Source organism: Diorhabda carinulata, chromosome 2 (genome assembly GCF_026250575.1).
Source record: "Diorhabda carinulata isolate Delta chromosome 2, icDioCari1.1, whole genome shotgun sequence".
Lineage (NCBI taxonomy): Eukaryota > Metazoa > Arthropoda > Insecta > Coleoptera > Chrysomelidae > Diorhabda > Diorhabda carinulata.
The window spans coordinates 17,864,847-18,009,025 of record NC_079461.1 but is presented as its reverse complement, the minus strand read 5'-3'; the positions used below and the strand labels follow the sequence as shown (position 1 = coordinate 18,009,025).

The 144,179-nt window shown below is 32.4% G+C and overlaps 5 protein-coding genes across 7 annotated transcripts in view; 1 reads left to right on the top strand and 4 right to left on the bottom strand.

Moving 5' to 3' along the window:
- The window catches only part of LOC130903938 (aldo-keto reductase family 1 member B1-like), a 26,679-nt gene extending 5,354 nt beyond the window's left edge, over nucleotides 1-21,325 (bottom strand). The window contains exons 1-2 of the mRNA XM_057816338.1: nucleotides 20,583-21,325; nucleotides 2,766-3,050 (exon numbers count right to left, since the gene is read on the bottom strand). Of these exons, the coding sequence (XP_057672321.1) occupies nucleotides 2,766-3,050; nucleotides 20,583-20,654 (357 nt within the window). The 5' untranslated portion in view covers nucleotides 20,655-21,325. The remainder of the gene's footprint in view (nucleotides 1-2,765; nucleotides 3,051-20,582) is intronic.
- Nucleotides 21,326-31,457: 10,132 nt separating this feature from the next.
- Nucleotides 31,458-45,698, bottom strand: LOC130903936 (aldo-keto reductase family 1 member B1-like). The gene is made up of 6 exons (XM_057816337.1): nucleotides 45,030-45,698; nucleotides 44,053-44,957; nucleotides 37,742-38,026; nucleotides 37,338-37,532; nucleotides 35,140-35,471; nucleotides 31,458-31,631 (listed from the first exon to the last, which is right to left on the bottom strand). Exons 2-6 carry the CDS (start codon nucleotides 44,152-44,154, stop codon nucleotides 31,586-31,588), a joined length of 960 nt encoding a protein of 319 aa, XP_057672320.1. The 5' UTR covers nucleotides 44,155-44,957; nucleotides 45,030-45,698; the 3' UTR covers nucleotides 31,458-31,585.
- Nucleotides 45,699-52,732: 7,034 nt separating this feature from the next.
- LOC130903932 (uncharacterized) lies at nucleotides 52,733-77,846 on the top strand. The gene is made up of 6 exons (XM_057816330.1): nucleotides 52,733-53,046; nucleotides 57,599-57,946; nucleotides 65,862-65,936; nucleotides 67,221-67,406; nucleotides 74,306-75,317; nucleotides 77,450-77,846. The coding sequence occupies exons 1-6, from the start codon at nucleotides 52,824-52,826 to the stop codon at nucleotides 77,781-77,783; spliced, it is 2,178 nt and encodes a 725-aa protein (XP_057672313.1). The 5' UTR covers nucleotides 52,733-52,823; the 3' UTR covers nucleotides 77,784-77,846.
- Nucleotides 77,847-79,820: 1,974 nt separating this feature from the next.
- Nucleotides 79,821-90,585, bottom strand: LOC130903934 (E3 ubiquitin-protein ligase RMND5A). Its single transcript, XM_057816333.1, has 6 exons — nucleotides 90,122-90,585; nucleotides 88,657-88,903; nucleotides 88,261-88,568; nucleotides 85,270-85,538; nucleotides 81,108-81,262; nucleotides 79,821-80,039 (listed from the first exon to the last, which is right to left on the bottom strand). Exons 1-6 carry the CDS (start codon nucleotides 90,255-90,257, stop codon nucleotides 79,976-79,978), a joined length of 1,179 nt encoding a protein of 392 aa, XP_057672316.1. The 5' UTR covers nucleotides 90,258-90,585; the 3' UTR covers nucleotides 79,821-79,975.
- A 3,867-nt stretch (nucleotides 90,586-94,452) lies between these two features.
- On the bottom strand, nucleotides 94,453-142,001 carry LOC130903931 (kinesin-like protein KIF6). 3 transcript variants are annotated; one of them, XM_057816326.1, is made up of 10 exons: nucleotides 141,697-142,001; nucleotides 141,406-141,637; nucleotides 139,435-139,477; nucleotides 135,693-135,797; nucleotides 122,625-122,741; nucleotides 117,879-118,010; nucleotides 108,430-108,661; nucleotides 106,715-106,867; nucleotides 101,731-101,980; nucleotides 94,453-95,699 (listed from the first exon to the last, which is right to left on the bottom strand). In XM_057816326.1, the coding sequence occupies exons 3-10, from the start codon at nucleotides 139,458-139,460 to the stop codon at nucleotides 94,474-94,476; spliced, it is 2,241 nt and encodes a 746-aa protein (XP_057672309.1). In that variant the 5' UTR covers nucleotides 139,461-139,477; nucleotides 141,406-141,637; nucleotides 141,697-142,001; the 3' UTR covers nucleotides 94,453-94,473. The 3 variants fall into 3 exon arrangements, with proteins under 3 accessions (XP_057672309.1, XP_057672310.1, XP_057672311.1); XM_057816327.1 differs by lacking the exons at nucleotides 139,435-139,477; nucleotides 141,406-141,637; nucleotides 141,697-142,001 and adding an exon at nucleotides 129,605-129,717 and having other exon boundaries at nucleotides 122,625-122,637; nucleotides 135,693-135,795; XM_057816328.1 differs by lacking the exons at nucleotides 117,879-118,010; nucleotides 122,625-122,741; nucleotides 135,693-135,797; nucleotides 141,406-141,637; nucleotides 141,697-142,001 and having other exon boundaries at nucleotides 139,435-139,575.
- Between the last annotated feature and the right edge of the window lie 2,178 nt (nucleotides 142,002-144,179).

Below are 144,179 nucleotides of genomic sequence, written 5' to 3'. Positions count from 1 at the left end.
GAATAGATAAGATATAAACAATGCCTTTTGGTCACATATAACATGAATTATGTTTACGTTTGGACAAAAAAATGTACATAAGTCGAATGTTTCATTATGTGTTTCGACTTCGGTTGAAAGCCTTTACAGTAAACTTCTGAGCTCAATATATGAGAAACGCTCATTTCAGCGATGCTTCATACTTTTTAAGGCTGCTTGACATAATGCAATACAAAGGGCAATAAATTACATGCAAATCTCTGTAAAAAATCTAAATTTTACGAAAGTCAGCTGATCTGTTGAGCCAAAAGTAACTAGATTGCATGCAATAAAAACGACACAAAACCGATAATGTCAAGATCTTGCATAAAACAATCAGATATATTTCACGTGCAAGTGAAGCTTTAAGATTAAGTAAAAGGAAAAAATCGCTAGAGGTCAAATCTGATGAATACAGTGGCAAACAATTTCTGGTCGGTCAAACCATTTTTGTTTTTATCGAGAAGTTTCGCTTTCTACCATCCACTGATTCAATTCTTTTTTTCATTTCAAGAGTCTAGTAATGGATCCAGGTTTCATCTACAGTATAAATCGATCCAAAAAAACCAACTTTTATTGATTGCACCTGGTCTCTTACGCAATCACAATTTTCAATAATTCAGTATATTATAAATGCGTATTTTTGATATGCCGATGGCTTTTCTTTCTCTGATAACCTGACGGCCGTAATGTACTATTTGGTAAACTTTTCCAATGATGTCGCAGTCGCAGTCTTTGGCAGTCTTAAACGCTCGTTATCAGTCACGCTGACACGGCTCAAAAAATTACGGTTATAAATATTGGCAAAGAGTCTCAGTACATAGTGTCTTTTTTCATTCATAATTCGGTCAATTTAGACATTCGAAGTTACATAAATTCTCATCAAACTGAGAATCGGTAGTATTGAACATAGAATTTGAATGTTTCCCATCATTTCCGTGCATGGAAAAAATTTTATTCAAGGTCAAAGGTCAAAAAAATGAGTTTTTTGCAATTTTCAGCAAATCAGAGAGTTAACTACAAAAAACGTATCAATAATTTTTTCCTACAAGCCACTGTTTCTGAGATATGATGATTCAAAAAGTTGTCGTATATAATAGTTTTACCAATATATTTTCAGCAGTAAACTGTTCTTACAACATTGAAATGAAACGAGAGTTGTGAGTATTTATAAGAAATTTCTGTTGACTGTTTGAAACTGTCATAAATTCATCAAATAAATTATCGTTTGACGAAGATGTTGCTAAAGTTCTTCGATGTTATTCTGAAACATTATAACTTGTACAACTTTTTGAATGATATATCTCAAAAACGGTGGCTCGTAGGAAAAAAGTATTCATCCGTTTTTTGTAGATAATTTTATGATCTTCAATTTTTGTCTAAGGTATTTTTATGATAAAACTCACCGTTTTGCTGAAAATTGCGAAAAACTCAATTTTTTCACCTTTGACCTTTAATAACATTTTTTCCATACACGGAAATAATGGGGAACATTCAAATTATATGGTCAATTGTATTTTAAACAATTTTACCGATTATCAGTTTGATGGGAGTTTCACCACCACAAAAACCCACTCAAACTGACAGACGATTACCAAAAACGTCAAAATCTGACAATATGTCAAAACCTTGACAATCAAATCCATAGATATCAATCTTAAATATCCCATAGCAGTAGCCATAACTAAATTTATTAAAAACATACTGGGTGAACAATTATTAGCGCAAATAAAAAATTCATTCTATTATATCGATTAGAACTTGTTTAAATACCACGATTTCGACTAATTTTAGTAACAATATGACATCAACATGTTATACAGGGTGTTATTTCTTTATTGTAAGTACCGATCAAACTGGTAAATCGACAAATTTCCTAGCGGTACCGGGTTGCGGAATGAAATGTACCGTTTCGAATCTCGTTGACGTTCTCAATGTTGTCAGAACTACTTACAACACCGAATTAGTGAAATTCCCTAATTTAGTGCAAGCGGGTAGTTCAGGAATGTTTAATGTCAAAGACGTACAGGTTAGTCCCTTATTTCTTTCTAATTTACATTCCGAATACATTCGATAATAGTTATTGAATCACACTGCTGTTCCGTTTATTATATTGTCGAAGGTCAGAAGGTTCTAGTTGTTCCAGATCAAGTCAATCAAGATCAACCGAGAAGTTTTCCGATTTTCCTTCAGGATTTTATGAATGAAAAATCAATTTTCTTCTATATTCTAAGGTCCTAGATCTTTTTGGTCCTTCCAGACCGTATCTTGGCTCGAAATTCTAGTAAAATGTCATAAATATAAACAGGGACGGACTAGAAATAAATTATTGATGAATTCAGTTTTTATTGATATTTTTATGTTCTAGATGTTTCCGGTTTTAGTATTTTTTCAACAAAATTAGTGATTTTTTTATAAATATTTTAACATCATTTATCAAACGTGATTAGAAACTGAAAATATATTTGATTTTTTCATTAAAAACTTTTCATGAAATATTCCTCAAACTTTTACAATGATTAATTAGTTTTAGCATTGAATATATGAATACTACTATTATAGTATTTAGTCCCTTTTTTTCGTAATTCTTTTCATTTTATCAGCTAAATTTTATTGAACAGAACTCAAATCATATCGCCTATACAAATAAATTCACTTAATTGAGATCCTAATAAGTAACTTTGTATTTTATGCACAATCACATACAAATAGAAAACAATTAAAATGTTGAATCAATAAATATATACCTTCAGGGCAAACGGCCAATGAATTAAGTAAAGATCCAAATATTCCAAACCCAGATTTTTCAATGTGGTACGAATGGCAGATTCTACTAAATCTGGTCTATGCATTGTGTTCCATAATTTACTGGTAATGTATATATCTTTACGTTTCACCGTTCCATCGTTGAATTTAGCTTTCAAACCTTCACCAACTTCGGCTTCATTTCCATAAATATGAGCACAGTCGATATGAGGGTAACCAATATCGATGGCATCTTTAACTGCTTGAGTAACTGCTCCAGGAGCAGACTAAAAAATATATTTTTGTAAAACAAAAAGTGGAAAATAAACGATATTATTAATAGAGCTCCATTTTATTTTGATTAAAAATTATACACAATAAAAGACTGTGTTGGGTTTCTCAAAAACAAAAACAGTTTCGTTCAGATTTTTGGGAACGCCACTTAAGAACTGTTTTTTTATTAGTCTTGGTTCTAAATGAAAATGAGCAGGGACTGAACAAGATGTTCAAAATAATTGAATTCATCTTATGTACTGTTCTCCACATAGAAAACAAAAATAAAATCATGTATTTTAGTATAAATTTGAAATTTTTAAGTAGCAACATCTTAAATTACGCGGCAAAAACGATTTTTGTAAAAGTTTTTTGATAGCTGTATTGCATTATTTAGAAACACCCTTTCAGACAGTTTTGACCCTTTACTTCTGACGTAAAACGCATATTTTTCTGGAGAAATTCTTTCGTCAAGAAAATTCGTAAAATCAATTTTTTATTTTTTGAGAAGTAACAGCCACGTAATTATTTTGTTAAGGTCATCCCGGAGAATGATCTACTTTATTACAGAAGTTGTTAATATAACTTGATTAAGAATTTCATCAATTTTAAGAAGACACTCGGAAAATGAGGAAAAATTAAGTTAAAATTTCGTACTTTAATGCTTGTCACGAAGATTTACAATAAAGTTTTTTTCCCGTACAGTTTTCAATAGCGTTTTGTGAAAAAATGACTAATTATATGCAAAAACGATAGGATATAATTTTGGTATTAATTGACCTCTTATACCATGAAAACAGTTTCTTTTTAAGGCTTTTAGTATTCAAAGCATAATCAAAAAATAAATTTATCCTTTCACCTTTTCGGTAAACTATTTTTTCTCTCAAAATGTTCAATTATCAAGAAAGTCAGTAACAATTTTCAAACACTTTTCCACTCCACTATAAAATAATTAATTAAAATTAATCATAGACATATTTCGAGTCTTTTCTTTCTATTGTCTATTTAGTTAATATGAATTTAAGGGTAACTTTAGGAACGCGCCCTGTATACAAGAATACAGTTATAATTTAGAATATAATCCATCTGGTAATATCGCAAATATTAGAAATATCACGTCAGCTAAATATTATTGACCTAAATAAACAATAATATTAAAATTTTCCACAATCAAGATCAATTGTGATATAAAGGGAACTTTTTGAACAGGAAATCCTAATAACTTTATGATTGTGTCATTCATACTATAATATAGTTCTTCAATATCAAATTAAGAAATGAAAAATAATGTTCACTCCTCGTATAAAATTCGGTAAACATCTAACAAATCTTCAGTCCATGTGGACTCATCATCTCCACTGTTTACCAATGAAAACTGAAAACATCGATTCATAATCATAATCATTCCTTCGAGAAACTCTGCAATAAGCATTGGCGTGTCTAGGTGAGATTCATTTAATTTATAAATTTCTTTAAATAAATAGAAATATGGCTTCCTTTAGACCATGGGCGAATGAAGACAATTAAATTGCACAGTGTAGTGAGAACAAAGACAGGTATGAATTTAATAATAAAGGTTTAGATATACAAAAACAGCAAGTTATTTTAAATAAATTTGGGTACAAAAAGGGCTCAGTTCACGTCTTGTACCTTGTTTAAACCAAACTCCCTTACAGGCAGGTACAATTTACTCGTCCATTTACGTTTTATAATTTAATATTTAGTTGTAGCAAGTTAACGAGGTGTTTAATAATTAAAAAAGTATTTACGGCTATGGTAGTTAAAACAAAATTGTCGGCAAGAGTTTTTTTAATCTGCAATTGATCATGTAAGAACTATACAGAATTGAGCTAACAGGAAGTAAAGTTATAGAAAATTTGATGTTTGTTTAAAACTACGTTGAAAATTACTGAATTCCTGATAACTAATTTTATTTCAAAACCATATTAGCTTGTACTATGAGAAATATTTTTCACGAGTTAAATAACTTAATTCTCTTTCTCAATCTAATTCTCAACGGTCAGTCTACAATAAATCTTACAGTTGTGACCAGACTGTCAGATTATAGTAGTTTTTGAAATTTTAAAGGTAGTTTTAAATATAGCTTAAAAAGTCATTAATAATACTCCGCTGGATGCCATTCAACAAAAGATTTATTGCCAGAAATTTCGAGCAAAAAGTATGAATTAAGGGTATCAAAAATTAGGTCCACGTAAACATATTGACAGCAGACCAATTGCTACTAATAAATTAATGTTTATTATGAATTAATTGTTTTTAGAATTTATTCTGCTTTTTTCTTCGAATTATTTTTTTTAAGTGGGCTTTGTATCAGAGTAGCTATTTGAGTTTTAAGAGAGACAAATAAAAACCAATATTTATAATTGGATATAGCTTTATTGTAGCGTAATCTTAACTAAGATCAATAAACTTTTGTATGCGTTTGAAACCAATTGTCGAAGCATTTTTTCCATTCCGATTGAGGTACCTCCTGAACTTCTTCTGGTATAAAAAAAACGTTAACCTCGCAATTTATTTTTAATCTAGCAATCATATGACAGCTCATTTTGAGTACGTGCAACTTTAAAAATCTCAAACTTCATGTATGCAATGCCAGATTTGTCTCAAAACTAAGTAGCAACCCTCGTAGTATGTAAATAGTATTAGGAAAATTTATTAAAATATATTATTCCGAAATTTTGCCAAATAAATTCTTGTAGTTTTGAAAAATACCATTAATTTTAAAGTGCAGTGGAACGCCTTGTGATCAGGTTTGAATCTCGGGATGAACGGAATTTTTAAAGTGAACATGCTGCTCTTCGACCGATTAATATACTAGAAAAAATGTTCTTTTCAAATTACTGGATAGAGTTTCCCTCTTTTCCTTGACATCTCTGAATATTCTCTGGTAGCAAAAGTTTCACAGCTATACAATAATTATTCATACGGTACGTGCAAATGTCTGGGTACAAACTTTGGTTTTGGAAAAATTGGAGTTTCACAGAAGCGATTAGGTTACTAACTTTATATTAACATTTTTATATAATTAACAAGGTGTTTTTTAACATGGAATAATATTTCAGTAATCATGAAAACTTTTATTATTGATTGATAGTTTCTGACGTTTGTATTCACTTTTATATGGTTTGTTCGTTAAATTTATATTACGTATAATAGATCACTTTCAATAAGAGTTCACATCGTTTAAATAAAATACAGTACCTATAAATTGAAAGAAACTACTGACAATCCTCACATTTTCTAATTAACCATTTTCATAATTAGCTTTGTATTCTCATAATTGTTTTTTTGTTTAACCTTCTAAAATTTCCATTTACTGCATAAATTACTAGCTAGCTAACGCAAGTAATGTAACTGAATATTTATTTATATGGTTAGCAAAACAATGAAGTATCGTTATCGTTATTTGTTTTTACTAAATTTTCTGTTTTATTAATTGTACAAATTGAGGTTTCAATACGAGTTGAAAATTCATTTTATTTAACCTTCTGCTTCCGTGCTAGTTTGCCATGATCTATATCACTTTAGGGTTAATTATGTCCTCTCTTGCATTTACTAAAATTGTTGCTAATCAACGTGTAGAAAACGTTAAAAATATTACAACTATTGAATTTATTATTGATTGACCTCGAGTCCTCTATCCAATATATATTCCAAGCTTTCAATAACTATGTAACAGATTTCAAGATATCAAGTCCTGATGATTGACGTGTACGCTGAAGAGTTTCAGTAAAAAAAGTATGCAAATGCATCTATTGCAGACTATTCATCGAGAATATCATAGAGGTCGGCAATTGGATGGACACTGGCTGCTTGGCATAATTGCTAATGGATCGGAAAAAATCAGATTTTAAGCTTGCCATCTATCATCTGTCAAAATTTCAAATAAATCGGTGCTGTATTGAAGAATTCGGAGGGGAAATGCTTGAATACCTGGCCTATAACTCGGTATAACGTAACAGAACCTAATATCAAAAACTTTGAAATAAGAGTAATCCAAATTCGTTATAATATACAGGGGCTTGAAGATAGTTTCAAAATATAGACCTATAAAATACATTTTTCTCAATGACATCGTTTGATATCTCTTAAAATAATTCATACCGAAGTTTGAAGACTGGTACATCCTGTATATAACAAAATAATAGCCTATACCAGATGCCATTTTGAAAGTAATTTAGAGTTTTAACTCCACGCGATGCTTCTACCCTTGCACGCTTTTGGTCAACATCCAAACATTCAAGGATCCATTTTGCAACAATTTTTCTCATGTCTAAATTGACGTGAACTATATGATAAACGAGTTCATATGAAATATTCAGTGCTTCAGATATCCGTTTTAGCCCAATTCGACAATCTGATAAAATCATGTCATGAACTGCATCGATATTATCGGGGACTGACTGGCCTTCTCGATCGGTCATCATCTTCAAAGCAAAATTTACCTCTTTTGAAGCTTGTAGACCAATTTTTCACGGTCGCATACGAAGGACATTGTTCACCAATGGAATTAAGCATATCTCCGTAAATATGCTTACCTCTTGACCCTTTTAAATACAGGTACTTGATGATGGTTCGATAATCCAATTTTTCGATTTTCACAATTTCAGTGGATATCTTTTTTCTTTTATTTTATTACGTAACTCTGGTTCACTTTTTTGATGTCAAACTTGACACTGACACCTCTAATAAGTTATTTTTCGTTGCTATGGTATCGCAATATTTTGTTTATGCATGGAACTGGTCTAGGCTAACTAGATATCAATACATCTTCGTAGCATCTAACATAAATTAGAAACCGATTATCAAGGAATTCACTAAAATGAAAAGTAGAAAATTTCTTTTTCTTTAATTACTTTTTTTTCATTTTTGTTTAGTGTTCAAAAGAAGTATAAGTAAAAATTAAGTTCTTTTCTATTTAATTTCAAGAGATTTTTCATTTCATATTCGTTTTTCGTAAAAACGCCGGGAATATTTGAATGCAGCGGTTCAAAATACATAAGAACCACTATTTATCCTTGGCCCTTTGATTGCATACTGCAGCATTGAACGCTCTCGGACTATGATATAAAAATATATAAAAATTCCATAGTACAATTAAACTTTGATGGCACTTATACACAATAACGATTACAATGAATATATCAACCGTAAACAAACCATTTAAATTACTTTCGTTATTGTTTATTTTATCGCATCCGTTAGAGCAATAAAACGATTGCTCATCATAGTTGATTTTCAATAACCTTCAGTTTTAGTCATCTTGTTTACAGTTTGGACAATAAAATGATTATGTAATCTAGAAATTTTCATACTGAATATTATACACAAGAGTTACATGAAGAAAAATCTAGAATATTCTAAAAAGTAATACGCAAAAAGATCATATTTTGTAAACATGTGAGTTATGGGAACGCTTCTAGTAACAAGTCACCACTAGGTCTCACTTAGGGCTCATTTTTAGTTTGTAAAAATAAAAATTATTTTTTAAAAAGTGGTTTTAATAAACTACAAATTTAATTGGCGCAGTCAATTAATAGGATTGCAAATCGGTTCAACAAAAATCGTGACACCGGTCCGTATCTACGGTTTGTTTGCAATCTCGAACCTTGTGATATTTTGTGATTTTCAAGAAACTTCAAGAATCAAATCCAGGGAAGAGGGACCACATCGCCCAGATCCTTTTGGAGAAGTATGAACATTTTCTTCATAGTACTGTAAGTCGAAAAACATTCCATTTTTCCTTTTCTCAAATAAATTTTTGCTTTTTTATTTGAGTTTATATACTTTTATGAAAATAAAACATTTACAGTAACATAATTTAAATTAGTTGATGAATGACTCAATTGTAGAAGAGTTAGTAGATTTATTTAATTCTAGTATAACTTTAGAAGAAAAAAGTAATATACCAGAAATTGAAACAATGGCTAATCCAAACTACCAATTATTAAAATTATATATTAATACTATTCCACAATATGAGGGTTATCCTCATAGTTCAAATATTTTTCTAGATAACTGTTATACATTACTTTCTCAATTTTACGATGCAACAAATCCACAATTAAATAGTTTTTTATTACGCGCATTATTGAGTAAATTAGCAGGTAGGGCTTATGCTTATAGGTTCAAGAACTGAATTACGAAAATGGGCTGAAATAAAACAAGCTCTTCAATTATGTTTTGGAGATCAAAGAAATATAGATTGCTTAGTGCAAGATCTAATTGTTTTAAGACCATTGAAAAATGAAGCACCATACAATTTCGGTATGCGATATCAGGAAGCACGTAGCTTAGTAATTTCAAAATTAAATGCTTCAAACGATCCTCTTGCAGAAAAAGCAATTAAAATTAAAAGTTCCAACGATTTAGCACTTAAAACTGTTATAAGAGGTATAACTGCAATTGCAAAATAATATACGTTTGCGAAACCCAGACAGTTTAGAAGTAGCTATGTCTTTAGTTATAGAAGAGAATTTTATGTATAGTCAAATAGAAATAATACTCTAAATAATCAACCTTTCAAACCAACACCGAGAATTACTCCATCCAAACAAAACAATTATCACCCCAATTTCTTCAAAAATAGCAACGCTAATTACCCAAATTTCTATTCGCCACCTCTTCAACCCACTATTTCATTTAATAGGAATTCATATCCAGGTGTAGCTAATAATCAATTCTCACAACCCCCACAGAATTTTAGTAATTTCAATCGTCCTTTCATACAAAATTCACAACCACAGTCGAGGAATTACAACTCTCAAACTCAAAGACAACCGTTTTCCAATCAACCCAGGCAAAGCCAGATATCGAGAGCACCCTCAAATCAAAGCAGAAATCAATCAAATCCCAACAAACCATATAAACCTACTCCAATGGACACTCAGGTAATACAATGTTAGCACCTCAGAGAAAATTCACGTCCACAGAATTATTTGCACATGATGTAAATCATCAAAATTATGAATTCAATAACCAACATGGTGAATGCTCGTACCAAACCCATGATGTCCAAAATTATTTTGATATACATACTAATCAAACATATCCAGAATATGACAATTCTGATCAATACCAATTCAATGATCCGCATCAAATTTCTAAAGACCCAAATGAAAATTTTCAACAAGAAGGCCCTCAGAACAATCCCACTTAATAACTTTAAATATATCTAGAGAAAATTTACCACATATTTACATTCCCGAACTGAAAGCAAATTTTTTAATTGATACAGGTAGTACTCACAGTTTAATTAAACCCGATTTAGCTTATCAATTTTATCCAAATCAAATTTTTAAAGAAGATTTTCAAATACAAAGTGCCCATAACATAACATACCACGACGAAGTAATAAAAACAGCAATTTTCAAAATTTTTAGATTTTCAGAATATCATATCTCTATCTCTTCAAGAAGTCTATCTCTTCAAGAAGTCTATCTCTTCAATTTTAGTGATAGATATGACGGTTTAATAGGCATTGACATTAAAACAATTAATATCTTCAATAGATATGAACTCAAAAATTATTGCAATTCCATTTGTAAAAATTCCAATAATATATGAAAAGCAAATATCAAATATTCAAAATCATAAATATCAAACATATCACTTAATAATACCGCCTAGAACTCAACAAAAAGTTAGAATACCAGTAAAAATGAACAAGGCACTGGACTATTGAAATATAAAAAGTTTGCACCTCATATCGAGATGCCAGTCGCTGTAGTGAATGTCGAAAATTACTTTGCTCTTACCACAATCATAAATTCTAATTCTAACACTAAATCCGAAAATCCGAATTTTTCGAACCAATCGATATTGAAATTTTGAATATAAACGAAATTAATTTTCTTGAAAAAATGCAAACTGATCATGAAATTAGTGAAGAACATGACCGCATTTAAAAACAAATTTAAAAAATATTGATCTAAATCATTGTAATCCAGAAGAGAATGAGGTTATTAAAAAATTATCTTTGAATATCGTGATATTTTTTATTGTGAAGAGATACCGCTCTCTTTCACTAATCAAATAAAACAAAAACATATCGCTACCCCGAAATTTATAAAGAAGAAGTCAAAACACAAATAAACAAAATGCTGGATCAAGGTATTATCCAACCTTCCAATGCTCCCTACTCATCTCCTATTTGGATCGTTCCAAATAAAAAGAAATTTCGTTTAGTAATAGATTACCGAAAATTAAATGAAAAAACCATCCCTTATAAATACCGTTTACCAAACATTACAGAAATACTAGACAAATTAGACAACAGTCAATATTTCAGTACCCTAGACTTAGCTAGTGGATTCTCCAAATTCAAATACATGAAGAGGACATTCCGAAGACAGCATTTTCAACTCAAAATGTACATTGGGAATTTAAACGTATGCCAATAGGACTACGTTCATCTCCTTCTACATCCCAAAGAGTTATGGACAACATTTTACGAGGTTTAAACAACGAAATATGTTTAGTATACTTAGACGACATTGTAATCTACATGCTTGCAAGAACACGTAGAAGGACTGAAAACAGTATTTGACCGCTTACGACAATCAAATTTCAAAATCCAACTAGATAAATCTTTTTAGGAAAGAAGTCGCGTACTTAGGGCATATCATTACACCAGACGGAGTAAAGCCAAATCCCGAGAAAGTAAGTGCAATAAAAAATTACCCAATACCAAGAACTCAAAAAGAAATCAAAAGCTTTTTAGGATATTATAGACGCTACATTAAAAATTTTGCTAAAATAACTAAACCGTTAACTTTATGTCTGAAAAAGAATGCTAAAGTCAACTACGATCAAAATTTTATCTCAGCTTTCAACACTTGTAAAAATCTATTAATTAATCCACCTATACTTCAGTACCCAGACTTTTCCAAACCCTTTGTTTTGACGACTGACGCTTCAAATGTTACACTAGGTGCAGTATTATCTCAAGGTCCAATTGGTTCAGATAGACCAATTGCATACGCTTCGAGAACACTAAATAACTCTGAACAAAAATATAGCACTATCGAGAGAGAATTACTTGCCTTAATGTGGACTTGTAAATATTTTACACCATATCTCTACGGCAAGCGATTTAAAATATATTGTGATCATCGTCCTTTAATTTGGCTATTCAATCTTAGAGAACCGAATTCAAAATTATACGTTTAGAAGAATTTGACTATGAAATAATTTATAAAAAAGGTACTTTACATTCTAATTGCGATGCACTTTCTAGAGTAGTTATTAATGCACTAGAAAACGATTCAATGATCAATAACCCTGACTAAATGACAGATCCTCATGAATTAGACCAATTTTTGAATGACCTTATAGACGAACAACTAGATGACAACATAACAGAAGCCATTTTGCACACAGATGACACAATTGACACCGATTCAAATACACAACACGCCACTTTTAATGAACAACAAATGACGGTATACGAATATATAACGAAATAATTAATAATGAAGTCAATCAAATTATAGTAACACCCCATCCATATCATAAACTATTAGTTGAGTAAGGAACCTACGAAAATCATAAAATAATAAATGTTAAAATTCCGACTCAAAACAATGAAAATTTTATACTCGAATTTTTCAAGGACTACATAATTACGAAACCTTGTTACTGCATGTATTTTCACAATGATTCTCTTTATAATGATTTTAATAAAATTTATTTAGAACACTTCTCGGAAATAAGTCCAAAGTTAATTAGATGCTTATACAACATATAAATACAATCAAGGAAAAAGAAGAACAAATAATGTTAATAAAACATCATCACGTTGGTAAAACTAACCATCGTGGTATTGTAGAAACATACGAATATTTAAAACGAAATTATTATTGGAAAAACATGAAAACTACTGTTACCGAATATATAAACTCGTGTGATATTTGTCAACGAACAAAATACGGCAGACATCCTCCATACACACCTCTGATAATAACCGAAACAGCATCAAAACCTTTTCAAATTGTTCACTTAGATTCATTTCGTTGCAACAGTAAAATATACTTAATTATTATTGACGCATTTTCCAAATTTGCACAAGCATATGAAGTTGAAAGCAAAACGGCTATTCATATAAGTAAAGCATTAATAAAATATTTTTGTTCTTTTGGAGTACCAGAAAAAATAATTCTTGATCGCGGTACTGAATTTAATAATGATACTGTAAAAGAAATTTTAAATCTACATAAAATAAAAATACATTTTGGCACTGTAGGACATCACGAATCGAACAGTATAGCAGAACGTTTTAATTCCAGTCTAATAGAACATCTCAGAATTCTAAAAGAGATGCACCCAATGAAGATGATTTAATTGACTATGCAATCTTGTGCTATAAAAGCTCGATACATAGTAGTACTAAATTCACTCCTTTCGAATTAACCTTCGCACACACTAATTCCCGAAATCCTAACGAAATAGGAATAAAGTAGAAGTAGAAATAACCTCAATAAAAAATATCAAAATAAAAAGGAAATAATACATATAAAGGAACTAAAACAACCTCCAACTGTTAGAGGTTACCAACCCACATCCATGAGGGATCAAACCACCTAAGACTCCATAACTTAAATAATAACCCTGGTCTTCTACCTTACAAATTAGGCAATGCTCAAAATAAAATCGATTTTTGGTCTTTTATTGAAACTTTCGACATTTCATATATAGTAAATCATTTCGAAATCATACAAAACCACTTTAAAAGAATTCAGCAAACATTTCCAAGAGATAAAGATAAATCGGTCTTAATTAATGAATTTCAAAGTATATGCAACCTAATCTTAAATCTGGAGCAAAAAATACAAACTCAGTTAAATCAGATAAATCCAGTTTTCAATATAAGAATCAAAAGAGGATGAATAAATGGACTTGGCTCAATAATTAAATCTTTAACGGGCAATCTAGACCAAAACGATGCAGAAAAATACGATAAAGCAATTAACACACTTTCTGACAATCAATCAAAATTAAAAAATATAGTTAATTCGCAAATAACACTTCTTCAAAATTCTATTAACATTTTTAAAAACAATACAAACACATTGGAACAAAACCAACAAACGTTATTGAAATGAATAGAGGAAATTGAAACTTACTACAGACAATAAGATGGAGATTATCACTTTTTTGTCACCGATATACTGGTTTCTCAAATCGCTCCAACTTATCAATTAATTTACACCATTCTAGAGAAAATCGAAGTAGCTATCACATTTTCCAAATTAAATACAGTTCATAATTCAATAATTGAACCTAGAGAACTATTAGATGAAATTAAGATTGTGAATAACAATTGAAATTTAATAAGCTTCCATTTGAACCAAGAGTAGAAAATATTCTCTTATATGAAAAGGTCACAGAAATAAAATGTTATACCAAGGGATACAAAATAGTATTTATCTTTATATAATATATACAATTATTTCCACATATACTCATTGCCTGTACCCACTCAGAATTCCTTCAAAGTAATTTCACCTCAAGCAAAATTCCTCATCCTAAATGACCTTTCCTATATGTTTTTTGAGGAGAATTGTCAAGAAGTCTCATCCGAACAATACATTTGCAACCAGAATGGACCCGTCATCATTCAAGAAGAAACCCCTTGTGAAATTCAGATGCTCCATTACTTCAAGAACGTCTCATCATGTCAACAGTTAGCTATCCGAAAGCCAAAATTACGAATCTCAAAATTAAAGAAAAATCATTGGATTCTAATATCTCCTGAAATAAGTGTAGTTAATCAAAAGTGCGGATCTAACAAAGACAATTTTCCAATTCAGGGAACTTTTATTTTAGAACTTGACTCGGAGTGTGAAGTAGACATAAACGGTATTAAAATTAATCATTTTGAAAATCATCAAACCGAACTCAAATTAATAAACTTTCCAAATTTAACGTTTCCAAGTGAAATATCAAAATTTCAAATGGAACCAATATATTCTACCAATTTAGACGAATTTAAACATATTCAAAGAGCTTTAAACATTCAAAAACAGAAAATCTCAAATATTTCATCTCCAATAATATCGACAAATTTCAATATTTGGACTGTTTTAATTTATTTCATTATAATAATTATCACTTTGTATTAGACTGTAAAATTCATCCAAGCAAGAAGAACCAGAAGAAGAAGCCAAGGCCAAGAAATCCAGAATGGTCCCCAAAATTTGGAACTTTGAAATTCAACATATTCCTTGAATTTCTGTCTAACGGCGGAGGAGTTATGGGAACGCTTCTAGTAACCCGACACCGCTAGACTGCTGAATTGCAATCCCACAGATATCTTTCATCATAACATATTTCAATGTCATAATTAGATTTTATTTAGCTGTCGAGTTGTAAGGTCTCACTTCTAGTTTGTAGAAATAAAAATTATTTTTTAAAAAGTAGTTTCAATAAACTACAAATTTAATTTGTGTCAGCTTTTATCTAATATATAAAATTCTTGTGTCGTGGTGTTTGTAATTGAACTCCTCCGAAACGGCTTGACCGATTCTCATGAAATTTTGTGTGCATATCGGGTATGTCTGAGAATCGAACATCTATTTTTCATCGCCCTAAATGTTAAGGGTAGTACACCCCTAATTTTTTTTAATTTTTCAGATAAAATTTTTACTCTGAATCTTTCACCTCTCTACTAATACAATAATTATACTACGATAAATTCTTATTTATAATTTCAATTTCCTTTTTGTATCGATCGTAGCAGCGACTGTTATGCGTATCATTTTGATTTTTTTCTGCAACTTTCATGTTAATTTTACACTCATCGTGAATTTATCATTGAGCTCAAGTGCAATAATTATTTATTAATAACTGAAAACACAGTTTTCACTCTCATATAAATATACACGTATTGTGAGCTCCCGCTAACAACGGCCATTATTGTACCTGTACATATTGTACTTAACATTTTTTGCAAATCAAAACAGAAACGTGTACGTGTTTAATAAATATACGTGTTCTATTATTGTGAAAGATAAGTCAAATAATGAGCAAACGAATACAATATTGAGACACTGTTTCTCATAAATAAAGTTTACAGGTTATATGTACATTCAGCAATGCCAGCAAGACTTAAAGGGACACTTTTCAATGAATTTTGTTCATTCAATAATGAATTTAGTTCGTTTAATGAAGCTAGTTCATTCAACAAATCTTGTTAATTCAATCGCTTGAAATTAATAGAGTTCATTCATTTGTTTTTTCGAAAGTTAAATATATAATTCAAGTGATTTTTTTTATATATGGGCGAAGAACACATCACGTTCATGAGTTTTGGTATATACAGCGTAAAGAAAAAAAAAAAAAAAAAGAAAATGTGATCGTGACAAACTTGAACTTTCAATGATAAATCATAGGAATAATTCATAAGCGTAAAAGAAAATAAATGTAATAGAGACAAACTTGAACTTTCAATGATAAACCGAAGGAATAATTCAGATTTGAAGACTATAATTTACCTACAAATTGATATTTAACCTGTACAATGCTGTACACTGAGTTGTAATTATTTAGTTTAGGTTGCATACACCCGATTTCCTTGAAATTATATATATATATATATATATATATATATATATATATATATATATATATATATATATATATATATATATATGTACACTATCTTGAATAGTGGATATTTTGCAAATACTTAATGTTGGAGAAGATTAGGAGCGAGAGGGGGTAAAGTTTGTTAAAAATTTAGACCATCTTTCAACACTCCCCCCCCAATACTTTCCAACATTAAATATAATCAGTTACAAATAATGTAATGACACAAATCAATTTCTAATAATAATCATTTATTTACATGTAGAAATAATCATCAATTTGTATCTAACCAAAGTTAACCTAACCTGACCTAACCTAACCTACCCTAACCAAACTTAACCTAACCTACCCTAACCAAACTTAACCTAACCTGATCTATCTAAATTTTCAACCTCGGAAAAGTATGTGAAGGAATTATTTCCGCGCTGATAGATAAGTAGTTTTTTATTGGGAACGTGGCAAGGAAACACCAAAGTGGACTATCTTCAATATATTTTCCGAGCTTTCGAATACTTATGTATTCAACGTATGGGAAATAATTAATTAAGATTGCTGGTGATTTTTGATATTATTAAAGCTTGTGAATATTTTTATACTCATAGAATTCAAAATTCAATATTCAAATTGACGTTGATAGAAATATTGATTAATTAAAATTAATTAAAATATATATATATATATATATATATATATATATATATATATATATATATATATATATATAGAGAGAGAGAGAGAGAGAGAGTACTGCGACAATTCGCATATTGTTCAATATCGTTGTTACTGCTGATTTTTTTTCGAATAATTGCCAACCATTTGAATAAAATTGAGTGATTTTCGAAAATATTCCATTCCATATTCGTTTTTTCAAACTATATTTCCTTGCATGTTTTGGCTTCTTCAGCTAATTTTCTTCATTTTTCCTATTCCTCTTCTTCTTCTAGGTCGGTTTCCTAAATGCTTCCGTTCTGCTATTTTTCATTCATCTTATGTGTCCTAGCCATCTGCGATTTATACATAAGGATTCTGTGTTGTGCGTGAATTAACTTTTTTGGTCCATATATTCTTCGTATCATTGTTCTTTCGAAAGTGTTAAGTTTTTCATCCTCAACTTTAGCTAGATCCATCGCTTCTCTATAGGTTACTGTTGGCCTTATTTATGTTCTGTATATTTTCATTTTAGTACGTCTACGCATCAGTACCTTAATGCAATATTTTGATAGATAAGAAGGAGAGGATCGATACAATGGTCAGTGCCTGGATTTGACTATGCCATTTTGTGAATCGACCCAAAATAAGTCGAAAGTGAAGAATAAAATTTTCGATATCTCGCTTCGTTTTTGAGATATCGATACTTGAAAGTGGAAAAATTTATTTTTATTCAATATTTATAAATATTTAATAAATAATAAATCATGATAAATTGTAACAAATTGGTTAATTATTTTATTGTAAATGTGTTTTTTAGAATTATTTTTACTTATCTTTAAAGATGAGAACGGTGAAGTTGCGCCATCTCACGTTATTTAGTGTTACTTTTCAGCGCTTTTGCGAAGTCTTGTGGCGGAAAATAAAATTAAAATTCAATTGACGATCTCTATTGACAGAATTATTAATTATCTATCAATTGATATTAGTTTCAATTTTTCTTCCATATTGTCAACTTCGTCAAGTTTCTTTTAGCTGTCATTCATTCTTTTAACCTTCCAAAATGTCAGGTAAATGTCTGGATTTGCATAAAAAATTGATTAATTTTTTGATCTTTTATTCGTTTGGTGAATTGTTAGAAACGAATGAAGATGCAATTCAATTTTTTGAAGAACTTGGATTGATTCCTTCGCGTTCTTCACAACCACCAACATGCTGCAGTCTTGCAATGCGCGTTGAGAATTTTGGAGAAAAAAAACTCAAATGGGTATGGAGGTGCGCATCAAAAGGACCCACTACTGGTACATTTTTCGAAGGAAATATATGTCGTACTGAAGTTCGGGATACCCTTGCAACGGTCATTTGTTTCGTGATGCAGAAATAGCTGAAGTAGTCGCTTCGCAAACTGATTTGGTACTGGATGGCGAAGGTAAAACGGTTCAGATTGATGAAACGTTTTTAACGAAGAGAAAATAACATCGGGGCCGGGTTGCCGAGCAGATAACAACAACTGTCCTGGGTTTATATTGCAAGTGTTTTTCAAAATCAATTCAAAAAGCAAGAAACAATTATGGCCGTGCTTGAAAAAATACATTGTTTCTTCAACATCTCGCTGTGTACTGATAACGCAAAACAGTACGAAGGATTTGAACGAATGTTTGGACCTGGTACTGTTCATTTGCAAACAAATCATAGCATAAGTAAGTATGTTGATCAATCAAATCCATTGAACATTATCAAAAATTATCAAAAAAATCAATAAAATGCGTAGAAGTTCAAAGTTACTTCACCAATACATGGCTCTCTATTTTTATAGAAAAATATGTTCGGACAAGTACAAGGATGATCTGGGTTACCAAATCATGCAATTCCTTCTGGATATTAAATTAGTATATCCGGGAGTAGTGGAAGGAAACTTGAAAGAAGGTTTAACAATTAAAGAAATTGATATCTTCCTCCGAGAAAAAAGCCGCGATTAGAAGATGAGGATGTTGAAGATGATGATATAGGAAAGCCATTGAAGAAGACACAACCGATCCTGATTACAAAGGTGAGGATGTCTTTTAAAATTCATAAGAATCTTACCCAACAGAAGAGGTTTGGAGTCATTAAATACTTCGGAAGTGACGAACCGAGGGGTCTTGTTGGGACGAAGTGCTATTAGACAATACCTTCTCGTGGTGCACTTTCGAGTGTAAAAAGTTGGGTGAATGGGTGAGTTTGAAGATTGGGGGCAGATAAATTCGGTGGGGTAGATTTGGAACGATTTTTTAAAGTCATTTTTCTTATTCAATTGATTTTGGACAATTATGAAATACTATAGTAGTCTGGCTTTTCAATTACAAAAGAAACGAAAATAAATAACTTTTGAAAGCATTCAAAATGTTCTTTTTGCTCCAAAGATATTTTTACATTAAATTACTAATTAAATATTCAAACTATCATTAAATATTTTTTTTATTTTATAAATAATGAAAAACAAAAGACAATTCCTTATGGAAAACATCAAATTATTCATGTATTTATCGTATTCAAGTTATCAAAAATGGCTCATTTTGTTATAAAAATCTGTTTTTTTCAATATAATTTTGGAGTATCAGGGTAAATAATATAAAAAGTAAATGAAAAATCTTTTGTTTATTGAATTACAAGATTCATATTGAGTTTGAAGTTCAATAAAGCGAATTTTGAACTAACGTTTGATTATAAGTTTAAGTATCTTATTCTTAAGTAAAACGAAGCGAGATATCATAAAATTTTATTCTTCATTTTCGATTCATTTTGACCTAATCAAGTCCAATCGCGGCACCACGCAAATCATACTCTCCCCATGTATTTCTACGGTACTAAATTTTTTATAGAATTCTCATACATTCTTGATTTAATCAAATGTAAACTACAGATCAGATTTTTTGGAAGATGAATGAATATAAGCATTTATTTGATCATATAAAAGGATATTATATTGGTTTTTATCTATCAAAAAACGAACCGCACTCTATTAACCCACAAAAAGTTGTTAGTCCACCTGAGCAAAAAGTTCTGGAATGGACGGAGAGACGTTTTAAATGTTAAAATAATTCTTCATTATACTAAATATATCAATACCTAGACAAATATTACCACTAGATTCATACACAATAGAATTATTTCCACATAATATAATTATAGAAATTATACAAGTAATGTTACTATAGTTAATTCAATTGTAGTCATTTCAATTTTCACATATTTTTAACATCACTATTTCTAATACTACGAAATTCCTTAAAATTAAAAATTAAACTTACTTTCCATGTTCCAAGGCCATAAATGGGAAATTCTTGACCATTGTTAAACTTAACCGTTGGTACCTTGGTCATGATAACTGCAATAGGTTTACAGTCTCTAGAAATTTGACTTCCTAATGATCTCGATAGCAGTCCCAGACACTACAAAGCAGAACAGAACGGTAATACCTAAAACTTCACATTATAACCTTGTGCCGTAAGCGAGAACACAATTTAATTATAGTAAACCAGCTCACTATTCTAAAAACGATACATAAATAACTGCGGTAACTCTTTATGGCCAACTATTTTTAAACTCTTGAAACAAGTTTAGAATGTTACCAGACATCCACGTTGTGCGAATGCGTATTCACACATCTGACGAATAGAAAAACGATATAATTTATTTCAAGGTGATTATGTTTTGGGATTCGTTTGTTATGTCATATAAATCAAATTTAGTTCCTCTTTCTTTTGGTATTATATATTTATTTATAATTAAACAAAGGAATAAGATATTTGATACCAATAAAACTAGGAAATAATGAAGATGAAGTACAAAATATTCGAATTCAAGGAAAACAAATTGAACAAGTGAAATAATATGAATATCCAAGGGCAATAATAGATAGTAATAGCAGATGAGAGTGGGATATAAAAAAAACTAAAAACAGTTGATAAATCATCTAATAAAATAGAAAAAAAAGCCAAAAATCATAGAAATAGAAATTGCAAGAACAGTAGTGAGACCTACCATACTCTACAGCTTTGAAACATGGATATCAGCGGCGTAACTACAAATTTTGGGCCCTTGTGCAGAGATTCTCTTGGGGCCCCTCCCTAAGTGTCAAAGTGTAATCTAATTATTGTTTTAAAAATACAAAAATATTCTTCTAAGAACAATTATTAAAATAAAATGAAACAATAAATTTGTTACGTTTCAAATCTCTTTATAAACTTAAATTACAAACAAATAGGAACAAATAATATCACTTTAGAAAAAAAATTACAAAAATATATATACGAAAAAAAACTAAAAAAGTCTCCTCCTAGCCCTTGAGTTCACAAAATTATTTATGATGATGAACAATAAATAAAACCCAGTTGAAGATAAAATATATAAATCACAATTGATTTCGATATATTATATGCCCGAAAACAGAACAACTACCCACCTAAGAAAACATTCTAATCAGAAAAACCGTGGAAAATTATAAAGAAAGACCAAAAAACATGGAATAAAGATGTAAGAGAAGTTAAGGGAATAAAATAAACATAGGATCAAGAAAAAATAGAGAAAAAAATACACCTTACGGTAATAGTCACATTCACTTTATCTTTCATACACCCACTGACACTACATAAAAAGCTTCTCCTTCGGGAATATCCACTAACTTCTACTTGTAGCTCGGTCAGATCTTTGCAATGTCACAGGGGTTTCTTGGCTTTCATCATTCCCCGACATTTCATGAACTTCATATGAGCTAGTTGGCTCTCTAGATTCATCAAATTCTTCCCCCAGAAAATGATGTTCTGAATCACTGATACCGTCTGTATCTACTTTGTTGTTTACTATAAGTTTTATGTGATTATTTACTTCTTTCCATCACAGCAGTATCTCTGATAGTAATGGTATTTTTCCTAGAATCCTACTTAACTCTACCCACTTCTGATCTGGTGAAAAATTCCATCATCTTCAGCTCCAAAAAATTATTCAAATAGTTCCAGAACTGGCTACAAAAAACAGGGTTGATAAGGTGCCCGCCATTTCAGTTTGTTAACTGGCGGCCACAACTTAGTACGTGAAAAACCTACAACGTGCACATGTGAAACCTTTTGTAACATGCGGCTTAAACCTCAACTAAGAGCGGTGTAATAGTGCAAGAAGTTTTGCAGGCCGGAAAGACCTCATAAAAAGTGATCGAAAGTGCTCATCTGAAAAACCTCTTAACGTTAGCGTGCAGAACTTTTCTATTAGGTTTTTAGAGTCTCAGCTAAGAGCGGTGTGATAGCCAAAGAAGTTTTGTAGGAAAACCTTTGAAAAAAATTGAAGAAAATTAGCGTATATTTGAAATGAAAATCTTTCGTATTCGGATCAATGGAAAATTATTTTTGATGTCTCCATTCAAAACATTAATTTCAATCAAGAAAACCGTCCGCCGTAAAGAGACATTCTGAAGAAAATTATCATAAATTGTAATTATTTATTGAAACTACTTACAGGAGGTATTAAAATAATAATAAATAATAATAACAAACATTTCTTGGAGAACTAAGTAATAAATAAACATTTGTACAACGTACTATCGAAGATCATATTACAGGCATAAGGAAGAGATTAATAATTATTTTTCATCTAGTAGTCTACTGTCAAATAAGCTACTACGTGATATTAAATTGAAAATTTCAATTCAAAGTTTCAATATCGTAGAATTTACCTTTAGTGAATATGCCAACATGCATGATTTGGCTTCTGGTAAGTCATCAGAAGCCAGAAGGTTGTATACTGAATGCTTTCCGGGCTGAATTATATCCGACTGCAGAGCTTATTTTTTATAAAATGATACTTTAGTGTGCTGTCCCATCAAAAAAGGTGGCGAAGGTCAACAACGAACTATACGAACACCAGCTTTAGAACAACTCAACGACAACTATTCATAATATTCTCCAGGAGAAACTTCTTGAACATGCATGTCGTGGAAGTAGAGGATTATTCAGTAAGACTAGCCTACGCTCGTTGGTTTCTAAATTAACGATTTGATTATATATTTGTTGGAAAAGTACTATTTACTGATGAAGCTGGTTTCACACGAGACGGTTTTATCAATTCCCATAATTTACGTTTATGGGCAGATTAAAATCCTTACGATACAATTAAAATAAAGAATCAACATCGATTTTGTGTTAATGTATGGGTAAGAATAGTGGGTCATGATTTAGGGCCATATTTTTTTGATAATGACCTGAATGGTCAGCGATACTTACAATTTCTTCAAAATGATTTCTCACTCATGTTATTTTATATTCCTCTAAACATTCACAGAAGCATGTGGATCATGCACGATGGAGCCTCTTCCCACTTCTTAAATGATGTAGAAAATCATCTTAATAACATTTTTCCTCATAGGTTGATTAGTTAAGGAGGTCCATTTGTATGGCCACCACGTTCTCCTGAATTAAATTCAATGGATTCATTTTTTTGGCGGTATCTTAAAAGCTTCGTAAATGAAACATTAGTAAACACAAGAAACGAAATGATCGATTGTGGCTCTTTGTGGCAGAACATCGGAACGCTCTTCCAAGTTGAATGAAATATCCTCCGTAGACTCCGGAAGTGTGTAGGGGTGCGAGGTGCACACTTCATGTATTTATTGTAGTTTTATAAATTGTATACTAACCAACTGAATTTTTGTACATTTCAATTTTTTCCTTATGTAAATAACACGATGTTCGACAGAATGCAGTTCAGTTAGAAAAGTTTAATTCTGTTTTAATACTTCCTGTAAGTATTTTCAATAAATAATTACAATTTATACCATTTTTCTTCAGAATGTCTCTTTATAGTGGGTGGTTTCCTTTTTATTAAAAAATTCGTATAACGAGGTATCGTATGAGAATTTTTTTTGTCATGTCATCTAATCCCAAATTTTTGGCATCAAGTACCGGAACACGTATATTGAAAGCAACATTCAATGTTATGTATTTTAAGATATATTCCAAATCAGTATCACAATTGAAAAAAGTGTGAGTTGGAAACTATCTTAAGAAATATTAGAGTATTAACACGAGAGGAAATAATCAATTCATAAAAGAAGAATATCGTCATTCATTTCCTTGTAAACGGTTTGAATACTTGGTTACTTGGTATTTCAAGTGCTTGTCCCCGCGAAGAGCTCAATAAAATGACGGTCAATAACCTAGTAGGAGGTAAAATTTCCCTTTTGATTGTTGAAGTATATACATATATATATATATATATATATATATATATATATATATATATATATATATATATATATATATATATATATCCTCTTTCTCCAAATTATGCCGATAGTTTTTATATAAGTATAAAATTAAGAGATATTTTTTCAAGTTGTTCGCATAAATTGTATTGGAAAGATGACAAATCTTCTAGCAAAACAATTCACGAAGACGACGAATTCACTTTCTTGTTCAAATACCCCGTAGGTAGGCATCTAGTGGGCAAGATCAGGAGAATTTGATAGATAGCTGAGTTAAGAACCATCCTCAAAAAATGTTCGTAAGCAATGCGCTCGATTTTCGAGCAGTGTGACTAATTGAATGATCCTGCACCAACAAAACCTTCTGTTATCCCGGACAAATGACATTAACAACATGTTTCTATAACGTTCCAGTGGTCATCGTCCTCAATAAAAAACAGATCAATCACACCATGTGCTGATACTCGGTCACTATGCAGCAGGATAATAACCTTCGAATTAGTGAAATCAAGGAAGCTACTCTCCTATTAATATAACTCTTCAAGTGAATGTGATTTTCATCTGAAAACCACACAAAAATCTGGATCTTCGTACAGCATATTCAAAAGTTTTCTACAATACACAACTCTGGCATTTATATCTTCGTTTTTCAATCAGTGTCAAAACGGTATAGAAATCCATCTATGTCTTTGAACAATTTTCAAATCGACATAATGATGATTTTCAACCTTAATAACGTTCACCTAAGACTTCGGATCTAGTGAATGCTTTATTGAAAAGACGCCCTTGGGCCTTGCAACTCTCTTTACATTACTAAAAATATATAATGCTTCGTTCTCCAATTTTATTTCTGTTTCCATTTCTCTTGTGTCTGAGAATGCAGGAAAACTTGTACTTTACCCTGTTCTAAAGTACCATAAGAGATCTGCAGTAGCGGAAGGAAATTCCAATTAATCAAAGACGATAAAAACAAAAAAGGACAAATTAACCACAATTTCTTCACTATAGAAAACCACTCTACTTCTTATCAAACAAAGCAGAATATTACGGAACGGAATAGATGCAGAAAGAATAGAAGATACCCTTTAAAAACTTCCTCGACCAATAATATTACTGTGATGTTTTTATTTTCAATTTTTAACTTGTTAATTATGAATTTCATTCCTTTAATCTACAACTTACCATGAATCTTCTTAGAGAATATACTTGGAGAAACTTTTTAGCGTATTATATTTTTCAATAAGTCAAAAGTGACAAAATTAATGAAGTTTATGATATCCGATATATAGATAGAGATAAATAGAGATGGAGACAAATTAATGGAGTATGGTAGATCGACTAATAAGTTATTTGACACTTATGACATCTACTGCCACTAATCAAAATGTCGCATTTACCAATAGGGTGGGTTTGTTGATATATTCATCAAAAATGTTATGTAGTCCTAGAACTGGTCTTAGTTATTCTTTTTGGTGCCGTTATATGCATGATCATAGGAAAAAATCAAAAATTGACGGAAGATATTCCTAACCAGCACATTGATTGGAATAATCAATATTGAGATCGCCACATAGAATCAGTTTGCTTTTAGAGGTAAGGACTCCAGTAAAGTCAGTAGTTCTGTAAATACAAACAATATAGAGGTCATAAGCCTTGTGGTACACGATACAAAATTCGAATCCTTTGCTTTTTAAAGATAAGGAATCCAGTAATGTCAGTAGTTTGTGACAGAAAGTGTGCATGTCAGTGTCAGGTGTTCGTGAATATAGAGGTCATAAGTCTTATGGTAGATGATAGAAAATTCGAATACTTTCTCAGATATATCATTGAACTATGTTATTACATCAGATAAATTAGTTCTATTGAATCCGGCTACTGTGATATAGTTTGTGACAAGAGCAGGCTCATTATTATTCAACCAATATTCAATTATGGCAACAATTTCTGGAAAATTAAACTCCTCTAGTAAAAGATACAGTTCATCTGTTTTGTGCCCCAGGGATTGAATATTAAGAAGAAAATATACAGATCATGCTGTATTTCAGTCTTTTAGAGGGTGTCTGCTTCTCAGATCGCGTCATATTAACTAAAAATTTTTATTCCACCAGAAGACCTACTGGAATAATATTTGCTATGGCTTTTTCCTAATTTTTTGATACTATAGACGTTTCTCTGTTGAAAAGAAAGACCTGAAGGCGGAAAGATCTACTTTAACTTCGGCTGTACCAACCCTATACGCATTGTGGAAACGATAATATCACTCACGCAAGTAATCCACATCGCTAGGGAGTCCCTCTGATACTAGTGTTAGTTTGATGCTGGTATTCGTTTGCCTTTCGAAGCACATGGTGAATGGTTGGTGGTGAACATAGTCAACGCGTTGTGAGTTTCCTCAGTCTTGCTTATACATACATACCTATCTATCTCCTGGGACTTACAAGCAGCTATAGCCTCCCTGTCACAACCTATTTAAACAATTTTGACATCCTTAAATAAGTTTCCTCGAGTAAAGCTAGATTCTTTGCCACATCCGAATTTTGTTAGCTGCACTGTAGGTGCTCATTGGATATGTGAGAAATCATCTATTTCAGCCTTATTTTCTATAATTATATCAGACCTTTCTATCTCCTGGGACTTACAAGCAGCTATTGCCTCCCTGTCACAACCTATTTAAACAATTTTGACATCCTTAAATAAGTTTCCTCGAGTAAAGCTAGATCCTTTGCCACATCCGAATTTTGTTAGCTGCACTGTAGGTGCTCATTGGATATGTGAGAAATCATCTATTTTAACCTTATTTTCTATAATTATATCAGACCTTTTTATCTCCTGGGACTTACAAGCAGCTATAGCCTCCCTGTCACAACATATTTAAACAATTTTGACATCCTTAAATAAGTTTCCTCGAGTAAAGCTAGATTCTTTTCTCACATTGTCTATTTCAGTGTGTTCACTAGTAGATGCAGTACTTGGATCTCCCGGCGTTAGGTTTAAAGGTTTTAAAGGTGAGTTGGTAATGTCTATTTTGGTACCAAGCGGCCACATACTTATATCCTTGAGTTTCTTCAAGTAAATTCTCTTTCGCACACCAATTTTGAAATCGGAGTGCAAACTGTTCCTATTTTTCAACATTTCCAATCCTCCTTTCTAGGGTTTATATGAGGTATTTCCTGGAGATGAAAAAACAAATCTAGGAAGGATCATATCATATGACTACGACATGATTTATTGTGATTAGGCTCCGAACAACAATGAACGTGATCTGTTTCTGAACATTCATATCATCATCTTCTAAATCATGTTATATAATGAGGTAGATTACCCAAATAAGGCCCAGGGCCTTAATGAGACCAGTAGCTTTCATTTATAAAAGTACTCACACTAGGCAGATGAGGGCAGTACCTGTTAGTGGGTTATCGTTGATGATAATGTCCTTGTAGATTCAAGTTCCTACAAACAAAGCAGCTGGCCTTATTAGGGTCAGGGGCTGGCCTTATCAGGAAAGTGGTTTAATACATGTTTTAACCTTTTTGGCTGCACTTTAAGCTTCATGATTCCGTAGACTCTCCCAAAATTTATAAATATAAGCCTATTTGGATGGAATCAAATGCAGTTAAGTAAAATCTAGCTGAATGGAATGAAGAGCAAATGAAACAGGCTTTGAATGCTGTTGGAAACGGAATGTCTGTGAAGCAGGAAATTTCGGATACCAAGGACAACCTTACGAAACCATTTAACGACAGGTATATCAACTAGGTATAAATCCGATTGTATCATCTGATCAAGAAACTGAGCTCAAGAATCTTTCGGTTGGCTGATGTAAGAAGTGTGTTCTCTTACTGCTAGGAAAATAATATTCCTTATACTTTTAAACCAAAGAAACAAAAAGCTGGACGTAACTGGTTGAGACTTTTTCTCCCCCCTGATGTGGCTAGGCGTAAAACCCAAAATTTGAATCCGACAAGAGCAAGTAAACTTAATAAAGTAATTATCACAGATTTCTTTGACAAATTGAAGGTAGTTATGGAGGAATTGGATGTTGCAGCTAAACCTCAGAACATTTACAATATCGATGAAAAAGGCTGCCGTTCGATGCTGCACCACCAACAGGAAGTTTTTGCTAAGAAAGAGATCAAGAGAGAGAGAGAGAGAGAGAGATCAACATGACAATCACGTCTGATTGAATTATTTAAGGGTCAGAGGCTGAAACCAGAATAAGAAGAAAATCTCCCTCCTGGAACCAAGGTCGTTATGACACAATGTTTTTGTAGTGCATCAAACATTTTCAACAGTTTCAAGTAGGAGGTAAAAATGCTTCATTGATTTTTGATGGTGTCAAATCTTTTTTAAATGCGAAATTTGTTAAAGCTGCAGAAAACTACGACATTTCATTGTTTTGTTTGAGCTACAGCCTTTGGAAATCGGTTTTCAAATCTTTTCAATTTTGTTGGGATGTTATTGGATGAATAATCCTCGATAAGACGTACAGGCTTTGGGAAAATATTTTCGGAAGTATGGGCTAAGGCAATGACACCAGAAAATATTATGTCAGGGTTCAAAGCTATGGGAATATACACTTCATCAAATCAGAAAAAGTGAATAAAGTTCTTCTGCAGAACCGATTACTCAATCTTCAGCTAAAAGGATCAAAACTTTACCTCCTAAACGTTCTTCCAAAGACCAATATTGTAGCTCTGAAAGCGGTTCATGATATCAGACGACTGAGGTATGGAACCTTTACCAACTGTTACCTTTGAAGACACCAAAGCTGAACATTTTCCCTTCAGATGTGTTGTCCACTTCCAACATTAAAACAAAAAGGGTTCAAAGAAAAAAATCTATAAATTCACTAGCCCAAAAGCTAGTGGTTAACTTGTTTGACGCTCCTTCTGATAAAAACAAAGCTGCACCTAAAAACAAGTATTAAAAAGAAAAATGAGCAGCCCTTATCCCTCTAAAAGAAAATGAAGATCGAATCTTCATGCAGTCAAGCTTCTAATCCATCAATTCCATCTACAATTCGTGTGATTATTAAGGCGTCCCCCAAAAGGATAATTGCTACTGTTTCATTTGTGACGAGCACCAGTTCACGAAGGATGCGTGAGACTTACCAAATCGGACAAAGACGAATTTATCTGCCCAAAATGTACTTTTTGCACAATATGAGACTTTTACAATGGTTACACTTGAATTAATTCAAAGTTTTTAAATGTTTTTCTTTTTACACGATTCAAAATTATATTGTTTGAATGTCAAAATACAAGTAAAATTAATGGAACTTCCATTTGCAGTCAATTTTATTTTATTTTTTAACCTAAACAAACACGAAACTTGTTTTTTTTGTGTTGGCCTTATATGGAATCTCTGACCTTAATAAGGCCAATTTGCATTATCTAGTATAGGTTATGTATGTGAACTTGTTAAATGAAATGTCAGAAAATGAATAAGAATATTTATCAAGAAATAATTAGAATACAAAATGTACTTAGCTGCTTACAGTAATCAGTCATTTTAGTGAGTATTAAATTGGTCGTTAAGGGCAATAAATTTTTGCAAATTTATTAAAGCGTTAAGAGCCTCGGAAATTGTTGTTGGCTGAAACTGTTCTTCAGGGTCCTGCTAATCTTCGTTTTCTTCGTCAGTGTTACGATTGTTACTTTCAGCTTCTGCAAGAATTTCTTCCTCAGTAGCTAAGGCGCACACGGCGACACTGTCATCTATTCCAATAAATTCCTCTATCTCAATTCTTTGTTCTATAGCAGTAGATTTTTACGACTAAGCAACCAATGGTACGTTTTCATCTACATATTTAGATTGCATCATTCTCGCTAGCGGAATATCATCGTCGTCCTCCGCTGTATTATTTGTAGCACTTAAAAGTTTTATGTGTTGTGTTTTTAAAGCTTTTAGCACTCATTGGTCCATGGGCTGTGAAACATTGAGCGATAAAACCACAAGCATTTCAGACTGGAGACTACACGACAGGAGAAGAATTTTGTTTACTCCAGACTTCAATTCTGCATCCTAGCTACGCAGCCATTTTTAAAAATTTGCGTTGTCATCCAGGACCTAGTGCTTTTTTCATAAGGCAAATACTGCATGTTCTTAAAGCAACGCGGCTTGTTAGCTTTTCCTATCACTAAAAGTTTTCTTTTGGTGATCTTTTCCGCCCTTACATTCCTCGCATTTGATTTTAAGTTTTTGTTCAGGGGTTACATTGTAAAACAATCCTGTTTCATCAGCATTAAATATTTCTTCTGGTGTGTATCCTTCGCACAATGCAGGTCACTTATGAGACAACCACTCTTCAGATTTCCTTCAAGAACATCAGTCGCTTCACCGAAAACTTTTTCTGTCACAATATTATAACGAACACTCAAAATTTTCCTTACTCATAAGACGAGCAAAGTCATTGGCTTTTTGTTGCAGAATCGGACCACTTATTGTGTCGTTTGCAGCTCTGATGTTTAAATCATGTTAATAAAGCATCTTATGTTCACTTTCCCCCGCTCGTTTAAGTTGTTTTCGAGAAGAACTTTAATTTTATCTCTATTCTTCCAAATCGTTGATATCATAGAGTGCGAAACATTTCTTTGCAATTTCACTATTCGACTCGCCTTTTCTAACTATTCTAATCTCCATATAACAAGAGATTTTTCTTCAATAGAAAACACTTTAAAAAATCTGCAAACGTTAATGTGGCCTTATTTGGTTCACCTACCTTGTATAGTATCCAACGAATTGGATTCGCAAGAATTATTAGGATAATTACATCCTCCAAGATTAGTTGAATCATTAACTATTGTGTAATTTTCATATTTATTTCCTTATGTAGGGAATATACTATTACAGTTATAAATATTGACATTGAGAAGAGGCGGAATCATTATAAGATTAATTCAGTGAGGTTAGCGAATAAATGGATAGTAAATTCATTAACCTTATTTATTGTAAAGTTAAAATTCTGTTCCAACAGTTTACTTACATAAAACGTTTTATCTTTACAATACAATTCGATTAAACTTATGATAACACAACTATTCGCAGTTTCTTGCTGGATCAATATTCATCATTGATGAATGGGTGGTCCTTGTGTGTATAGGCACTAAAATAAATAACAATATTATCAATAATGGAATAAAAATCCATTTTTGTGTATTAGATCATCAATGTTTGATTTTTGAATTATCTGAAGGTTGTAAGTAAATTTGTTTGTTGAACCTTTCAACGTTATAATATTGCTAACATTTTATTTTATCTTATGTAAACCCAGCAATTCAAACAGTAAATATTGTAAAACACAAGGGCGGAAATTTCAAATATAATTAGTAAGTATATTCAACTATTTTGTAGACTATTAAAATATGTTTTGGATGGAAATTGTGGAAATCTTTTCGAATTATTAATTTTTTTTCTTCAGGAGAGCTTCTGGATATTTACTTGATCACTAATAAACAAAATATTTTCTTGAATAAGGATTCGATTCCATTCCAGCTTATTAGTTTAATATGGTCGCTGTGCCCCAACATGATAAACATTGTCAAAGGAAATATGAAAATAATCAGTATATGGTAATAATGTAGTAGCTTTGAAAACTGTTTAGAAGCGGTAAGAGTGATTTTGAAGTCAGTTAAGGGCAAGGAATGATCTTAAAAACAGATAAAATGTGCTAAAAGTGTACTGTGCGAAAGTTTTGATTCACAAGTTTTTGGTTGCTAAAAATTTTTCACACCCACCTTACATGCCTTATTTAGTATCATGTTATTTATGGTTTTTTCGATAAATGGGAAACGTGCTAAAAAGGGGAAAGCTTTGATACCATTTCTATTTTTGTTTGTTTTGAATGAAATATAATTGTACATACACACAAAAGTTTTTATTTTTCAACATAGTCTTCTTCCTCCTACCTATTTCCAGCGATGTTCTAACCTCTCTAATCTTTCCAAATAATAGTTACAGTCTCAATCCTCAAAATAGGCGTTTGCGATTGTGATGAAAATCATAATTCACAAAAAAAAATCAGACTCATTTTGATTAAGGTTTAGGTCTAAAGTACCCATCATCATGTATATCGCAAGCAAGTTCTTTTGATATGCCACTCCTATCTAACTCTTACGATAAAACGCTGGTTGTCACAGTTTTTTTATCCCGAACTTGTGTTGTTAGTAAAGGTTAACGTTTGAATTCGATGCCGAGAATTTTACGATCGTAAATGATAATGCAGTCTCTGTACACAGTATTAACTCGTTTTTCAGTTTCCAAAAACAAATATTTAATGGGAGCTGGATTCTTAATTTTTTCCATTTTCAAAAAAATTTACACAACAACTTATTTATACGATTGTCAAAGAAAAGCTAAGAATCTAAAATGGCTGAAATTTCAGTGAGAATGTCTCAAAGCGTTTTTCAGGAAATATTGACTCGAATGTTACTATTAAATAGAAACTAGGAGTCCAAAATTTAGTTCCCAACTTATATTGATGAGTGCTGATTTCGCGTCATCTTTTAAATTATTCAGGGTGTCCCACGACGAGTTAAAACTATTTGTATATGGCAAAATACTAAAATCATGAAAATTTCTACGTTTGAGTTTTCGGATACGATCTTTCAAACTAAAGTATTTTCAAAGATGACCGACTTCCGGTACTATCGGAAGTCGACTGTAACTTTGTTATTTTAAATAGAACGCCCTATATTTTAACACATTTTTGAAATTTATGTAAAATTTCACTATACTTTTGTCTAAGAAGTTTTTGGGTTATTAATTTTTTTGTAAAGAATTTGACCGTAGCAACCCTTGATATAAATTATTTTTTTACGAAGAGACCCTTGAAGATATAACAATGATTAATGTTCGGTTGCTTTTAGCAAGGCTAGACGTAGACGTGTTGATTCTACGTTAAAAAATTTTTCATTTTATATATGTATATATGTATGTATAAAAAGTGATCAAAGTTTAACTCAATAAATATCAAATTTATTTATTTTTTTAAACTGTCATTAGTCAATTGTTGCTACTTTCGAAAATCATTAAAATTGCTCGTTCTCAATTTAATAACGAAGATTATGACAGTTAAACACATTTATTAAAAGCGTACTAAAAGTATACTTAAAAATTAGAACTTAAAAAATACGGAAACGACTAAAAGTTGAAATAGGATTTGTAAATACAAATTGATTTGATTTTTTTGCAGACCTTGACAAGATAAAGAAAAATAGTTTTTTATTTCTTAATGCTTCTATCAACAGGTAAAAATAAAATTTGGACCACACCTGCATCTCTAACAATTTACAGAAAATATTTAATATCTGGATAACGGTGAGGTTTATACATAGGAAAGTGTACATGAATTTACCTTATTTTGTACCCCTGAATGCATTAAAATAGAAAAAACCGGGTTATTCTATTTAAAAAAAAATTCATATTTATTAAGTTAAACTTTCAACACTTTTTATACACACCCTGTATAAAATAGAGAATTTTTCAATATAGATTAAAATACGTCCGACCTTTCTAAAAGCAACCGAACAGAAATCATTTTCATAGCTTTAAAGGTATCCTCGTAAAAAAATAATTTATAAGGCTCAAAATTCTTCCAAAAAAATTAATAACTCAAAAAGTATTCATTTTTCGAAAAAAGTTTTTGGACAAAAGTATACCAAAATTTCACGTAGATTTCAAAAATGTATTGATATACAGGGTGTTCTATTGAAAATAACAAAGTTACAGTCGACTTCCAGTAGAACCGGAAGTCGGTGATATTTGAAAATATTTTAGTTAAAAAGGTCGTATACGAAAACCCAAACGTAGAAATTTTCATGATTTTGCCATTTATATTCAATTGTTCCTTTTTGCAGTTTTCTTATTACTGTCCGTAATTTTTGATATTCTACAGATGGCTAATAATCCTGCTGTTTCAATTAACTTTATAAAGATGTCAATGGGAGCTAATCCCGCAGACCTGGTGGACCATGAAACATATCTAACATTTAATATATTACGTCGACTTTTAGCAAGAAATTTTCTATAAGATCTTGTGAAAGAGTTTTGTCCAAAATATCACTCACTTTCTAATAATTATTATTAGTATAAGCCCTTGAAAGAATTTAGAAAATAAAAAATATTCCTTATATATTTAATAATTTTTTTTTCGTTGATGCCAGTTTTTTTTTCTCTCAAGTAGACACACTATATATACAAATAATTTGCAACTATTTGAATCAATTTCCCGAAGACCTCGTACACTTTATTTTTGAATTCCTCTATAAAAGCTAATTTTAGAAATGCATGATAACTGAGACTAGGACTATGAATAATTTTAATTTACAAAGTTAAATTAGCATAAAAGTGATACATTATTCAATAAGCTCATTTATTTTCATACGATAATAATAAAATGTTTTTCGCACATTATGTATTATACGTCTGGCTATATTTGAACAGAGAAAAGCAAAAATTCAATACATTTTTAAATACGTGGACAATTTCAATCAAACAGCGTGTTTGTGACTCTAGAGACTAGTATCAATTTTATAGTCGTGTTCAAGGTTGATGGTTAACAATTTTTAGAAGATCCGAACCTCAAATATTTACTTAAAGTAGACTAAACTTACTCTGCGTAAGGGCAGGTTCTTCCATTACAATCGAAAGTATTCATTAATGCAATATCTTCTTTAGTGAGATTGAAGTCCCAAATATTAAAGTTTTCCTGAATTCTAGACTTGGTGACCGATTTAGGTATAACTATTAATCCTCTTTGAACCGCATATTTTAAAGCTACTTGAGCAGTTGTTTTCTTGTATTTCTCTGCAATTTTTTTGATTTTAGGATCCTCCATCAATTTCGGGTCTCCCGAACCTAAAGGACTGTAAGCAGTTACTGTGATGTCTTTCGATTTTAGATAATCAATCAATTTCTGTTGATTCAAATGGGGGTGAACTTCAATCTAAAAACAATATAAACTATTGTTCGAAAAACTATACATGCGCTATGAATTCAAAACACATTTATAAATAATAATTATGAGAAATGAGAAAAGTATCAAGAAAAATAGACGATCAAGATAAAAAATAACAGTTGTACGTGGAAACAACAGAAACTGTAAAATTCCGCAACGAAAACGCAAATAAAGCAGATAGAAAATAGAAGAAAATAAAAGAAAATGAAAAGTAAATTACTAGAAGCAAGAGGATGAAGCATTACATATGAAATATGCGAGATGGAACTAAACTAAGAGGATTTAAAATAAGAAAGTGTCTTTGAACATTTACTTTTCAAAAATGAATTATTGACGACAAGCTTGGTATAAAAAATGATGAAGTAATTTACCAAGATGATCCACAAATTGATAGATATAGGTTGGAAAAAAGACTGTATAGAACTAGAAATATATTTAGGTATGACAAGGATAGCCCTACCAAAAGTAATTAATTAAAGGACAATGGCCAAAGCAACAAAACAAAATTATCATATGAGTGAACAACCACAATCAAAATCACATGTGAAATATTGTGTGGAAAATATAAAAATTTACGAAAAAACCAATATTACGAGATAAACCTATGAAATATGGAAGATTAATGAAAGTGAAAAGTGCACTCAGAATCAGAAGTAACAGAAGATTTAAAAAATTGACTAGTAGGAGTAGTTGAAGCAAACTGTTGAACATACAAAGCAAACAGCTACACCAGCAAAACTAAGATAGAAAACTTATTGGTATATCTAAAAATGCAATGAAGACTATGATTTGTTAAAAATCATTATGGAAAAAACTAAACAAAGCAAGAAAGATGGCCAATCTCTGATGGACAGATATGCTACAAGGAGTTGTGAGTGTAGTTGGCAGCTGATGTTGACTGCAAGTGTCGATTGTTTCACCATTAGAACACTAATTACGAAGATTTTTTAAAAATCCATTGTGAAACACGAATACGTACACACTCCAAATAAACACACAATATTCAAACGACACTAAACGTAAGGTTGTGGAGTTTATGCAGCCTGGAATGTCAATCAACAAAGATTCAAATTGTAAAACTTTATGAAGCTGTCAAAAATAAAAAGCAACGTTTACTTCTGGAATTATTCATCTGTAGCAGTTGGTAAGATTGTCGTGACAGGTTCAAGGAGCCCGTTACGCATTGTCCAACCCCATTCCTGGGGCTCCAAAACATGCTCTAACCAAGTTTGAATTTGGTAATGAACACGTTGGTGGTTGGAACACGAGCAGCTCCTTTATAAGAGATTATTTTGATTGGGACTGCCAGTTGATTTCAAACGGGATTCTAACCTCTATCTCAGAAAAGATTCACCGTATGAAAAAATTTTTTAAACAAAAGTTGTAGATAATTTAATGTTCTACAATAGGAAACGAGTTATTTGCAAAAAATGTACAAAAAATTTTGTGCAATTTTTTTGACTTTTGACCCCCGAATTTCGAAGTTGCTCTATCATATTTCATACATGTTAAGTGAGGAGTTGGCCAATCAAAACGTTGTGAAACACATATTTATGTATCGTGAACATAAGAAATTAATTTGAGATGTTAATGAATGGAAAACAGTTACAGATCACGATTAACAACTTTCTCAGGAAGTGAAACTGACAAAGAAGAACCAACAAATGAAGAATCACATCATCTGAAGCTGGGTAGCTGAAAAGCTGATAAAATACGTGTGAAGAGAACAGTAGATGTCAACGAAGGACATTATTAAATTAGTCATATATCTATCAATATACAACTCCGACTTTCCAAGGATTCTTCTGTTATGCTTGGAATCAATTTCGCAAACAAAAAAATTTGTTTACTCACTTGATTAGTTACGGGTTTAATTGTGCAATTTTGTAGAATACGCTCGGTTTGTCTTTTATTAAAATTCGAAATACCAATAGATTTTGTTAGTCCCTTTTTCACCAACTTCTCCATCTCTTTCCATGTGTCAACAAAGTCTACGTCACTATAAGCAGTGGTACCATCTGGATTTGTTGGGAATAATTCATCTTCTTCCTATAAAACGAGAAAAAAATTAACGATTGGATAACTACTGTACCCCATAACATATTTATCTGAATAGAAATCTGATAAAATTAGAAATCTCCTTCTTCACAAAGTAGTGTATTGTGAAAGCAAGTGTAGTGGTGAACAGTGTATTCAGTGATTGGTAGAAACCATATAAATTGCTAAAAAGTGGAAGTTTTGTTGATAGCAAGACTTACCTTCAGGGCAAATGGCCAATGGATTAAATATAAATCAAGATAGTCGATACAAAGGTTTTTCAATGTGGTTCTAATAGCAGGTTCCACTAAGTCTGGTCTGTGCATGGTATTCCATAGTTTACTCGTTATGAAAAGCTCTTCACGCTTCACAGTTCCATCGGATATTTTAGCTTTTATCGCTTCACCAATTTCAGGTTCGTTTCCGTAAATGTAAGCACAGTCAATATGGCGGTAGCCGATATCGATTGCATCTTTTACGGCTTGGGTTACTTGACCTGGTTGAGACTATAAAATATTTTTTTATTATAGTAAATCTAATACAGATACCTACGTGCTTAAACTCATAAGTTCACCATACAATTATTTTCTTTTATTGATAGAATTTTAATTAGATGCATTCCTAGAGAGCTAGAGCTTTGGGTTTTTTAAGCATAAATATGTACTGATATATAAAGACATTTTTAAAGAGCCGGCAACATGTACGGGTATAAACACACTGGGAAAATCAAGGGAACTAACAAAGCATCAACGAAGTTTGTAGTTTTTTTTATAATAAATCCTCTGGCTGCCTTTTATTTGTTATTTAAATACAGTCGCGAATATAAATAATGAAAAGTAAGCTTTTATTTAGATTTCTCTGTGGAGTCAATATATCATAGAAACTTTTTGCACGCTCAGATATTGCTACAAATATACTCTATTCTCTACTCAATGTGATTAACATAATTCTTGGTTACTGCCATAACGACAAATCAAAAATTGGTAATATACAGTTTTTTCAAGTTTCTACAAAAACTGTTGATTTGAGATATATGAATTTACTAACGATGTCCCCTTAATTTGAAGCGTATAATCCGAAGGTAAAGAGAAAAATGTGGGTTGCCATTTGAAAAAATTAAGTTTTTATATAGTGAAATTTAGCACCATTTTCTGAACACCCTTTATAAATTTTTGTCAAGGTTTTCTCAGATTTTGAAAGCTGTAAGTATTATTTGTCCAAATCCCAAATATATTAGACCTGACTCACTTAAGCTTGGAAATATATTTTTTTGAGCCAACAAAAGGGTACAATCCTGAAGATATATTTAACGCTGACGAAACTAGACTTCATTATCAGTGCTTACCGGACAACACCTTAGCATTGGGACTTGGGTCATGGTGGAAAAAATAGCAAGCAGAGAGTTACAGTACTTCTTTGGAAAAGCAAAATACCCTCGATGTTTTAAAGGAGCTAAAAGCCTACCAATGGACTACACATCAAACCAAAGATCTTGGATGAAATCTGACATTTTTGGCAAATGGTTAACGGACCTAAACAAGGAGATGCGAAGAAAAAAAATACTCATGTTTATAGACAATTGTACAGCACATGGGGATCTTCCCAAACTCAAAAACATAAAAATTGAGTTCCTACCTCTGAACATCATATCCAAACTACAGCCTCTTGATCAAGGTATAATAAAAAACTTTAAAGTTCTTTACAGGAAAGAAGTGGTGCGCCAATTTCTCCTTGACATCGACGAGAAAAATCCGACAAAAATTAACTTGCTTGATGCCATGGGGATGGCTTCGAAGGCGTGGACAAATGTGACAGAAAAAAACATTCTGTTTCAAGAAATGCGGGTTTAAACGGAAATATCAAAATCGTGAAGGAACAGTTGAAGAGGATGGTATTGCTGTTGATTCACCACTTTAATGTAGATGAAACTTCTGCACGATAAAGCGAAACTACAAAGAGCTTAAACATTGAAGAGCTCACACGATGATCTGGCTATATGCGGAGAGTTAAGTGATGCAGACATCATCGCATCCGTTTCCACAGACGCAGAAGAAGATGAAAGCGAGGACAATGTAATTCGACTGTATAACTAACCTAACCTAACTGCGTCAAACATATTCAATTCAAAATGAAACAAGAATTCCTCAAGCAAAAACAAATAGGTGGATATGCAGTGAAAATTTATTTTAATAATATAATTTTTTACATTGAATCTGTTAATAATTTAACAATTTAAACATTTATTCAAATAATGAGTATTTTACTATTTTGTTACCAAATGATTATTAATAAGCAGCATTATATTACGTGAGCTGACGTCTTCTAAATCTAAAATAATTCCATTCGGGTTGTGGCTATATCAGAACAGCCACAACGTAATCTAGCAAACGCAAGACCCACAAAAAGCGTTGTGGCTGTTTCAAACGACCACTGGCTATTTTCGGTCTTTGAGCGTAGCATATAAACATTTGTGGGTATAGAATAAGTAAATAGAAATAACCTTTCCAATGATGAAGTAATTGATAAGAATAAAAGTAAAAACATATCAAAATAGTAATATGAGTAAATAACAAAATTCATTCTATTATTGATATTGAAAAGACATTTGAAGGTGAAGTTCATCATAACATACTTATGTAAAAATCAGTATATTATTATGGGATTTTGATAACAGTATCTGTATTATAAGATTACTGATATATGATGAGGCAGAAGTTACATAGAATAAATTAATTATTTCGTTTATTATACGAGTAATAAAAAAATGCTAAACATGTTAAATTGAAATTATCAACATTATTCAATGTAAGAAACTACATCTTCACCATTAATTTCCTTAATTGATAGGTGAAGCCCTAAATTTTTTGTATGGAAACCGTACGATTTTGATATATCATCTGAAAGAACTATTCATTCTTTATTTAAAAATGAAATGGTTTTCTAATTTATTACTCGTACTTATATGTAATCTAAATATAGTCGTTTAGTTAGTTAAGGGTTTTTCATTATACAATATACAATAATACAATGTTTTATATAAAGTAATGAATAAAATAATGCTTCACAAAACGAAATTTATACAACATATTAAATACAATTTCATTTTTTGAAGGAAGGTTTTGTAATTTTTCTATTTGTGATTAGCTTTTTTAATCTAAAAAAGATATGCAATTGTCCATCGTTAAGAAAATTTACATATTCAAATAATCAAAACCTCATAAATCGTTTATATAATTTTCTATAGAATCTGTGAGACAACTTAAATAATTTTATTTTTTTTTTTCATCTTCTTCAGAGAGGATTCCGGTTCCTCTACTGACTTCTGTTGACCTCGTTTACAATAATTATAGTTTTTCCTTCCTCACCTTTCATTTGTCCATACCGATTTTTATGTGCTCTAATTTTGATGCAAAAATTATTGGAGAAACGAAAAATTCTACTAAAATAACCAGTCCTCAAATGACATAGAAAGTAGGAGGGGCAAAATCTAATTGCTTCTATATGGTGTAATTGATAACCAAATATGGAATAATATTGAGAAACAAACGAACCATTTTTACACTTTATACCCGTACCTGCGATAATAATTGTTGTGTTGATCTCATTCAGATTTTTTTCAGATGCAGCAATCACATTCATAAAACAAACAATTTATTGCAGTTACTTGTTAAGCAAAACTACTCCCTACCTCTAAACCTCACACACCTTTTAAGCATATATAACCGACAAATTTTATCTATTAGTGAATTTTATCAAGGATATTAAATTTATTATCTAAGTAGTGTCATTGAAAAATTCTGTGGCTGATGGACTTGCTCCCAAGCCATTTTCTTTATAGTTTATATTTGATCCTTCTGACCCCATAGGGTCATTTAAATCTCGATGCACTCTCAAATATATCCATTCAACCTTATTCTACTATAAAGGTTTTTTCAACATCGCGGTGATCGGAATTTATCTCGTATTTTGCAGCTATTGCGTTTTTTAGGAACCTTTTATTCAGGTAAATCTATTGCTTATGAAAATATTTGTTGTACTAGTTGTTTCAATTTACTACGTAATTTGATACACTTAATAATTATTTTGTGACTAACTCCACTGGGTTTTTTCAGTATGTGGAGAAGAATCTTTGAATATTCGCTAATAATATTGACTATGTATGTTCTCCCGATTTAATGTCTGTAGAGTTTTCTTTCGAGTGGGACCCATTCGACAAACAATAAAGAACTCAATGAATCATGTAAACCTTGAGTAGCTGCTATGAAAGTTGTGGAGAAAAAATTGTGACTTAAATGGAGATAATGACGCTGATAATGCAGAAAACTTAAAGGAACATATTGAAGCACCTGATATATACTCTAACGGTATTAAAGTCATCACCAACAAATATATTCTTCGACATAGTATTCTGAAGGAAAATCAAAATGTCGTAGACTCATCGTATAGATTTTTCTTCACTGGAAATATTAGCAAACTTTTTCCTGTTTGTTTTTATTGTACAATGTACGTATAATAGAGGAAATTTTAATTTATAATCGTAAGAATAAAAAGAGTGTCAATCATACAAAGGCAATTATCATTGTCTACTGCTGTCCATTGGTAATATGTTACAATAAAGTGTCGAAGTATTATTTGTCATCCCACCCATCATTGGCAAACAAAACTATAATTTCAACCATGTCTAAAGTTTCTAATTACTCTTTTCAATCTTTATTTCAGATAATCTCAGAAAACCAGCAAGTTGAAGTATTTTCAGAGCTTTTACCTTGATTCAAACATGTTTTTCAAAAGTATCGATCTTTCACCAAAAATTGATAGTATGTGCTACAAAAACTTGTAAAGAGACGTATGAAAATGTGATAGTAGACTAAGATATATACGAGGATGTATTGATACCTAATTAGCCTAGACTAGTTCCATGCATAAACAAAATATTACGTTACGCAAATATTGCAACGAAAAATAACTTATTAGAAGTGTCAGTGTACAATTTGACGTCAAAAAAGTAAACCAGAGTTACGCAATAAATTAAAAGAAAAAAGATGTCCACCGGAATTGTGAAAATCGAAAAATTGGAGTATAAAGCCAGAATCAAGTACTACTTGTATTTAAAAGGGTTAAGAGGTAAGCAGATTTACGAAGATATGCTTAATACATTGATCATTGTCCTTCGTATGTGACCTTGAAAAATTGGACTGCAAGCTTTAAAAAAGGGAAATTTTCCATTGAAGATGATGACCGATCGGAAAGGCAGCCAGTTTTTGTGTCAGTCCCCGAAAATATCGATGCAGCTCATGACATGATTTTATCAGACCATCGAATTGGGCATTTTAAACAAGTTTGTATACATATTTAAAGCGAGTAAACAGGAAAGAGCCTTAAGGCTGAAGAGAACAAATAATGAAATAAGAAATTTTGAGAAGCAGAAATAAGCGAAATAAAGCGCAATTTTAGAGCAACAAAAAAATTATGGACATAGAACAAGGAGAACCAAAAAAAGGGAAGACCAGTAGAAACAAACAAAAGGAAAGAGTGGAAGGTAATCAATTCTATGCTATGGGCCTAAAAGACCTGCATGAAGCACCTTTATATTTATTAAAAGCAAGTACGACATGGTTTACACAGATTTTATTTTCGTATTTTATATAATGAACTTATTATCATTAAGGAGTGATTACGTAATTAATGATATATATTAAAATTAAGTAACATGAATCGTTAATTTGAAGAAAGGTTGAATAAAACGACAACACCAAAGCAAAACACTCAGTTTTTCACCAGCGAAAGCTATGCAGAGATGGAAAATTAGAATCAGCGTATACGAAGAGGAAAACAAATAAACTGATAGTTCCAACCAAAGAAAATATAATTAGACACTACGTAGAAATGAATAAAATATTCCAAATTTTGCTCGATGTTCAACTGACAATAGAAAATGAGAAAGAACCCGGATGAAGCAAGTTTTATTTGCGTTATCATTCATACGCGTTACGAAATAGTCAGAAGGAAAATGGAATCGTTAGTTTCCAAATCTATTCTCAGCTGCGAAATAAATGGATAATGTCAGATAGACTTATTTAATATGGCAGTTAGTAGGCAATCACTGATCAGTCTAAATTTATACATCTCACAAAATATGTGCATCTTCATCTGCTCGACACTAAAAATGTTGCAAAATATTTATCAAAACGATAATGGTATAGAGGTTACCAATAAAATTGTTCAGGATTTCTCAAATCCAAAGGTCAATTTAGAGAGCGAACAATTTAAGTCAACAACAACCAACTACGACTTCAAATGATAAATTTAAAACAACTGCAGATACCGATTCAAAACTAAAAGAAAATATTTTCAAGTTTAATCATCGATCTCAAGAATATCTTCTAGTCAAAGAAATTCTATCTAAATTTGTGAGAATCGTTACATAGGTTTTGAACAGATTCATTGTAATGTTTTCTTTGTATATTTGCTACAAAAATTCGTCAGAATTAAATTTTTTTCAAAATGGTTTGACAAAATAATATTTACTCACTTTCCACGTTCCTAGACCATAAACTGGAAACGTTTGTCCATTATTGAACTTGATTGTGGGTACTTTTGCCATAGCTAACACTTTGCCGACTGATTTAATCATTCATACGCACTTACAAAGCCTGGAAAGCGATTCAAATTCAACATTTCAACATATTTATCTCTCCAAACTTATTATCTAATCAAGTGAACCAGATAATCTGTGTTCGCAATAGGAAAGTTTTTAATTTTTTACTATGATTACACAGTTCAAGTATCAACTTTTGAAATCAAGCAATAAAAGATTTGACCAAAAATATCAGCTATGATTTTTTTAAAATGGAGAACTTCCGATTATTAAATTGGTTAATTGCCAATATTTATTTTCAGTTTGTTCAAACTCCGTAATTCACATTAGATATTAGAAGTCTAGATAAGGAGGAGGACGATCGACATGTGTCGCAATCGACTGAGAATTTAGTCCAGTGAGTAGAGCCTAATTAGAGCCAAAACCCACGAAAATTAGTCGCTGATTTTCTGGATTTAGGTAATTCTGAGAGTGCTCTATCGATACAGTGAAAGTTAACATCAAAATTTTGACCACTAAGAGAGAGATTTTTGTTTAAATTTTCAAAATTTGGAATTTTGCAAATAACTCGAAATCTATGCCAAATTTCGGGAAAAGTAAAGATATCAAAAATATAGTTTCAGAAACTTTCTACAAAAAAAGTTTTCCCTAAGACCTGTTATTTCTTTGTAAAATGCGCTCAAACTTCGGGGTCGCATCTTACTAAACAGTTTTTGCTCCAGGTAGAGTATGAGGGGAATTACATCACCGGGTAAAGAAGAAACTGCTTTGTCTCCTCAACATTTCGGGATGAAAGAAAGTGCATTTCAAACGTTAGAGTTTCTACTTTTCAACTGCATCTGCAAAAAAAAATCAGACTTGTAAAATTTTCTTGGAAAACAACATGAACGGAATTGTTTTATGATGGTTACCTGGGTGAACTTAAAACACATATGTCTGTGACTCTGCTACACCCAGCAGCAAACTCTTGCTTGAGGTCATCAATTAGACGATTACCTTTAAAATGAGATCAATTGTACCTTTGAACTCTCTCCGTGATAGGAAAAAAAACTACTTCTACTAATGTTAGATTTTTTCATAGTTGACAAGTTTGGTTACTTTTTTCTAAGTTGTTGAACACCAGCTATTTTCGCTAAATAATGAGAAAACTAAAGCTATATTTTGTAGCAGAGTTGTCGAGCTCCAATTTTCTTCCCAAATAAAAAATTTTCTACAAAAAAGGTTCCATGTGATTTTTCCTAATCTCAAAATTACTCTTACAAAAATTGAATTTCGTGTTGAAATGCTGAATTTTTTTCAACGGTGCATTTTTTGCGGATAAAATTTTCACATTTTGAGATATTACTAATTCTTATGAAAGACACCGAACTACGTCCAAAACAACACAGTAATATATCAAAATATTACATTTTCATATTTTTTGTTTTACTCTCACTTCATCCTGAGCTAATTGTTTTGGTGGGTCAACATAATCACAACTCAAAATAGTACACTTTTCCACCAATAAATATCTTTTAATGTCTAGAGCAACACTGAAACATCACAAAACATTTATGCCATTCCAAGACTGTTATAATATTATATCACAAAATGTTTTTGTATTTGTATCAGCTGTTCATAGACATCACTTGTGGTTTGTTATTTTTTATTTTTGAACGAAACTTGTGAAATTGATAAGGTAGTTTGGAACCTTTATAAAATTTCTAAAAGTTTATTAGTTATTAGTTTCCGAAATGAATGGTTTTATTGAAATATGGGGGAAGGGAAAAAGATGCTACAGATATTGTTTGTGGAGGAATCCAAAGCGGATCATGAAAAGGTAGGATTTAAGTTTATTATTTAACAATCCCGAGCGTGTAGTTAAGAGAATCTTGTTGAGAATCGACAATCGATTTTTGTTGAAGATCAGACCAGTTCTGTACCAGTTCTGGAAATAGCGCATCCAAATTCAAAAAATCTTCACATTTTAACGGTATATAATACTCAAAATATTCCAGCTGATGATGTTTTAAAAGGTTTTTTGTTTTGTGATACTAATATTGAATTACGAGAAATCCAGCTTGTTACGGAAGACAACAATAAAAATCAGGAATATGAGGAGTTAAAACCTATGATCAAAAAATGAATATAGCAGCTGATGGCAATGAGGACGATGAAGTTAATGATTACATACCAGATGAAAATGGTAATAGTTCTGATAACGAGTATGAAGAGAATGAAAACCATGAACTTTTTTAACTACTGTAAAAAAGACGTCATCTACAGGCGTTATTCAGCCAGATCTTAGGGGCAAACATTCGAACCAATGCAAAACAGACCCTCAATCAGCAATTATATAATTGAACATATAAATTCATTTGCTAGAGTGGAGAGCCACTATTGTAGGTTCGATACTAAAAGAGATCGTCGGAGACTCAAACCAAGACGAAATGTTACAGACTATGTTCACCATTTTATATTTATATTATGTTTCTAAATATTCTTGATTTTAGGTCTTTTCTGTTTCAAAATAAGTTTTTTAATAATTTTTAAAAGATAGATATAATTTGACGTTCAAATTTTTCTTTGAGTCTTTATCAAAATATAATATTGACACTGATAATTTGAGTATTTATATTGATGAATAGATCACCTTCAACATAAATATCAAAATAAAATCAAACTAGAACTTTCTTCTAGTAAGAAAAATTAATTTTTCCTTAGCCCTTACATCTCAAATATTGAATTATTTGTAGTTTTATTAGAATTTACAAAATGGAGCTATAAATTTCACTTTTACATTTATAGCTTTTTCGTTCTTATGAATGTGAAACATTTCTAAAAATTTTTTTTTTCGTGTATTAGATTCCGTTTCAAGAATTTTTGAATCTTTATAATTGAAGTTATGTTTTTTTTAATATTTCACAGGTTCGTTAATGCAGTTCTATTTTTTTTTTTATTATATTGATGATCTCTTAGTCTATTTTGTAAATACTGAGATGTCTGCCCTATGTAGACAGCGTCACTATTAGTAAAAGGCCTTGATATATAATATTACTTCTTTTGTTTTATATTTCAATTTAGTGAAATATTTTGATATATTTGAAGTATTATGTCCTTTGTGACTTATACTAATATCATATTTATTGAAATAATTCGATAATTGTTGGGAAAATCTTTGTACATATGGTAATGAAAAATGTTTTATGTTTTAATGTTTCGTCTCTGTTTTGTTTTTTAATTGATTGTAGTATCTGTTTATCCTTTTCTTAATTATGTTGTTCATCATTTTTTCCGGATAATTATTTTCTTTTAATGCAGTTTTTGCTTTTTGATTAGCTAAGCATCTAAATCCAGGATCTGATAATTGGATAGATCTATCAGTCAAACTTATTATCACTGGTCTTTTTTGTGACATAGGATGACACGAATTGAAGTTTGAATATTTTAAATATTATATACCATTCTGTTATTATGTTATTATTAATTTTATATGAGACATCAAGAAAATTGGTCGAGTAAAATAATAAAATCATCAGATTGCTGGATATTTTCCTTTTTTAAACATTCGAATGTATTTAGAATAACTTGCTGTGCTTGTATATCTAAATCTGCATTATTAAATTCATACTTGTCTTTATTCTCACTATATTGTGCAATTTTATTGTCCTCATTTGCCCATGGTTTAAAGAACACCATATTTCTATTGAAAAAATTTATGAATTAAATTCAATGTCACCAAGTGACGCCTCTGATTATCTCAGGCTGGCAGGAAATTTCTAAGAAATTGTATACATACGCCTTCCGATAGCTTCGGCCAATAGAAATGCATTTATGTTTACGATTCGATGTTTTCAGTGGTAAACAGTGGAGATGATGAATCCACGTGGACTGACGGTTTGTTAGATGTTTACCGAATTTTGTCTGTCTTCTGCAATTGATATTGGAAGAACTATATATTTATTTTCTACAATCAAGTTGGCAATTTTGATATTAAAATTTCCGTATGATGTGATACTTAGGATGAAAATTGTACGGTCATATTGATTGACAAGAAACCAAACTTCTTGAGATATGATAATCAAGATTGTTTGATAAATCTCTCGACTAGTGAATAAATAGATAAAAATTTCTCAAGTCAGTATATTTTCTTAAATATTGATGAAAAAATTGTATAAATAGAATATTTATGATAAAAAAATCCATAAGTACAAGATAAAATAAAATTTGTACAAATAAACGGTCTCAAGTATTGAACTTTGTCATGTAGACTTTAAATGTTACGCTAATAAGCAAATACACGCTGATAAAAATGGAAGTCACTACACGGAAAGTTGACTATACACTATATTAAAATTAATTATTTCCTTTCAATATTTAAGTTGAATAAATAGCAGTCGGTTTTTATATTGTTAAGAAATTTATGTATGATTCTGTATTAATAATTCTGGTCATAAAACAAACTGTTCAAGGAATTAATCTCCTATCGAATCTAAAACTTCGGCCTACCACGTGGCAAAAGACAATGACTAATCACTGACAGTATAAATGTTGTACAACATATAGAAGTTGGAGGGCCCTACGTTGATTCATGAACGTGACAAAAGAAAAAGAAGAAAATATGAGTTCCGAGGGTAAAATTGATGTTTCATATTTCGTGAACATTATTAGAGTTTTATGAGGGGCAAATTTTACATAATTAAATTCGATTCCGTCCCATTTACCCTAAACAACAAGGATGAGATTTGTCTTTGAGTTTGGGACAGTTAAAACCTTTTTCTGGGCATGGTATTTGCATAAGGTTCTTATATCTGCCCGGAATAAGTTGTAAAGTCAATGTCAATAAAACGTTTTTTTAGACTAGTTTTAGTTTCAGTTGATAAAAGTATGGTGGCATTCAAAGGTCGAGCTACCCAAATAACTTTTTCCATATCTGCCATACGAAAGAAGATACAGAAAAATAGTTTTTTTGCAACTTTCCGAGGCAACTTCTTCAAAATTCAAATGATGTAAGCATCGAAGCTGTACATGTCGATGAAGCTCATCAAGCGAGCCTTAAAAATGGATATTATGTTTTACAGCAACAAGTTATATGAAAATATACACATGGTATACTCTATATCTGGGTGAAAAGTTGTACTGAAACTTTGCAAAGTACTGGAAAGCTTATTTTTTCATATTTTCCTACCTTTCATGTTCCTAACAGAACTACTTAAGCGAAATTTATTTGGTTGTCGAAGGTTAAGGTCCTATAGAGAACGTCTTCTCAACAAAAAAAAAATAAAATAGTTGGATAAAGACATGAAACAGCATCAGACAGTGGACATTTCCTATATAAAATGGTCAGACAAAAGAAAGAGCCAGTTTGTATATAAAGTTCCAGACATAATCCTGCAGACCCAGTGAAGGAGCAAAGGCAAACGAAAAAAGAAGAGGCGGTCACTATGTAACAAATATATGGGTGGAGTAGATCCCATGGACCAAATGTTTGATGCCTACTCGTATGTTAAGAAAGTCACGCCATTGGTAGCTGAAGCCTTTCTATTACTTTTTAGATTGTGGATTTGTCAATAGCTAAAGAAAATGAAGAACGATGGTCGCAGCTCAATCTACCTATGAAAATAGTTAAAAAAAGGAACCAAATCCATTTTTTGATAATGATGCGCAAAGGCTCAAAAAATCGCAACGTACAGAAGATACCCACATTGTAACACGAAAAAAAAGAAGCAAGTTGATTTGTAAAACCTGCAACGTTCCTATTTGCAAGTTTTCTCTTAGTGAAAACCTCAAAAAATAATAAAAGTGTCTCTATTATTATTTCATTAGCTATTTTTTTTAAGATGGGAACATATTTACTCAATGCGTCACTGTATTTTTGTTTAAGGGAAAAACTTCATGCAGTTATCGAATTTCTAATTTTGGAAGGTATAGTACCAAAAAATCTCTCACATTTAATTATTAGACATGTGCAAGAACTTTTGTTTTCAATTAACTGGAAGTAATTTAGTAGAAGCCCTAAGCATTTCGTCAGACAATATGAGCAATATTACACATATTATTGGATTACAGGAAGATCTGTGCAAAACTGGTGCCAAATTCACTAACACAAAAGCAAAAAATCGAATTTGACATTTGGAAAGTCCTAGAAAAGATATGACATACGGAATAGAAACCACCAAAATGCTTCGGGTAGCCGAAATGGAAACGCTCAGTAAGATGGGGGAGACAAAAAAAGATACTGGTACACTTAAGTGAGAAGAATGGAAAAGAGTAGACTGCTACGCATCGTACTTGAAGGGAATAGGGAAAAGAGAACCCGGACGACCACCTAAGAGATGGATCGACAGCTGGCAATCCACCTCCCAGGAACTGATACAGAGGAACCTGCAAAACTAACAGATCATGAGATCTTAGAAATGAATAAGAAGAAGAAGTGTCCAAGGGCATAGAAAAGGGAAGATAAAGTATTTTTTTTAAACACAGAAGTTTATTCCCAGGTTGACAAGACCATAAACGCAAAGTAATGTTGTAGTGTTTTTGATCGACCAGACGTGAATAAATTTTCATTCAGAGAACTAATATATTGATCGAACATTGATAAGTATTGACTACTATGAACAATATGATCCCTACAGGTAAAAAAGTTATAAAGATGTGTCTTTCTGCATCTACATCTTTACGATTACTAAAAAAAGCGTCCACCAAAAAGAGATGAAATTCACAATACTGCAGTCTGGATTAATTCTAAGCATTTTCAAATAGTAGATTAAAGTGATGGTACCGAAACTACAGCATGGTTGATTAGTATCCACGGCTTTGTTGATTAGTGTACAAGCTACATTTATACAAATATAGAAAACTAGATTGTCGATGTAATGTTATTCACACTGGACATGTACAAAAATAAAACAGAGAGAGAAAACCATCACAAAATATTGTGAATTAGTCTAATTAATCTCTCTCAACGTACTGATTGAAAATGTTTTTATCTCAGCGTTAAAACTAGATACATTTCCGGGAGGCTTTTTTCACGACAAACGAAATTTATGAAATTCCATTGCTTAGCTCTTCTTTTTCTTTGATCGGTTCGAAATTTTCTGCCACGAAGAGCTATGCCGGTAAATACGTAACCTAACCAAATATAATTAAAGTATAGTTCTTTAGACGATGAACGATTGAAGACAATGAAATCGCACAGTGTAGTGAGAATAAAGACATATATAAATTTAATAATGTAGATTTAGATATACAAATACAGCAAGTTTAAAAAAGGAAAATAATTAGCAATCTGATATTGCAATCAAGATACAAATTGCTGAATTAACTAAATTTTCCATTTATCGAATGTTTTTTAGTTTCCCAAAAAGATTTTCTTTTTTTCTTAGCTCTACTATATTGTCTCATTGATTTAAGCTTTTATTCGATTCTTTTTTCATTCTTTTGGTCATTTTATATATGGTACTAGCTCCCAGAATGCTTGACTTTTCTTTCCATAAGTTTATTAGAGATCCCCAATGCGCTTTTATAACCACAACAGGGTAAATTATTATTTCTGTCTAGTTCATTAAATACGCCTAGGCAGTTTCCTCGAGAACCCATTATAGATGAAGTCAGCTGCTTCTAGATTATTCAACTTTTTTCAAGCTGCTAGAATGGTTAGTTTCAGAACAATAAACACCTATACCAGTCATATTTCCTTTGTTTTTGAACAGTCTGTACCATTGAACTGTATTACTGATAGTGTTTTGATCCCACTTCATTCTATTTTGAATTTTATCAAAAATTTTAGTTTGTTCTATCCTGTCCCATGTTCCAGGATTCCCTTTCACTCAGTTTGTGCTCAATGTTTTATCATTCCTGATAAACTATATCTAGTGGTATGAGGTTCAAAATGGGCTATAAGCATGGAAGCCCAAATATTCATTTTTCCTGTTACACATTTAGACATAAGAAATCTGGAGACGCATTCTCTCGTTCTCCTTAGCCTGGTTCTGTTCTACAAAGCAATTGCTGAATGATATAATGTCTCTTGATGGTGGCGACTTCCGCCTGAGAATATTTGACATCAATTTTTAACATCAATTTTTTAATACTAGGTTGCCGCAGATCATTAGAGCAATTTTTGCTTTACGTATTTTCTCTTTTTTAGTATTATACCTAGTTACTTGATTTCAACCTCTCTTCTCTCAATTTTAGGTAAGTTGAGATTGACTTAATTTTACTTGGCATAGCAAGCAAGACCTTAACGTTGAGGCCCACTTGTCTATACTTGATCAAAACTTTGTAGTTGATGCCTTATGATCTGCCATGATTTAGACAACACGAAGTTTACAAAAGTTTATTTTACAGTTTAATGCGGATACGGAACAAATCATGAGCTTTTGGAAGTGGAGATGATGTGGTTACAAACTGTTATAAAAATATCCACACTTGTAAAATAATGAATCGTGTCAGTGTTAAAATGATTTCATTGAGACAGTTTAAACCATTACGTACATATGCATTTGCTGCTATTTGCTAAGGATGAGTCCATTTTAATTATAATCCTCAATATATAATTTGTGACATATCAAATGATGATGACGATGAAAATATAATTTATAAATTTGTGACACTTCTATTGTCATATCTCTATTTTGACAACATTTGTATATTTTACGTACGTTTTCTAAAATTCAGACACTGTAATTTTATTTTTATGATTGGAACTGAAATAAACTTGCAAAATGGCTCAAAGTTCAACTCTGGTAACTTTAACACAGATGTGCGACGCAGCTTTGAACACACCCGAAGTAGGAATAGTCAATTTTACACTATTGCGTACCCTTCTTCATGTTGTTTTGAAACAGCTAAATTTAAGTGATACCAAAGTTGAATACAGAGGTGTTGATAGTGAAAGAATACAAACTTTCTTAAGTAAAATCCAACCAGCAACACAACTATTAGCAGGTAAGCAAAACTGAATGTGTCCACACTCATATTTGGGTCTCACAAAATTATTTTGTGAAAACTGGTAATAACAACAGTACATTTTGAAACCTTAAATACAACTCAAAAGAGTTATTCTTTATCATTATGTGATCATCGTTTTAAGATCTAAATATCTAGCTAAATTCATATTTGTTAAATGCATTAAGACTTGTTACTTCGAGAAAATATCAAATTTCACATTTATTTCATTGGGGAAAGTACGATAACCGTGACGCCGCGGATTTGGCTTAATTAGGCCAAAATAAATCGAAAATGAAGAATGAAATTTTTTGGTATCTCACTTTGTTTTCGAGATATCGATACTTAAAATTATAATAAACGTTAGTTCTGAATTCGCTTTATTGAACAGATGGAGTTTAATACTTTGCTTCAAATGAATATTTTATCACTTCAAATTCAATTTAAATCTTGTAATTCAATAAACAAAAGATTTTTATTCAATTTTTATATTATTTACCTGGATATTCCAAAATTATATTGAAAAAAAAAACATTTTTATAATAAAATGAGCAGTTTGTGATAACTTTCATCACTATCTGATGAATATAACTTAACATACAATAAATACATGAATAATTTGATGTTTTTCATAAATAATTGTCAGTTAGTTTTCATTAAATATAAAATAGAAAAAAATATTTAATAATAGTTTGAAGATTTAATTGGTACCTAATTTAATTCATTCAATCAACCGAATAAGAAAATTGACTTTAAAAAATCGTTCTAAATCTACCCGCTCCGAATTTATCCTCGCGGCCTGTTGCTTTCGGGCAGACCAGGGTCCAGGGTCCAGGGGTGGAGCTCCCGAAGGGCGAGAGGGCGAAGCCCCCATAAGAAAGAAAAAAGTAATAAAAAAATAAAACTAAAATAATCCTCACTCAGAAAATGTTTTTACACAATTTTTCAGTCAAAGTGCACCACGAGAAGGTTAGGCTAGGTTAGGTTAGGTTAAATTGATATATAAAATATTAATTAGAAATAAATCAAAAAATGTTATTCTTCATTATTGATTTAATTTGGTTTGATTTACAAAATGGCATAGTCAAATCCAGACGCCACGAAAATTGTATTCGTGCCATTTTATTGATATTAAACATTTTTTTGGTATTTAATTTGAAAATAGCTCATAATAGAGTGAAAAAAGTTGTCTTGGGAGTGTAGAATCTTACTGTCACTTATTGTAATCAAAAAGGAACGTAAGTCGCGTTTTTGAGAGACTTGCCTGGTGTCATCTCGATTTCGAGTGTCTTGATGCATTTGTCTCGATTCGCTTAATCCCGATTTCTCGGTTCGTTTCATCTGGATTTCGATAGTCTCGACTCGTTTCATCTCGATTCGTTTTATCTCGATTTCGATTCATTTAATCTTGATTTCGAGAATTTCGATTCTTCTAATCTCAATTTCGAGAATTTCGATTCGTTTAATCTCCATTTCAAGAGTATCGAACAGAGCCACAAAATTGAATATTTTGACGCACGAACTTAAATATTTAATGAAGCATAATGAAAATGATTCTTTAATTAAATTAATGAGTAGTAATAGATGAAAATTTTGTATCGAGGTCTAACCATTACATTAATTAGTTGCACAGCAAGAATTTTTTTATTTGATATATTTAATATGCAAGTGACATCTGTGGCCATTAATAAGAGTCAATTACATAAAATTAAGTGTAATGACTGGATATTATATTTGGTAAATAAACTGTTCTTCCACTAACTGAATTTACTTGACATGCTTGATTTAAAATATTTTTAAAGTTAATTTGTACACAGCCCTCGAAGTCTGGAGTAGTTTCAACGCTAAGAATTTAAAGTGTAACAATGTTGACAATTTGGTATAGGGGATGCTATTATTAGATAACCATGTGTGTGTCTCGTGAGCCCAATAAATAATCTGCCAATGAGAGTCATATTTCGCTTCACTTTCTTAGAATAACTTTCAGTTTTTGTTAGACAAAAATAGCAGTCGTCAAAATGGTTAGTAGGTTCCCGCCATACCATTGGAATTGCAAAAGGCATATTCCCATTCATCCACTGCTCCAATGACACGATACAACTAACACAGCACGCGTGGGGGCCCACTGCTTGTCTTGTTCTCCAATTAAAGTGCCAAAATATTTGAAATAGACTTTTTTCAGATTTTCGGGAAATGGCCTAGCTTGCTATTTCACCATAAATTCTCCACAAATAAAACAAAATTTGTGAAGAGAAGTTTTGGAGCTGCGGCATGTATGACTCGACATTTTCGTCTTTATAATCACTTTTTGCACTATGAAAAAATAACCACTTACCATGAAACTCAACTAATTTTTCATGTTTAGTTCAGATATTTTTTTGGCCACAAATTTTCCCGATATTAACCGCCCCTTTATAAAATTACCTACCTAATGTAATCAGGGAGAATTAAGCTATTGAAAAGGAGTACGTGTTAGGACTTAATAAATATTTTTACTGGAAGGGTATGTTCATTTTAAAAATAAAGGTCTCGCCTGTGTTACGAAAATCTTGTCGGCCAGTGATTGGTTGATTGTCACGCAGAGCCGAAGTAAGTTTCCAATGATATTACCAGTTTTACGATTCAGATTTTTCATGTAAGCCTAGGAAGTTATTTATGAAGGTGAAAGAAGTGATTTATTCCGTATCCGCATTAAAACAAACTTTTATAAACTTGTTGTCTAAATTATTGCAGATTATAAGGCGTCAACTACAAAGTTTTGATCAAGTATCGACAAGTGGGCCTCAACGTTAAGGTCTTGCTTGCTTTGCCAAGTAAAATTGAGTCAATCTCAACTTACTTAAGATTGGTAGAAGAGAGGTCGAAGTCAAGTAACTGGCATAATACTTTTTAGCAATCTGTAAAATAAATACAAAAAAGAGAAAATACGTAAATCAAAAATTGCTCTAATGATCTGCGGTAACCTAGTATTAAAAAATTGATGTTAAAAATTGATGTCAAATATTCTCAGGCGGAAGTTCACCACCAGAGACATTATATCATTCAGCAATTGCTTGGTAGAACAGAACCAGAACCTAAGGAGAATGAGATAATGAGTCTCCAGATTTCTTAAGTCTAAATGTGTGACAGGAAAAATGAATAATTAGGCCTCAATGCTTATAGCCTTTTATGAACCTCATACCACTAGATATAGTTTATCGGGAATGATAAAAAATTGAGCACAAACTGAGTGAGAGGGAATCCTGGAACACGGGACTGGTTTAGAATTAGAACAAACTAAAATTTTTGATAAAATTCAAAATAGAATGAAGTGGGATCAAAACACTATCAGTAATATAAAATGGTACAGACTGTTCGAAAACAAAGAAAATATAACTGGTATAGGTGTTTATTGTTCTGAAACCAACCATTCTGTCAGCTTGAAAAAAGTTGAATAAGCTTCATCTATAATGGGTTCTCGTGGAAACTGCTTAGGCGTATTTAATGAACTAGGAGATCTCTAATAAACTTATGAAAAGAAAAACCAAGCATGTTCTGGGAGCTAGTACCATATATGGAATGACTAAAAGAATGGAAAAAAGAAACGAATAAAAGCTTGGATCAATGAGACAACATGGTAGAGATAAGAAAAAAAGAAAATCTTTTTGGGAAACTAAAACCAACAAATATCAGTGTTTGATAGGTTATACTAGAAAATTCTAGCCTGAATAATCACCTCAAGATCAAACTGGTGAATAGGGTGATAGAGCAGATAGACATACCCAAACTAAACAACATTTAAAGACCTGTTCGGAAACTAAGTCTTGAATGGGAAACAGTAGTTTAAATAGAGTTTCTAATAGAAAATTGTAGCCTGAATAGATACTTTAACTGGTTAAAAGATACAACTGCAGATTCGCTAAGCTATAAGAGGAAGCACTATTCACATACTTGCTGAATACAAGGCACTGTACAATCTCATATCTCATATACATAGAAATATACTACATAAAGCAGAAAGACTTACATAAACTAAATAATTCATTAAAGGATGGGAAATTACTAAATTCAGACACAGTCTTCAAAAACTTAGTGATGGATGAGGCACAGTAGATTTACATACTATTGTAGATGGATGACCTCTTTCATTGCTCCCTGCTGATCCAAATGCATACATTCTAAAGGATTGAATAATGGCATTAGAAAACACGGTGTATAATTATAAAAAACACAGAATTTATTTATTAATTATGTAAAACGGGTATTTACAATCAATGAACTCGTCAGTTAAATTCAAATGATTTTGCTGCTCTTTATAACTGGAAAATTAGAGAATATAAATTAAATCATGGATTAAATTAAAAGTAGCATTTTTCAATTTGATAATTCATTACATAAAATATATTCACGGTTAAAGGATTCATATAATTCAATTAAAAACAGCCCTCTCAAATATTTTTCAATATAATTGTTCTTTCCAATGATTGCTCAATTTCATCATAATTATAAATATAGATATATTTTTTATTACTATTAATATTAATATTGAAATTATTTGACAAATTTTTTACAGAATATTCCATTAGTGATAATCAAGATGTATCCGAGAAGAAGGAAGGCCAAGTAATTGTCGTAACTTCATCTAATTCTTCAGAAAATCCAGAATTTACTGTAACAATGACAACCGAATATATGAACCACTTGGAGAAGTCTATACAATCACTTCAAGCCAAAGTCAAAGAGTTAGAGGAACTACCTGGAAATTTGAAACTCTACGAAGCTATTAAACAGGAAGGATCCTCGCCCGTACTTGATATGTTTCAAATATTAAATTTACAAAAGAGGATGGATGCAGTAGATTTAAGTATTGAAAAATTAGCTTCAATGCTAGAAACTGCTGCTAAGGGATTTCCTTCACCTAGTAAGTGATATTTAGTTAATTATTAAGTATTTATAACGATAATTAGCTCGAATTTGGTTACCGTGCTGACCATATTTTTCCTGTTCATTTCTATTATGACAGTATGTGTACCAATTGCTTAATTTCATCACCGCACGCGTTTAAAAAATCGACTTAACTTGAGAGACAACTAATAAGTGTTTTGTTCAAACCAAAGTTTTTTAGATATTTTATTACAATTATATGATATTTGCTTGACAACATCCCTTTCACATTATTTTCAATCAGCGCGTTGAAAACAAAAAGATTACAATAACTAAAAAAATATTTTTTTGTTTATAGGAACAAATTTGGTGAGTTATATATATTTTTTTATCTTTTCAAAATATAAAATTATACAAGCTCTTTAACTATTTAAAGAAAATAAAGTCTGAAAAATAAGTAGTGGATAAAGCATATAGTAAAAAAAAAATAAATAATTGTAAGAATTTGTCTTGTTAGAATATATGGATTTTCAACAGGTCGAGCTCCAATATTTTGTTTTTCGATTTTCTATCATATTAAAGTCACTACCACATATTCCAGTTTATCCTGAACTTACGTGAACTACTACATTCTCTTGCAGATTACACAGTACTTTCAGTCACATTCTAATAGTTGTTGGGAGCGCATGTGCATCGAGCGCACAGGCACATTTAGAAAACATTTCGTGCAACTAGTGAGTCCTAGAGATGGGAAAACATACGAATAATTATCATTGAGACAAAATGGAAAACCATCAGAAACATCAAAGATTTTCCAAAATGAGCGAATGTTCAATATTATATAACATATTGAACAAAAATTGATCGAAAAAATCATTTTTTCTGATAATGAGTGCATTTTTAGTATTAGGTTCAAAATAATTGAAAAATTGCATATTTTGAATTTTCCACAAAACACATTTTAACTCAAGAATGGTTGGGTTAGGTTAAATTGAGTTAGGTTAGGTTAGATTAGGTTAGGTTGGGTTAGGTTAGGTTAGGTTAGGTTAGGTCAGGTCAGGTCAGGTCAGGTCAGGTCAGGTCAGGCAAAGTTAGGTTAGGTTAGGTGGGGTTAAGTTAGGTTAGGTAAGGAGAGAGAAAGTATCAACTCTTTGTTACTCTGTTGTTAACTGTTTTATAATTTTCTCCTTTTATTTACGCTAATTTCAAGCTAAATACAAGGATCGAGGATATAGTCTTTATACGTGCAAACGTGCGCTCGATGCACGAAATGTTTTCTAAATGTGGTATATATTGGTATATATTCAGATATCTATTTTTTATGGTTATACGTCGAAGCAAAGCTAGTTCTGTTACATTTGTCCTCTTAGCTTAGCTCAGCTGTTGAACTATGAATTGAAAATTCTTCGAAATATAAATGTTATGTTATAAATAACGAACGCCTAATTCATTCAACAAACTAATGTCCACACAATTTGCCCACAATATCGACACCACTTTTCGTTGAATTCTTCTTCTTCTTCTTCTTGTAGTAGGACGAGGTCCTGTCAGGTCTGTCATCTGCCCTCTTGTGACGCCGATGTCCAGCTATCGTACCAGCGTTTTGGGGGCCTACCGATTGGGCGTCTTGTGTCTGGTTTCTGTGTTTTGGCCCATTTGGCAATCCGTTCTGGAGCCATTCGTTCTACATGGTCTCTCCATTGTCGGCGTCTTGCTCTTACCCATCTAACGACATCTTGTACTCCCAGTTCTCTTAAGGTATCTGTGTTGGGTATTCTATCGTGGAGTGTGGTACCCTTTATTGTTCGTAATATCTTCATCTCTGCTGTTCTCATTTTTCTCTTTGTTTGTGTTGTGTCTGCCCTTGTTTCTGCGGCATAGGTTAGTATGGGTCTGATACAGGTCTTGTAGATTCGCGTCTTACTTTCTATGCTCATATATTTATTTCTCCATATAATGTCCCGTAAATATCCCGATATTCTAGTTGCTTTCTTGATCTGCTTATCTACCTCGCCCGTTATGTTTCTGCTGCTCGTTGTTTCTACGCCCAAGTAGTTGAAATTCATTACTTGCTCTATAATGCGCTCATTTACTACCAACTTGCATCTTATTGGGTCTTTGGATATTACCATGCTTTGTGTTTTCTCGCATGAGATTTGCATGTTAAGTCTCTGTGCCGTCAGGTTAAATTTATGAAGGAGGCGTTGTAGATCGTCTTCATTTTCAGCTATAAGTATAGCGTCATCTGCGTAGCAAAGGATTCTCATGCGACGGTTATTCATTTCGAATCCTGCATTAACTTCGTTTACGCTCTCAATTATTTGGTCCATTATTACGTTGAAAAGGCATGGGCTGAGACTATCTCCCTGTCTTATGCCGGATGAGACTTTGAGTTCTCTTGTTAGCCCACAGTCTGTTTTTATTCTTGTTTTGGTGTTGATGTTAAGTTGCCTTACTAGATTTGTATAATGCTTCTTGACGCCTTTTTGGTTTAGTCGGTGGATTACATCGTTGAGTTTTACTCTATCGAATGCTTGCTTTAGATCTACGAAACATGTGTACATGGGTTTATTGTATTCTATGGATTTCTCTATCAACTGGCGTAATATAAATATTGCGTCTATAGTGGATCTGTTTGGGCGGAAGCCTTGTTGCTCTTCTGAGATGCCTACCTTAGCAGGTATCTTATTTGCAAGTATCTTGGTAAATAACTTTAACACACTACTAAGTAGCGTTATGCCTCTGTAATTCTTCGGATCTGATTTTAAACCTTTCTTGTATATAGGTATAGTTATACTAGTTCTCCATTCTTCGGGTATTACTCCAGTTCTTTCTATTTTAATGTACAGTTTTATTAGTTCTTTTTCGATTTCTGGGCCCCCGTTCTTCAGTAGTTCATTTGGTATATTGTCTGTACCTGGTGATTTTCTATTCTTTAGTTTCTTTATGGTTGTTTGTACTTCTTCTAATGTGATGGTTTCTTCCTGTTCGTTTGGGGATGGCGGGTTTGCGACTTCTTCTTCGTCCCTGCTTCCGTTGTTATCATATAGGATCTCAAAATGTGCTGCCCATGTTTCCTGATTTATAACATTTATCATTACCTCCTCGTTGATTGGTTTCTTCCTTTTTCGTATCATGTTCCATATTTTTTTCTGGCCTCCGTACAAATCATGTTCCATTTCCACTGAGAAATTTTCCCAGTATGTTTTTTTCAGTTCTTTTCTTGTGTTGGTTGTTCTGTTTCTCACTCTTTTATAGACTTCGTATTCTTCCTGTGTTCTATTGGTAATGTATTTTATGTACGCTTTTTTTTTCATTTGCCAGTTCCTTAATTTCTAGAGTGAACCAGGGTTTATTGTGTGTTCTATTCGTATCTATTGTTCTTTCTCCTAGGGATTCCTTTGCGCTGTTCTTTATGTTATTCTTTAGTTTCTCCCAGGCGGCTTCTACGTTGTCGGTTTCTTTTATAGGGTTTTGGACAATTTTTTCGCGGAGTCTGTTTTGATAGAGGTATTTAATGCTTTCATCCTTAAGCGACTCTATATTAAATTTCGATACGTAGTTGGGTGTTTTTCTTTTCTTTATTATGTGGGATACGCGGTATTTACATAATACTAAACCGTGTTGTGTGCCGATATTTGCCGATGTTAATACCCGTACGTCAAGTATCTGGGAGGGGTGGACTTTCCTGTTTGTAATTATGTAGTCAATAGTTGATTTTTGGCCTCTCGTGTTAGCGAAGGTGTACTTTTGTTGTTCCTTATGATCAAAATATGTGTTGTTGATACGTAATTCGCTGAGGGCGCATACATCTATCAATATATCTCCGTTATCATTCACTGCTTCTTCGTTGAAACTATGCATGATTCCTGGGATAACTGTGTTTCCAATTCTTGAATTAAAGTCGCCCATAATAAACACTTTGTCTTTACTGGTTATTTTGTCTAACGTAGCTTGCAAGGCATCAAAAAAAGCTTCCTTTTTTTTCTTCTTTCGGTTTGCTTATATCCGGTGCATATATACTTAGTAGGTGTGTTCTTTCGTTGGCCAGCTCTACAGTTATCTGTATGATGCTATGACTTATATACTGTACTTCCTTAATATCTTTTTCAAATTTTTTATTCACTAGTAACCCTACTCCTCCCCGTGCTCGCAAGTTCTTGTCGACTCCACTATAAAACAGTATGTAGTTTTGGTACCTTTGACTGCCATTGCCTTTCTTCTTGGTCTCTGAAAGTGCGCAGAAATCTATTTTGTTTTTCTCTATTTCTGAGACCACCTCATAGTCTTTGTTGCTCCATGATGTAATGTTCCAACTTCCGAGTCTTACTATGTTTTCTTTCCATACTCGTTTTTTCCGTTTTCGTGCCGTGTCGTCGTCAATGCTCCGTCCAGTTTCCGAGGCTAATGTGACAGTTCTGTGAGCGTTTTTTCTTTTTACGAGGGGCAGGTTGCTGGCCTCACCCCTTAACCCTCCTCCTTTATCCGGGCTTGGGACCGGCAGTGATAGTCAATGGGCTCTCAATCCACCCATCAACCACCCTAGGCGGAGTTTCGTTGAATTACACTGTAATATTATTTCTGGTTTACCAGATTCCCTATCAACATCATTGCCGTGATGCATGGTTGAGTACAATACAGGGTTTTCCAATTGGGACTTGACAATTTTGAATTTAGTTTGTGAACGCACCTTTTCATCATGATGAAGTACACGAACGAACAACGTCTGCAAATTTTAAAAATTTACTACAGAAATTCGGAGTCGGTGGCCGCTATTTCAAGAGCGTTAACTCCGATTTTCGGTCGTAATTTTCGACCCTTCAACAAGTTTAGTGAAAAAGTTTGAGTCTACATATTCGTTGTGTGATGTTGCCGTGTCAGTGAGACCACGGGTTGATCGAAGTGTCGAAAATATCGCTGCTGTTGAAACGTCCTTAGCAAATGATCCAAATCAGTCAATTCCACGGCTTTCTCAAGAGTTGGGCATCGCCAAGACCAATTTATGGCGAATTTTGGGTAAGAATCTCACTTTATACCCATACAAGATCAAGCTCACTCAAGAAGCGATGTACGTTCTCCGATTGGGCTCTGGAAAAGATGATCAATTTCATAGCAAAATCATCTTCAGTGACGAAGATCATTTCTGGCTCAACGGGTTTCCATCCATAAATGTTTTGGATGTACTTCAACCCGATAATAAAGTTTTTGAAAGGGTTTTCATTTTATTTTGAAAAAAAGTCTTTATTGGAAAACCCCTCATAACATTTTTATTTTTTTTTTTGGTTCAATGTCACTAAGATTCTTTCACAGCCAAAAGCAAATACTCTAGATTCAATTGACCTAATTTGAGCTTGGTTGGAAATATCAGGTATTTCCAATCTTCTGCCCTCCATAGTTCCAGCTAAGGTTAGACCATTTGATTTTAGTTCTATACCAGTTGTCTATTGTGACATTTCTGTTCTAATTATAAAGACTCTTTCAGTTATAGCTAGATCCTGTTATGGTACTGTTAACTATACTGAAATATAAAATACTTGTCTCCCAACATAAAATATCTTATGACTAGTGTAAAATAATTTAGCATCACAAATAGGAAATATTTTCAAATCCTATCTATTAGGTTTACTTGGGATGTATAGATGGAAAGAGCATCTACCTCTGAAGGCTTCCAGTTTTTCATTCACTGTAACAAATTATGTTCTGTTGATTTCCACTCCATTTTGTCACTATAGTTCTAATCGGAGCTAGTTTTTCTAAAATAGATCCATCAGTTCTAGTATGTAAGTCGTCGAAGAAAATATATCTAAAACTTTGAATCTCTTCTCGTTCATTGTTAATCGGAAAAGTTCAATGCCATTTGTGTTTTATAAATCAATAGTATTCAAATAACTAGCTTATCTAGCACCTACAACATATAATAATCCAATTAGGGCTAGAATTTCGTCAATATTGTTTGACAAAATAACTCTCTCACAAAAAAAATGTTTACTTTCCAAATCAATTTCTTTGTTGGTCTTATCAACAATCATTTGTAGTATAGTTGGAGTAAATAGAGAACTCCAAATATCAATTTTACATTAATTCTTCACACTATCTTTTAGACCTGGTAGCTACATTACTATATTCTCTCTACGAGTTCTGACGTTTCTAGGAGGTACACGCTTGTCCCATTTGGTAATTTTATCTTTTTCTATGATATGAGGTCCAATAGTATTTCCGTTTTTCTCACTTTCATTATCCTCGATTTCTTCTTCAGATCTCTCCTCTCAGGTTGTTTTCTCCTCATCAAATCCTTCTTCTCTTTGAACAACAAATTTTATAACTTAAAAACATTTAAATATATCCCTTATACGAGGTCTGGCTAGTAAATGACGAGACTGGTTTAATTTTAAAAAATATTCTACATTCGAATGGTCGCCTTTTTTTTCATTGATTCAAGCAGTGCTGGAAGTCTTCTTTGGTGAGAACCTTCAGGAGCTCTGCCGTTTTTTGCTTTACCACTTCCATCGACTCAAATCGGGTCCCTTTCAAAGCAGATTTTATCTTCAGAAACAAAAAAGCGATGCCAAATCTGATGTGTACGGCGGGTGTTCGAGCACTGGAGTGCGCTTACTGGCCAAATACTGCTTCACATATAGCGCTTTATTAGAAGGTGCGTTGTCCTGGTGCAAAATCGGGCCACTTTTTACGAACTCGTTCTCCCAAAAATGACAAGTAGTAAGTCTGGTTGACAACCTGACCCTCTGGAATCCATTCAGTCACCAGATACCATTAACGCCATATCCTAGACCAGCTGCGCCTATTAAAAGGATAAACAAGTATAAGTATTAATCCCATTACTAGTGGGAATAATTTGAGGAATTCTGTTGAGATTCGCCACCGGTATAACCGGAAGTCGTAGACAACTGAAAATACCGGTTATTTCAAAATCTCTACCAAGTTTTAACACTTGATGGTTTATATACTAATGAAGTTACAAAAATTTTCATTAACATGGAGCGTTTCGTTGACACGTTTGTAGGCTTCAGAACTTGTAACACCTGCAAACGATAAAGACGTGAGCAAATCCGTAAAACTCTTTAGGAACGGATTTATTTGGACTGCGTATGTGAACTATTCAAACACTCACCCAATTCTACTTACTCTAACTATTGCTCGAGCTGTACTCTATCCTTAACGTATGTTATCAACTAGAGGAATACAAATTTGACACAGAACGCACGTTTTAACCAAATTACAGATTCCGGGTTTGCAAAATGTAAAATGCAGAAGGCAGAGAAAACAAATGCCATTGCCACCAACAAACAAAACGATTCAAAATTTAAATCTATATTTTGGCCTTTCTATTAATGTTTTCAATTTTATGATCTTTCTCCCTGCATAATGCGCGATATTTCCGGCCGTTTTTAGGCACACATACCACGCTATTTTCAAAATTCACATAAAAAAAGCAAATTAAAGAAAAGGTTTCCAGAATAGAAAAAATTGGTAAGCTGATTTTTTTCATTGATTCACAAAATGTCCTATCGAATAAACCTTTTTTATCGAAATCCGCGATAACGGGAAAATATTTTTGCTTTTTATCAAATAATTTTTTTCATACTTTCGGTCAAATAAATCGACGCTTACCAAGTGCATTTTGTAGCTGTCAATTTATGTAAAAATTTTGCAATTACGCGATCACGGGTTTTTTGAGATTACCAGCTCCCGGACTATTACTATTGCTTCAGAGTATTTAGAGTGTTAATATTTCTGAAAAATATTGCTCCTTACACTTCTATGTAACGGTTGATAAAACTATTCCCCTGTAATTTGTTCACTTATTTTGGTTGAATTAACTGATATCTGGATCTTGCTTTCAAGTCAAGGAGAATCGGAATTATTATATAATGAGCTAGTACTTTCAAACTGAGGAGAATTCTTTTATTCATATTTGTAACGGATAATTTCAGCTTTTGAAGAAAATGGAGGACTTGAAGACCTGGAAAGACGAGTTAAAGCACTTGAAGACCAATTTGGCAAACGAGGTATGTATCAATAGAATAGTTAATGATTCATTGATTGTTACATTAGGATCTCAAAGTAGCGATACAATCAAAAACGAGTGAATATAAATAGTATAAAAGTAGCTGTAAATAAAAATTCTCTTCCAAATTTCTTAACAATAACTTAAGTGTGATTTTTTAGTCCAATCAAATTAGTTATCCAATCAAATAGTAGAGCGATTTCTTAGTCCAATAAAATTAGTTGTCCAATCAAATAGTAGAGCCATTTTTTGATCCAATCAAATTAGTTACCTAATCAAATAGTAGAGCGATTTTTTAGTCCAATGAATCTTCTTTCAATTTTTCTCACCATTGATATAAGACACTTCATTTGTTGAGAGCTTTTACTGTTCTTATTCTCATAGAAATACTTGAGCGATAATTCAAAATTTAGAAAATATATCAAGCAATGTCGTATTAGCAGCCATATTCGTAGACGACACCGCCATATTAGCATCATACGAAGTTTCAGCTTATAGCTTCACGTCGATAAAGTAGAAAACTGGTTAAAGAAATGGTGAATTGAAACAAATGAATTTCAGTCTGTTTGGGCAACTTTCAGCAACCGTAAAAGCGAATATACAAAAGTTACTCTAAATAATCAAACTCTAGACGTGCACCTAGATAGGCGAAAACAATTATGATTGAAACTAAGATAGTTATACTGGCTGATAGATAGAAAATCAATCACATCAAATTAAGCCCATTTTGATGTGGGGATCATCAGCAAATTCCAATATTGAAATATTGTAGCAATTCCAATCGAAAGTCCTAATTATTATTATAGATGCTCCATGTTTTGTGCCCAAATTTCTTTATAGCTTATGGATTCAAGTGGAATCGGTCAACGCGGAAAGAAAAAAACTAAGCTACAAAAATAGGTAAAGATATCACCTAATTAGACTGACATCTAGCGTCAGGATACAATCAACAGCACCATAGACTTAAACGACATGATCCCCACGATCTAATTGATAGTTTATTTTCAAGATAATACTATTTTATTTAGTTATTCATTATAGCTGTGTACGATACAAGCTACATTGAGTACAAGAGTATTCAGACTTTATCTATAGATATAAGATATAAATAAAAAATACACCCTCTTAGAGTACCCTATCTGTGGCGACTAATATGATGAAAAACTTATCTTTCAATTATATATTCGTTTTCTGAGTGTGCCCAATGATATAAAGTATCAGAAAGAAGCAGTACAAAATTTTAATAATACGAATATTAATTTCAATCATATATTTGAAATTGTAGGTTCAAAGTTGTCAAGAGGTTCAAAAGGATTGATCAAAAAGGTAGGTCCTACTTCTTCCAAAGAAATAGCTAAGGAATCTAAGGAGTTTGAAGGTGAAGATGATGACATTGCCACTTCTATTCAAAATTTGAAAAAGGAGATAGAAGCTATAAAAGAAGTCCTTTTCAAAAATGAATCTGTTTTTGGTGAGTTTTAAAAAATATTAAATCAAATTTCAGCGTAAGTTTCAAATATTTGTCTATTGACAGTGTGGATCAATTGCTGATTCGTCATAGTTAGGTTGATGGGCGGGCAGGGATTGTTCCGTACATAGACCTTGCACCTTGCAACGTCACTAGGCGAACTGTCAGGCTTATATATCTCGCTGGGCACTCACCGATATCGTAATTCTTTCACTTTCGAAGAAACAGAAGGTTCGAAATATTTCCAACTCTTAGATCTGAAGACAGAATCCGAGAGAAAATATCTAAAATTTGTTGCGAAAAATAAATGAGTTGAAAAAAAATCTCTCCCTGTTTTAGTATGTGTCAATATCTAAGTATGATTCCAAATCCTGAAATTAGTTGTTTTTTTTATGAAATCACCGCGAGGTTCTTCTCTGGGAACCACCTTTTTCACCTGCTTAACCTAAATTTAACTACGCTCATAGTCGTCGAATGTTAAGTTTTGGAATATTGTAGTTCCGTAAAATTGGTTCCTCATAATCTTTTCATTTTATAATTCTTTTTCGAATGAATGTTCTTTCTTTGTTTATATCTCAAATTAGAGAAGAGGGACACCCCCAATTTTTTTGATGCACCGACCAACTTCGTCCTAGTCGCTAAAAGTGATCTATCCTTATATTTTTTGGGTCGCTGAATACGAATATGAATATACGAATATTTTTATCTAAAATATGGGCACAATTCTAATTGTAATAAAATAGAGACGTGAATTAAAACTTTTTTTATTAATCATCATCATATAACATTATTTCCATTTGTACAAGATTTATTACATTTTAGATTAGATTGTTTTATACCATGTTATACCATTCTCAACTAACCACCGATGACTATTTATATCTTTTGATATGATTTTTGCTTTTGTTGCTTGATTCCATTCATTGATTTGCTATTTTGCTCGTAATATGTGCTGTTTTAAAGCTGGCTACTCTGTCAATGGAAACCATTTTCTGAGCAGCAATATAGTATCTTAAAGAATTTATTGAATTCCGCAAGGCTTTTGAATTTTTTGCCGGATCATATAGCATGGCTAAAAAATTGCTTACTATTTCCAAACTAGTCTTCGAGTCAACTTCGGTTAAATTTGCCAAAGCACTCAATTCATCATCTGATATTTTACTCAGGCCGTAATAAGCAGTTTTCTTTCCAATGAAAAAAAAAACTCTGTAGTATCGCAGCCACTTAACGCGTGTGCCGCAGGTAACGCTGCAATTAATGATATACGTAGTGTTTTCACAATTATGTGAATCGGTATATAACGTCTGTGATCGAGCCGACTCACAATTTTCCCAGTGTAAAACCAAAATTCTCGTTCTAACTTGAAATTGAGATAATTTGCCAAGAGTAAAATGAATACATCAGTGTCAGGTGATTCAATAATAATAAGTTGATCACCAAATTCGATACATTATGACTGGAAAATTATACGAGTGTCAGTATCAATATAACTGCACTCAAATCTTTCGTCAATGAAAGTAGAGCTGTTTTGAATAACAAATGTAGATTTTCGTGGATTTAATCCACCAGTCAAAGAAACTTTTTATCGCTACCAATCAAGACATCGCACTTAGGTAGATGTTCTTTTAAATATTCACATATAAATTTGGTTTCATTTATTTTCATTATTCAAGAGCACTTTCTTCAAATCATTGAGTGCACGATTTCCACAACTTTATTTGCACCGAAACCATACCGTCGATTCCGTTCTTCTTGTTTCGGGTTAGGAGTTACGTCGTCTTAACGATCGAAAATAACATGAACATCGCTAAAATATTTTAAACGATGAATTATTCTGGCTAAAACGTATTTGCCGAGGTCATTAAAGTTTTTCAGAGATAATGAAACTAATGATTGTAATTCAGCCATTCCATCAATAATTATCACAGGCAAACCTTTTGTTGAAAGAAAATCTAGTAACATATATTTTGCTATGTGTTTTCCTATCGCGTGCATTAATTTGCATTTATCAGTAATTCTTTTAGAACCATCCCATTTGTATAAAGCAGTGAGAACAGCAGTTAAAGGATAACTTAGAACTTTAACCAAATCAACATCGCTACATGTACGAGATAAAACTAATGTTCGTTGATACACTACTTCCCGGCTTATAATTTTTTTTAACACTCCGTTGAATTTGATCGCAGTCGGCTTTTGCAAGTCAGAGAATGTTTTATTGGCATTTGTGGTATTTTGAACTTTCATTATGTTTTGCCAGTCGATTTAAGACAAACTGTTTCATCTTTTCGTGACCGATTTTTAAAGCATTCAGAAGAAAATTGTTAATTGGCTCACGAACTGGTTTTACTTTTGATATTCCGCGAATGATTTCCGACGTACATTAAAAAATATTTATTGAAGAATGTTAAATTAATATGAAAACATACGTTATGGAATGAAGCTACATACTTTTTTGTCATTTCGATGTAAAAATATTGAATAATTAACTATTAAACGACATAAATGATCGAAAAAAGATTCATGCATGCATGTGCGCGCCCGCTACGTTTGTCGCGCCGCGAGAGCGCTCAGCTTAAAATCGCTGTGTATTATTTCCTACTGCATATTAAGATCTGAAAATTGGCACAAAACTTCTTTACATTTTAATTTCTAATACTATGAATTCAGAAAAACGAAATTAAAAACTTCATCATTCAACTTTTGCATTAGTAAGTAAAAAGTCCCGGTACCGCTTGAAAAATTTTTTAAAATTTCCTGTTCGATCGAAAAATGCTTTGGGAAATTTGGACTGGTCTATGTTCTTTTAAAATACGCTCTAATATAGGGCATTAAATTTTCATCAAAATATAACTTGATTAGTTGCAAAGATACATCGAGTTGAACACGCGAAATCGCAAAACATTTTTTTTTCGCATTTTTCGTTAAAAACTTGATTTAGAGCATGTAGCCCCAATTTTAGATAAAAATAAATACCATATTCGTATTTAGCGACCCTAAAAATATAAGGGTACACCATTTTTAGCGACTAGGACGAGGTTGGTCGGTTTTTCACTTTCTAAACGACTTTTTAGGGGTGATCCGCTCCTCTAAATAGACACCGTCGCCTTTACTGAGCTGGAGCTTCCACGCAATATTTTCCTTAAATGTGTGGCCAGGAATTTATGTGGATCGTATTGTTGAACCATTTTGTGCTACAAAATTTGAACGGAAAAACTTATTATTTGATAAAATCGAAACTGTTTCGAAAAACTGAAATAACGACAAATCTGCAGTGTAATAACCTCTAAAATACATCGAAATCTTCGACGCTTTTTCAAGGGAGTTCACAGTACGCTTTCCAATTGACACCTACTTTCATTCGTAATATTTTATTTCTTATTTCTGATTAAAAAAACATCATAACAATCAAAAATTTCGTGAATCTTGACTTAATGTGAATTCATTTTTCTTGTGATACTTGAAAAGCACATACGAGGGTTGTCTGAAAAGTTTCCGACCTCAACCGGAATATGTCAGCCCTTATCAGGAAATCTATTGGCACATGCGTTGAGATATACTCCCTATGTACTATTTAACAATCGTATGAATGAGTCGTTGTGAAGATTTTTCAGAAAATAGAGAAATTGGAGCATCGAGCTTGAAGAGGAGTTAGATATTGTGTACCGAGACACTTAACCAGCGATATCATCGAAAGTGTTCACCAAATGGTAATCGACGACCATCAGATCAAGCTTAGAAAGATAGAAGACGCTATCGGTCAATCAAAAGAACGCATTTGTCATATACTATTGGAGAATTATGCATGCACGAAGCTATCAGTGTATTGGGCTCCGCGTTTAATCTCTTCGAACCAAAAGCTCGTTCGAATGAATATTTTCTTATAGATGCGGTTTAAACAGAATGAGTCTGATTTTTTCGATTATAACTGTAGATGAAACTTGGATGCACCACTCCTGAAACGAAACAACAGTCAAACAGAGAATTGCAAAGGGCTAACCTGCTTCGAAAAATGTAAAAACGGAAAGTCGGAAGTATGATTGAAATTAGTTAACCAACTACCGTATTAATCAAATCTGGCACCAAGCGACTTGTTACTGTTTCCTAACCTCAAAGATTCACTTGCGGAAAAAATATTTTCACCAAACGAAACGTTATCTCATAATGTAACGACCATTATTTGTATCTTTGGTATGTCGTAAAATTTTCATATAACCCTGGTAAGAGACTTCAAAAGTTTAATGGAAATTTGAAATGAATGAAAAAGTTAATAAAAGTTATCCTGAACATCCTGTTAACTAAGCTGTCAAATTCAATACGTGAGTGGTTGTTTCAAAGAAACTTATTTCACTTTTTTTGCGGAATAAATTGTTCATAACAAAAAAATTTGATCATTGATCCTTGAATTTTAGATATTTAACAAATTGTCGATAACCAGTATAAGATTGCCGTTGTCATAAATTGAGCATACAGGTGTTCATATTCTGAAAATATTTTTCAAGAAACTGTACACTTTTGAAATTGAATGTCAAAATTTTGAATTATCCCATCGATGGTAAAATTTCGAAAGCTCGAAGTCGATTTGTTGAAATTTTATAGGAGGAAGAAAAATTGATTACAACTTTCAATTCAGTTACTTGAAAAACAATGTAAGCTGCATTATGGCCTTAAGAATTTCAGTTTTTGGAGGAAACCTTATCACTTTTTGTGAAAGTGCTTTGTTATTAAAAAAACAACTTGCGAGATTTCAACATGTAATTCATAAGATTTATTCGTACTTGGGAGGTTTTGTGAATATTTATCCAATTAGTTTATTGGCAAAGGATAGTTAAACACAACGCTAAAGTACAAATAATATATTTTCATACGCTTTTAAACGAGATAATCAGAAAAATACACATAGACCAAATATAATACATTAACATTGCTACACAGGAATAAAAATGTTCAGCCATGTGAAAGATTTTCATAAAATGTCCTAAAATCTTTAGGTATAATTTTTTTCAATTCTTGTAAATGATTGTACTTATCCGGTTTTATTTTTAGTTGCCCGGAATATAGATTAGAAACAATCGAGTTTTCTTTTCGTTTTTTTACTCGCCTGGGTAGCTCCTCCCAGTTGTCCCCATAATTTATTTTATAATTGATAGTACCATCTAACCTGTAGGCTAGACATCGAATATCTGTAACTTTAGGATCTTTGGTTATATTACCAGGACGAATTCAAGAATAACTAGTTTGTAAAACTGAATATTTTTGGAAAAAATTATGAGAAATATTATGAACCCTGTATGGGTTTTTTTAGTTTTGCCGTTTTGCAAATCTGAACGTAGCAAACAGGCACATAAGCCTCTACATTTTTCAGTTTCCTCTCAATACAAGCATAAATACTCTCCATTCGAGTGTGATCCTTTTCAAGGAAATATTGATAGATTTCAATTTTCTTACTCTCAACAAAGTTTATTAGGGAATTAGATAAAGTTACGTTACGGTTTTGGTACCCACATCCATCACTAAAAATCGTACGTAAAATTCGTTTTATAATACGACGCAGAAACTCGCAATCTTGGTGCCGCGAAGACAGGCTTGTACCTCCATGGTAAATATTAATGTAGATGAATTAGTCTTAGCGAGTTCTTTTTGGATTTTTTTCTCAGCCCGAGCCAAATTTTTTCTTGCGATATGCGTTTGATATTCATCTTCTTTGATGGTTCCCACAGAGTATTTAGTGCAAGTATCGCATATTTTAAAATCGAATAGAATAACATAATCGCTAAAATGTTATATTACTTCGGTTTAAAAACAGACAGATTTTGTTAATGAAACTCTTGTCTAAATGTGATATGGCTTAAAATTTTAAATTTTTGTCGCTCACATTCACTTTTATAAAATCTACACAGATCATTAATATTTTGCCACTGGGAATCTAAATATGATTTAGCTGTAACTAAACGACAATAATGACTATGAATATAATGAATATGTTAAACAAATACTACGAGTGCGATGAAATTTAACAGGCGCAGCATCGACCAATCCCGATATATAAATATTTTTTTTACTCCAATCTAGGTTTTACCAAAAATTTTCAAGTATTGATATCCTTTCTTCCTCAGAAAATAATCGGCACTAAAACTTCTTGGATTTTTTGGAAATAATGCAATCACAAATAGGACACATTTTCTTTGATTCTTTCTCAATTTTGTTATAGATTTTTGTTTCCTTATTCAATATTGTTCAAAATATTCAAATCAGAATATCATTTTGATCCTGCAAAAATCATCTTGGGTTTTATTCTTCTCTATTCTACAAGACATTAACATTAACCCTCAACATATTTAGAAATCACGGTAATATTAGATTAATAAACGATTTACCCAGTGATATTTTTGTCAAATATTACACTCATAATATATTTACCACGACTACCATGGTTATCTGACATAACTATTTGATTTTATGAACGTTTAGGGCACAAAAACAAACCCTAAATTGCCTCACCGCGAAATGATTTTTGGCGCGACTCGAGACTTAACCTCACTTTAATTTTTCATTAAAAATAAATAAATAACAAAACCTCCTAAGTCTACTAAAGAAGTTTCTTTCTTTATATATTTTTCACATCAATCTCGTTAGTTTTTGAAAGATATCACTACAAGTATCAAAAACTGTTTATGAACTTACGAGATTTTGCAGTTTAAAGGAATAATTTTTCTAAAAAATTTCCACATCAAAAACCCATAAAAGATAAAAATTACGAGGTTTTGCAATTTAACCATCGCCATGAAAATTTATCAATACAATTGAATGAAAGGAAAATTTATTGATTAATTCGATAATGTTACACAAACGATTTTTTATTTATGAAATAAATATAAATTTCAAAAGCCTGATTTATATTCTAGCGACTGATGATCGTAGAGAGTCGACTGTTGAAAACCAGCCCGTTGAGATAAGAATTAAGGGCGTTGAAAACAAACAAGCAGAATTCATAGACCAGCTCAATTCGTTGGACTACGGTTTTAGTAGACTTCTCAACACGTTGCAAGGCAGAGTTGAAGATCTTGAAAGAGATGTGGGTGAACTTTTAGAAAAAATACATATGATGCCAATTGGTGGAGAAATAGGTGATACCACAAATATCGATTCAATACAAAAGCAACTCAAATCAATGGAAAGTGACTTCGAAAATATAATGGAGAATGTAAAGAAACTAACAGATGAAAGAGCCGCAAAGGAACACGCAATAGATGTTCTCATAGAACAAATAGAATTACTAAAAACTGTCAAAGCTGATAGAGAAGATCTCGAAGATGCATTAGCCGATAAAGCGGACGCTTGTCAAATAAACAGAAAAGTATCTTACGAACAATTCGACCAAGCATGTGGGGATATAAATAAAAACTTGGAAGAAGCATTAGCCAAACTTGCTCAACAGGAAACATTATGGACCCAAACCCTGACGAGCATTCAAGGTGAAGTTGGTAGCAAAATGGATAAGAATGAACTGACTCCATTACGAGAATTTATTAATAATAAACTGAAATCGCTACAAGAAAAATTCAAAGCTCTTTCAGCGATGAAGAAAGAACAAGAAGCAGCTGGCACCAAAACTAGGTTTCTAAGAAACGTCAACTGTATATCATGTGATAAAGACGTAGTTATGCGTAGAGATGTGGATTCATCTATGTATCCCAAACCGTATTCCCTACCACCCACGAAAAGCGTCGGTCCATATTTAGCATACGAACTAGACCAGTTGAGAAAACAACAGAAATGCATACCAAGTAATAAAAACATCAATATGTTTGAGAATGCTTTGCAAAGTAGTCGATCTGCCAAGAGTACAGATCATATCTGTAATAGATATTGCGGTGGTAGCCACACTGTTACTACCCCTCACCAGAGAGTTACGCGGTTAGTATTAACAGATTTTACGAAAAGTTTCACCTAATCACTTTCATGTTTCAACGTTCAGCTATGCTGTCACCTTTTCAAACCTTTCAAATGAAAATTTCTCTCCTGTCAGTAAAACGATTAAGTTGGGAAACAGAACAGAGTCTCTGTGGACAAAATCTGGTGAATATCACGGTGGTCAACTAATTCAAAGTGCAATTTTAACTATAGTGATCACCGACATGTTAGAAGGTGCGTAATCAGGATGGAAAATCACTTATTTTTGTACGGACACTTTTTGCAATTTCTTCTATTACATTAACACCTTTTTGAAATAAATCGGTGAACAGCATGTCAGAACTATCCTAATACATCGGTTGCCATCATTTTTCCGGACGATGAAACTTTCTTTGTTTTTTTCGGAGCAAGTTCGCCTTTCGCAATTCACTGCCTTGATTCTATTTTCGGTTCTGGAGTGTAGTAGTAGATCTAGGCCTGGGAAATGTTCATTCCAACATGCTTTCCGTCCAAAGTGAGCAGATAACTTATATATACAGAATTCTTGAGTCAATATATGATAAGTCGATAGCATCTTCTATCTCTCTAACCTTAATCTGATGGTCGTTTAGTACTATTCAATTTGTGTAGGCAAATTACCTTTCAGCAACAAATATGTAATCTCGACACTCCATTTTCAGAAAAAGGTTCATAATGACAAGATTGTCAAACAGAAACTATGCATCCAAAATTACTGAAATTTTAGTGAGAATCATCGCATGCGCTGTAACGTTTTCACTGCTGACACATTGCTTTACTTTTGTTGTTATAAACATTATACGATATAAATTTACCAACTTCTTTTTGTAAATAATTTTCTTTATAAGATATTTTTACATTTTATCTTTGAATAGAAATATTCACATATTATATTTCATATCTGTTTTGTAGTTTTGTATATACTTGTTGGTGACATACTGGATTCCCAAAATTTGGGTTATTTAATACAATTTAATTTGTCATGTTGTTGTACTATATCAATTTAAGCAAATTGAATGTTTGGTTTATTTTCTTTTGAGGCTAAGTCTTGGTCTACAGGACGCAAGCATTATTCGAAATTTGCTAGACGTGGTATAACTGGTTGCAGAATTTTGTTGCTTGTAAGAGCAAAGTTGTTCCCCTTGGAAGGTTCCAGCAAAATCTAGTTAACTGTACACGAATTAAGTAATTCGTGCAGTATTTTTGTAAATTTTATAAATAAATTTTTAAAGAAGTCCCTGCTGTTAAATCCGAGTAAAATTCGCTCAAATTGAGTCACACGACACCTCCGAAGGAAAGGGCATATCGGATATGAGACTCAATAAGAGGTTAAGGAGGTGGATGAGTTCAGTTATTTGGAAACTGCTATCAGCGCAAAACATGAGGAACTTAATAAGGTGTTGTGTTCCTTCAGTTATTCTTGCTTTTAGTTCTAATTCTTCTACTCTCTTGTCTTCTATTACTACTCTTAGATACACAAAGTTGTAAACTCTTTGTATCTGGTTGTAAAGGACAAGTAATCTTCTGTTTCCCTCTGTGTATCTCCCATGATAATATATTTTGTCTTCTCTTGATTTATTACTAGTCTAAAATTTTTGACTTCCTCTTCCAATTTTATTACTGCTTCTTGGATTTTGCTATTAGTGCTACGTCATCTGCTAAAGCTAGACATTGACACTTATTGAATATTGTCCTATCAGTTTTTAATTTAGAGTTTTGGATAATTACTTCTAGCACCATATTAAATAATACATTGGTGAGCAGCTCACCTTGTCGGAGTTCTCTATTGAAATTCTTCAGACTTATACCCTTTCCATATCATTTCATTTCAAGCTCTCTGCTTTTGAGTCAATAGCTGCGTAATTTGCATGAAAGCTCACTTATTGTAGCTTTGACACTGGAATCACATTTTTTTTATTTCAATCTTTGATAATAATAATCCAAAATTTCCTTGTCGATCCACTACTATCACTACACCAACACTCACAAGTATTCGACGTAAGGGAGAACAAATAAAAGTCTATTGCTATATTATCTTATCAGTTATTATAAAGTCTCGCTCACACTTCTACTAAAATGATTTTTAATAAATTTACTAATATCACTCTTTTAAACAGATTAGGTCATTTTATTGAACAATGGGGTCCTGAAATAGCCCCTGCAGTCGATTCCCAAGTCAGAGGAACCGATGGTAAACTGTACAAAGCCCGAGATGATGCGCATCTCAAAAAACTCGCTGCCGAAAAACCTCCAATTTCACATGCGGAAAGCGCAGCTCCAGCAATGATTATATCAGGAGATCCTCCGACCACGAAAAAAAGTAGTTCACAAATTGAAAAATCAGAGGCCAGTCATCATTCGCAGTTTTCGTTGAAAGACGAAGCTTTTCCGTCAGTGACAAATTTAGCACACAATGAAGAAGACTTAGGCACTGATCCTCAAAAGGAGTAATGAAAATGATACAATTAAATTATATTTTACATATTTTATTGCATAAACAAATTCAATGCAGAATTTATTTATTTTTATTATTGTTTATACGAAAGACGATAGTACAAAAAAATTAAAACTCATTCTTCAGTGAAAGTGGAACCAAAATGCTTGAAAGCTCACTACCTTTGTTCTCAATCAAATAACATAGACAAACCAACCACACTACCTAGTAAATGTATTTTTAAATTCTAAACCTTTTATTAATCTTAAACTTTCACTTCTTAATAAGGTTAAAGCTACTTGTGTGAGTTTTAAAACTATTAAGCAAATGGAAAATGAAGTTAACAAAATTGATAGTGGAATGTCGATGTTATCAACAATAAATAAGAAGAACTTATGTTTATCAAGAGATGTGCCAGCAAATCTAATATTGCTCTAATACAACAATTCAAAATCCTTCTATAACTAGTCAATGCACTAAGAGACAGTACAAGAAAGACATCGTAACCTCTACCTGAAGCTGGGCAGCCATTCTAATCTACTACAGCCACTAACCTAAGAATCAAACAACAGAAGACGGAGGCTGGCAAATAAGTTGCAAGAGATTTTCTCACTGGAGAAGTCTCATCAGAACATTCCCAAATGGACTATAGGTCCATAGTCAACAGAATAAAATTTTCATCAAAATAGTTGCGCTCGACAAATATGATCGAACAAAAAAAAATTCATGTTACAGAAAAGTTCGTACCAGCTTCAAAACGAATCGATAAAAAATATTATATTATTAAGGAGGGAAAAAAACTTAGTGAAAGACATCCATAAGATAGTTTTGTGGACATAAAATGAAAACTAATCAACCAATCATAATAATAAGACAATCTTTCGACGTTTAAGAGTAAAATTTCTAACATAAATCCAGTTTTATAGAGAAGAAAAGCTTCCTACTATTTACTCGAATGAAACTTACATTCATTCTTCACATACACGCAAAATATTTTGGAAAAAAATTGATGTGATTCTGAGACAAATTCGGAGACCGATAGCAGCGGAAAAAATTAATTAATATTTCGATTGATCAGATATTGAAGAATTTTTTTATGAAAATGAACCATCTTCAAATGGGGAAACTACAATTTGATTTGTATCAAAAAAATATTCAAATCTGTAAACTATTTACTTTAAAACTCTGAAGACGATAACTTGGTTATCGAAACGAGCGTCAAACAATGTAATTGTGAGTGTTAGTGTAGTGTAAACAGTATAAATATCGCCAACGGTTCCAGAAATTCCAACTGAATCTTCAAAGTCAAGTCTAAAGGCTGAGCTGCTCCATAATGAAACTAAAATTTCATAAAAATAAAAAAAACTTATGAAAAATTTTTGGGCAACTACAGATCTCCTTAATATTTTGATCCCATCAAAAATATAATCAATGCATATTATTAATTGGGATGTAATATGTCCTTGAAAATATCCTTTTCACATTCCCACCTAGTTTTTCTGGAAAATATGGGTGCGTCCAAGGAAAATGGGAATCGGTAATGTTTGCAAACTACTGTAATTGAAAGACACTCCGAATATGTGAAACAGTCCAAGAAAACATATTTTTTTAGTGCTGAAGTTTCATAAATACTTTTTTCAAAACAATAAATTTCTTTCTAACAAAAATGTGACGTGATTCAAATTTGTTTTTTCACCTTTCTTATTTACTATTTCTACGAGGAAAAAGTTGACAATTTTTGTGTAATAGACAGATGTTGGTTTAATAATAACTTAACTGTCATCTACACTTGAGATATTTTCAGTTCACACCTGTACAGTTGAATTACCTTGTACATTGTTTAAATTTTTATCACTACCTGAAAACTCTATCAAAGAAGTTAATTCCGATCCATTTTAATTAATAATTTTAAATGTTTCATTATCAAAATTGAATTATTTTTTATATTTTATATTTTATCTAAGGATAAAATTGTACCATGACAATTTTTGGAAAGTTTGAGGAGTACCGAATAATATTTTTGGTAGTAAATAAAAATTTACTTTCAAAAACAGTTTTCACATAAACTCATTTTTACTATTGTATGAATCACATATATAATAAATTATAATTCAAGTATAACAAACCCAAATATAACTACATTTCCACAACACTAAAGTTCATAAAAAATTATTTCTAGTACATATAATAAATATTATTTGCAAGTATATTAGAAAAATATTAGTCTTGCTTCTGACGGAGTTTGTTCTATGGGGCAGTACGGACATTTCATTCTGTAAATGAAAATCATACAAATAGAATATTAAATTAATTATAATATAGATAGTTGATAATTAATATAATAGAATAGAACATTTTATCAACAAAGTTTGCTTCACGGTCACAGCAAAATTTTTAAAATAAATCTTATGTATCATAATATTTTTATTTTAATTTTATACTTGTTACTAAATTTAGTAAAAATGCTATGAGAAGAAAATTAAAACGTGAGAGTCATAACCACCACCAAATAAAATCGGTTTTACAGACAAACCACCATTAATCAAAATTTAAGACCTTTTGCCAATTTAGAATAATTTGAATGAATCCATATGTTTGTCATGTTTCACACTGTACAGCCAGCAGAAGTATACGCTAGTGTAACTGAATACATCAAGATGCTTCATCTGTACTATGAGCGCTGGGGTCACATGGACAATCTCCACGTCAGTTCAAAACTTGATTCTGAGCTAGGTGTCAAGGTACCTGGTAATCACGAAATCTACGAACCATATCATTTTAGTAAGGCACAGCAGTTACCGTTTGAATGCTCCGTTCTGCTGGAATAAGACTTTTGCTGATTTTATGATTGGTTTGGGATTTCAGCAAAGCCGCGAGGATCCTTGTGTGTATAATCTGCATACTGATCATCGTTGATGATAAGTTAGTGGCTGCAACGAGCCAGTCAATATTGGACTCATTCATTGGACAACTGCGCTCTCGATTTGAGATTGTTGCAAAAGAAGTTCAATTTTTTCTTTGGCTTGACATTGATCGATTCAATATGGAAGGATGCAAACCAGTACTCACACCAACGGAAAAACTTACTGCTCATGAACCAGGGAAAGTTGATGATCGAATCAAATCTTAATTTAGGGCGTTACGTAACCGTCCAATATTGTAAGGTGAACAAAATCTTCGACGAGCAATTGCACACGAATCATTGGCTTTGATTGCAAACACACATTGTTCACCTATTCACTGCGACAACAACCCCCGCCCTTTTGCGCTCAATGGTTATGGGAAAATTCGAAATTCAAATCCTAATTCTGCCACCAGGCACCCTTTATAATGGTACTTACTTATTTCCATTACATAACTTATTTAGAGCATCACGAGATATCACGTGGCCACATATTAACCTCATAGGTGGATTGTATTTTGTCGATTGTTGCCTCAAAATTGGGCAAGCAAACATTGAGTGGTATTTGTTTTCATTTCCCAAATCAATTTCAATCTGTAACAAAAAATATACATAAATATACGTTGCCCATTAAAGTAAAAAAGTTTTTCATTTAAGAGGTTTGGGAACCCAAATACCACTAAATATGATTATGGGTCAGGTGGTTGCTTAATTGGATGGTTAACCTAAAATCCACAAGTAGAAGTTATCTGATCTATAAAAGTACATGGCTAGAATTATTAAATAATATTTGAGGTTCTAGCCACAAGTTACAGATAAAAAGACATCTGACAAAATAAATGTAACTATAGTTAATAACTTTGTTGGCAAAAACTACAACCAATGGGGGTGTCAGAATGTTGAATTGTTGTTTGAAAGCTAAACCATGAGACATGGATCTCCAAAAGCTAAAACGATATAAGTAGAAATCTGACAAAAAAAGATGCAATGTTTTGAATCACATCCGTAATGGATCTATACCAAATTACTTTAATATAGAATAGCAAAACGTCTTAGTTAATAATGAACAAACTAAACTGAATATACATTCGAAACTAAGTAAGATGATCATCCATGGAATTTTTCATCAGTAAAAAATCGAACCCAATGACTTCATTGCTAAACATTTATCAAAAATTGAAAATTTTGCCAGAGAAACAAGAGGAAAATGTCATCAGTGATGTAGCAATAAATATGTGTTGATGCTAGATGCAAAAGAAAAATATTTAACTGACTGGAACGGCTCTTACAATCACGTCACTGAATAGAAGTAATGACACAAAAAGGAAACCACAATCACCTATAACTGTAATAAGAAAGGGCGTGTGTCAAAAAAGTACAGAGCTCCTCATAAGAATGGTTCTAAGAAACTAGTCAAAAATAATAAAACTGCATTCAATGTTGAAACTTGCACTGAACTGAATATATATTACTAAGTGGTAAGTCAACTGTGTCTGCTCTGCATAGCCTAAAGAGGAAAATGGAAAAAACTACATAGTTAGCACTATGTGCCTTTTCCAGCACACTAAGACACCCAACCCAAGACAAGAAATCAAACTATGCAATGATTATTCCAATCCTAAATAATCACAATATCAATCTAGGTAATAAAGGAATTATTGCAAAGCTACGAGAAGGATGCCCACAATGATCATTAAGTCTATCAATCACTTACAAAGACAACCAACACGGGATATGACGTCTGCGGATACATAATCGAGGAAAATAATGTCTAAAAACCAAAATGAAGCACTACATTTAGAAATCTATCTTACGACCTATCATAAATTAGGAAGCTTTTATATGGGAGCACAAAAACAAATGGGGGAAACAACCCTGGATAAGCTGCAGTAACAGGCATGATAACAACATGTTCCAAGGAAGCACTACAAGTCATTTTATATTTGGGCCATTCCATATGAAATCAACAAACTAAAATAAAAAAAAAATACTTGACCACCTCAGAATTTGATGAAATTTGGTATGAAAGTTGTCCTGAATTGTTTTTCAAATATCTTGCACAGTTTCAGAATTACGGCTATGTAATGTTTCTCCAAATTCACCAAAAAAATGAAACAGAGATATTTTGAGAAAACCATTGCTTTTGTCCTAATTCAGCTGGAGAGATGAAAGTCATTTAACTCAGTTTTAAATGCTCTTTCTTTTGATTTTCTCAAAAAGTGCATTTTTGAAAATTTTCAAGAAATTCTTATAAATAGTTTATACTTTTGCTGAGTGATTCTGAAAATTTCAAAGTGGGAGGATGTAGTTAGATAATAATTTGTAAAAAGGATATTTTATGAAACTATTACCTACTACAGATTTCTTCACTATATTTACTAAATTAACATCAATTAACAAAATAAAATTTTTAACATTATATCTTAGACAAAAGTTATTCAGAACTTGATGATTTGTGAAGTTTTCAAGACTTCTTCTACATAATACCTTCCTGTAGGAGTGGTGGGATCAATTTAACACAGTACATTTGTCAGTGTTATCAAAAATATATCTTGGATACGAAAATGGTAACAAAGAACCACTTTCGGTCATATATAGCAGTTATATATTCACTAACTTTTGTCGTTTGTGGTTTTTCGGGGCATTTTTGGATGGTCACTGTTTCCTCTGTTGTTTCTAGAGAATATTTTTACATAAATCTTTGATATACTTGAATTTGCATTGATGTGTTCTCTTAATAGTTATTGCTTGGCCAAAACAGTTATTCAAAAATTTCTAAGCCTCAATCTTGTATGAACAAGGTGAAATTAATGCCAGATAAATTTTCGACTACCCATTCATAATGTTGGATAGGTGTTAAAATTTGATAGTCATATGGACTTTGTAGGCTTGCTTTGCTCCCAACTCAATCACATGGTGTTATTCCATGGACAGTAGTGGAAAATGCCATTCTACCTCTACACCAAAGTCTTGCTTATGATAACATAAGTTGCTACAGTTGTTCCTATTTTTTTTTCATTTATGTCATGAATTCGACTAGTTTTTTCTGGATGTATTCACGGAAATTACAACAAAACTTAAATATTTTAGTTTATTATTTTTTCTATAATAAATCACAAATGGGTGTATTGTCATATGATCATTTGCTCAGTAGAAACATTGATCTTCGTCCTAAATGACAATATTATAGTTTTCGGAGAAATCTAGAGTTACCACAAACTCAGACTCTTTAAATATTTTCTTTTTTATCTTTAATGAATGATGAGTGCTACTTTGCATTAAAATCATGCTTTTTTAAAATAGTCATTTTGTCACAGAAAATATTTATAAAATCCTAGATTTCTGTTTCGAGATTGTAACGATCAACAGACACCCAGCACTGAAGTAGCACTTGAGCAATCTGTACATTCACTTGTATGACAATTACTGTTTCGTGGATTACATATAATTTTTGTCAAACAGTTTTTATTTGTTCAATTGTCAAAGCTCCTAATTTTGTATTTTCTGGGAGATGATTATGCAGACACAGACAGAATGTGTACCACTCCGGCCTCCCAATTTGCAATGTTCTGGTCGAAGCTCAGCAATTTTTAGAAAACCTATTGTAATATCTTTATTATTCGTTTGGACATTTTTGTTAATTTCATTTGAAAAATCATCTACAGTCAAACAGTCCTCAATCATATAACACAAACAGAAGAAAGAACTGAGAGTGAGCCGTCTCACCTTGACTGCAACAGACTCTGCTGATTGATATTTAAGAATGTCTCCTTAAAAATACATTATAAAGTTATAAAAACTATTTCCAACTTAATAAATAAAAATAGACATTATTTTGTAAATAACTAAATTGTTGTCTTAAAGGAAACACTACTAAGTACATAATTAATTATTTACTTGAGTAAAGTTAGGGTACATTATATTAAACTTATACAAAAAATTATAAAACACCCTTTTTTAGAATCATTGTTTAACTATAAACCCATTAGCCTCCCTTTTTGAAATTTTTAGAATCACTTACCAAAAGTATAATCTTTTCATAGGAATTTTTTGAAAAAAGAAAGAACACTGGAAACTGAGTGTGTGTATTTTGGAAAACTTTACATAGCCGTAATTTTTAAGCTGTTTGAAATATTTAAATAAAAAATTGACCTTTTGCTTAATCTCTATGAGGACAAATTGTCATCTCAAATTTCTATAAATTCTGAAGGGGTCAGGTTTATACCCCATGTTGATTTAATATAGAATAATCCAGTTTTTAAGTCCTTTATAGAAAGTGAATCAACAATGTGAGAAATAAAAGCATCCAAGAAACAGAACACAAAGTTTGGCGACCTAAATGAGTATCTAAGCATCCTAAAAAAGTGATACTGTTATGAATATAATGGCTTTCAAATTAGGCTTTATCAAGAGGTTAATAATTCCACAGTAATGAGCAATGCAGAAATTGCATTTCCACGAGGCTGATGGCTCGAAAATGGAAAATGGTCAAGTAGGAGCAAGCATACACAGCCCGAGAACCAACCCCCACTATATAATAGATATAAGTAAATTTACTTTAATTTTTTTATCCTTATATATCCAGAAAACTATATACTTACAGGTAATTCATCTTTTCCATTCCAAATACCGCTAACTTGTCGCTGCATCATAACTTGTTTTATATTGAGCAAAGCCGGTATGGCAGTACATCCCGCATTGACACAGGTGGTCAATGGACTGTTCATGCAAACACCCAACAATTGACATGCTTCACGTAAAAATAGTTCACATATTTCTATCCACAGTTCCTGATCCAGAAGGCAACTATATGGTGAACTGTTAATGCCATTGGGGACATAAAGCAACATTCCCATCAGCATTTGAATTTCTGTAATAAAAAAAAATATTTGAAGTAAAAATTGAATTTAAGTACTAATTTTATGCAAACCACATCTGTTTCGTTAAATTTTTCAAGTTTATTTTTCGATTTTATCAACCTGTTTTATAAAAATTCTACAAAGAGAAGGAGAATGACTGCATAAACTGAAGGAGTCAATCATTAACATTTATAAAAGAAAACCTTAGGGTAATCCTAATCCAGAAACCCTGGGTTACAGGGACAAGGCAAATGACTTACCTGTAAAAAAACATTAAACTACTACATTAAAACAGAGATTCTGAAGTAGAAACCTCTCCATCCGTGTGAACTCGCACACCAAACAGGCAATACTTCACAAGAGGCTGTCAAAAGAGCATTAGACGCAAGAAGAGTAGTTAGGACAACCTCCTACACAACTAATATCTACTAGAACCGCCTGGGCAACACACTAAGCATTTTTCAAGCAGACATATATGCAAACAGGAGATCATCCTATCTAATAGCCTAGAAAAATTACAATGGATTGTGGGACACAACTGAGTGAAGGGAAATGAAATAGCTGATAAGCTCGCTAAAGCGATGGCAGACAAGCCCTTCATGGTAGTCGAACCCTTCTGTGGTATCAGCTAGAGAATAATGAGAGTAATGGAAAAGAAAGTAGATAGGAGCAAATTTATTGGGACAAGTTAAGGGTTTGAGACAGGAAAAGATTCTCCTGGGAAATTATAGCCAGAGGAGATCTTCTGAATGTATCAACCTAAGTAGAACAATCTACAAATACTAAAAGGAGTCATATTGGGGTAATGTTGCCACAACCAACACCTGATGACCCTAGACTCAGCAGATAATGAGGTGTGCAGATTTTGTTGCACAAAGGATGTAACCTCTATCCACATATTCGCAAAGTGTGAAACACTACAGAACTCCAGGAGCTTCACTACGCCTGGGAGCTTATGAAAGAAGATCTCTGAGGATGCTGCTGCAAAATAAATAAAAAACTGATTACATATTCTATACTACCCTGAATAGCCCTGAATAACAACCAAAATCAAAGGAGAATAAAAATATACAGTTTGAAGTAATATAAGTTATAGGACTTCCTCGTACTAATGGCACACCCTGCATATACAAGGTGTTTCTAGATTAATGCTACAAAATTCAGGAGGTGATTACTTTTATAAAATTAAGATGGGTCTTGTCTATAACAAAATTTCTTGAGCCCCCCCTTTCTGAAATATAACCCTTGAAAGGTGATGACTAAGATTGAGTTTTTTTTATACAATACTAGTAAAGCTAGAAACTTCAAATTATGTAATTTCTTTGCACTTGCAAAGGACTAATATTCCTTTTACATTATAGGGGGGTGAAATTAGGAATCCTCACTTTATTTCATATCAAAACTTTTTTTCATGAAATCAAATTATAACTTGAAATCCTTGTTTTATTTGAAAAATTATGTATTGTTAATTTTTTTCCCAAAACCAATAGCTGCAGAGAAAAACAACAAACATGATAATTTATAATTGAGTGGAAAACAGTGAAGGTGTAAAATGTAATACGATTCATAATAAATGCTGGAAATGGCCACCTCTACCTTGATTTTAATTACAACATGTCAAACACTATTGTTGTTGGTAGCCAATCGAAGTTTACTTGTAAGTATGTACATATTCAAAGCCGCTTATCCGAAACTGAAATCTTAAAAAGAAATTCAACCAACACTGGTCGTTTCCATATAGTAAGAAATGTAATTGTAGAACAAGCAATTTTTGATGAAATTTATGTACACCCGGAATTTTTCTCTAGAAAAATTTCCAACACCCTAAATATCAGCCATTCATCTGTGCAGAAGTTGCATCCTTTCCACATCCAACGGGTTCAAGCTCTTTAAACAAAAGATTTACCTCAATGAATTATTAACACACAAGATGAGAATCCTCATGAGATTAAAAAACACCAGTTTCAAAATGTTTTTTCGGTGAACTTATGGATTGGTATTGTAGGGGATAACTTAATTGGGCCACATTTCCCACCTCAGCCATTAAATGGAATATTTTATACCAGTTATCTCGAAAATGATCTCCCTGAACTACTTGAAAACATCACACTCAACATCAGACCGAACATACGGTTCATTATACTTCATTCGGACTGTTGGGCAAAATTTGGATGCAACATAACTCAACCATTGAATTGGTCGAGGAGGACTTCATTATTGGTCTCCTCGATCTCCAGAGTTAAATCATTGTGATTTCTGTTTATGAGGTTACCTTAAATCATTAGTCTACACCTCATATCTTTAAAAGTATCAACAATCCATGACACAGGCTATGTTCATGCATTTTGGCATTTTGGCTAGAGATGGTTATTTCTAGCATTTATTATGAATCTTATTATATACAAAGTCACACTAAAACCCATCGGGAATTATGGTATTCAACTATGTGGCACTACATCCAACTCCATTCTAGAAAGATTTCAATCAAAAGTACTCAGAGTTATTGAAAATGCTCCTTGATATGTACTCAACAGTGTTATCGCTTGTGACTTCCAAATCAAGCCAGTTAAAGAAGAAATATCCCCCTTCTCCCAAAAATATTTTTACCGCATGGAAACCCATCCCAACACATTGGCTCAACCTCTAAGGGTGATATCTCAGAAAGAGTTGGGCTGAAGAAATTTTGTTATAGGAAATACATACATAAAATGTAATGAAAACAAAAAATCTAACCTTTTTCATGTCTATACATAAACTTCCTGAAATGTAATCTTGCATAACATATAGCATCTGTTTGATATGATGAACCTTGACGTAAAATTTCAATGAATTTCAACCTATGTAACATGAATTCCAAAGAGGAATTTTGAGCTTCCAAATTGTCATGATGTACTGTTGCCCAAGCCAATGCTGGTTCGAGATCTTTATTTTTCAGTCTTTCTAGAATGTGGTTGATTTCGGTGAACGGTTCCTTTTCATGGGACTCTGGGGTTATAGAGCATTCTTGGGCAAGTTCGTCTGCTACATCGTGCATTCCTTGCCTAAAAAAGATAAAATTATACAATCCAAACAAAAATAAATTAATTTTTCAACAATAATATGTCCCCAAACACTATATTGAGAAAATACCTATAAAAATGTTGGCATATAACTTTATTTATGAGACTGATTTTTTCGGGATTATTGAACACTTCATCACGACTAGTTGCCGCAAAGTCTGCAGTGAAATTTCTATCAATAGCTTTTCCTACTTTTGATACCGTGCTATGTAAATCTCTGTGGTCTGTCGCCAATTTTGATATTGTCTCTTTTATTTTTGTCATATTCTGTTTCAAAATATCAGCTTGGACCTCAGTCAGAACATGATCATTGCCACCTGAAAAATATATATTTAGATATAATTATTATATTATTTTTAATCACTACAAATTTCAAAACCAAGTTTGAATAAAACATTGGCACATTAGTGCTAGAGACAACTGTGGATTTTTTTTAATAGATGATGAGCTTACTAAACACACTGTGTTCAGTATGAATATCACCAACGGTTCCCCAAATACCAACTTAGATTATTTGCTGATCAAATCCTCATCAAGGGTGTGTATCTAAGGGAGTCTTTATTATTTGGAAATACTTGTTAGATTGAATGTATTACTTAAGTAGAATATGCCCCTAGTTTAAATTTGAGAACTAGTTCAAGAATATTCTGTCGATACGTACAATATACGATTAAAAGGTAGTTCTGATGAAATTAACTCGAACAAACATCCTTCTAAATATTATATGACAATAAATCATCCAAATTCTCACACTGTATAATGAAAAAGAAATAATGCCAAAATATTTATAAGACAGTGTTAATAGATATCTCAAACTACCTAAATTTTGAACATTAAGAACAAAGTTTTGTTAAATTACTTCTAAAGAACATTTACTCCCATTATCCTTTTTTTGTTCAAATACAATTTCTAAATTTTTCAAATGCCAAATGACAATTTCAGAATAAGAGCTAATTATTCATTATATTCCTAGAAATTGAAATAATATACTAAAAGATTATTATTGTGAGAATAACAACTATAATATTTCAATAAAATACTTAGGATATTTGTTAAAAGTCATAATGGCATGTTTACCACCTGCTAACAACTTATTTTGTATTATGTAAATATTTATATATATTTATTATATATATATATATATATTTATTATATATATGTATATATATATAATAAATAAATAAATAGTTGGAAAGTTTAACAAAACTTGTGCATAGATATTTGCCCCAATGGCAACGTTAGTTACATCAGAGACATGTATACACCTAGATATATATAGGTCAAATGAATAATATAGCAATTTTAAGTAACGTATCTGTATATCCTATATATACATAAGAAAATAGGTATTCTATGTAGAAGTAAACAAGAAATATATTCAGAAATTTGCAATATACCTAATAAGAAGGATTTGAAAAATGAATAAACCTATTATTATTAAACAGTACGGAAAACTAGTTTCTAGTACACAAGAGAAAATTGTTGGATATTATAATGTAAGATAACTTTGTATACAAGGATAATTGTATACTTACTGTTATCATATTCTTCTTTCAAGGTTTGTAGTTGATTAACCAAATCAGAAAGGACTCTTTTTGCATGATCATTTATAGCACCAAATTTTACACAAACTTTATCAATTTCTCTTTCCACTGCTTGACAAGCTTCCATGTCTATTTTTCGTCTGGTTTGTTATCTTTTCTTCCACTCTTTTGTTTTGATGTGGCCTTTGGTTATAATGTATCATATGTTTGTAATCGAACACTCATAATCGATTCTATTTCTCGATTGTGGCCACTCTTCTATTTACTAATTAATCAATTTTGATAAATCTATAAAAAATACTTTTACCAGAAGCGATAGTCTTTGTTGAACCAAGCTAAACTCACATATAAAGGATACAAAAAATGGATGACAATCTAAAAGCTTTTATATGATTTTCAAAGCCCCAATTAAGAGCGTTTCTGATTGTTAAGTAAGCAGAATGAGATAAAGCTGCACACTAATCGTCTCGGTTATCAGCTTTTTCTGAATTATTAGTCCAGTGGCTTCAATTTAAAAATGATTTTTAATGACATTCAGAATAAGTTTTTATGTATAATTAGAGATGAGTCGATTCTCGATACCACCGATTTTGGACATTGGTATCGATATCGAGATTCATTCGCAAAAAGTTTTATGTATCGGTATCGTGAATCGAAAAATTTTTGGTATCGACTCTTTTTTATATATATTAAAATTTTTGTACTGAGAATCGAGATATTCAAATAATTCAATAATCGCATCTCCGGTTTGGAGCGAAAGAAACCATTCGAATTAGCTACGATTTTTCATGTCCGTGTAATACACTATTAAAAAATTTCAGAACAGTATTCGCAAAGTTGAGGTATCAAAATTCAATATTTCATACCTATCGCCTTAATTGACTGGTCAGAGAATTCAAAAAAATCAGTCTTAAATACGAAACGGTTTGCTTTTTTTAGTTTCATTGAATAATTTTTTATTTTATTTTAAGTCTAATTTAATAAAAAACACGCTTTACAGAATTATTGTTCGACATTCGACACTTTTTTGACCTTTTCCAATTTCCGTATACATTATACTTAGGATATCACGTATTTTTTATATTTTGAAATAATTATTCCAGACCATAAGCAACTGTTATATTTTTCAAAACGGTTTTTAACTTGCTCACATTTTATTGAAATGTATTCATGTATTTTTATTTCTACTTTTCATAATGATTTGCTTTTTGAGAATCTTAAATCCGTGAACATATTTCCTTTTCTTATTAAAATTTTCAAATATTTCAATAGATGTAGTAGTAGATTCGAGTAGTACCGAACACACCAATACACCAACACTCACAATTCAACTGTGTGACGCGCGTATCGATAACCAAGTTATTGTCTTCAGAGACTGAAGGTAAACTGTTATTTTCTTCTTCAGTTAACAGTGTGTCCAGTATGAATATCACCAACGGTTCCAACTAAGTTGATTCGGATAGTGTCACGTTATATTCTAAAAAAAATATTTCGATTTTATTGTCATTGTAATATATGGTTTCTTATAGTTTCTTTATATCAAATATTGCATCGTCTCTGTGTTATTTCGATAAAACCTTCTTATTTAAACCTTAAACCGACCTTTAAATTGTCGTATTTAGTAATGGTGTCCATAGAGTACCAACAACATGATTGCTTTAAGCTGGTGTAAGAATTTGCACTTCTGTTCTGTACTTTTTGCAGTCTAAATTTACTTATAATTCGTTGCAATATTTACCAATATTAAGTTAATAGATAAGTATTTACAAATTTTCATTATACCTACCATAATTATAGTCCAGTCATCTTCCAATTTGGCAATAATTGCAGCTTTCTGAATTTCAGTAAACTGAGGAGGCATTAAGTACACTTTTACTTCAAATGAACTCAAATTATTTATTGAATTATATTTCTTTTAATATCAATTGCAGAAGACAGTCAATATTTTGTAAATACGCACGGCACTCATACATCCTCCTCGTGGACTCATCATCTCCACTGTTTACCAATGAAAACATCGATTCGTAATCATAAATGCATTTCTATTAACCGAAGCTGAATGTACACATTTTTTTCGTAAAATTCCTGCGAGAAACCAATGCAATAAGCATTGGAGTGTCTTGGTGAGATTGATTTAATTAATAAATTTCTTTAAATAAATAGAAATATGGCGTTCTTTAGACCATGGGCGAATGAAGACAATGAAATTGCACAGTGTAGTGAGAAAAAATAATAAAGATTCAGATATACAAACACAGCAAGTTATTTTAAATATGTATATACATCTGGGAAATTAATTTCTCAGAAAGCACGTCATCCAGGTGTGCACCATAGCGCTGCAAACATTCCTCGGATCTAGATCTCAAATTGGTAAAAACTCGCTTGCACATTGCGCGGGGAATAGCTGTTATTGGAGTAGCCTATACTTTTCAGGTACCCCATATAAAAAATCCGGTGGTGTTAGGTCCGGACTTCTAGGCGGCCATGCAATGTCACATTGGCGAGATATATAAGTTTCCCAGCAAACATCTGGTTTACGGCCGCCAAATAGACATTAGAAGTATGACATGTCGCGCCTTCTTGTTGAAACAAATTGTCATCATCATATTTTGATAAAGACTTAAATAAAAGTTGAAACGACAATTTTTATCTTTCTTTCAAAAATTACTAAAAGAAAATAAATTTTAAAACAGAAGTGACCTAAAATCAAGTACATTTAGAGGCATAAACATATCAAAAGGTCTAAGAAAATAACCACATAGTGGTGCTTGGCCTAAGTTTACTTGGTTCCACGTTATTTAGGTCTCCCTCTTTTTTTGTTCTTGTCTACTTTTGCTTGCTACACTCTCTTCACTAGTCTTGAATCTTCCATTCTTTGTAAATGACCCTGACAACTCAACTGTCTTTGTTCAATGAATTCCATAAGAGATAATTTCCAGATCTTGTCGTATTAATATATCCTTCTTTGTTACATCTTTCACTCGCCTTAAATTCGAGGGTATATTGAAAAATTCTTAGCCTACTATAGAACTAAACAAAATTTCAATGTCAAAATATTTTATTACTTAAAATATTCTCCTCTTAATTGGATACATTTATTACAGCGAATCTGCAACGTCTCTTGACCTTTCAAAAAAAAATGTTTCTTCTTGCTCTGCAAACCAGACCTCCGCAGCTTTTATTACCTCCTCGTTGGAAGAAAATTTACGACCTTTTAAACTTTTTTTCAGTTGAGGAAAGAGATGATAATAGGACGGTGCCAAATCTGGTGAATAAGGGGGGTGTTCTAGTAATTCAAACCCAATATCACGAATTTTTTGCATGGCAACATGAGATTTGTGTACAAGGGCGTTGTCCTGCAATAATAAAACACCTTTGGATAGCTTTCCGCGTCTTTTCTGTTTTTCCCGTAGAATTTTCAGTAATGTTGAATAGTAATCTCCAGTTATTGTTCTACCCTTATCCAAAAAATGAATCATTATTACTCCATGACAATCCCAAAAAACTGAAGCAAGAACTTTTCCAGCAGATTTTTGGACACGAAACTTCTTAGGTCTTGGAGAACCAGAGTGTCGCCATTCTAACGATTGTTGCTTTATTTTTGAATCGTAAAAATGTACCCAAGTCTCATCCATAGTAACAATTCGGTTTAAGACATCTACATCGATTTCAAATCGAGCACAGATCGAACGCGATACTTTTACCCTTGCACGCTTTTGGTCAACATTCAAACATTTTTCACGGTCGCATACGAAGGACATTGATCATCAAAGGTATTAAGCATATTTTCGTAAATCTGCTTACCTCTTAACCTTTTTAAATACAGGTATTTCGGTGGACATAGTTTTACTTTCAATTTATGGCGTAACTCTGGTTTACTTTTTCAACGTCAAGTTTTACACTTACACTTCTTATAAGTTATTGTTCGTTACTATGGTAACGCAACATTTTGTTTATGCTTGGAACTGGTCTAGGCTAACTAAATATCAATACATATTTTTTTAGGGACAATGAAATTTGAGTTTATTCATTTAATGTATTATTAATAGAAAGTCTGTTTTGATCTATCGATATTATAAAATATATGTATTAAATGATTATTATCATTTCATATTTTTATTTGATAGAAGTGCGAATATGTTTTGTTCATTTCAGAGGGCGCTGATACCCCTTACTACACTGCAAACTTTCATTGCACGTTTCTATAAAATTGTTAACTTTTCTATTTGTCTTTCAATTCGCTTTCAAAGTCATACCGATAAACAAACATCCACTTTTGTGAACGACTTTAAATCAGTATAATTATGTGAAAAACATTAACATTAACACAACATTAACATTTATTAACAAAATTTACTTCTATAAAAACAAAAAATTTCATTGTCAATTTCGTCTATACCAGTAAGAGCAACGCTTTTCATGAATTCTCTAAATTCTAGAGTATCTGTTTCCATTAAATATTTTTCAATCCCATTATAAGTATCAACATCTTTCTCAGGTGCTACTTTTCTATATGTATGATCACCGACTATTTCGTCGTCTTCTTTAACTGACAACAGTGATTTTTTAACGGAAAATAAATCATCTGAAATACATCCTCTACTTTTCAAGGTAATTATGGATGGAATAGATTCTTTTGTGCAAACTGAAACTCCCGAAATGTCTTTATCTTCATTCGAATCTTTGGTTGCAACTAAATCTTCTGATAATGGTGCAGAGCAAGACTGAGGTAGAGTAGAATCTGAATTAAAGTGTTCACAGCAATGGATACACTTGGTACTACAACAAGCATGTTCACTAATAAATGATAAGGCGTTAGGCTTTAAGTAAACGTCCTTCTTTAAACAGGATAGAGAAGGAACATTATTAGTTTCCGTGTCAGAGTTATAACAATAATGTTTGTTTAGAAAATCGTTGCTATTATCAAATGAATTTAAATTTAATGTATTCATATTCCTAATTTTGTCCATATATTCATGAGTACCTAAATAATTATTCAAAAATTTATAATCACTTGAAGCATTAGAAAAATAAGAGATTTCTTTTGAGGTTCGGTCGGTAAAGTCGTTTCGAGGGACTTTGTTTTTATTATTACTCCACTCTTGTATCCATACTTTGAATTTATGTTGGGATTTAACTTCTGCTTGTTCAAGACCAGATTGTAAATGGACTGTTTCACTTTGGATATTCTTAATATCCATCAATGTGTTTTTGTAAATGGTTTGCTGCTTTTCAAGTTCCGGTATCAATTGATTTCTTTCAATCCAACTTAAAGGTAAATCTAATTGTTGCTTTATGAAATTTATCTGCTTTTGACAATTTTCTATGGTTTCTGCACATAATTTAGCTTCACTAAATTGTTTTTCCAATGCGTTTTTATAGAATATCAATTCACTAGATATTTCTGGACGGGACATAAACTTTTCATATAAAATTCTTTCGTCTTCTATACTTAGATATTGCATTTTATGATTCAACGAATCTATAGAAGATATAGTACTTCGTCCGTCTATTGTACTTAACGGAACTGGTGTTTCTTGTATTCTGTCTATAATATTTTTCAACTGCACTGTATAAACATTAAGGAAAATGTCTTAATACAAAGTTAGACTTTAATTAAAAGATAAATTTGTCTGGAAAATCATAAGACAACGAATAAATCGTCTTTATCTTTTTAATAATTGCTGATTAGAAGCGAAAAATGATAAATCAACTATCATTAGAACAAACTAAATATGCAATTTGTGAGCTGTGTTACTTATAGGTACATAAAAAAAATACTAGAAGTGGTCATAAGAATGTGATTGCGAATAATTAGGATTTCCACAAGATATTATGCAACGTTTTTTGATATTTGAGAAAGTTATTTTCATAGACGAAAACCCGAAGTCGTTATGTAAGTATGGCAGTAGCCGCATTGTCCACTATTTGTGTGTGTCGAAATAAAAGATGTGGCCAAGTTCAGGTACCTATTAAGTTCAAGTCGAAAAATTCATTTTATTAAAAAAATTCAGTCTATAAACAAAATATTTGATTAAATCGAAGACAACGACAACACGACTCGTGAAACCTCGACAATTTTAATCTTGGTAAGCATCTAACTACTGAAATTGGATAATTTCAAAATAAAAGCTTCAATCGAGACATGGTTGATATACGATTGACAAGGTTTGGATTGACAAAATCATCACAAGCAGTCAACAACGCTTTCTATTCTAGTCGCCTTCTCGAACTTATTCCTACTTCTTACATATGCTTTTCAGTTATCTGCGTTATCTCTCGTTTGAATTTACTACTTAACTATAAGGTCCGTGCTGTTCCGCAGCATTAGTCGATATTAGAATTAGTAGTAGGAAAAAACGCGTAAGTAGTTATAATTTACCTCGTCAAAGGGGAAAAAGTATATGAGGATTTGGTCGACCTTTAGGTTCAGTTTCTACCTTGACTTTTTTGAAAGATTTCCGCGCGTTATGGCCACATACAACTGACCATAACTGAAGGCTGGTTCAGGTAAGTATTTTCCAACTCGGTCAATGGTTTGTCCTCGCGCCTTGTTAATTGTCATGCAAAATGCCATTGTCACAGGTAATTGTCTTCGCTTAAATGAAAATGGAACAGTAGTGTCAGATGGTGATGAGTCAATGCGAGGTAATAATACCCGTTGTCCAACCTCTTTACCAGTAATAATCTCCAAATCTAAACTGTAATTCTTTCTTAGCAATATTACAACCGTACCTTCCTTTAAAGTCAACTCATGGGATGGTAAGCCAGTTATCTCAAGCCTGAAAGTAGATCTAAAACCCTTTTATTGATCTCATCGTAGTGCTCATTCTTGGGTGCCATTCTTGGCTTGAAAGGTAGGAAGCGTCAAGAGGGTATGGTAAATTTTGACCATATATTTAACTGATAATATCAGAGTCTGAAATCAAGGACAAAGGCAACTCCACTAAACCATCATCATTAGTAGGGTATTGACCATTACCAATTGCAAGCAGAAAGTAAGCAAATTCGCATTTATCATCGCTAGCCCTCATATTTTTGGTGAGTTTGAAAATTTAATTGAGTTCTGTACTGTAGCAGCTCTAGATGCATGATGTACAACTGGTAACACTTACCGAAAATCTCCTCTCATGATGAAGATTTTTCCACTAAATGGTACATCATTGTCCATTATATCTTTCAATAGTCGATTAATACACATCAAGGAATGTGTGTTTGAGGAACGAATTATGGCGGCTTCCTTACTATTAACTTTTAAGCCAGATACTGTATGAAGTAATAGTAAACGGAGATGGTAGCTCTCTAAATCAGAAGGTGAGACACTGTACATTCAGCCTATTGTTTTGGTATACATCTTACGTTTATGACATTTTATGACATAATTTTTACTCCATACATAGTGGACTGGCGTTTCAAGATAAATGTAAGGACTTCTTGTAGTAGGATTGCTGTTCAACTTGAACCATGCTATCAACTGTATATTACGTAACTCAGCTTGGATTAATGCTTCCTTAGGAGCATCATTTTTTGAATAAACATTTTGCGTTTAAGAATACATTAATTTCATCATGATTAAGTGTATAATTTCCAGCAGCTATCTCCATATTACAGTAATCATTAAATTCAGTCCCTCACTCTCTAATTTCCTTTTTTTCATACACAGTACGTGCTTTCCTTGTTTTCCTACCTAGACCCATACTTTGTAAGCAATAAAAACTATTCACAAAAATTCTTTCTGGCGAAGAAGAACTGAGGAAACATATGAACAGGAGCACAGTCCTATCGCCACTGATAAGTTATTGGCTAAAGCCAATAGCCAATCAGAATTTACTATTTTGCATATTATGAATTTTTAAGCAGAGAAGAATTTGAAAAATCTCAGAATAATTAAAAGTTAAGTTGAATGTTCCCTCACAGCTCTTCTCAGGCTCAACCAATCAAGTCATATGAAATCTCAATCGAAAAAGCTTTGGAGCTTTGGATGTAGAAAAATCTCATGTCCGCTACATCTACTACCAAATAGATGTGGTTCAAGGAACTGCGTTAGCTTTTTATGTGACTACCAATATTATAATATCCTGCGTCCATTTCACCTAACTATAAAGAAAAGTTGGTGGTGCATGACATCAAAACAAAGCAACAGGAGGATATACCCACACATATTCCTTGATCAGATCTCACTCGTCTTTCACATTTTTATCCTTGATAAAGTTTTGTTTTTATTATTGTTATATGGAATATTAATATGTAATATGCAGAGAAGTTTCTTCCATTTCATTAGAAAATCAGAATCAGAACGGTAAATACGAGGGTTGCAACTTAAGTTTTGAAATAGACCCATGAAAACAAATATTTATAATTGGATTTGGCTTCATTGTTTTTCAAAATATTCTCCATTAAGATCAATACAATTTTGTATACTTTTGAACCAATTGTCGAACCAATTGACATTCCTATTAAGGTGCTTCTAAAACATGAGAGTGAACGCTTCAAACGCTTCTTCGGGTGTAAAAAAACGTTGACCTTGCAATATATAATCTGTAGGAATAAGGCATGTACGGCGGTCGACCCATCAACACCTGTTTAAACTGATGTGTGAGAGCTCGCATTGTCGTGGTGAAGAATTATTCGTCTTCTGCGATTGATTTTACTGATTTTTTCGAACACTGGCACACAAATGCTGATATATCGTTCATAATTGACCGTTCTACGTTGCTCTAACGGTGACAATATGTCCAGTTATTGCGAAAAAAACAGGCAAACAAGTGTTTCGTGTCCGAATAACTTTTGTTGTATTTGTCTGTCGCGATCATTGACACGAGCTTTTATTTTGTCAACGTCTCCAACGCGAGCAAATCTGCCAAATGTTCAATGTATGCAAGTGGAATTGATGGTCAAGTATGCCTCATTTCGCGGTATGTCACATGACGGTCTTGCAATATCAGTATCGATGTTTTCTGGTACACGAAATTAGTCTTTAAGCGAAGTGCGCCCACGATTGAGTTCGGAAATCCAGAGAAACAGACGGTGGTTTAAAATAATGCTTAATCACCAAAAGCTGAAGCAAGAAAATTTTCGCGAATTAATTCCATTTCAGTTCAAATAGCACTCGTATAGCAACACGTTTTTAGTACGTTCACCATTAAAAAAGTCAAACTTTCTAATTTGGAATTTCTGGAACCGTTGGCAATATTCATACTGAATACACTGTTTACACCACCACTACACCAACACTCACAATTACACTGTCTGACGCGCGTTTCTATAACCAAATTATCGTCTTATCAGAGACTGAAGGTGACCTAAGTCAAACTTTCTTATAACAATGTCAGATTTGACATATTCACAACAGTGTTACCATATCTAAAAACTTAAGTAGTAACCTTCGTATATTATTGCTGTGTTTTGAATTTATATTTATTAATTTAGTTGTAAGACATGAAAGACAAAACTATATTTCTTTGTTGCCAACCCAATATTTTAATAATTTCTCCGTGCGTGATCTATAACTTAATTCGTGCGGTTTTTTTTAAACTTGAACGTTTTCTCAAGAAAAACATGTACAATAGTATTATTCAAAGTACTGTCCATCTGAAGCTATGACCTTTTCCCGTCTTTCTGGCAATTTGTGGATCCCATCCCAAAAGAACTGCGCCGTCTTGGCACCAAGAATGAATCAAACCAAGTTTTGATATCTTGCTCCGATGTGAACCGTTTTCCAGTGAGGGCGTTCTGCATCGAGCGGAACAAATGGCAGTCGGAAGGGGCAAGGTCTGGGCTATAAGGTTGTTGAGGTGAAACTTCCCAGCCACTGTTTTCCAAATAGTTCTTAGCCGGAATAGCAACGTGGGGCCGAGCGTTGTCATGATGGAAAATTATTGGTCGCATATTCCGGGCGTTTTCCGGCTACTGCTCTCTTCAAACGGATTTATTGTGTTCGCTAGCGTCTCCATTGATGGTTTTACCCGGATTTGGCAACTCATAGTACAGCACACCCTTCTAATCCCACCAAATAGAGAGCATTACCTTCGCGCCATGGATATTCGGCTTTGCCGTTGAATTGGATGGTTGGACGGATTTCACATTTGATTTTTTGCGCTTGGGGTTGTTGTGATGGATCCATTTTTCCTCACCAGTAACAATCCGACGCAAAAATTCTGCGTTCCAGCAGCATTTCAGACATACAAAACCGCCTTTCAACGTCTCTCAGCTTGAGTTCATGTGGAACCCAATTTCCTTGCTGTTAAATATATCCAGTTGCTTTTAAACGTTTTGAAATGGCTGCTTGAGCGACACCCAAAGACTCTGCGAGCTCTTCATGTGTTTGGCAGCAATCTTCATCGAATAATGGTTCCAGTTTTTCATCTTCAAACTATTTTGGCTGCCCAGGACGTCCATCTTCCAAGCCAAAATAACCACTTTTAAATCGTGCACACCACTTTTGGCACATTCTCTCGGCTAGAGCATGTTCACCATAAACTTCCACCAAAATATGATGACTTTAGACAGCATTCTTCATATTAAAATAATGAAGAAGAACTCCCAGGAAAAACACTTTTTCAGGAATAAAGTTCGACATATTTGAGTGAAAAAAAAATATTGTTGTTGACGCTTCAAATGAATGACATACTGAAAAGATGTAAAATAACAGTATCATTCAAACGCAGGTTTGGAATATTGGAACGTTGTAATATTATACTAGTTACGCCATCTTTTATCAAACCGCACGAATTAAGTTATAGACCAATATTTAAACAGGTCCTCATCATTATTATTTCTGTAAATGTCTTCCACAATTTTGTTCATGAATGTCCCCATAAAATATTTTTTCTTCACTATGAATGGTTAAGTTGATTCTCTTCTTTCCATTTTTTATAGTTCGAGGTCTCCTGCTTTTCCTGTTTTCCTATTTTTTCTTCATCGATATTATGGTACTATATTGAATTTGTTTCCATCTATTATTTTTGTCTAATGTTTCCTTCTAGTTCTTTATAGAATATTGTGGTGAATACTAAACAGATGTTTCTTTAATACTTGATCCTAAATTATCTTTGTTTCCACCATGTTCAACTGCTATTTAATGCCCCAAATTATAAGACGATCACAGAGAAACTTAAACATAAAACTTTTAACAAATTAAATTTTCAATAACCTGTCAAGTTTGGTATCCACATTAAGATTGTGTTTTCTTCACACCTTATTTACTTCAAACACTTAACAAGTTCGAACAGAATTCATGTAATCTCATTGGTAATATTGGGTCGAAAATTGGTTGGAAATTTTGACATTCTGCCATCACTCTAGAGAATTCACCATAAGTCGGTCGGTCAATTAGTCAGTATTGATTCGACAGCGATACAAGTGAAAAACGAAGGATAATAAATAAAACAGTTGAAACCAGTATATACAAAACAGTGCTATGTAAAGTTTGGACGTTGTTCTAAATATTAGTGTAATCGGTGTTAATAAAATGCTAGAATATTTGAAGGCTGTCCTTCTTCTATCCAGGAATCCAACGATCAACACCGCGCTTATCCCGTAACCATAGGGCCGCCCACAATGTAACTATAAACTATGAATATAAAATTATGAAAGGATACAAATTTCTTTATCTTTTTTCAGTAACTCGTCGTTTAGCATAGATATCCCTTCTGTCTTCTTCACCAAAGAATCCTCTAACTGAACGCATTTCCTCTTTTTGTTTTCAACTTCATTTTTCAATAAATTGAAACAAAATTGAATTTCCGACATATCAGGTGCAACTGTTATCAATTTTTTGTCTGAACCAACAAAAGATTTCACTTCTATGATATATTGTTCCATTTTTTGCTTACATAATGGCTTACAACTCTAAAAAGATAGTTATATACATTATTCGAAAATTTTGAGAATTATTATAGGAATTTACCGGCTAGAAGTACTCAAAATTTATTTCATATTTATATGTTATTTTTCGCGCAGATTTTACGAGATTGGCCCTTATTGTACACATTAGTTGCTCGCTCCAGTTATAATCTGAACTAGTACAAATAAGATTATGAATTTACTTTATTCATAATTGTATTTTTTGTGCACATAACTGTTCATTGTAATTGTAGAGTTCCATTTTATAATCGACTTTAACAATCTTTGTTATCACAGAGACAGATTTTTACCAACCACTCGCAAAAAAACAAGTCTGCTGCAAAGGATACCCATGTAGAAGCCACCAGACTTGAACGATGGGGCATTGAGAAATCAATAATGGCCCAAGCCTGGTTGAAGTCTGAGAAACTTAGCCCCAGCCATCCCCGTTGAAACCAGTTGAGGTATAATTTCTCGTCTTCATTATATCTTTCGCAGATCGGTTTCTGCAGTGTCATAAGCATTCTTATTTTGTCAATAACGTCAAGCTGATATAGTTATTTTCCTAACAAGTGCGGAAAGTGATACTTTCTCGCACGCGACTGCAGTTGTCCCGAACGACGCAGAGCGGAGTTCGGGCAAGCGGTCAAGTGTGGGAAAGACACTTTACGCATGAGTTAGGAACATTATTTTTTCTACGACCGTATATACATAAAAGTATACCAACCCATTTTTCAAAAATTATTTTATTCCAACAAACATAATAATATACAAAATTTTAACTAAAAACTATTAATTATTATAAATATTAATATTGAAAACACAATTTGTTTGGTCCAGTGGAGTTATTTGGTTTCAACTGGAAGGTAGATGACGTCGGTGAAGATGGCATCGGTTGCAGGTCGCATAAAGATGACGATGACGGTGACGGCAACGGTTTTAAGTCATTTGTAGTACAGAGAAACTTTTTACCATCGAATAACGGGACCATAATGTATTAGATTTCAAAACCTTACTTAGGTCTGAAAAATACGCCAGAAATACCTCTTCCTTATAAGTTTTGGCCCCTTTCTCCTTACACCATGTACAGCTCGGAATTAGCTTCATTTGCAGCCTTCAAAACGGCTTCGGGAAGTTATTCGTCGGATGAATCCATTAATATTATTGTATCGGATTCGGTTTAATGTGGTTTAATTTAAAAGAAGATTGTTCTTATTTGGTCACTTCCAAGACGTTTTGAACAACTTTGACGTTTTAGTAACAATTACACGCTTGGGTTGTCATAGCAACTGATATCAAACCAGTTCTGATATTTGTTTCTCCTTTGAAGAATGTCACTTTCCCGCACTAGTGCGGGAAAGTGACACTTTCAAAACTAAAATGCGTGCGGGAAAGTGGGTTAAAACGCACGGTCGTAGAAAAATGTATTATCAAAATTTGTGAGAAATTCAAATTAAGTGATTTGTGTGACATCCAAATGGATATAGAAAAATCAGCAAATAATTGTTGGCGCTGATTGAAAAATCGATGGAGAGGTAAGAAGCATGTATCAATAATTTAAGAAATGATGTTTAAACAAAGACTGGTATTGCAGTTTCATAAACCGTGCTTTTCGCGTACTTTAACAAAAAATTTATTGTATTGAAGTCTCCAACAAGCTTATGGTGTGATTATTCCATGCTGAAATCCGCCCTTTTCCAAGTAGATTTTAAGGACGAGGCGACGAAGGGGCCGAGTCAAGAATATCTAATCGAGTACATTGATAATAACTTCACGGATGTATATCGTGATATAAGCAAAACTATATTAAAATATGAAATGTTATATTTGACAAAGGGGCAAATTATTCCTATTAAGTCCTCGAAAAGGCACAAAAAAGAATATGCGATGTTTTGCGACTGGCGTAAGAAATACGAGGTAAAAAGTGCTAATGAAAATGTGGTGCTTTTTTTTGATGTGGTAAGAACAGATTTTTTAGAAGCATTCTTTTCAAACCTTAAATTTTCAGTCAAAAACATCAAATAGCTCTTCATGGAGGTCTAAATACTCGATTAAATCAATGATTTTATGGTTAATGAGAATGTCAACATTTCCCTTTGTTCTAAATTAAGTTAAGTTGAAACATTTGTAAAGGACGCTTCAGTCAAAGATTATTCACTGGTGAAAGTTATCGCATTAATTGTCATTGCTGGAGGTTGTAGAAGGGAAGAAATTTAAATTTAGAAGTAGAAGACATAGAGGATACTGGTTCTCAGTTAGTGGTTCGTATTAATCGTACAAAAACACATGTTCGACGGATTTTTACTGTGATCAAGAACAATGCGGTGCAATAATTGGTTACGTTCAGAAAATATAAAAATTTGCGAAAACATCTTTCACTAAAAGCACTTTTGGTAGGCTACAGACAAGGAAAATGCGTAGGCCAAAGAGCTGGAGTATACTCCTAAAAAAAATTGCTGAATGCCTCAATTTTGAGCATCCAGAAAAGTATACCGTACATTGCTTCAAAAGGACTTCGTCAACGTTGTTTGCCAACGTTGGGGCTGATATGGTGGATGGAAGAGTTGAAAGAGCTGAAAAATATTTGGAAGAATCCGTCGGAGCAAAAAGCAAATAGCGAGAATGATAGAAGGGGGTAAAACTTTTGTACAAGGATTAAGGGGGTTATCCCATGTGACGGCCTGTTTTTTAGGGATTTTTTTCTACTACCACTAAATAGATAGAGCTTCAAGTTTATTATCATTCATTAACATATATTTCGACAGTAGTAATATAAATTTTAAGCTAATTTGTGTACAACTTGAGTTTGAACACCCCCGGCTTGAAAAAATGTGCACGATTCCAGCTGATTGGCTTATCTGAAACAAAAAAAACGGAAACCTAAAGCCTAAATGCACGGAATGGACTATTTTCAAATAAATATACAAACAATTGGACTTTTGGTAGACATTAGAAATAAAAGTAGCGAATTTTGCGTTTTTTTTTGTTTTCTTGCTATAAAAAAATCGAATTTTCGGAAACTTTTGATAATGATAATAGTTCATTCCATGCGTTGAGTGTGCCCTATAAATTTCAAGTCATTCGGTCAAGCCGTTTTTGAGATACGATGGAGGAAAGTTTGGGAAACAAATTCAACCAAGACTAAAATAACTTCGGTAAAATATTTAATAACTATAGAAATTTCTATTTAAGCCTGTAGAAACATGTCTAAACTTGTATAAATGTATATATGTACAAAAGGGAGGCCAGGTATAAAGTCGACGGTATACAATAGACCCTGACCCCAACTTCCAACTCAGCGCTCCGAACAGCTCTTTCTTCTACCTGCTGTATCTTTAAAACGACTTCCAATTTTCAAAAATCACTTTACTACCGTATTCTAGACATGTTAAGAAAGCAATTTATGAAAATAAAAATCGATTTTTTGAGCCCATCACATGGGATGATCCCCTTTAACCAAAACCACATGTCTTCCAGCATTATTGAAAATAAAGGAGTACATCTAGTAATTCCTATAATAATTGTTTCTGGTAACAGTAGTTTCACCATTACTGTTAACATTCAAAAATTATATATATATATATATATATATATATATATATATATATATATATATATATATAAATGTTTAGTTATTGATGTTAATAAAAAATAAAATTAAATCATTGTTAGTACAACTTAATGAAGTGTTTTTTAATAAATAAGATACACATTTTATATGGCATAAATTACTAGGTGGTAAGTTGACTGACATCCATTTAAGTTCATACCCGTTGTCAAATGCAATCAATACCTCGTTGGTTGTTACTCACGTCCTTCGAAATAGTGTAAAAAGTTAAGAATTGATTTTGGTTCCCTCTTCTGTATGTTTTATTATTATTTATTATTTTTTGTTATCATTCTAAAATCTTACATTCTCTGTATATCTCGTAAACAACTAATTCTTTTTGTATATCATTATTTTGTTCAGTTCTGCTTCTCCAAATGAATTGATATTTTGTCAGTTGATCTTCTTAAGTATAGAATCCTCCCTTTTTCTCCCTCCTTTTCCTTTCTGAAATATCCAATTAAGTATCCGTTTCCTAAGCTGAACTTATTTTGTACAGATGTAGCTTTGTTTTTCAGAAGATATTATTTAATATATAGATTTTCACTTCCTTCCATCGATCTTCCATCTTAAATTCTCTCCCTAACTGCCGTCGTTGATGACAACATCAATATATTCATAGCTTTTGACTTATTATAAATTTATTACTTTCTTGTTGTTTCATTTCCCTCCTCTGTGGCGTCTGTTTTATCATCGTTAACTCATATAATTCACTCTGTCTGTTATTTTTATGAAAAACCTTAATTTCTTTCTTCGACATTGTCAGTAGTAGTATTACTTTTATATTCATACTGATTCTGTATAAAATTATACACGTGCGCATTCACTATTGAAATGATTCTGATTCATATGGTTATCTTCTTACAATTCTTCTTTATTAAAGTTTATTGATAGTAATTCTAGATTCAGTAATCATGATTAACACCTTAGCTATCATATCATGTCAAAAACTTTTCCATAGTTTGAACTCACAGATGATAATTTGTGTTGTAACCAGTTCCAAAGCCTGCTCACGGGCTTGGTAGAAATTGTTATAAATCAAAATTCCCCTCACACTATAGGTTATTTAATTAAACTTTGTTAGTAAACGCAGTATTCCTGTTGGAACAGTCAATGGACAATGAAATACTCACAGAAAATCCTGTAGCTAAAGACAGCTTCTTTTCTAAGTCTTCGATTTTGAGTTTTAAAAAATTAATTTCTTTTTGTGGATCTAAGACATTGATGATAGGATCCGTGGATATCATAGAAACTTTTTGAGCAAATCGACAGGTACTTATTGATTCCTAAAAAATAACCTAACAAACATTTCGTATTTATAGTTCTATGAAATCAGTATGAAACAACCAAAATAATTAAATTATTAGTTTAAATAGAAACAATTCCTTTATCCGTGAGTTTTTTCTACATACAGAATGGGTATGAAAGTATTTGTGAAAGATAGAGTTCTCTACATATGAACTTCAGAGAACGAGGGTCCCAGGATTCAAATTCCAATAACAATCTACTTTTAATTGAAGTTGTAAATAAGAAAAAATCTTAAAGGAAAAAGAACAATTCAAAAAGTACCAAAGCACTGAAACTTAAACCTTTCAGATGATCCAGAACCAGAATAAAAAGTAAAAAAATCAGTATTTTTTGTGGAAACCAAAATTTTTAGAAATTGCGTTATAGTCAATTACGACAAAAAAACAAAATAACGACGTTGTTATGGATCGATTGTAAATGTTGCCCTATGCCCTATGAACAGTCGTGAACAAGATATAGTGTCTAATCTTTACGACAAATGCCTATAACATTCAAATATTCAAAGAAAAAGACAATGCCCCAAACAAAATTCTGACTTTGAAACACTTTTAGGACACAGTATCTCATCATGTATCATAAGCAAATTATGTCTTTAAACTAATTTGGTTTTTAATAAATAATTGAAGTTCAAAACAAAGTTAGATACCCTGTTTTAAGGTGTTGCATCTCAAAAAAATGAAATGTCGTTTTTTATGTCAAATTATAGCTGTATTCTTGTCATGCTGGGACATAAAGATATATGGTAAGACCCAAGCTATTCGATTAACTAAAAACTTTGTACTGAATGTAGTATTTCATAATTTATGCAGTGCTATATTTGAAATGATTGTAGATCCACTAGTGAACATATTAAACTGAATATCAAAGGTTGACGCATTCGTCAGAGATGACGTCGATAGATCATCAAAGCAATGAATTCAAGCTCCGCATCTAGATAGTAGTAGAATAATTTAACGTTCTTGTATATATCTCTCCCGACTCGCCAAACTGGATAATCAATAACTTTTATGCTGATCTGAATCATAATTTACTTTCGATCCAGTAAGTACACTCACAAAATAGTCAGTCACTTTTGAAATTTCTAAATTAAACTAAATACATTTCGAATAACAAATTTCATTATATTTACAGAAAAACAAAGGATCTGACAACATTGTTAATACCACTATGATATCTGTCATGCTACAAAACTTTTACAAACAAAAATTTATTATAATAGTGAATAGATATTTCTGTGAAAATTGAGACTTTCTATACGCGAATATCAAAGTAGGTACATAAGAATTTATCAACCAATTCTAACGTAATTTTATAGATTTTTTTACTTCTTTATTAGACTGCGAAATTGACAATGTAGCCAACATACTAGTAATGCAATTTCCGTTCAAAGAACCCTTCAAAATGTGTGTCAACGTACTAAAATTTATTATAATAGTGAAAGAGATTTCTGTGAGAATTGAAACTTTCGATACGCAAAATTCAAAGTAGGTACATAAGAATTTATTAACCAATTTAAACGTAATTTTATAGATTTTTTTACCTCTATATTAGACTGCGAAATTGACAATGTAGCCAACATACTAGTAATGCAATTTCCATTTAAAGAATCCTTTAAAATGTGAGTCAACATACTGTTCCTATAAGGAATGTGAGTCCTGTTAGATTCTGATAATGCTAAGATTACTTGCTGTAAAAAATGAAGGGATAAGTTGATTGACTTCGCTTCTTGTAAGCAATAACCCTTTGTGTGAGTTTTGGAAATTCGTTCAGACCTTGAATAAATAAAAATAAAAATTTATCAAAATATTATAAAATAAGTAGCTCAACCAATATACTATCGCACAAAAATGTGTATAATATTCTAAAAATCTTCGTATGAGCTTCAACGAAGCAGTGGATATAACGGACTGAGTACTAAGTCTCCGGTCTAATCAACAGAAAACAAAGTTTGTAGCAAGTTTCATTTCATTTGTCAAGTTTTTTTCAATTAGTCCAAAGTTTTTCCAATTCTTCTATACTAACAATTTTTTTGATTGCAAAATATGTTTCTGGTCCATCACTTGATATTTGATTCGGACTTTGCCAATAGACGCTGGAAGATATGGTGGTTGAACTATAGGCTATGTTCATTTCAAATTACACAGGCTATAATCTCATCCGTCGATTGTTGAGTTTTAGCTTGCTTCGAATGATTACCGCCGGGTTCAATCAATCCACTCAGGAATTTTTTATTCAGACTTGTAATGGTTTCATACATCACAAATTTATATAAAAAATTCTTATTTTACCCGAATTGCTCCAAATAGCATTCTGAATCATCAATTGATCATTGTTTTTGTTGTCAGGAAAGGCCGCACTCATTTCAAGAGAAGCTCTTTCATGCTCAAATGTTCATATCAAGAACGCTAGTTGGAAATTTTCAAAACGTATTCACTTGATTTTTCAATTGTTAATTATGGCATACGACGACTCATATGCTTAGGCATAATTTAACATTAGGCTACAGTTGGGTGTAACAATTTTTAAAGCTTGGTAGTAGCCAATAAATATTTATGGTCAATTGTATTCTGACGATGTTTTATATCGTATTTGGATTTTTGGGTGATCATGAGGTACTCTCAATCAATTTTTGGGTATTTAATTTTTTTTCTCTGTCTTTTTCCTAATTAATCATCTAAAACCGGAAACAAACCGCTGGTCACCCAATACTGGTCCTACAAAAACCTTAAGGTGAAATTTGGCAGTTTTACTTAATTTAGCGTACTAGTATTTCATTTTTTGGGACTGCCTTTATTAAAATTATTTGTTGAATTGTTTTTTTCTCAAATAAAAAATATAACAATGCTTGCATTGAAATTTTGGAATGAATTCAGTATTTAAAAAGTATACTGCGGGGAAAACAGATAAACTACAAAAAAAGACAAAATCCATTCTACAGCATTGAGTTTGGTATCAGTACTTCAAAATGAGGACTTGGCATGTATAAGGGATGTTTTTTGTAAGAACCTTATAAAGCATACTATTGAAAGTACTGTAAACTGATTCATAATGGGACAATTATGGAAAGTCGTCGAGTGGTAGAAACGGGAAACGTTCCGAAATCCACCTCAACATTAAATAAGAACAACTTTCTTTGAATTCTTTTCAGTATTTACTGAAAGTTTTAAGTTTAATACAAGTTCTAATTATTGCGTTATTACTAGTGTTATTTTTATAATTATTTATCGCATAATCAGGTTCCATAAAATTTCCAGAGTTCTACACATGAAGCTAATCAATTCCTCGGATTACTACATATAGGGATTTCTTGGTGGTCTAGGGTTCTTTTCTTCTTAAAACGCAGGTTGGAAAGAAAACACTTTTATTACAGAATTTAAACAATGAAAACACTTTACTTATGTACAATGTAAATAAGAGAACTAAGGTTGATAGTGTGTGAAAATAGTGATTAGTGAAAATATTCGTGTATGTGGTTTATACGTTAAAAGAGCGGGAGATTGTATCTTAAAATCGCGAAAAGTCGTCTTAGTTGCGTAATCTTACCGTCTATGTCTTACTCCCGACTCACTCAAATGTTATTGTTGGCTTTAGGCTGCTTAAAGGGAACTCGTGTTTCGTGCTTGGCTGTAGGATAGTGTAGAGCAATAATCTTGATCCCACGTATACGAATAGTTTTTGTTCTTGAGAAAAACTTGAGCAGTATCAAATTAAACGATTTTAACGCATATAAAAACATTGTAATATCCCAACTACAATGAATATGATTTAAATTGGAGCTAAGATGAAAGATGAGTTCACACATTCACAACCAAACATGATTATGTTTGGTGTTCCAAAATTATCTTTGCAGCTTCAAAAATTCATAACTTCGAACATAAACTAGATATTTATATTCTGCCTTTTGCATGTATTACTGCAAGAAATAAAGTTTTTTTTTCAATAGGCTGAACAGTTATAAGTGAAGATGTAGACACCACAACAGAAAGCTCAATGCGTGTCATGGATCATAGAGACGAAATCAGATACACAGGTTCAACGGAATTTCAAAACAAAATTACAAAGAGACCCACCATCCAGACCCTCCATCCGTGCATGGCACATAAGCTTCATGAGCACCGGATCAGTATTGCATGAAAGTGGAGCCGGACGACCCAGCACAAGTCCATAAAATGTAGAGCGAATACGGCAAACATTCCAGCACAATCCGAAAACTTCAATTCGTCAGGCTTCAAGGCAACTCCAAATGCCTACAACCACAATCCACAGGGTTCTTTATAAACAGTTGCGTCTGTATGTCTATAAGGTACAATTGCTGCAGGAACTGTTACCAACAGATCGACTAAAACGTGTGGAATTTGCCGTAGACATGTTACAACGTATTGAGCATGATGAAGATTTCTTCAAAAAGGGGCGTTTCAGTGATAAATCCACGTCCCATGTGTCTGGTACAATAAATAGCCACAACGTAGGAATTTGGGGTTCTGAAACCCCACATGCTGTAGTCGAGTTTCAACGCAACAGCCCAAAGTTTAATGTGTGGTGTGGGCTTATACACAAAAAAATCATTGCGCCTTTCTTCTTCATAGAAACCACGGTTATTGGCTTTGCTCTTCCTCAGTTGGAAGAATTACAACCGTTTACTTGTTTACTTTCAACAGGATGGTGCACGACCACACTGGTTGACAGCAGATCGAAACTTTTCTCAACCGATGGATTGGACGGGATGGCCCAAGTCCATGGCCACCAAGATATCCGGACATAACACCCCTCGACTTCTTCTTGTGGGGTTATTTAAAGGACATTGTTTACCGGACATTGGTTAATGACATTGATGACTTGAAACGCCGCATTACACAAGCTTTTAGTACAATCATTTTTTCCATAGTTTATTTAACCCACACTGTTTGTTTGTATGATACAAATTTTGTGATCAAAATTTAACTTCCAGTGTACAAACCAAATTTTTCTTGCTTACGAAGACACACAAATCAATTAAAAAGTCTACGAATTGAATGTATAATTAGTGGTAATTAATTAAGTTAACATTACATATAGAGAAATTTCTTCACCAATAGATAACGGTAATAACAATTTATATGAGTAAATATAATTGATTTTTCGTTCTGACTGTTTAAAAAAAATTGCATACGTGGCATTAAACCAGGGATTCCCAAACCATTTTAGGTAAGAGACCCTTTTTCCTAACTGAACTGATATCTCAGACCCCCGTAATTACTTTACAATTAATTAAAAAATTCTTTTCTATTTATACAAAATACTTATCAATATGGAAACTTTGCGATTGGTTAAGTAAGTGAACTTAACATTCTTTAGTTATCAAAATTTATCAAAATAAATACAATAAAACTCAGTAAATATCAAGTGTAATTGATAATTATTAATACAAGTTACGTAAGAATACTTGAGTAGAAATTTAAATCGCAAAGTGAAGATAAAAAAATGAAAAATTCAGTGCGATGGATGAATCTGGTGACTTTCTACCAATCTAACTAAATTCGGTTCAAAATTGGTGTTTTGCAGCCTTAAATCGCCACGTTTGTTGATTTTCAAACGGTACCTTTGTTTTGTCAAAATGTTTGTAACCACACTGAAACCTTTTTCGACGAGGTAAGTTGATGGAAAAGTGATAAAGTATTTTTCAGCAATGTTCCACAATGTAGGATACTGTGTTTTAATGTTGCGTTGCAACCAGAATTTCTGATAGCCTTGGTTGAACTTCTCCTTAAATAAGTACTCAGGTTCTTATTTAAGGAGAGTTTTCGTTTATGTAAATCCCTTGGAAATCGATATCGACCACAAGGGGTCAATATCGACCACTTTGGGAATCTCTGCATTAAACCGAGTAAACCACGTATTACGAAAAAAGAACTGGATTGCTCCAAGCAAAAACGGAGTGTTAGATGAAATGGAAAGACTTAAAACCCTGGTGAAAAATTGAAAGAGCTTGACCGATTGTCAATTATCAATTGTGTATCGTTGTCAAACAAATGACATGACCAAATTGATATGTGATATGGTGCTCTTAGATCGCACTCTAAAGGTAAAGTTCATTGCTAGGACACAGCGTCTATCATTTGTAATTAGATTTAAGAAGTAGACAATCAATGAAATATCGGAAGGGTTTAAAATATTGATAACAAAATTTTACTAATACAATTTTAAGACTAAATATTTTTTTTAATAACACTCATAAAGATTCAAATAATGCATTAAAAAGTAGAAAATAAGACAATATAGGTGTAGTGTCGTCAGACAATGTTGGTACGTTTGACGTCGGAAGTTCGTAATAATAATTCTAACAATACCAAAAGTGCAGGCAGTTGGATTTTATCTTTTTCAAAAATAGTTTATGTTGTGTTATATCCTCTCATAAGGCGCCCACATTTTTTAAACTCTATTATATCTTCTGACGTCCACCACGAATATTTTTTTAATATTTGACATAATATATGAATATGTCGGACTTCTAGTTTTATTAAATATACAAACAGAATACTCTGTATATTTTCATATTTTTTGGTTCTGATGTAAGATACAGGGTGTTTCTATATTCGACCGACAACGGTCTACCACAGACAAATCTCAATAAATAATTCATTTTAATATAGGAATACGACCGGGACCTAGTTGCTGAGATATAGTGGTTCATTATTTTAAATCAAAATTTTACCATAAATCAAGAACACAAATTTTTTTTTTCAAATTTGATGACCAATATACTCCTTAATAAAGTAATATTTTGACATAAACAAAATTTGGAAAAGTTTAACCAGTGGCGCGCTGTCAGGAATAGTAGCTACTTTTATCCTCCTATTTTTTACGCCACTGGAGCAAATTTTTTTAAATTTTGTTTTAAATTGACTAATTATTTTTAGTTAAAAAACTAATAACCTTTTATGGAGCTAAAATGAACGGTGTTTTATGTTATATAAATTTTCCTCAAAACAAAAGTCTGCAAATACGTAAGTAATTTACACATTAATCAATTATTTATTAAATTTCGAATAATGTTTAAGCATAAGTAAATTAAAACAAATAAAAATTATTCATAATCTTAATTTCAAACAACAAAAAATGTATTACAATAATAATAAAATTGGCAATGAAAATAAAAATAATAATAGTACAAATTAAATTTAAACATCACTGTATTTCAACAACGAAATTGACAAAGTTACAGTAGTTGTTTGAACTGTTGGCCGCTTACTTCAATATATTTATTACACCGTTTCGTCATTGAAAAACGTGTCTTTGAGAATAAATCTGGATGGGATTGAATGATTTCTGCCGCAGCTTGAATTCTAACTATTAGATCTTGCTCAGATTCGATGATTGTTTCGTACACTAAGGAGTTCATATAACCCCATATAAAAAAACTCTATAGAACTTAAGTCAGATGATTTTGGAGGCCAACAATTGGGTCCACTCCGTCCAATCAATTCTTCTCTAAAGCGTCTGTTTAAGTAATTTCTTGCCACTACAGCAAAATGAACAGATGCCCTATCGTGTTGAAACCACTTGTGCTGTCTAATATTTAACGTTCTCCAGAAATTCATCCAACGTTTCTTCCAGAAAGCTCGTATAAATTGATCAATTTAGTTTATTTGGTAAAATGTAAAGCCCGATTAAGGAATCTACAACTATACCCACCCACACATTAACTTTTACTTCAAACCTTCTCCGCGGCCCAAGGGACTGCATTTAAATTTGTTTTACAGTTTGGTTGAATCCTCCTGATCTTTAACTCCATTGTGAAACTGTAAACCTTCTTTTTCATATTTTTTTTGTTTCCTTCAACATAATTCAAATAATATTCATCAAAATTGTTAATTTGTGCTATATTTACATTACCTGTACCTATTTTTGGTATATTTTGTTTTTATGGCATAAAAAAATGACAAATTAAAAAAAACGGAACTTTTATTATAAAATAAATACAATAAATTGTTGTTACAATCTAAATTAATCATGTTTTTCCGCAAAACACTGCATGCAATAATGTGGTTTTCCAAAACAAACACTACAAAAAGTAATCACTTTTTTTTACTTTGGATTTTACAATAATTTTTTTTTCACAACACTCTACACAACCTTGTGACTTGGACCTTCTTTCTTCACTAGCCAATGGACTTTTCTATGTTTTGGTGTCTCTTGGTCAGTAACGTCCGTAGTTTCTTTTTCCAGTAACTTCTTTGCTACACGAATTTGAAAGTCAGTAATCGATATATTATTTTCTTTTTGTTATTCCTTTATAAATTGTTGTACCAAATATCATTTCAATAGCAATTTTCTTATACCACTTCAACGTCCTTTTCAAAGAAGAAAAATTTATTTGAAATAAAAAATTACGGGCCCGCATAGGCCCGCTCTGGGGCCGAGGGAAAGTTTACCGCTAAAAATCTCCCTAGGGCTCAGAGGGGTCCTATGGACCGCACATGAAAACATAATTTTTTCGCACTTTTTCATTTCAAATATTTTTTTTATTTTTTCTTGGATCCACACCCCTCATGAAGTATAAATAAAAAAAATTCTAGGCCTAGGGGAAAGATTATCAATTTCGGTTGGAGGTCAACATCTTAAAGCGCGATTTATAGTTCGAGTCCAAAAATATTATTTAATATTTCCTCTTCCAGATGCACAGTCCTTGTTGTACGTTGCTTTCCAGCATTATTTCTTCCAAATAACAAGTTTCTGGTTTCTTTTAACCTTCTTCCAATACTTGCAAATGTGGAAGGATGTGGAGTTCGACGATTATGAAATCTTTGTTGGTATAAACGAGCTGCCTTTCTACAATTTTGTTCGAGCTTCTCCGTAAATCATTAACTAATCGATCAATTCTTCAAATGAAAAATTTATTTTATAACAGCAAAATTAATGTAAAAACTAATTTAGAATTCTATGATTCAATCTACTAAGATCGTGTCAAATACACAAATTGTCACGAACTATCAATCAGACAATTTAAAACAAAATTAAAAAAAGAATTGCTCCAGCGGCGTAAAAAATAAAAGTGACAACTAACCCTGACAACGCGCTACTGGTTAAATTTTTCCAAAGTTTGTTTATGTCAAAATATTACTTTATTAAGGAGCATATTGGTCACCAAATTTGAAAAAAATATATAAAGGCGTTCTTCATTTATGGCAAATTTTTGATTTTGAACACCCTATATCTCAGCAGCTAGGCCCCGAAAGCGTTCGTATTCCTATATCAAAATAAATCATTTATTGATATCTCTCTGAGGTACAGCGTTGTCGGCCGAATGTAGAAACCCTCTGTATTAGAAAATTTTAATTTTTGAACCTAAAACTGATTTTTTTGGTAAGTGCTAGCACGTTCTTAAATTTAATTTTAGTTTTGAGTACATATTAGGTCGAAACAAAAATTTAAAGAAGACTTTAGACTATATATTTCTAAATTCATACGATAAAATTCAGGTGGCGTTTGTCCATACAAACGTCTTAACCACACGAATTTTTTCGATTTAGCAGCCCTCACCTCATCTATTCTCAAATCTTATTTCAGAGATTTAGTTACATAAAATTTGGTTCAAACGTCCGTTCATTTAAAAAAATTTCTTCATCTTATGTACCCACATTTTTACTGTTTTCCACTCTCGTACGTAGTTTATTAGTTAATAAATAATAAAAATCATGATTTTCTTATTATTTTTACGAATATTTTGGTTCTAGAAAAAAAAACTAGACAATTAAATTTCCAGTAGGGTTTTTCCAGCTATCCTACGTAGCACTTTCATCTCTGCTGTTTCCACAATTCTTTTGGTTTTCGCCGTTTCTGGCCGTGTCTCTGCGGTGTAGGTCATTATGGGTCTTAACGTGGCTTCTATTCTTCAAAAATCCTGCTATTCTTAAGGTTTTAGTTGTTTGCTCTCTTACTTCATTCTCTACGTCTCCAAATCCTGAAATCTCTATCCCTAGGTATTTAAATTTCCTTACTTGGTGAATTATTTAGCTTATGTCTTATCGGAGTCTTGGATGTGGTATACACTTTGTTTTGAACGCAGATATCATCATATTGAAAGATTTAACCGTGCAATTAAACACATATAAAAGCCATTGAAAATCATCTTCATTTTTTGCGACTAGAATAGCATCATCAGCGTATCATAATATTGTAATATTTCGGTCCCCCATCTGGTAGCCCCTTAGATTTCTTACTTTCTACATCATTTCGTCCATAATGATATTGAAAAGCAAGGAGCTTAAGGAGTCTCCCTGGTGAATCCCTGCTATTTGCTTCGTTAGTACTCCGTTCACTTTGGCTTGGATTTTCTTGTCCATGTGTATATTTTCAATGGTCTTTATCAAGTCACGAGGGATTTGTTTTGGACTCGAACGAAGGCTTTTTATAGATCTAAAAAGCACTTAAATGTTGGTCTGTTGTACTCAATCGATTTTTCTGTGATCTGCCTGATGACGAAGATCACATCTGTGCACGACCTTCCCGATCTAAATACCTGTTGCTGATCTGTTAACGTTAAAAGACTGTTTATTTTGTTTGTGATGACTTTTGTTGTAAGCTTCAGAGTGCTACCCAGCAAATTGATTCCCCTATAATTTGAACATGAGAATCGTAGTACTCGTTCTCCGATCGTCTAGGAAAACTCGTGTAAAATAATTTCCATTCAGAGAAAAAGTAACAGTAGCTGTGGAATCCTCCAGACTCAATCCGGGGATAGAATCCATAAATTAGAACATCATAGAAGAAAATACCTTGAAGTTCATAGTTAGTATTATATTATATCTAATAATCTTTTAAACCATAAAAACATATTTTTCGTATCGAACAAAACTTATTGAAAAACGAACTATTCATTCCTAGAATATATGCGAACTATTTTGTAGTAAATGGTAAAATAATGGAATGCATAGTATTTAGCACTCACCAATAGAAATATTAATTCATCTTAATTTAGTTACTGAGTACTCAATATTTAATAATTCTTACCCAGCCAGATCCACCAAATGCAGCTTCGAAGATCTTAATTGTGCAGAATTGCTGTCTCGCAAATTTATGTAAAGAGTGAATATGCAATGAGATCTTGAAGAAAACTCATTAGAAACAGTTTCTGCAATCGTCCTAAAATTGTATTCCCATTACTATAAAATTCATACAAAATTTTGTATTCCGATGAATCGCCCACAATTTTGTCTCAAATCATTGTTGTCCATCACAAAATATGGTCATCAATTTGGAAAATTATCATGTAATAAAAATGCGTTCATTTATGTTGAAAACGTAATGATAAACATATACGTGGTCTAGCTATTAAATAACGAGACTACGCGCCTAGAGGACGCCCTAGACGGGTCGGGTAAAAAACGAATAGTGCGTTGGGTATCTAGATATCGTATCTATGCATGTCTCGAAACACGTTTCCCTCACTATTATAGTATTTGAGCAGTAGCGATTTGAAACGAACGTTCTTTTTTCTCACAATGTGTGGTGACCAACGTACAATATGAAATTTCTCGTTAAATTGAAAACAAATCCGACTGAGCGCTATAAATTGTTGCAAGAGGCCTGTGGGGACAATTCTCTATCTCGTGCGCTTATTATGAGTGGTGTAAGTGCTTTAGTGAGGGCCGAGAGAACACCAGCTCCCAAGTCGCCCTGTGACTGTTTCAACTCCAGAAACACTGATCAAAACAAACCAAATTGTACGAGCAAATCGTCGAATGACCATCTGTATGATTACCGAGGCTGTAGTAAACGCCAATATAGAAAAATTTCACATGAGGAATCACACATGACAGAAGTCTGAGCGAAGTTGGTGCAAAAAGCCAAAAAATCTGACTCCTGACCAAAAGCTCTTGTGTCAACAGGTCTGCTTATATTTCCTTGAAAGATTAGAAAAAGATTTGCTTCGAAATGGATCCGATTTGAGTCGTTTGAAGTGGTAAAGCAAAAAATGACAGAGCTCCCAAAGATTTCCAGCACTGCTTCGATCAATGGAAAATACGCATTCGAATGTAGAATGTAAGTGACTGGGAGGTAAGAAGTTGCACTGTCATTAGCTGAATAAATAATGAGGTATAAAAACACTTTTTGCAGGTGATCTATTGATTCATATAATTATGCAGTTGGCACTATCAATTTATATTTTGATAAATACCAGACTAAGTCGAAATGTCAATTTTCCACCTGTTTTAAAGTCTATTTTTTTCATCAGAAGAGACCTAAAATTATGACAATTAAGCCACAAAAAACTTGTATCGTGGGCATAGTCAATTTCGAATAATCTTGACGAAACGAGAAAATTCACTTTTTATATTTTGTCACAACAATCATCTAAAAAAATCAATATTCGAGTGTGTTCATTCAAATCTCTCAGGGATAATAGAAACGTAGTCTAAATATTCCGAAGATTATGACAAAAATTTAACACATAAAGAATGTGTGAACAGCGATGAGCTAGCACAAAATAAGCAAAAAAAAAGGAACAGATAAATTAATACCGATACCGAATGAATACCGATATACTGGGAAAATAACCAATAAAAGTCGCATGTGCCGAATCTCTAGGAGCAGCGTAGCTCCGCAGAGATCTAGGCGTTCGAGAACTGCTCGCTTCGCTATCTCAAGAGAGAATGATTTCCTCCTTGAATCAAAACGTCTCGCCTTGGTTTGTATAAGTATGTTGGTTTTTCCTAAAATGTGTACAAGGTATATCGGAGAGGATTAATTGCATACTATTAAGGACATTAAGAAGGTTATATAGGAAAGGTGCCTTGGAATTCCAAAAAGAGAGTACTCGGGGTCGAAGGATTATTGTTTTATTGAGGAAGATATATGTATACGTAGTATTTTTAAAAGTCAGGTCACATGGCGTGGTCGATGTAAGTTAAAAGGAGAAAAGGAGAAGAATATGTAAATCTTCATATTTCACGTAAAGACGACTTCTAGACGTTGTCCAGTTCATACGTTGTGTATTTTGTTGGAATTACCGGATATATACAAGGTCTGGCTATTAAATATCGAGACGTTACGAAAAATGATTTTATTTTAAAAATTATTCTAGATTCGAATGGTCCCCGTTTTTCTATGACCCAAGCAGTGCTGGAAGTCTACCTTGGTGAGCGCGTTCGGAGCTCTTCCATCGACTCAAATCGGGTCCCTTTCAAAACAGATTTTATCTTCGGAAACAAAAGAAAAGTCCCACGGTGCCAAATCTGATGAGTACGGCGGGTGTTCGAGCACTGGAGTGCACTTACTGGCCAAATTCTGCTTCACAAATAGTGTAGATGCGTTGTCCTGGTGCAAAATCGGGCCGTTTATTACGAAATCGTTCTCGCAGTGTTGCTAAGCTGACAAATAGTAAGTCTGGTTGACAGTCTAACCCTCTGAAACCCATTCAGTCATCACGATACCGTTAATGTCGAAAAAACCGATCAACATTGCCTTGAATTTTGATTTCCTCTCTCGGCCTTCGCTGCAGCGCTTACACCACTCAAAAATACGCGCACGTGATAGAAAATTATCCCCATAGGCCTCTTGCAACAATTTATAGCACTCGGTAGGAGTTTTTTTCAATTTAACGAGAACTTTTAGATTGATACGTTGTTCCCGCCGATATCTAGATACCCAACGCACTATTCGTTTTCTACCCCACCCATCTAGAGCGCCCTCTAAGCGCGCAGTCTCGTTATTTAATATCCTGACCTCGTATGCAGGGATATTACAAAAATTTATCAACAGCAGTAAAATTGAATGCAGAGATTTTCTATTGTTGAGAAAAAAATTTGTATAAAAATTGAAAAAATAACATGTTGAGATTCCAGAGATGTGAAAAAAATGTGGAAAGTGTCACAAATAATGTCACAAAGTTTTATATGAATAGTCATCTGCACAAAAAAACTGTATGAAATAAAAAATCCACTAAAACTATTTTTGCAATATTCATCCTTAAGCGAATTAATTTTTGATAATATCATATTTTAATACAGATATAAGTGATAATTATGTGTTTATAAATTCAATATCTATCTGTCATTTTATAATTTAAGTTGTAATTATAATTTGCATGCCTTCCATTAACGATGGTGTACGCAATATTCATAATATGTCAATTAATAGAACAATAAATAAGCTCATGTTTGTATATTTCTTAAGCTTTGTATGTTACTTAAGCCTTTGATAAAGTACAATTGAGGAACCCATTAAAGAAAAACAATATAGATCATAAATATCAAAATATTACTAAAGAAGGGAACACCAGAAAAATAAGACGGATTAAAACTAAAAAATATGATCGGGATAAAACTGGAAAGCAGTTTAAGTCCTAAACTATTCAATATTATCATCGACAAAATCGTACAAAGCGTCAACAAAGTTAACGCGGGTTACAGAATAAGAAAATTATCATTAAAACTGTAGATAAATATAATATGAGCTTCTTCCAATAAAAAACTCAATCGATTGTTATAGCTAGTAAAGATTCAATTAGACGTGAACTAACTGTCGACATCAACAATGGAATTCAATTACCTTGGCGTAGCTAAAAAGAATAATGGGAAGAATTAAATCGAAAACGTTAATAATAATAATTAAAAAAGTGAACCAGGTAGATATAATAAAATGCTAGGATATTAGAGAAGGACTTTCCTAATCCTTCAAGAGGTTGTGAGATGGGTTGAAGAACGTAAACGAAGTTGGAGGTATCGAAGGAATGCCAGTAAACAGATGGGCAACAAACTAGAAACTAAATACACAGAAACTACTAGGCAGACTAAGCTGGAATTTCTGGAACCGTTGGCGATATTCATACTGAATACACTGTTTACTCTACCCTACACCAACACTCGCAATTACATTGTCTGACGAGCGTTTCGATAACCAAGTTATCGTCTTCAGAGACTGAAGGTAAATCTAAAAACTTGACTTTTTTATACTAAATTTTCCCACTAATAAACCTTCTCCCGCGGGAAAAAACTCCTTGTCGGGAATATTCATGTTCATTCTTTGACTACTAAAGTAAAGAGTGGGCTGTAAGGAATTGGCCTTGAGAAGGGCTCAGGAAGAGGCTAAATTTTTGAAATTGAACAGGAATGGTTCCTTTTCCAAGAAACGTTGCAAGAAATATACTAAGATGAAATAAACACGTCGGCGATTTAAAGAAGGTCGAAATCTTCAGTAGCTACCGAATGATTTGCTGTATACAGATGTAAATATCAAACTTGAATTAGTTTTAAAAATATTTGATTTGCCTACAGCAATTGAAAATTTAGTTGATGTCTGTCTATTTTGGAAAGAGATTAATGAAGAAAAAGACTATGTTTCAAACAGTTATTCTTCGAAGTTACGAAGCAGATTGTTAATGTCAAGAAATGAGAATAAGTTTTTAAAAGGATACTCCAATTCTCACGAACCGAAAAGATTAAGAATTTGCCTAAAGAAAATATTGCCCATTTGTTGCAAGAAGAGGACAATGAAAAATATCGAAAGCTTCGATCATAATCAGTACAATTGGAGAATAAAAGAAAATATACAAATGAACAACCAGAATAATGGAACATTTTCACCTTATTTATATTAATTTCACAAATTGCAATAATGTCTTATCACAACAAGCCATTTTATCATTTAAGTACCGAGTTTATATAATTTTGGCACTAAAAATTAAGTCTGATAATGTCATGATACTATCGAAATATAAAATACTTTATAAACATATCAATTAAATTCAATACATACCTATGGGTATCTCCTAAAAATAAAAACCTCATAGCTTCTTGTTCAGTAGTAACTGGAAAAACATTCAAATTTCGAATATGTGCATCTCCTTTTTTATCTTCAAAAAGAGTAACTCGACTAAAATTGTAATATCAAGATATATTCCTCAAATAACAAAAAAATAATGCATATTTGAAAATTTCTCTTCAACAACAACCACTGTGATGCTAATAGCTCAATAGCCACAGTCTCGTTTTCCATATGGATTTGAACAGACTCAAATCAAAACGTATAATGGAGATTTAGAAAATTGATAATAAATAATAAAAATCGAACCTAATCTTCAGGAGCATGGAAACCTTAATAAGAAAACAGACAGAGGACCTAATATACAACCTATAGCAATGAAGGAGTGTAAGGAAAATTACGAAAAAGATTTCAGAAAAAACAAAAAAAAAGTTAATTATAAAGTTTCCGAAACGATATACAGTTCAAGGTTCAGAAGAAAAAATCACTGAAGAACAAATAATGAATGCCGTTAAAACCATGAAAAAGAAACGAGCTGCTGGACCTAGAGGTGTCCCAGCAGAGCTATTAAAACATGGAACAAAGAAACTATGGAATATGTTGAGCGTTCTATTCTGAATGGAAAGAATATATATAAAAAAGGTAGTAAGACCGACCGCAATAACTTTCGATGTGTATTTTTCTAAAATATATAAGTTTAGAACAGGACGATCATGTATAGACCATATTTCTGTTCGTTGATTTAATAAAAGCCTACGACAATGCACCCATTAGTAAACACTGGCAAGTACTAGAAACGTAATTCTGATTCGAGCAGTACAAAAACTCTATGATAAATGCTCTTGAAGACGGAAAACAAATACCAGTCCCGGAAATATTTGGGAACAGAATTCACAAACAGAACGGAATCAGAAATAAGAGAACGAATAAAAAAAGGAAAAAAATCATTGGAGCACTGAGCTCCATACTGAGGTCCAGTAAAATCTCTAAAGAAAAAAATATTAAACACAATCTTCAAGAGCGTTGTTTTATATGGTTGTGAAATGTGGCAACTGACGTCAAGACTATTTCAAAGCTCCGATATATTCCAAATTTCATAATACGAAAAATGATGAATGTTGAAAAAATATAGGAAAAGCAACTCAGCTGGCACGGCCATGTACAAAGGATAATGCTAAGATCAAAGAAAAGATGTCTTCGTTTGCTTTATAGACTACCAAAAAGCGTTTAACTCCATTCGGCTTACTTACTGTTTGACATCCTTAAAGATGTTTATGTTGATAGTAAAGACATCAGGATCATACAAAAGCTGTATGTAGATCAAACAGCAGAACTGCGAACTAGCCGCTCTCTAACTACGGAACACCTTCAGATACTTAGGGGGGTTCGTCAGGGATGCATACTCTTACCCATGCTATTTAACATATACGTAGAACGCATATATTAGCCGACAACGAAAAAGACATACAAGAGCTAGTCAATTCTATCAAAGAACTGGAACCAAATACGGACTCACAATAAACGCACATAAAACCAAATTAATAAGCAGACAACAACACGGCGAAAGTCAAGTACTTGTCAATGGAAATAACATAAAGAGAATCAATAAATTCAAATACATTGGATGTATGATAAATCAAAAATGGGATTGCGACGAGGAAATTAAAACTCGAAAGCAATTGCAAAAACAACTTTTACAAAGTTTAATAAGTTCCTAATCCATCAAGAAGTCCCCCTAAACCTTTTGTATGGTGTGGAGACTTGAAAGTGAGATCCTTGAAGAGAATAGAAGCAATGGAAATGTGGCTGTTGCGGATCCCATGAACCGTATTTTATTTGGGACGCATCCTGCAAGAATTGAGCTATTCAACTCTCCAGCTCATATTGACCGAAAAGATCGACGGAAGTAAACAACATTCCTGGCTGCGGAGGATAAGAGACTGGTGTGGCATTCAGGGTGCAGCAACAATTCTTCGTGCAGAAAAGGGATGCCTTCAGATAATAGATTAGAAGTTTTGGATAATAGAACACCTACACGCTGCAAAGTGTATGGTACCTGAAGAAGAAGGATGAATTGGAACGTCGTAAACAAGGATCGGCAACAAGGATCGGCGACAAGCGATCTCAGACCAGGAGCTGGGAGGATCGTAAGAAATAGAGATTGGGCACCGCAAGGCGTAGAACGCTTTAAAGCGGATATATACATATATAAAAAAGGTTATTTATAATAAGTTTATAATAGTACATCAATGAAATCTACAAAGTTCAAATATTAGAATCGAACAAGATGATGATATCGAAAAATCTTGATTCGCCGCTTAATGAGTCAGGATACTCTCAAGTAACCGCACCATTTTGAAAATTATGGAAATTATCTACTTCACTTGTTGACAGGAATAAACATTAGTTATTACAGCACAACCCAGAAGGTAGACAATAATACCATTTGGATACTACAGAATGACCTGAGGTTGATCGATAATTCCCCAACATCTCCATCTTGACCAGCTACAATTTACAAATTACCATTGTGAATACGAAATTTACGAAACAGTACTAACAAAAACAAACCAAAAAATAACAAATTACAATGCGGATAATCTATCCGCAATCAATCCCAACAGTATTTCCCCTCAACCAAGTATCGGAATGATTTCTCAGGAATTGATTTTCGAACGGTCACTATTAACTTAAAACTCTAACATTGGATCATCAAATAAATCAATATCAGTTTGTTTTTCTTTGTGCGCAGGTACCGATCGCTACAATGTTCGGTTTTCAAACGAACCTAATGGTAAAATCTCATTTCTATTACACTTTGGCAAATACAGGAATGAATGTGAAATAGCCACGCCCGTCAATGCCCGCTACTAGATGAGGTAGTAGGGATTAGTACGGTACCTCAAGCAGATATACTTGACTACTATTATCAGTTCTATTGTGTCTGTTATTCATTATATCATCATCATCACCAAGCCTTCCAATCCCACATGGATTATGGCTATTGCTTGTGGCGCTTCAAATCCTTTTTTGAGGTGGATTACTCCTCGCTTTCTAATTTTTATTTTCTTCATAGTTTTTCGTTTGTTTTGGTTGCTTTTGTTATTATTTTCCATTTTTTTCAGTTCCGTTATTTTGCTCTCCAGTTTTCTATATTGAGTGCTCTTATGTCCTCCTCTATTTCGTTTCTCCAAGTTTTTCTCGGCCTTTCCCTTCTCCTTGGCCACTTTGGTTTATAGTTTTGATATAACATCTTTTTGTAGAATTGTTTTAAGTTATTTGTATTTCCATCATTGTTTATTTCTTCCATCATCCTATGAAGCCATTCGCTCTTTTTTCTTTTATAAATTGCGTTTGCTCTATTCCTTTTCCTTTCGTATTCGTTCCTACTTTGTTCATCTTTTCTTATCAGCCATTTTGTTCTCACTTTGTTTTTTTGTTCTCTTGCCTCCTCACAGTCTTGGTCGTACCATTCTTTATCTTTATATTCTCTTTTCTCCCTGTTTAGCGTCTCTTCTGCCGTTTTTGCAATATTGGTTTTTATTTTCCTCCATGTTTCGTTAACCTCTTTTTTGTTTATTGAGTCATTATCTTGTGCCACCTCTGTTGGTGCATATATAATATATATATATATATATATATATATATATATATATAAATACTTACTGGAAAAGCCACCCCCTCACCCCTAGCAGCATCCCCTTTATTTTTTTAAATTACTTTTCATATTTTTTATGTAAAATTTGGATACTCCTCTTTGAGCTGATTTCAAAAATGTATAATACTTGTAGGTTAAAGTGGCTAGTTTATGAGATAGACAATTTTTCTTTTAAGAGCACAAATTTTACTTATTATTTACTTTCACCTTATTTGCCTGTACTAAAATGGGTTGTACAACAGTTCAAACTCTTTAATCTTTTTAACTGTGCTATTTATTATGAAGTTACAATAAGTGTTCAAAATGAGTACCATTCACTTCCATACAATGGTATAATCTATTTTGAAATGCCTCTCTGACATTGCTTAATACGGCTGGATTTAATTGTCGACATTCATTTTCTATCCTCTCTCGTAAATCATCCAGAGATTCTGGTTGGGTAGCATAAACTTTTGTTTTTAAATACCCCCATAAAAAGAAGTCTAGGGGTGTTAAATCCGGTGACCTAGGTGGCCACTCCATCATCTGCCCCCTTCTACCTATCCAACGAGCGGGGAATGTTTCGTTTAAAAATTGTCGGACAGGCATAACATAGTGTGGGGGAGCTCCGTCTTGTTGAAATACCAGTAAATCTTCGGAAAGGTTATCATCATTTTCTATTATTGTTGTAATACGTGGGTCAACCCCTTCCCTGAGTAACTCAAGATATGATTCACCATTTAAATTTCCGTTGATGAAGAAAGGTCCGACAATGTGGTCACCTAGGATACCACACCAAACGTTTAACTTTTGGGGATGTTGTGTATGGAATTCACGCATAATATGTGGATCACTTTCAGCCCAATATCTACAATTATGCCTACTTACTAAGCCATTTAATGACCATGAGCATTCATCAGAAAAGCAAATATTGTTTAACAATTGTGGATTGTTATTGATAATTTGCGTCATTGATTCGCAAAACTCTAGACGACGATCAAAATCATCTTCATTCAACTCGTGCACCAACTTAACTTTGTATGGGTGGTACTTGAATTTATGTAGAACTCGGAAAACTGTAGAAGATGAAACACCGATCGCTCTACTTATTGTTGACAACGATTGGGGTTGTTGAGCCTCTAAGCTGACTTGCCCTAAAATTGCCACTTGGATTGCTTCGTTATTTACGAGTCCCTCTCGCTTATGCACTTTATTGCAAACAGACCCTGTTGTGGTAAATTTCTCCATCAGTTGAATTACATACTTATGAGTTGCATGTCTTCCGTCATGTAATTCGTTAAATATTCTAGCAGCAGCTCTTGCACAATTATTATTTTGGTAGTATAAACCTACAATTTCAATTCTTTCTTGCAAAGAGTAAACCATTTCAGAGAAACAAAATAAATAATGTATCAAATTACACTATCAATAGTGACTACAAATTCTAGTTGACAATGTCAAACTTTAATAAAAAGTAGAGTTTTTTGTTGTTTGGATTTTTTAAGTAGAATAAATAGCACAGTTAAAAAGATTAAAGAGTTTGAACTGTTGTACAACCCATTTTAGTACAGGCAAATAAGGTGAAAGTAAATAATAAGTAAAATTTGTGCTCTTAAAAGAAAAATTGTTTATCTCATAAACTAACCACTTTAACCTACAAGTATTATACATTTTTGAAATCAGCTCAAAGAGGAGTATCCAAATTTTACATAAAAAATATGAAAAGTAATTTAAAAAAATAAAGGGGATGCTGCTAGGGGTGGCTTTTCCAGTAAGTTTAAATAAGCCATAATGCTTGCCCCTTCCAACATAAATTGACGTGTTTTTGGATTTTTTCTAAATACCAGTATTACAAAAGTTATTAAAGGTGGATACTTTTATCTGAAAAGCACTGTATATATAACTGCAACATTTGTTCTTTAATTTCAATCTCAGAGTTGCTATTCTTCCAAATATTACCCTCTTTGTCATCCAAAAACTTTCTCATTTTATCTTCGTGCCTTTCGTACGTTTTTCGACATTTACTCCTGTATTAGCCAAACTGTACTTATTAAGAGTAGAGGTAAGGAGAACTCTATCTTATGGGACATAACAATGTATCCTTCTGGAAGCCTAAAAACGTCACTCTTTTATTTTTTAAATTTGTAAGCGAAGAGATGCTTCACCATACAAATTTTCGATTTTAATATAACTCCATCCCAAAATTTCTCTGTACTATGTACACTTCTTAGAAACAGAGTTCTTTCCTCCAACCTCCATATAGTAATCAATAACTGAAATACAAGAACCGAGTCCGCCTAGGTGCGATTTTTAAAATAACTTCTTTCTGCTGTGTGTATAGGCATCATTGCCTGTTTTTCTTCACGTCATTGCCTCTGCTCAGTCACCTGGGAGGTTGTCACTCCATCTTTTCCTAGGTCTTCCAATGCTTCTTTGTCCTGCTGGTGATTTGTCCCTTGATATTTTCACAATTCGTTCTTCTGTCATGCGGTCAATGTGCTCATTCCATTTTATTAATATATAACTTATTATATATTATTATATTTTTGATAATTGATGATTTGTATTGCTTTATGTTATCAAAAGTGTCTATTACGCACGGTGAGGTTATTATTTGTTATCTAATCGATCTTATGCATTGCACATGCAAAGATTTCGAGAGACCGGTGCACATTCTATGAAGCCTGGACAAGGAGGTCCTTCAGTTTTAACTCCTCGTGATAATTGTTTTTTGCAATTAAATCCAATAAGAAATCGGTCAATGACAAGAGTCGAGCTCATCAGCCTTTTACGAGAAGTCCGAAATGTAAATATCTCTGATAGATCAGTAAGACGACTCCTTCAGAATGCTGATCTACACAGCAGAAGAACTCTCCAGGCACCTTCGCTAACCAGGCAGCATCGTGTTGCTAGACTACGATCTGCAAGGCAACATTTAGATTGGAATTTAGAAAAGTTTTATTTACTGATGAGACAAGAATCAATCTAAGTCCAGATGGACGTAATCAAATTCGCCGCATTCGTCGAAATCCCAGGAGAATGTTATCAGCAATCACATCCAGGGGGTGAAATACACGCACTAGCGTTTTAAAAAAAGTTACGTTATTGTTTATAATGCAAGTTTTATTTTTTAAGAGAATTTGGTTTTATTGCAATGTTTTTATTTTTTTACTCATTAAAAATCACTTAAAATTACTACACATTTCTTATTATTGCGTCAAAATTATTGAAAAGAAGTTCAGAAATCGGGGTGGTGCGTTATTTTTGATCACGAGTGTATTTTGTATTTTATACAAATATTAAAAGAAAATACATATTTCCTTGAAAATTGACTTACGGAAGCTCATCTAAATTCTTTGAAATTTTCGATTGTTTAGTACTCAGCAAATCATATCCAACTTCATTGTATATCTCCATATAAGAAATATAAATGGTAGGTTTCTCGGATACCTTTGAAAATAATACTATTAATACAATATTGATCAGAAACCACCTATTTTATAAACGGTTCACATATATTACTCCAGGTCTAAGTAATTTTTTATGTTCTATTTAAAGTCCTGCCTCCATGAATAAAAATAAAATTACGAAAATGCTAACTCTATCAATTATATTGATTATTTCACTCACATCTGATAGCAATAACACACACGTTGAGCCCCAACCAAAATGGATGAAATTTCCCCCTGGCCCAATAATTTTTTGCTCTATTTTAGTCTCCATATGGGGTGTAATTTCAACAAAAAATAATGCTAAAATTTATTTGAAATAAAAAGTTCGAAAAAATCATGTGTTTTGTGTGCGGTCCATAGGCCCGCTCTGGGCCCTAGGGAAAGTTTATCGGTATAACTTGCCCCAGGGCCCAGAGCGGGCCTTTGGACCGCACATAAAAAGTATGAATTTGTTTGCACTTTTTATTCGAAATAAATCTTTTCATTTATTTTTTTTGAAATTACACTCTACTTGCAGTATGAAACTTGCAAAATAATTTTTTTTCTCGCTTTTTTATCTTTTGAACATATGCTTTTATATAAAAGCATAAAAAAAGTATACGATATGTAAAATGAAAAATTACATTTCATTTAAAAAATTACAAAAATAATGCTTTTGGGTATGCTCAAATGCTAGCATTTGGCTCTGGAGAATTGAAATTTCACTATTACAAAAATTTGCTTATTTTCAATGTCTTTGTATTTTTGTGTCAAAACATTTTGAAATGTACGTATTAGCGGTTATTTTTATACCTCCCAAGCATCCCATGATGGGTGATTTATAACTTGAGCAGGTTTTCTATTGTCCTCATAACGGATGTCATCCATTCTTTGTAGTAATTTCACCCCATATTTGCAATCCTTTCACCCTTTTACTTTCCAAATAACTGGAGGTTTGCTTCAGTATTGAAAGAACAACAGCTCGACAAACATGAATAAGGCAACAATTTCACGCGGCAATTAGCATTAGCTGCTGCTTTTAAGTCTTATGAAAATATGTACAGGTATCGTAAACATTTCACATATTTAATGTTATAATCCAAGTTTATTCAAATAATGTCGAAAAATCCTAACCAAAATATGAAAGTAAGCTTTTTGGGTTTACGATGGAGTAGAAAATCAAACAGCCCAAGTGTAAGGTAATGTTTCAAGGACCCAGGGCGGTCCAACCCAACTGTAAAACCCAAGAAAATGCGGTCCCATGGGCTTTGGAGAAGGTTTAAAATAAATTATATCGTGCGGTCCATAGGCCCGCTCTGGGTTGTGAGGAATGTTCAGTTGCGGGCCTATGGACCGCACCGGGGCTCAACGTGTTAAAAACATCTAGTATTATCGCGAAAACATCAGCTATCTTAGAACAAAGTTTGATTTCAAATATGCGATGTAACCATCGATATAGAAAGTTTGTTGAAAAAATAAATAAAAACTTTCAAATAAGTCTTTTAGATAAAATTTCGGAAGAAGATACCATCCAAAATATATAAAGTGATACAAAATAACCGAAATCTTACATATGGAAATAATTTATACGTTGAATGGAGCGCAACCACAAATTAGATACAGATATAGCATCGAACTAACTTTAATTCTAATTTTTCCTGATATGCGAAAAATTGTTGGTACTGACTATAAACATCGTGCTAGGAACACAACTACAAAAGAATTGCAAGCAGAATTTTCTAGTGAATGAAGACATGGTAGACGGACTTTAAGAAAAATTTTCTCATACAGTTGCAATATTACTTAATTATAATTAACTTGGAAAAGTAAGAAGCAGACTTTTATGTTACTTTTTCATGACAACAAAAACTGTCTATAAACGAAAATTTCATATAACCCAATATTTTTTAACGACTGCAAGCTGTCCAGACAACTAAAATGTGTACTCTGATATAATACCTACCAAAAAATAAAATCGATGAGGAATGTTATTAAGATGCATAGACGGTGGATAATAATAATAACAGATCAAAAATTATCCGATTGGTACTAATACAAAATTGTTCATTGTTCTAGGTGGTGAATCCTGGTGATAGGATTGGATGTTATGCCAACCCGCATACATGATACGTCAACTCAGAGACAAATTTCAAAACACACCCTATTTAAATGGAAGAGTCACAAACGATTTCATGAAATATTTAAATGAGTAAACTAACAACGACATTTTTTATATGTGTGCTAAACACCTACGTAATGAAAACATCTAAACATAAAAGCATTTCTATTTGCCAAAGCTGTCGGAAAGCGTATGTATACAATTTCTTTGATATATTCCTGCTAAACCGTCTTCGTTAAGCAGTGGCGTGGCTTGATTTATTTAATGCATAAAGTTAACGTGGTCTACTAATGTTTTTTTTTTCTAAGGACCCAGTAGGACTACAATTAAGTGCATCTGTCTAAATAACAGCGTATAATGCTGCCCTATTTAAAATGATTTAATTGCCTTTTAACGAATAGTTCCTCGCTTAAGATACACTTATTTTTAAAAGTATTTATAAAAATAATAAATTTATGAAATACGGAAAATTGAATTTACTAGAAAGTGACCTCAATAATGAATAAATTTTTTTAAATTAAGTAGTTAAACACTTCAATGATGAATTTGGTACAGTTGGTGAAAATTCACAACTCCATCTGGGCTTCACAAAATTTGCCTTCATAATATTTTATCCTAGTACTGCAGAATCTATCACCTTTACCGCCGAAATTTTGAATGCCAATTTCATTTAATACATTATGTGTGAACTGTTACAAAAATTGATCTTGGTTCTTCAAAAAACATAACATTCTTTCAAAGGAATATTTCCATGGACAGAGATCAACCAGAGACAATCTAGTACTTCTACAACCCATATATCTGTATCAACAACTGGGACATTTGATGATAAAAGCTCAAAATTATTGAAAATTCGGGCTAAAAACTCAATACAAGTGTAATTCGGTAGTTTTTGTTGTTTGTTGATGTTTTCATCTTTATTTTAACTTTCAAGAAGTATGATCGCAACTGTTAAACATAAAGGTATGATTCAAGCAAGGAAGTAGTTTCTTCTTCGTGCTAATTCCTTCCATTCGTTTTTTTTTTATTTTATAAGTTGGTAAACTTTGTCTATAGACATTTCTTTTATGTTGATTTTTCCTAGATGAAGTAATTCTTCATTTTCTATTTTTATTTCTGAAGTAGTAGCAGTTGTCCTAAATTAATTTGCCCTCGATTAACAAATAGATTATGTTTTTGGAAGGTACACATCAATAGTAGTTCTATTAAGTGAGTACCCCTAAAAGATATGAAATCAATTTTGGAGCAGGTAGTTTTGAATTTTTTTCGGGAATACTGAAATTTAATCTGCTGAATTTATAGCTTGAATGATTTCGACAATTAGTGGCACCTGTTGATTTCGATTGTTAATTGCAACATTTGATAGATGCATTCTTCGGATTTGGGATTTACCATTTCTATATAGATGTGATAATAGAACATTTCCACATTCTTAACCTTCGTACTCGTACTGGTTGCCTTGTATTGCCAGACACGATTTAGGTGAGGTGAAGATCGTGTGGGAACAGGTAGAAATATGTGTTACAGGCTTTATTAATGGAAAATGAACAACGAAAACCATTCCGTCTTCAGTCAACCATTCTTCTTCTTCGGGTGTCATATCCATTTAATGAATTTCGGCATATTTATTTCGGTCCTGAGTGATGCGAATTAAAGATAATGTGTTCATGCCAGTTTTTAACCATGAATGTTGTCTGCGACCAAGTCCACGCTTTCCTTCTATTATTATTATTGTACTCGGATAAGTGGCCCAGATAAGTGACCTTTCTTATCTTTATTGTTGTAAAACTATCTTCCATTCATTATGCTATTTAAATTTAATGCTGTGGTATTTGTAGTTTTGCGAAATTTTCGAGAACTTGATTTCTTAGTTCAATTACCAACATTTCAGGTGTAATGTGATGAATGTGGAAATTCATGAAAGATTTAGCTATTGAATGTATTGCAGTTCTTCCTCTTCTTCTTCAACGTATTGTAGACCTTATGCCTGTAGTTTCCAACTTATCATCCTTAGAATGTTGAGGTCCATGAATCCATCTACCTTTTTGGAGGTCTTCCTAAAGGTGGTCGTGTCCCTGTTTTACCGGTTAATCTCTCTCTTGTCATCATGTCCACGTATTCGTTCCAAGTTCTTCTACATTTACTTCCCCATCTGACTATGTCTTCCACCTCACATTCGTGTCTTATGTCTCTTAGTGTGTACCCGCATGTTTCTCAGTATTTTCATTTCTGTTGTTCGAATGATGTTTTCAGTTCTTTTGTTGTCCGCTCTTGTTTCTATGCCTGTGGTTGGTTGCTGGGTGGATAGAGTAGCCTGGTGACTGCCACTGCCAGTCCCAAGCCCGAGTATAGGAGGAGGGTTGTCAGGTGAGGCCAACAACCTGCTGGACGTGAAAAGAATTTATCTGCTCACAGATCCAACGATCAGCCTCGGTATTGCAGTTACTCCTACTAAATGGTTTGCTTGAGCGTACTAAATCTGTCAATTATTGTCAAGTTTTTGTATCCTTTACTTGAGAAAACATCTGCGTAAACTATTTTGAAAGGTTTATCAAACGTGGGTGTTAATTCGAATTATTGTTTTGGAGGATTTCTGTACTATTTCACCCTTATAACATTTAAATTTAATTTCTGTTTTCGTCTTATTGATACCTCTATGTTTGTTGTAGCTTTCATAATACATTATTACCCTCTGTACCTGTGATTCGAGGTTAATTACATCTTCTAGTACAGTAATACAGATAGTAGCTTTCAATACAAAATTTTGTTATTCAACACTGAATAGGAATTGAATCTAGTCTATCGATATTTATAGCAAAAAGTTTATTTATCAAGGTAAATACTTTAAATCAATAATTTCAGGTTCGACATTTTGTTCTAAAATTTGTATAAAGAATCTAGTTTTATTCTCATATAATCGAATAATTTTCTGCTGCTGGTAAATGGGATACAATTTAAAGAAATATTTGATTTTAAAAATGATTAATAAGTGTTTTTGATATGAGAATTTCTTTTGTTAGGTTTTGTTATCATCTGGAAATAATTCATTAATTATATTTGCTATACCGTCGTCATTATTTGAGGTCAATTCATTGTCGTAAAATAGATACATTCTGTTGATTATTTTCATCATTTTTATTATCATTAGATATATTCTTGTTAATATAGTCTATTTCAAAAATTACATTAACGTTAATCTCGTTTATTTTTATTTTAGAAAATGCGTTTTAATTTAATTTCCTTTTCTATACAGAATTTGAGAATCAAATTCTTCTAGTTTCAATCTACATCTCGTGAAACGAACATTAGGTTTTTTTATTGAAAAGATCCATACAAATAAGACTTGAAATATTTCATAACTCCTATTATTTCGACACTTTATCTCTTTAGTTGTTTCTGGAATGGGGAACAATCTACTAAGGGCTTCCACTTTATTCAGATTTGGTTAGTATTTCTTAACCCATGCCGTTTTTAGGATATCATTTAGGTGTATCCTAATTTGGTAGAACCTTTATGTTAAGTCTAATGTTGAAAATTAATTACATTTACCTTGTCAGAATTATATCTATCTAGTGATGGGATATTCGTTGTTATAAGTACGTTTAGTACTGCTCATGAACCAAGAGATGGCGCTGAAATGAGATTCGAGTTGGATATCTATAGGATATGGTTCATCTATGGCTATGCAGGACGGAGAGAAATAGATCAAAACAAAAACCATGGAAGTGTTCGAAAAAACCCGACTTTGTTTTATATATTTTATATAAGATGCACGTTAGTTTAAATAAAAAAAATTACCAAATAACATTGTCGTGAACCAACTAAATATAGGTGATCTGTGGTATTGACATGAACTCAATATCAAAGTAACTTACGTGTTCGTAATGTTTGAATATATACTGTATACTCCTTGGAATAATACCTCTTTCGTCATAATTTTTTGGCGAACCAGTAATACTGTATGTTTTACCACTGCCTGTCTAAAAACAATTTATCTATTTATTAAAAACCACTAACAATACATATCAAGTAGTTGCAGAGCCGAAGAAGCAAAATAAAGATTCACTCGAGCGTCGTGGGGATTGAATTGTGAATATTAAATGATACAAAAAAAATTATATGAAATATGTGAGTACAGGTTTTTCAAAATTTAGAAAAAAGACAGAAATACTAGAAAGCTTTTGATATCAATAGTGCCTTTCGTAAGGAAGTAATCAAAAAATTATGTATTCGAGCTCGTCACATATAGAGAAAAGTTGTAAAGTGAAGTGTCAATTAAATTTTGTCAAAAGACTAAAGATTTGGATAATACTTATGAACTAATAGTATTTTGGGTTAAGTAAGATAGCCTGCAATCTTCGTTGTCGAACAATATCCAACAAAAGTAAACGCCAATTCACCCAAATATATGAGAATTGATGTGATTCGAGTTCAATCGGCGTCAATGGACATCGAAAATTTTCAATCAAAATAAAGTGACAATCAACCTTAATCGACAATATCTGACAAAAGTTAACGCCAATTTAACCAAATTTATAAGAATTGATGTTATTCCAGTTCAAACGGCGTCAATGGACATCGAAAATTTTTAATTAACATAAAGTGACAATCGACCTCATTAGATGCAAATCGACAATATCTGACAAAAGTAAACGCCAATTCGCCCAAATATATGAGAATTGATGTGATTCGAGTTTAACAGAAAATTTTCAATCAACATAAGGTTACAATCAACCTCAGTGTAGGAGTACTTGAAAAATATATCGATATTTATATTCGATGTAAAACATCGGATTCGAGCATCGAATTTTTATCGATATATCGATATTTTTTTATTATCTAATACTTTCCACTAAAGTATAATATTACTTCTTCTAAGGAAAAAGCAAAGTTTGGTGGTCCTTGATTTTGTATGTGTGAATGTAGAATCAGAGACTAGAGTAACATAGCTAAACTAGTAGTGTAATGATAGTGATTTTCTATAATTGTTTCTTCAATAGAAATGTAATACTAAAATAGTTGTGAGATGACTGAGATGAGTTGTACCTACATATGCAAGTGAAATAAAAACGACTAATAGAAATATTTTATTACTTACCACAAAACATCAAAACAGTAAAAGACATATTTAATACTAGCCTTAATCTAGGTATCTCCAAAACTTATTTTCACTTTACTCTTTTAATTAAGACAATAATTTAGACAACCTAGACAACCATCCTGGTAATGTTGTTGTATTTACCAATAATATGACAACTATGTGATTGAATATCCGTTAGAAAAAATGTCAATATATAATTTTTTAGAAATACTATGTATGCATGTAATCCTGTATGTGAGGAAAAGTATAATAAAAGATGAAACTTCAAAATATGTTATTCAATCCTTATCGATATTGGAATATTATTATCTTAACTACTTATTGTTTTATTATATATTAAATAGGCGAGCAAGACATTCTCAAAAAGTGATTTAGAAATAGCAGTGAGTGACCATGAAGCACTGATTGCTAGAACTACTTTTTTCTCATATACTCGTCACTAAATACGATTCTGAATTCAATAATCTAACGGATAAATAATATATATATATATATATATTTATATATATATATATATATATATATATATATATATATATATATATATATATATATATATATATATATATATATATATATATATAAGCGAGAACTTAAAAAAACATAATAAATTTTCCATACTACATATTTAATTATTCGAAAATTTCTTGTCCACACATTTAAAAATTTATTTCTTGTTCAATTATTCAACAGAGTTGGCTTGTTTTGTAGCTATTGAGGCTATGCTATCAGTAACTTTATTACAATAATAAATATATTGTTTACGATACATCGAATTTAATATGAAAACTTATAAAATTAAATTCTACGAATTTTTATTAACCACTTCAGGTTCTCCATTTTAGGAAATTATTATTCTGGATTCGTATTCAGAGACCTCAAGAACATGGAATAAACGTTTTTTTAGCGATTTCCTCATTATCATCATTTTTCTGTTGACTGTTGCTCAGTAGCCACGCATGCAATTTTTTATCATTGTGGAGTAGAAAAACGATTTATACATCATAAATAAAATAAAAACCAATCATTTGGAATTCAAAAAATCCTTATCACTAGGATAAAACTAAGGCGAATGACTCATATGTAAATAAATAATATTTGTTCACTTTCACAGGGACATAATTTTAGAGATTTTAAAAATTCTAAGAACGTTCATGTGTTATTTCCAACTAAATTTCTGTTGAAATAAATCAGATGCTGCGATTGAGGTCTGGTTTTGAAAAAAAAACTGTGATCTCAGCAAGTTTTTAACTATTTTTTTATCAATATTTATGTGCTTCTGCAGAGCTATATAAAAGACTTAATTCTTTGTGCCCTTTCACAGGGTCAACAAAAAATGTGACACTAGTCCATTAATTTATATGTGATTTGTGGATCAGGATACGCTCATTTGTCAGATAGCACTAATAAATTCATGGATGGAATATGAAAGCAAACTGATGCACTGGTAATTCAAAAGATGGATCTATTAGCATTTCGTGTAAGTATGGCATAGCACCTCATACTGATTAGAAATCCACCTAAAAAAGGGATTCCAAGTGACTCGAATTCCGCAGTTACCAAAAAAAGAAAATATGAGGCAAAAACTTTTGTAAAAATAAGGTATGATAGCTACCACCATATTTCAAAGGTTGATGAAAAAAAAAAGAAAAATCGAGACGCATTTTAGAGAAATGCAAACATAAAACCCATATCTTTTGTCCTTTCATCAAACACAGATGAATTTTACATTTAAGGAAGAAATTGTTTTTTTAAACCTCTTACGAAGTAGACATCCTTTTCTTTTTGACTTATTTACATTCCAAATTTGGTTTAATACTTTTGAAAACGTTGTATATTTTTCAAGTACTTTTGTTACTAAGTTGGGATTTCTGGAACCGTTGGTGATATTAACACTGAATACACTGTTTATACCAACACTCACAGTTACACTGTTGACCACGCGTTTCGATAACCAAGTTACCTGTCAGTTCATCTATCAATTGTCAGTTTACCTTCAGACTCTGAAGACGACAACTTGGTTTCGAAACGCACGTCAGACAAAGTAATTCATACCTGATGTATATTTTAGATTTACTTGAGAGACAAACAAATAATAACAAGAGTATTACGCGTCATTGCTAAGGGGACGAATTTTAAAAAAAGCGACCGCAGAAAGTGTTTTCACATCAGGACAACGTACCTTCTCGCACTTCGCTGATCCCAATGGCTAAATTTTACGAAATGCACATCGAATCCGCCAGATTTGGCGCCCTATTTTCTAAAATTAAAGTTTCTTCTGCAGGAGAGAAATTTTCAACAGACGAGGAGGTTAAAGCATTAGTAAGATGGCAACTATTATATGGAAGGGTTTAAAAGATAAAAGCAACGCTGGACTAAGTATATAGACATATATATGTCTTATTTCTTTGTTAGATCAACCCTCATTCTTCTATAGAGTTTTCTTCAATAAGTAACTGTTTAAGCTCAAAGAAATGGTTTCTTCATAAAAATAATTGAATGTACAATTCACTTACTTGACCATATGCAAATATTGTACCATTAAATCCCTCAATTACGCTGAAAATGAAAAAATACACATAAACATCATTACTTCACAAAAGCACTCTAAAGAAACTTATAAGACTATTATTAGAAGTAAAAACAGGGTTCCATGGTTAAAATCTCATATTATTATATTTATTATGTGACAGAACTAACTGAAATCGAAAGTTATCTTGTTCAGATTTCACATTCAGCTACCATTTAATAAACTCTAAATTTTGCAATAATTTAACTTCACCTAAATTATTATTAATGATTGTTTGATAAAATCAATAAATATTGTTTTAATTCTCTATTTTAATCTAACCAGCTTCGAGGTTAGTAATTAAAAAAGTTGCTAGGCCAGATCTGGTGAATATGGTGGGTGGTCAACCAATTCAAAGTGCAATTCGTTAATTTTGGCCATGGCGATCACTGAAGTGTGTTTTCCTAAAGAAAAAGTACTTTCTTTTTCTTAAATACTGTCACTTTTTGCAATTTTCGGAGCAGGATAGATCATTGCAATCCATTTAATTTTAATTGTTATTTCGTTTCAGGAGTGAAGTAGTGGATCCAGGTTATATCTCGTACTGTCAGTAAAAAGGATAACAAAACTGGTTCAATAAAAGATCAGGGCGCAGAAAAACTGCATCAACTGAAAACAAATCTTTAGATGTTTGTTTCCTGTTAGAAGACGATCCACACTTAATACTAGACAAATATCTAGGGAACTTTGATATTTTGCAATAATAATAAAAATTATACATTTTCATAAATTCCATCCATATAAAAATTATGGAAATCAACGATAAAAATTTTTTAAGTAATGTTATGTTTTGCGTTGAGGCTATTTTTTGTATTAATGAAAACGTAAATAGGTATAATTATACTTAGATACTGTTCGAGTAACAATCCTCGTTAAATGCGTAAATCCCACACCCAATATCCCACACCCACATCCCCAATATAATTATACTTAGATACTGTTCGAGTAACAATCCTCGTTGAATGCGTAAATCCCACACCCAATATCCTGAAAAACTGAATGTATGGGCTGGAATTATAAGCGACAAAATAATTGATCTCTTTTTCATTAAGGGTAACTTAAATGGTCCGGCGTATTTAGACTTCATTATTAGAAATTTACAGACAATAACAATATACGAAACAATATTTGGCTACTTTTGGTGCCCCACCTTACTATGCGTGTGTGGTGAGGCAATAACGTGTTTCCCCGAAGATGAAATGGTTTTATCGAATGACCCCCGCGATCACCTGACATGAATCCTTTAGACTATTTCTTGTGATTAATGTGTCAATTAAAAAACATCGTTTATAAAACAAAACTTGCCAATATTCAGGAAATAAAAGATAGGATTACCACAGAGATAAGAAGAATTAAGCAGTCAAGGATTGCAAAATGTATTGCAAAATTTGTCTTAGTTTATAAAGACTTAAAGAAAAGTAGAAACGTCAAATTTTATCTTTCCTCCAAAAAGTATTGAAAAAAAAAACTAAATTTAAAACAGAAGAAACATAAAATCAAAAACATTTAGATGCATTAATTATAACAATTAGGTATAGAGAATCTTACATAAAAAATAATTTCTTAAGGATTTCTAGAAACACAAAATATATAGGTTGATAAATTCGAAATAACAAAATTCATTATTTTTCAGGAAAAAGGAAAGATCTGGCAACAATGTAGATATAATACCGTCCGTATCACAAGACAAAAATAACAAAAAAAATCGTACAAGCCGTTTCCGAGATAATTGAGGCGTTCCATATATAAAACTCACTCTGTATATCGACGATATATAGAGACAAAAAGAAAGTACTCATTAAATCCAAAGATACAAAGAGGTGTAGATGATGACAAATCAAACATTATTTCAGTAATTAACTTGACCTAATAAATAAATAAAGCCAATAAAGAATGGAATAGATTAAAATTAATTCACCTTCTAATTACAGGTATTGCAACCAAATCAAATACCTCTGCTTGTACACTATCTACATTAAAAACTTTATAAAACCTACAATAGGGTGATGATATAGAACAAATATTTTCAATCAAAATATAATTTGTAATACTTTCCTAAATCCACAACATGAATTCAAAAAACTGCTGGTTCCTGGATAGAACATTAGATCTTCATATTCTTTTTTGTTTTTGGTGACTTCGTAAATTACCTGAAATCAATTTTCAAATAAATTCAGTCTAAAAAACACAATAAATTATAAATATTCACCGAAGATTTATCTTTCAATTCCTTTTTTATTCTCGCGTACACTTTAATATGCTGATGAACCATTCTAATCCAAATTTAATTTATGGCCGCGGTGGGTTCACTCAATATTATTTAATTTGACATATTATTGTACAAAAATATAAATGTCACGTATCGTTTGAAAATATATATTATTTTAGATATTGACTTGAAATAATCCAATCGTACATTAGACAGAAGAAAAAAATACACTGATATAAATGTCTAATAAATAGAGGTTATGTGATTGAATTATGCCTTAAAGTAATGGCAGGCGCTTCAATTAGATCTGCGCATTCGAAGCATGCACAGTGTAGATAAACCTTTCTCAAACGAGAGAGAAAATGAATACTGTCGGCAAAGTGACTAAATATTCCATGGGACACAGAATAAAAAAAGTTCTGGAAAGTTAAGGTAGATTCATAAAGAAAAAAAAATGTTTCAGTTTCAGAAATGCGTTTTCAGTAACAGAATAAGGCCCCTTTCACACCAAACGAATCCGAATCAATCTGGATCACTCCGAATCAAGTTGAATCTGATTCGTCATCTCCACTCTTTCACACCAGCTGAATCAACCTGAATCTATAATCTTTAACTTTTAAAATTAATAACTCAACGTCCATTCTTATGGTTGTTGATTCAAGACTGTCCGGACGAGGATTCTGACAGGTTGAATCAAGAGCGACCTCGAATCAAACCTGATTGAACCAGATTCGTCCGGTCTGAAGGCGGGAAAAGAGTCCCTTCGCATTTAAACGGAGCGCTCGACGCCGAATCTTGGTCAATCAGATTCAACTTGATTCGGAGTGATTCTGATTAATTCGGACTCGTTTGAAATTCGTTTTTAAAAACAAAACAGGAACTAAAACTGAAAATAACATCTTTAACAGTTATCATAAAGATAAGTGTACAATTCTAGGTAAGGTATCAAGTTAGCAAATTCTCTGCTCTTATCTTTTTCTTGAGTTATGTTATTTTTTAGTCTTGTATGTAAGTTATCAGGAAGTCCCTCGAAGTAAACTGTCATTGTTTATTTTATTGTCTGTTATTTTATTTTATTTCTGTATAAGTTCAACTTAAATTATGAAATGTATGCAACAAGTAAAGATAATAATAATTCAGGGTTGATGGTCTCCCATCGAGAGGTCTCCTGAGTGGTGTGAATAGAAAAACATTAAATAAACACATAAACACAACGAATCAAATTCGTTTTTAAAACATGTGTTTATATGAGGAGCTACACCACTACAGTATCTGTTCTTCATTGAAAAATGATGAGAAAAGGGCCGCTCAACTAGTAATTAAACAATTACAAATAAAAGAATTAGAAAAAGAGAAAAACCAAGCACAGAAGACCGAATACGTAACCGACGAAGAAAAACTAGCTCTGGAGACAAATTGGATTCAAGTTAAAAATTGTAAAAAGGACTAAATGGATAAATCACTAACCCCACCACCGAGGAATATGAGAAGCAAAAAAAAGGGGTTGGACAAATCAAGGAACAGCAGCTACCACCGCTAATAATAGTTGAAAAATATCCCAGCACTACATAAGTTAAGTGGAAATAATTCAAATAAGTTCAAGATGAAAGTGGTAAGTGATGCCATCGCAAGACTATAAAATAATAACTACAAAATTAAATTGTAATAATTTTTTGTGGCACTAGTATGAAAACAAGCAAAACGGACAAATCAGAGCCATTATTATGGATCTTTCAAATAAAGAATACAAAATATCAAATGTAAACCCAAAACTAAAATACAAAATAACTACTAAACATGTTCATGTTAGTATTTAGTAATGATGACAATATATAATAAAATACATGAAATTACTGGTACACTTGATACAAAGTTATCAACAGAGCCATTGAAAAAGTCAAAATTGGTACCGCAATGCAAAAGGTGCCAATCATATAGACATACTCGAAGCTACTGTGAAAAAGATCCAAGATGCAAAACAAGAAACGCAAAATGGGTACATTTTGGTGGAGAATATCCAGCAAATGTTAAAGAGATGCAAAAATTAAAAAACAATAACCCAAACAAAAAAAAATAGTAATAAGAACCCGTGTAAGCAATCACAAAAGAAAAGGGTAAAAACAGATCAAAATACAACTCAATTTAAAAATGGAAACAGGACCTATAACCGGGTATTCACTGGACAACAAAAAAAAACAAGAGGAAAATAAAAACGGTTCATACATAGAACAAACTCTTCAGCACATACTGGAAAAACTAATCAATTTGGATGATAGGATAAGCAGGATGTAATACAGCACCCACGGAGCTATACCAAAAACTGCAAATGGACTATTACAGCATCAACAAGAGCTGCAAGTCATACTAGAGCTAGAACAAATTGATATACGCTTCATTTCACAAAGGAGTCATACATTAGATTTGAAGGATATAAAATATACCAAACCACACACCCTAACAATGACTGTAAAGGAGGTAGTGCA

Coding starts and splice junctions, on each gene's coding strand:
- LOC130903932 (XM_057816330.1), top strand. CDS start 52,824: ATGGCTCAAAGTTCAACTCTGGTAACTTTAACACAGATGTGCGACGCA. Junction 65,937..67,220: donor AGACCAATTTGGCAAACGAG/GTATGTATCAAT, acceptor TTGAAATTGTAG/GTTCAAAGTTGTCAAGAGGT. Junction 67,407..74,305: donor CAAAAATGAATCTGTTTTTG/GTGAGTTTTAAA, acceptor TTTATATTCTAG/CGACTGATGATCGTAGAGAG.
- LOC130903936 (XM_057816337.1), bottom strand. CDS start 44,154: ATGATTAAATCAGTCGGCAAAGTGTTAGCTATGGCAAAAGTACCCACA. Junction 38,027..44,052: donor ATGGTCTAGGAACGTGGAAA/GTGAGTAAATAT, acceptor AATATTTTATAG/TCTCAACCAGGTCAAGTAAC. Junction 31,632..35,139: donor AGAACCTGCCCTTACGCAGA/GTAAGTTTAGTC, acceptor TATTTATTTTAG/TGCCTATACACACAAGGACC.
- LOC130903931 (XM_057816326.1), bottom strand. CDS start 139,460: ATGGTACAATATTTGCATATGGTCAA. Junction 135,798..139,434: donor CAATATTTGCATATGGTCAA/GTAAGTGAATTG, acceptor AATTGTTTTTAG/ACAGGCAGTGGTAAAACATA. Junction 122,742..135,692: donor TATTCAAACATTACGAACAC/GTAAGTTACTTT, acceptor TTACAATTTTAG/TCGAGTTACTCTTTTTGAAG.
- LOC130903934 (XM_057816333.1), bottom strand. CDS start 90,257: ATGGAAGCTTGTCAAGCAGTGGAAAGAGAAATTGATAAAGTTTGTGTA. Junction 85,539..88,260: donor TATGTATAGACATGAAAAAG/GTTAGATTTTTT, acceptor TTTTTATTACAG/AAATTCAAATGCTGATGGGA. Junction 81,263..85,269: donor ATGGAAAAGATGAATTACCT/GTAAGTATATAG, acceptor TTTTTGTTACAG/ATTGAAATTGATTTGGGAAA.